Here is a 144,179-nt window from a genome sequence, read left to right as displayed (position 1 = left end):
GCTGGCATGGAGATGGACAGTCACCATGAGAGCACCTGTGAGACCTGCAGTGCCCTAGGAGATCCTAGTGACCCCATGTGGATCCAGCTGCAGCAGCACCGAGCTCCACTGCTGGCTCAAAACTGCCTGGACATCAGTCCCATGATGCATTTGCAGCTTGGCGAATGGAGACAGACACTATGCCCTAGATGAGGACATGGGGAAACAGCCACAGAGGCATCACACAGGCTTCTTGCTGACGCACAGCCAGTGGGGAGGGAAGATCTCTCAGCAGGTCATCTTCCCACTCTCAACCTCTCTAATGAAGCCTGTTCCTGGTGGCCACACAGCCCTTCTGCTTTCAAGTCAACAAATTACCAAAAAAAAAAAAAGTAAAGAGCAAAGAGGAGGAGAAAAAGACAGAATGATATATTTTTGTGCACACTCTCCCTCTCCCTCTTCATTCCTTTGAGCCATTTTTAACCCGAGCTAATTCAGCTGGAAATATTAATAACCCTATAAGGACGCCACCTCCTTGTAATGAAGTGTAAAGGTCACTTCTGCTCAAATCACACAACTCTTTCATTTTGTTCTCTGCGAGGAACAGCTCCTCTCTTTAATTATTCAGTTTGCTTTTATATTGCAGTGGCTGCTCTCTTGTCTCTAATCTCTGACACTTCCCCATTACGCAAGCCCCTGGGAGGCTGGGCGATGCGGCCGGCTGGGTCGCACCGAGGACCGTGGATGCTGTGAGCAGCAGTCAGAACTTGTCTGAAGGAGGAAGGAGAGGCTGGATGTGGAGAAGGAGTGCTGATTCTTGTTTTTCAGAGTTATTTCTTTGATGGTGTGTGCCTGCTAGCGTTTCTTCAGGGTGTGGGCGTTGTAAAATATGTTAATTTTTGGTTGAGTTAAATCCTTAATGAGTGAGGTGCCACTTGATGTGATGGGAAGGAGAGGGGCTGGAAAGGAGTGGGGTCATTCCCGTCCTCTGGGGTCACCTGATGGATGGATGGAGGTGGGAGGCTGTGGGATGGGAAGTGACCTCTGGCTGTTGGCTGCTCACTGGGGAATATAGTTGCTTACAAGGCCCTGAGGTGAAGCAAAACCTCTGTCATCAGTGCAATGTCCTCAGGTGTCTCTTGGCCTGTGATGCCCACAGCCAGGGACAATATGGAGAAATCACAGCAGGGTGCTGCAAACGTGAGCAGTCCCGTGACAGGCCATGGGAGTCACTAGCATAAAAACAGGTGGTGGATTTTGGGGAAAGTCATGATTTGGGAATGAATTTGGGGCTGCATGCAAGTTCTTCTTGGACAGGTGCCCAAGAGAGGGCTGAGGAACAGGGCCAGCTGGACCACGCCATAGCTCCCCGTTTCCCCTAGAGAGGCTTTGGTTTAGCAGCTCCTCAGGGACCTTCTCCACTCCGTGCTGGCACCCAGCGAGTCTTCCCAGGAAAGCCGCAGCATCCAAACCATGTGCTCCCTGCTACTCTCCTTTGAGGGAGCAGCACCCACTGCCCTCCACCCCAGGCCCTTTTTCACATATCTGGAGGGTGGTGGGACCTTGGCTGGGGTGGTCCCTTCTCCCTGCTGGGGCCACCAGCCTTTGCTTTCTGAAGGGTGCAGCAGGGAGTCTAAGACCACAGGCAGGGAGGCCAGAGACTGCATGGGAATCTGTGAGGTCCTGTGAGATCTTCTGGGGCTGCAAGGGGTTATTTTAGTGGCTGAGATGATTATTGCACTAATTATTACTGTAGCATCCTAAATAATTAATAGCCATAATAAATTATATGGGCCCAAGAGAGGCAGAAACAACCTTTGTGGTGGCTGTAACCCCTCCCTCCCCTGAGCACTGCTCCCTCCAGAACTTCTCTGTGGTATTTTATCTCCCTGAATGTTTAAATGGCTTGAGCGATGTGGGGTTTCCTCCATTTCCCCATGGGACTCCTCATTCTCTGCTCTAATTATAACACCACAGAAGCTATTAATGCCCACAAACAAACAGAGGTTCTCGGTAGCCGAGTTCAGGTTTATATAATCATGTGAAGATCTGAGAGCTGAAAAGCCTTTTACTGTGCACTGCGTTAATCATTTAAAAGGAGCCTGACTGATGGTTTTTGCATGTGTGTGTGGTTGTTTTCTTTCTTCCCCACTCCCCATGGAGTCCAGCTGTTTTTGGCTACGCTTGGTATGCTCAGAACCAGCCAAGCCATTGCTAAAGCCAAAATGACTTCTGAAGACTCATGTTCATGTTAATCTGGTGATGTGCTCTTGCAAGTCGTGCACTGTGCTGGTAGCAAAGCAGCATACCAGGCCCTCTGATGGGAACATGCAAAAGTTTTGCTTGTTAATGCTAAGACATATTTCGTGGTATAAGAAGTCTCACACTGAAAGGATAGAACTGGCATGATCATTTCCAAATTATAGCCGGTAGCTGAGACACAGACACATGGGAAGTCTAATGAAGAACATAGCAGTGACCAGCTCTTTGGCTGAGATGGGGATGTCTTCTTCTAAGGTGTGCTAGTGCCAGAGGTTTGCCCTCTCATTGTCCATTTTGGACAAGCTGCAGGAGCAGTAGCACGATGGTTAAGTCAAACTACCAATTTAAACTTTGAATCTATTTTCTATTATGTTGCCTGATCACTGGGCTTCAACAGCAGCCATCCTTGACACCACCAGCTGCAGAAGATAACAGTTGTCCATAGCATAAGTTGTGTACCGGCATCATCCTTCCCTCCCTTCCCTTCTGTGATTGCTCCAGCAGACCATTAGCAGCAGTGCCATATGCAGTAGTGCAGGCCAGATTGGGGCACACTTTGCTCTGTAGCTTGGTTCCAGCTGACAGGCTTATATGACCTCATTTCTATAAAACCTGATCTTAATCATGCACCATTCATTCATTCAGAACCTCTCATGGACATAAAATCCAGAGTTAAAAAGCTGTAACTTTCCAGAGATGGGGAGGGAGATTTGAGGTGAAAATCCAGAAACGTTTGACTGTGGTTTTGCAGATGTGATTTCTGTGCTGCAGAACCTTTGGAGGGTCCAATGTGAGGTTTAGCACCTCTGCTGACACCACCCTCTTTCCAAGCCCCTAAGCACGGCTCACAGTCATGAGATTTAATGATATCAAAAAGTCCTGGAAGAGCTAAGGAAAGATAATCAGGGCTAGTGTGCTGACAGTGGGGGAAGAAGCTGAAAGAACGGGGTAGGGACTGTGGCCAGGGTGGCTTAAATGTCACTTTCCAGAGTCATCATTTAGGCAAATCCAGTCTTCTGGCTGGAGATGTGGACTATTTTACTAATGAAGACATTGGGATTAGAAACAGAAGCTGAGAAAACAAGGGAATTTGCTCAGGCCTATTGGTAGTAATGCTCTGGGTAGTTCAAGTCCTAAATGTGTTTCTTTGACAGCATTTCTGCTGAAATCAGTACGGCAGGTATTCCTGTGGTAACTATACATTACGATGCCTTTTGTCCCACCCAAATGCATTACAATCAAGGAAACAAACATCAGCTTTTCCTCCTGGTCTTGTTTAGTACCCCAGTTGTCTGGTGTGGTACTATCTTGCTCTTCGGTGGGTGGTCGGTGCTGCACAGTGATAGCCCTCACCTGGGCGCAAACGCTGAGCTCTGGCACGCAGGGGCTGGTGTAGCTGTCTGGAACCTGGGGGAACAGATGGCACTGCCTGACAAATGCAGACTGTCCCCCCCTTCCCTGCTCCTTTCTGCTGCAAATTGAGGCCTTAAAAAGGATTGATGGGGCTAACAACAACCTCATCTAGGATGACTCTTCGAGGGATTAATGACTAGTCGCTGGGGAAAGGTTTAATGGTCCAAAGAGATCAGCAGTCTCAAGCCAGTTTATTAATCAGCTGGGGCTAAGACCATTATAGCTTAACAGCTCAGCTTGCATGGGGGTAGAGGAAGGAAGGGGTAGCAGTGATCTGTCTCTGCACAGAAACAAACCAAACAAAACAATGAGATCCCTAGAATCCAGTAAAGAAACTCATTGATAGTCAGGGACTAAGATTTAGCAAGGAAATGCAAAGAGTGATGGGCTTGTTTCATTTATGCCTGATACGCTGCAACCCGCCTCATGTCCTCCCTGCTGCAGTGGCTCCTGAACCAGCCCATGGGCTTCCAGGCGGCTTTGTCACTAGTGATGGCCACTAGACACCACTAAACCCTATGCTGTTGCCTGCATGGTTGCGGACTACTATTGGGAGAGGAAATTTCTTTCTAACACCTTGTTCAGAGATCAGGTTTCTGCCCTGGAGCGTGAAAACTGAAATTCTTATTATTTTTATCGCAGCAAGTCAAAGCGCAGAGGCTATTCTTATTCATATAAATGTCTAATCCTACTCTGATTCCTCCTGAGCTGTTGCATTTGCTTTGATTACTTTTTCCAGTTATAACTAAAATAAATTTTGCAGTATAATGATCTGCCTTTACAATGCAGCAGTCCCTGAGATGAGGAGAGGAGGCATTGAGCAGGTCCCCCCATGGTCTCTGTCCCATCTTGGGGCTCAGGGAAGCCTTGGCTGGAGATGCCATTTGTATGGAGGAGCGGGCTAGAGCTATTCCTGGTCTACCTGATGCAGGGTCTCAATGCCTGAATCTAATTATTTGCTCTTCAGTTTGGTGCCCTTGGGGGGTAATCTGTAGCAGGATGTCTGAATAAAGCACAGGGATAAAGGAATTTCCTCTGGGGCACAGTGTGGGTGAGCAGTAGGATCGCTGGGGAAGGGGATCTGCTCCCAGGTACCAGGGGTCTCTGAAGCAATTTTCAGCTGCCTCCATGCAGTAGGACGGGCCAGGGCCACTGACTTATTCTGGCCAGGCTGGGCTGTGGGAAATATCACAACAAGCTGGAATGGGTGGCTTTTGGGGTCAGTAGGCTCTTTATTTGCTTGAAAGTGAGGTCCCTTGTGATTCATCCTCACTGAGTCTGTTTTAAGCAGCCTACAAAGAGGCTGATCTTCTGACGAGAGCTCTGGCTTTGCTCTAGAATCTGATCACAGTGAGAAATTGTTTTCATTCTGATACATTTTTAGGTGGCCGAAATTTTACATTATTTTTTGATTTTTTTTTTTTTCTTTTTCTTTTTCTGTGCTTGCTCCATCCAAAGTCATGAACTACATGTAAGAGCAGATGCCTTATCTGCATTCATCCACTGTCTTTTTGGGTAAAGCTTCTTCTAAACTTGTATTCTGCTGCTCCACTTTCTTTCCGTAAATGCACGTATCAGCCATATGCGTTTCTGCTCACTTCCTAGAGAGCCTGGACATCTGGCTTCCCTAAGATGGTGAAAACCAACGTGCCCTACATGCTCCAGTGCCCCAGCCTGAACAAACATCATGTACATCACTACCGGCCTCTCCTGACTTGGGGTTTTCAAGAGTCACCAGGACAAATTCTTTCCTTTAAGAGAAACCTGGACTATCAGCAGGTGAAAGATGCTTCTGCAAAAGGTAGTTGGTGGCAAAGAGTGTATTTGTGTGTGTGTGACTTATGGAACAAAGAGAGTGAGCAACCTCCTGTGTCTTTGGATGGTTTCTGCACATCACTTAATATAGATTTCTGGTTTGCAAGGGCAGTAGCCTGAATTTAATGAATCACAGAGCAGAAAGAAGGTGGCAGGCACCAGGGACAAGGTGAATTCATGTAGTTTCCCTTTTGGAGTTCTGTTCTGGGGTCCCATTGCTTTTTAACCATCTTTTCACCAATGGGGCAGTGTATGTGGACTCAGTTTTCTGTATTTTTGGATCCCAAGAGGTCCAAACTAGATGTTTCTATTTCTTTAGCTAACAAAGAGTGGGGATCGATGTGTAAGATGCTGTGAGCTGTGATTGTATAAGATCAATCAAAATGTGGTTGTAAGACTTCATAGCGTGTGGCAGAACTTTATGCCCCTAGTTCAGCTTCAAAGGTGACAGTTCTTGGTGGTCTTGCTTTTTATGACTACAAAGACTCACGCTATTGAGTCTGATAATGATGTTGGCAAGACAACACATGACCTATCATTGAAATTAATCCAGTATAAAATCTGCTGTGTTCTGTTTCTTGAAAAACTCTGGAGAAGCCAACAACTAACTCTTTTGCATAAGCCTGTAGTCTCTGTGCACCAAGTGGAAGAGCAGATCTTCCTCAGATGTGGCACGCTGGCCCTGCTTGGACCTCCCTTTGGACCAAATTCTGAGGTTCAGGAAATGTTAGAAATATGCTGAACTATGTTTCAATCTGCGAAGTTTTTCCCTAATATAAACATATGTACTGGTGCTGAATTTAAATTCAGGTCCTAAACACTGTAGAAATGCTGGCTACCTATAGTCCACATGGAATGGTGACCCTGTGGCCCCTAAACCCAGCAAGATGTATTAATGGCTTATCTGAAGTCTCTGTAGCAAACATTTCAGTCTCTTCAGCCAGAGAGAAGTGGGTTACTTTGTGAATATCAATGCAGATCAAACACAACTTATCTCAAGGACAATGTATTTGTCCTGAAAATTTGGTCAAAGAAATCAGAAATAGTTCTTCAAAATGTATCAGCAAAGAGCAAGTTTTTATCTTCCTTTTTGAGCAGTGAAAATTGGTGATCAAGCCATTATTTGAAGTGTGTGTTAGGAAGCAGCAAAATCAACGCCATTGAAAATGCCTTGTGGTTTGGACATATGGATCTGAAGATTTGGCCAAAACATGTTCTCTGTTCTACAGCCGTTAGGCTGTTTTCCTTTCATTTGACATCATATATATGTAGCCACCCTGGCTTGATTTGCACTGATCACAAGAACTCTTGTGTTCTCTTTGGCTTGGTTTTGAGGGTGTGGGAAGGGGAGGTTGTATTGGGCACAGTGGCAAACGTTTGGGGAAAGGGATAGTTATTTTATGCATTTGGCATAACTGGGTCATCAATCTCAGAAGAGTGTGTACAAAGTGTCTAAGTAGAGAGTTACAAAAATGTGATTGCTGCTTTCTTCTTTTACTTACGTAAAATGGAAGTAAAAGTCTTGCCATGTGTCACCGTTTGTTGTGGCCTTTCAGTACTTAAAGGGGGCTTATAAGAAAGATGGTGACAGACTTTTTAGTAGGGCCTGTAGCAATAGGACAAGGGGTGATGGTTTTAAACTAAAAAAGGGGAGATTCAGACTAGATATAAGGAAGAAATTTTTTACAATGAGGGTGGTGAGAGCCTGGCCCAGGTTGCTCAGAGAGGTGGTGGATGAACCATCCCTGCAGGCATCCCAGGCCAGGCTGGATGGGGCTCTGAGCAACCTGAGCTGGTGAAGATGTCCCTGCTCATGGCAGGGGGGTTGGACTGATGACCTTTAAAGGTCCCTTCCAACCCAACCTGTTCTATGATTCTGTGACTCAACCTGCTTGGCCAAAGCACCAGCATATGGTCATACTCACAGATTTATTCACCTGGCGTTGTACATATTCTTTTGAGATGTGAAAGTTCTAACTTACTAAATTCTTCCTACAGATTTTTCTTCTCACACAGTCTTGACTTTTTTTACCTGAGCTGTTGACCTCTGTTGGACGCTATCAGGGGCTGGCTGAAACTCTGTGATGGAATGGCTGGCTGGTTCATGAAGAACATTTCCTGGACAGGAGCAATAGAAGATTTCCATTATGGCAAGGACCACAGCAGGTACTTACCATTTTCAAGATGCTGACGGTCAACTCTTAGGTAGGGATTTCTGGCTTTCTGGCCTGGTGGGTCTCTCTTGCCATATAAATTCTTTGAGGCTACAGGGAGCTTCTGTGGCTAAAATGGGAGAAGAGTGTAGGCCAGTTCTGCCTTAAAATTGATTTCAGATCTGCCTGCACACTGCCCAGCTGTCAACATAGTAAAAGACTTTTCTCTTTATGATGGACACAGCTGAAAGCGTGGCTGCCAGCAGCCCTGAATTGTGTGATCTTGAAAAACAGACTGCAGTGTGAATACCTGAATTGCTACCATGGGTATTTCTTTGACCAGACCTAATGTACTTCTCCAGAAGAGTGATGTACGCAAGGAAGCTCGTACTCCTGACGGTATCTGAGAAGTGATTGCACAATGCCATCAGACACACAGTGTGAATTTTGGGGTTGTCTTGTGCAGGGACCCTTGTGGGTCCCTCCCAACTCAGGACAGTCTATGATTCTTGTCCACAGTGGCTGCATTCTCTCGGAGCCCTACAGACCAGATGATATGTATCATCCAGAAACCTCACGCAGGGGCACCCACCATATGCTCTGTGGGTTTCACACCACATGCAATTTGTAATGACAAGACAGGTCCATGCCTTCTCCCTTGCTTCTCTACAGCTGGCTGGTGCACCTTGGACCTGCCAACCATTTGAGTCCAGCAAAGGGTGATCTGATTACAGGAGAGGTGCAGCTGGGGTAGGAACCTTCTCTCATAGATGACCGGTTGGCTCTGCTGCATGATTTCAAAGCTGTCTGCCCTGACATGTGGTGTCCTGTGCCTTGGTTCAGAGGGCAGTCAAGAGGCCTGAGTTCTCTCAGATAAATGGCTCAGCTTGGAGCACTGTGCCTTGTTGTTCCTGAAGCTGCTAATCCTAATTAACAGCTTTTCTATGTCCATTTTATACCACTCTAGCAGCCCAAGTGGGCTTTAAAGTGAATGGAAATGACCCCATGGAGAGCTCTCTCTGGAGATGTTGCTATGCCGACCTGCTTACAGCAACTATTAAGGCTTCGGTTGCTCTCTTCCATCCTGCAGTGTTGTTATTGTTACATGGGCTCAGATGGTGCCAGAAGTGTGTCTGGGACGGATGAGGCCTGAACTCTGTTTTTCACTTTTTAGGAAGATATGGGGAGAAGAGGGAAAAACCAAGGAGAGAGGGGTAAGATCCCCAGAGCCCCTGGGTTTCCTCACCCAGTCTGATGGGAACACTGGGAGCCTAGCCCTGTTATACCCAACACTTCACAGCCGGTACCTCCTGCCCCAAATAGGTTGTCAGAAGTTGTGCCGTGCTGTTGGGCAATTGATGCCATTTCTCTAAGACGGGACAACAAATTGGTAGCTCCTGTCCCAACCATGTTGGGGATGTGCAGGCAGAGGTGTTCATGTTTCCACTCTTGCCCTGTGGAGCACATATTAAAGCATTTTTGGCCACGTTCATTCTCCTTAAATTCAACCTTCCCAAAGCCTATAAATCTGAGGCACTAAGAGGAAGAAAAATTATAATGAATGTATTTTAGGAATATAAAAAGTAAGGACTAATATAACTTTATCTTCTCTTCTCCCTCCTCTCCCCACCTTCACCATCTCTTGTTTTTAACATTTTGGGAACTGTCAAAGCTTGAAGGGATGTCATGTGTGCTGCAGAGAGGAGGGATGTTTTCCTTTCTGAGCTGATGTGAATTGTGCCTGCAGGAAGCTCCTCCATGAGACAACAGGCCCTTTGCCCCAGGGCACATGGGCACCCAAATGTGGGGAAAGAAAGAGGAAAAAGCAAACATATTAGAAATACTATTTTAGAGTTCAAGCACCTGCAGCAGCACTGCAGCCTAATGGTTTCCACAGTGATGGGGAGGGAGGGTGCGTTCTGAGCCCTTGTTCATTGGGAAAACCCTGGGTGGCCCCAGACGGGGTGGGTGGCAGGACAAAACCCATGAAATAAACCCCCTAAGAAAGATTAAGAGGAGGAAATGTAAGAGGTGGGAGGTGACATGGGCTGCAGCCTCTTGGAGACAGCTCAGCCCTGCTCCATGTAGTGGGTGCAGTAAGACGGTGGTGGGGACACATCCCCCCACAAGTTCATGGAGCACATATGGGTTGTAGGGGAGAGGTGGAGGGGTCTTCTGGGTGGCAGGCCCCCTGCAATGCTTTGTGTACTAGGACGGTCTTGTGGTGTTTTTAAGGGAGAGGGTTTTTTTCATTAACATCAGTGCTCCCATCTTCCCTTGGTAAATTGCGCATTTAGGGGAGATTTTAGGGGAGCTTCAAGGCTGAAGGAGTGGTGGCAGCATGGTGGGGCTGTGCAGGACATGGTGAGGGACACAGCGCTGAAGGAGACGACAGACAGCGTTTTGGGCGGGGGGATAGCAAGAGGCCAATTAATTTCTCTGTCACATCAGGCATGACTAATGAATGCTTCTCCAAAGGAGCAAAGGGTGAGATTTCCCGTGTGTGGCTGTGTGGGCCCAGAGCTGGATTCAGCACCGCTGCCTTTGCTCCTCCATGCGGCTGCGTGGCTCTTGGGGGAGGCCTTCTTCAGACCTGGGGTGTCCTTTTGATTATGATCACCCCAAAAGTCACCAGCGTTACAATGGGGAGCAGAAAGGCAAAATAAATTCTGCCAAATACTAATGCCAAACCAACCCCAAAAACACTGGGGGAAACAGGGCAACAGACTGAGTGGACCAAGCAAGGGTTTATCTTGCATTAGAAACTATGATTTTAAATGGTAGAGACAGTTTCTGTGCAGTATTGATTTGAAGCAGCTTCTCTCTTTACTAAAAAAACCAAAAAAAGTCAGAAAAATCCCCCACCAACCCCCAAAATATCAGGCCAACATTTTTCCCCACTTTCCAAGCTATATTTTTCTGGGAAAATAAAAATATTAGTCAGCTCCAGTAACCCCATCAGGAGGGGAATGCGGTACAATTGTTAGTCTTCTTACAAGGTGTGGATAGACAGTGGTGCTGAAGATGGGTAGTCCATACTGTTGTTTATTATCTATAATAAGTAGCATCCAGAAATCTCAGTTAAGGATCAAGCTGTAGTGTGCTAGTCCTTGTACAGATGCACAATAAGAGAGTCCCTGCCCTGAAGAGCATACAGTCTAAAAATGGTGCCTTAAATGGCATAATCTGCAAGGGCAAGATTGGAATTGGAGACAGAGAAATGATAAATCAAACTTTTTCCTGAATTCCTTGCATCTTTCAAACAAAAGCCATAAAACATAAGTGCTGAGATATAATAATTTCTGGTCCCCATCATTAGCCAGATCTTAGAACCGTAGAATCATTTAGGTTGGAAAACACCCTCATCAAATCGCACTGTAAACCTAACAGTGCCAAGTCCATCCCTAAACTGTGTCCCAAAGCACCACATGTACACATCTTTTAAACACCTTCAGGGATGGTGACTCAACTACTTCCCTGGGCAGCCTGTTCCACTGCTTCATAACCCTTTCCGTGAAGAATTTTTTCCTAATATCCAATCTGAACCTCTCCTGGTGCAACTTGAGGCTATATCCTCTGATCCTATTGCTTGTTACTTAGGAGACGAGACCAACAGCTTCCATGCTCCAACCCACTTTCAAGCAGTTGTAGACAGTGATAAGGTCTCCCCTCAGTCTCTTTTTCTCAGGGCTAAAGAGCCCCAGTTCTCTCCGCTGCTTCTCATAACACTCGTGCTCCAGGACCCTCAGCAGCTTCGCTGTTCTTCTCTAAACTCTCTCCAGCACATCAATGTCTTTCTTAGTCATGAGGGGCCCAAAGCGGAACGCAGGATTCAAGGTGCAGTGTCACCAGTGCCCAGTACAAGGGGACAATCACTGCTGTGGTCCTGCTGGCCACACTATTGCCACACAAGCCAGGATGACACTGGCCTTTTTGACCACCTGGGCACATGCTGGCTTGTGTTCAGCTGCTGTCAACCAGCACTCTCAGGTCCTTTTCCACCAGGCAGCTTTTCAGCCGTTCTTCCCCGAGCTTGTAGTATTGCTTGGGGTTGGTTGTGGCCCAAGTGCAGGACCCAGTACTTGGCCTTGTTGAACCTCATACAATTGGCCTCAGCCCATCAATCCAACCCGTTTTAGCTTTTTACCCTCCAGCAGATCAACGCTCCCACTCAACTTGGTGTTATCTGCAAACTTACTGAGGGTGCGCTTGATCCCCTTGTCTCTATTACTGATGAAGATATTAAAGAGAACTGGCCTCAGTATTGAGCCCTGGGCGGCGCAGCAAGGAAACAGTTGGCAGTGAGCCACACTGCTGATGTTGACACCATCCACTTAAAGAATATGGTCCCCAGGTGCTATTCATCTGCAGTAATGATGGAATCCTGCAATTCTTCTTGACTGACATTTCCCAGTGGGGTGTCTTTACCCCAGCTGTCCTCATCCTCAGCTCTTCTGCTGTGTCTTCTTGGTGAATTTCAGTTGTCTTCATTTCAGCTGTAACTCTAACTCTCCTAGGAAGGTCTTCTTCAGCCTCCTCAAAAGACGGGTTGACCAGTCCAGCCTCTGCAGTCTCTAGTGATACCACTTCAGCTGCAGAACTTTCTGCCACTTGTGGCACCGCTAGAAAAAGAGTCTTTTCTGATCCACAGGACAGATTTATATTCCTGCATGAAGTTTTCAAGGCATTTGAAACAGTACATATGTCCACAGGTTGGAGCAGAGCCTAAAGACAGATATGGCAGATGAATTCAGCATCGGCTTCAGCCTGGAAGTTATAAAGAAGATTATCCAGAAAGACATGGAACTGACCCTGTTCACAGCAAAGTTCCCTAACTTTGGATGTAAGTTCTGCTACAGGATCAGCCATGATAGTCAGCATCAGACACTCCTCAGCCACTGGTAAGGAAACTTGTAATGCAGTAGTTGTCTGCATGAGGTCCTCTGTAGGTGTTGGGGGTGGGAAGGTGACTCACTTGTCCCCAGGAAGGGCAGGGAGGTGAGGAAAGCCCAGCACCAACTCACCTGTGATGGTGGCAATACATGGCTCCTCCACCGAGTTTCTGTGTGGGGAAGAAAGTTGAAACCTACATAAGACGAGGAGGCGGCGCAGCCACCCGGGTGTCTCCGTCCCTCCTGCCCGGCTCAGCTCGGCTCAGCCTCACGTTCTTGGGCTGTGGTCTATGCTGCTCTAGCAGGGGACCAGTGGGGCTCTGCTCTGGCTGCCTTGCTGAGCAGGGCCACACACAGCTCTGGATGTCTCTGTGCCTTGGATTCCCTGCTCATAGCAGGGAAACTGTTTTTCAGGAAATTGGAGCTTTGCAAAGTAGTTCCAGAAAATGGTGGATTTTTCTTAGCTTCCTTTTTTTTTGAGATACTGTAGAAACTTCAAAACATGACTGAATTTGTGCATGCCTTTATTTATTGAGCTATTTATGATGGGCACAGATTTCCCTAAGCCAAAAAGCCCCCTCCCTCCTCCTTCCCCAGCCTTAGTAATCAGCTTTTTTGTGCTCCAGCCCACACTAGGCTATTTTCCTCTGTTAAATCCTTCATCATTGGTTAAATTACCTAGGTATGTGTTGGCTTTATCTTTTTTTTTTTTTTTTTTTTTTTTTTTTTTGTGAAATCTTATAATCTTGCACATCTACTTTGCCCAAGGCTCTGTCATCCTCTCAGGTCTCTTGTATACTCTGCTTCTCTACTGGCTGATTCTATAAAAGGTCTGTTTCAACAAGCTGCTGCTCTTAGGGCTGATGTCTGTACTCTGGTGCCCGTGACGATCGTCTGTGTCCATCAAGGCTTCTGAGTACTTCAAAGCTGCAGTGAACTGCAGACGTTTGGAGTCCTTTGCACATAGGTGTTACGTTCTCCCTTCTACCATCCCTTTCTCAGATGCTTCCCTTCCACATTTTGCTGCCTGTGTTCATCGCAGCCTATATTGCCTGCACACTTTTTATGCCACTGTACTGCTAATGAGCATGTTTGGCACAAGCCCTGGTTTGCTATTGGGGTTCCCCTTCCCATGCACGTGCCAGCAACTGCCTTCTGATGCGGGAAGACAGGCTTTGCTCAGAGCTTGTCATGTGGGCCAGTATTAATAGAGGATGCTCTTTCCTTTTGGCTCCCCACAGAGATGACAGGACCCTGCTCAGTACAGCTCCCCGTCAGTGTACGGTTGAGTCATAGGAGGTTTTTCTGTTGCTACATCTAATAGCGCTTTGCTATCAGGAGCAGAACATCAACCTGCTTGGCTGGGAGTCGGCAGCTTTCCTTGTCTGGAAGTTGTTTTGATTCTTTTCTTAGACTTCTCCCTCTCTGTGACTTTCTTTCTAAAACATTAATTTCCTCTAATTAGAGCCTCCTTAACAATTCTTTTTTCCCCTCTCCTCAGTTAATTTCCTCTAATTAGAACCTCCTTAATAATTCTTTTGCTAAATCAATTTCCTCAGTTAGAACCACATGCCATAATTTCTTTCCATCCTTTCGAAAGCTGTCGGGGTAGCTAAGCAAATTATGCTTCTGGGTAACCTTTATCTCTTACTTGGTATTTTAAAAGAAGAACTGTAACAGGTTAGACAGGCACAATTTCCCCTTGCAGAGCTATGCTGTTCTGACCCCCATTAGGTTATACTTAGCTGAGTGTTGTACTATTGTATACTTAATTAGGCGGTCTAGCTGCTCCTCTGGAACCAAGGTAAGGATGTATTTATGAATGAATTAAACATGACACTTCATTACTCAGATCAGATTTAACAGTGTCAAAATCCATCTTTAAACCAGATCAAATTGCTCTCTAAGAATATGTAAAACCTCCTGCTCCTGTTAGCTGTGCTGTGAGCCAGCCGTTCCTAACCTTTCCTCTGCAACCCTGCCAGCTTTATTCTCCTGACAAGCTTTTTAAGTGCTAATTGTTTCTAAAACATGCTGCTTTTAAAAATTTCTTTTTTGTTTGTAATTTACGCAGTAAGTAACTATTAACGGCACATTGCTTTTCACCATCATGCTGTGGGCCGCATCAGCAGTTGGTATAAATGGGGATGCAGCTGATTTACACCTTATGGACCCTGAGCCTAAATTTCCTCTTGTACCTCATGTAGTTTCTTCCCAGTTGAGACTGTGTTATGCATTTCTCTAACCCTTTAAGATGGGCCATAAGGAACCATCTTACTATGTCTGGCCTTCCTGAAATATACCAAGGACGACTCACTCCATTTCCTGATTTTCGGGAAGAAAAGGAACAAGTATCATTGGGAACTGGAAAGAGCCATAGTGAAGTCTCAGTGAACTGTCTTGTAGTGAAGTCGGGTTTTTTATGTAATTAAAAATAAAAAGAGAAGCAAGGAAACACATTCAAGCTGCAGGAAGACCCTCTCCCCACTACTGGTGGGTGCAGCACTGGGAGCTGATCCTGTTTTTTCTAGTACCCCTTTCTCAGGTTAGCACCTATGACCAAGCACAGATCTGGTGGTTTCAACAGGTGTTGTTGTGAAGGAGAGCACGGCCCTGCTACAATGCATGGTACAACAGGGCCCAGGGCACAAGAGAAAGGCCAAAGAAAGCCGCCTCACACCTGGCTCATGAGACTTCTGTTTTTTGTAGTGTAAGGACTTTCTCCCTCTTTTGGCTATGCCCAATGTAAGCTCCATAGCCTGCTCAAAGTACTCATCACAAAGCTGAAAGTCACCGTGGGCCCTGAAGTCTGCTCCAGTAAGGTAGATGGGCCCTTTATACTTGTGACGTGCTTTTTACCACCATCTGATGAGAATTAGCGATGCCTCTGTGGGTGGATGCCTTGGGTGCCACTTGGTATAACAAGTGGAGTGATCCATAAGGAATGCTCCCCAGATATCCTACAGGGAGCTGGTGGAGACTTGCAGCTACTCCATCCTTGTCCGTGCCACTGTCAGCTTTCTGGACAGGTTCAAAACATTTTAGCCAAGCCTAGCTACTGTGGGAAAGCTGTCCTGCTGCTCTCTTTCACACTTCTTTCTGTCTGGCTTTACCAAGCCTCTAGCACTCCAAGAAGTCTATTCTGGTTGAATTGGTGCAGAAGTTGTAAGATCTACTTTATTTCTTCCATAGTCTTAAAAACTATGCAGAAAATTCCATTTGCCATCACTTCACGTGGAATTTTGGAGTAAGATTGGGTGGAAAAATGAAATGCATTAAGGTTTTTGTTTTTGACAAAATCCCTAATGTTTGAGATGGGAATAAAATGTTTTTGGGCAATCTTACAAGGAGTAAAATGCTGGTGGTGCTGGAGAGGGAGTTGTTTGGGAAAGGTAGATTCTCTAAAAAGATATGTTAGAAGGCTAAAAAAAAGGTGTCTGGTTCTTCTCAGAAGAGATGAGAGAGCAGAAAGAGGGAATCACCAGATTGGATTGTTCAGACCGACAATCAACTATGATGGAAGAGATGCTGTTCTCTATGTTCCTTGAGAAGCCCATCTTGCTGGTCTCCAGTCCAGTCCAGCTGAGGACAAAGAACAGCTAGAGATAGAGATAAGCAATCCAGTAGACAATGTTGAAGAGCAAGAAGGCAGTGGGGAAGAAGACACGGGAGTAGGAGTCCAGGCGGGAGATGTGAATCCGGACCCTCCCTTCCCGCCACATTCCCGTCTGACAGTCCTCAATGCAGCAGAAGAACCTCTCGCATTCCTTTCCTTCCAGGCATGGGGAGCCAGGATCTTCATCCTCATCCTCCTCTATCTCTGTGGGCCAGTGCATGATGTTGTTGATGTTGATGGTGGTAAAGGACGGCATCACCTGTGCACTGGCAGGTGGCTGTAATGAGGAGGGGTAGGTGGATTAAAGGGAAAGAAAAGGCAAGAAAACGTGTTCTAGACACCAAAACTCATCAAATTGGCAAGAGATCAGTTCATAGCTTAGACATAGTTCAATGCACATGGCTGTAAATCACCACCTTGCCATATTGTGGGGACCTCCCTGAATGACTGTGAGTTTCATCCCTGGCACCCTAGGGCATAGCCTTCATCAGCAAAGATCTAATTGCTCTGATTCCCCACCTTTGCTGCTAATAGTCAGTGCATAAACAGGACCTGTCTGGTTTCAGCTGTGCTAGACTCTTCCCCCATTCCCCCCAGCTCCGCTGTCTCTGAATACACAGCACACAGTCCCCTCTGGTTGCTGTCAGTTGCTGGAGAAAAGCTGGGGAAAGCCTGTGTGTGACTGCCAACCTCTGGGCCCAGAGACATATCAGCCTCATGGAAGAGCTCTCTCCACCCATGCTGGGGAATGAGGCTGGCACAGAAGATATCTGTCTTTTTTGGTTTCAGTTCTGTCCCAATTCAGAGGCCTGTTTCAGCTGACGTGTCTGTCAGCAGTACCTGCCATGAGCTTGGGCATATCTCAAGAGGATGATGACCACTCTGAGTTCACTGTTCCCACACTCATGATGTCCTCTGGTGGAAAGACCACAAAATAAAGTAAGTTTCTGCATCTCTGTGACCTAAGATACCTCTGTAATCCATGAAGAACAAATCAGCAGAGGTGAAGAACCTCGGTGTGGATCACCCTGTCTTAAAGTAGACATTCACATTTGGTCATGTGAGTCATCCTAAACTATACTGATAAGCTCTCCAGCAATTTTGAAGAGATCACAGTGTGCCTGGCACTGGCAGGGACCTCCTTGTTTCAGGGGAGCCTCAGCTGCTTTTCCTGGTGCTGTCTCGCCTTTCAGGTGCTCAGACCTAGCACATACAGTGGTCTGAGGACCTTATGAACATAGTATGGGTCAAGCACTAAACCATGTCAGCAGTTCCCAGTGGAGGCTCAGGAGGGATATTTCTAAATATTTTGAGATTCTAACAGCATCCACCTCAGCTGGCACCTTCAACCTACCAGCCTGGCTTTCCTGTTGTTGTGCTCAAGTGGTTTCTTGTTTCCCACCAGGTAGTTGAGTGTAGCATACTCCATGAGAGCTGCAAAGACGAAGATGAAGCACACAGAGACAAAGAGGTCCATGGCTGTGATATAGGAAACACGGGGAAGGTGCTTGCGGGAGATGGTACTCAGGGTGGTCATTGTTAGCACAGTCGTGATACCTAAGAGAGAAAAGAGCTGGTTTAAGTAATGAAGAGGTGCACTTCTGTCTTCTACATGTATCCAGCCCTCAAAAGATCCCCCTTTTTCCTCTCTCGTGAGAGAGAAATTCCTCTGGTTGCCTGGTCCTATTTTTGCTCTACTTAGCGAGACTCTGGCCTTGAGGTGCCCTCTAACAATGCTCCATGGAAAAAGAGCTGTTCAAAACCCACATGTCACACAGGACATCAATGTGGACTAGTAAAGGAGTGGGGAACTCAAGCTCTGCTTAAGGCTGTGGACAGGAACAATGGCTTGGATGATGGTAGCAGTGTCCAAAGGAAGAACATGCTAAGAGGCAGTAAGACTCGCTGGATGGCCTTGGGCGGGCAATTGGTGAGTTGGGATTCAGTCAGTGATGTTTGGCTGAGTCAACAATAAGCATGGCAATGTCTCAGACGACACAGGACTGCTGTTTTTGTCTGATGTGAACCAGAGCTGGAAAGCAAAAGTCCCTGTTCCCTTTGTCTCTGAGCATTTGCTTCCCAGGATGAATTTAGCCCAATGCAAAGCTCATCCTAGAATAATTTGGGTTGGAAGGGACCTTCAAAGGTCATCTAGTCCAACCTCCCTGCAATAAGCAGGGACACCTTCAACAGGGTCAGGCCAATCAGACTGAATCTACCCTCTTCTAGTTTAAAACCACCACTTGAATGGGGCTTGGAATTGTTTTTGCAGCAGCAGTAATACTCGCAGATCTGTTTCCAGAGATCAGGAGCCAACAAAGGATCAACTGCAAGAGTTGAGGGACTGGACCAGATGACCTTTCGAGGTCCCTTCTAATCCTTATCATTCTGTTATTCTGTATTGTGATCTTATCCACTGTTTTTTAGGTTGTGGAAAAGAAACAGAAACTCCACCTGCTCTTCCTTCTCTAACAGCTATCTAAATCCACCTGCCACCCTTACTTTGGGTCACCCCAATGGCTCTGGATGGGAGCATGGCAAGAGATTTTCATATTTTCCTGCTATATTTGCATTAGCAGTTGTGATGTGACTCTCCATATATTTGAAATGCCAATGGAACCGGTCCCATTTACATCTCCTTAATGTAGGCTGATGGGCTTGAAATGTACCGGGGATCATTTGTATTAAGTGCAACAGGGGCTGTGGAGAGAATACATTATTCTTGATGTGCTGAGGTCCCTTCCCAGAGAGAAGGGCCCCCCTCCTGGGGAAACTTGCCTTTGTTTTTTTTTGAGACAGCCACCATAGTGGCGTCTGCTGTGCAGAACACTTTGCCTCTTGCTGTTCAGAACACTTTGCCTCTTGCTGTTCATTCCTTTCCCGGCCACGGATCATGGCGTAGCCTCACCTCCATTGGAAATGACACCCCATTCCTCCTGCTGCTCTCAAAATAAGCACCGAATAAATTGATTTTGATAGGGAGGTGGGGAGAGATGGTCATAATGGATGGGCTCTGAATAGTCCTGCCTGATGCTGTTGGCCCCTCGCCTCTCCTCTCCCTCCCTGCAGAGGCTGCAGGCAGGGCTGGGAACGCTACCTCCAATTAAAGGGAAAGTCAGTGGGGCTGATGGGAAGGACAGTTCTGGGAAGCAGAGCTTGCTGCAAAATGCAGATACAGCCAAAGAGCATTAAAGATTCATAAAGACCTCTCTAGTGCCTACCAGAGCGGGATTCAATCGACACAAGCTTTTTCCTGCCTCAAAGAGCCACTGCAGGTTGCTGAGAAAATCTAAACAATAGGCAGAGCTATTGCCACGTCCTGTACTCCCAGTGTGGTGTGACTGACAGAGAAAGGCTGGACTTACCAGCATTCCGCATCCTGCCAGAGCTTGGGACTCTGTGGATACAGCTTCACTCATCACCCTACAAGCCTTATGTCACTGGTCCTACACTGAACCCTTGAAAAGTCATGAGGAAGTGCAGATCACGTGCATGTGACAGGAGCCCTTTGGCCAACGCTGCAGTGCCACAGCTCACAGAATCACAGAATCGACTGGGTTGGAAAAGACCTCAGAGATCATTGAGTCCAACCCTTGGTCCAACTCTAGTCTGTTTATTAGATCATGGCACTAAGTGCCATGTCCAATCTCAGTTTAAAAACCTCCAGGGACAACGAGTCCACCACCTCCCTGGGCAGCCATTCCAATGCCTGACCACTCTCTCTGTAAAGAATTTCTTTGTAATATCCAGCCTAAATTTCCCCTGGCAGAGTTTAAGCCCATGGCCCCTTGTCCTATTGCTAACTGCCTGGGAGAAGAGACCAATCCCCACCTGGCTATAACTTCCCTTCCCTCTCCCTGTTGGCACATGAGAATACCACATTGTCAACTTGGAAAAGATTGTGCTCAGGTCTCAGATCAAGATATGAGTGTTGTGCTATCCTGAAATAATCAAGTAGTCCAAGCCAGCACAGCCAGAGATTTGGTTGAGCTTGAGGATGGTGTAACACACAGAAAGATGCCCTATGGACTATCCTCCAGTAAGCTGAATAATGCCAGAAAACAGCAGAGTGCTTTAGGAGATTTTGTACCCCATCAGTGCTAGTCTGCTAGCCTTGCAGAGTTCAACAAGCATCAGGCACGCAACAACCCGTCTCTTACCCAGCGATGTCCTGGCTGGTGTAGAGTCTCTCTTGATCCAGAAGGAAACCCAGGAGAGAACAACTGTCAGGATGCAGGGAATGTAGGTCTGAATGGCAAAATAACCCATACGTCTACTTAGGTCAAAAGAAACTGTCATCACCATGTACTCCCCTAGGAAAAAGCATCAGAGACATTGGAATCATAGCACATAACTTCCTAAAGCAAAAAAATCAGCAGTTGTTCAGAATTTGGAATGTTTCTGATGAAGTTTTCTTGTTTTAAGTGCCCGGCTAGCTGGTTTTGTTTCTGGCTTTGTGGTTGCCCAGGTTGTTGGCTTCACGGACAGACGTGTGGCTGGCTGAGCAGGTTTGGTGACTCGCTGGTATTGTGGCTGTCTTGCTGGTTTTGTGGCTAGTGGACTCTGTGGCTACCTGGCTGGCTCTGTAGTTGTCTGACTTGATGTCTTTGTGATTAATTTAATAGCTGACTTTGTGGTTGCCCAACTGGCTATCTGCCTGTCTGGCTGTATGGTCATGAGGGTGCATTTATACTGGCCTGGCTGTGTGTCCAAGCACACTGAAAAGCACGCTGGAAAAATTTCAGGGAAGAAACTAGAGAGCATTCATCTTCAGCTGATTGCTGCAAGGGTTTCTTTTCTATAGAAGCTATTTAGCTGTAACAGGCTACATGGCCTGGCTTGCCAACTAACTACCTGAGCTGTGACAATGGAAGTGTCCTTCAATCGCTTTCATTGAGACCCTGGTTCTGCCCCTGGAAAAGGCATGTGGTGCTGTACATCCTAATTGCTCATTTAGCAACTTACAGCTGAGGTTCTTCCTCTTTTTCAGAGGCTCCTAGTGAGTATTGGAAGAAAGCCACCTGACAGCTCTAGAGTTAAGATGGAGCTTGCAAGCAATTACCAAAAAAAGAGAATTACAAATGTCAGACAGCCACTGGTGCGTTCAACACACTTTCACTGCACCACTTCTTCTCCCAGTTCGTGCTGCCTTTCTACTCCGGTTAGAGGCTGGTGCCGGTGTCGGCAACAGCAGCTTTCTGCAGAGTGGAAGGAGAACTCCCTGAACTTGCTGCTTCAGAGGGCTTAAAAATATGAGCACACCCTATCTGCAGGAACCCAAAGAGGCATTTCTCAGTTGTCTGTGGGAAGGAAAGGGGATGTGAGCTATTATGAGGAGAAGAAGTTGAAGGGCCTCCATTCCCTGGTTTCTTCACACACTCAGCCTTGTTCCTGTCTCTTGAAGCATAATTCAGGTGTTCACCAGCCCCACATAACTTTACATAAGGGAAGTTCTGATTTCCCCACCCCTGTTCCAGTTATAAGCATCACCCAGGGATCACATAGTACGCACACAGTGCAGCAAAAGGGGATCTGAGCTCCATCTCCTCTCTCTCCTGACCCTTCAATTAGGGATCGCTCCATTCACATCAGCATTGTCACCCCACAGTTCACAGATATGGGTGGTTCTGGCCTACCCCTGCTTCGCCTTCCCCTCACCCCTCATCTCTATCACCTCTGCTCCCTCTAGTCCATCCCTTCATTTTTACATTTCTCTGACTGTGTTGTTTTGATCTCCCTTGCCCACCACTGTGGACCTGCCTGATGACTCCTTTGCCTCCCACGAGGTCTTGAACACGTTTCTGTGGGCTGCCTCCCTTTGCCTCACCTGCCCCGGTCCTGAGAACTTCCGAGGTGTTCCTCAGCCCTGTGAAGTCAAACTGGTAGAGCCTCCAGGTGCGCTGGTCGGAGACCTCAATGGAGTAGCGCCTCCAGCGATAGACAATCTCCTCGCGTGGGTAGCCATCTGCGAAAAGCGGCAGGGACATAAATGAAAGAGTACGTCATGTGCCTCAATGTCATTCACCACCCTGGCTGCAAAAGCACTGGCATCTCACTCTAGCTGTTTTCTAGACACAAAGCTTTCTGGCAAGTGTTTCTGATGCCTTTTGTTTAGATTCCCTTAGGCATCCCTCCATACAGTGGGAGTAGGGACAGCATCTCCCCTTGTGGGCTGCTTCAAATCCCTGGGTTGGGAAAAGCAATGATAGAAATGGAGCCTTTCTAAGGGCTGTACTGGTGGGAAGAAGACTTGAGTTGGTGTAAGAGGACTCACCTGGCCTGGAATCTTTAAGAGTTTTATCTCCTTGGGGCAGCATGGGGCCTTCACCACTCCACATGTCTGCCTTCCCTTCCCAAGCATGAGTACAGCAGGAACACAGAGCTGCCAACACAGGCGGTTACATAGCTGTGGCTGCTCTGACTATCTCTGTACCTCTTGCCCTGGGAGCTGATCTGTGTATGGAAGAGAAGGGGTGCATTCTTCATGGAGAAGGAGACCTGGCTCCTGCAGGCTTGAGCATGGCTTCTTCTGGCTCTGGCTTTCTTGACAAAGAAACAAGCCTACTGTGGAGAAGGGACCTCGACACCTACGAGAGAGTTCCTCAGAGGAGGGAAGGAGCAAGAGCCTGGCAGCTAACTAAAAGCGTGCTTCTAATTATCAAGCGTTTATGGCATGTACTGTTAATTAGCAAAGAATGAGGGATGGTGGGAGATGAGAGGATGGTATCTCCTCAGCATGCTGCCTCCCACTGAAGCACCTCAGAGCCACATGAGCTCCATCTCTTCAGTGGCAGGGGAAGCAAGAGACGTGAACCCGAGCTAAGATGACTAAATCAGATTTCCAGCCAACGCATGAGGAGAAGTCTGTCTTGGTGCAGAAAGGCTCCCTTCAAAATTACCAATGAAGATGTGCCAACATCAGCAGCCCTGTTTGCTGATGACAATGGACAAGTGAAAACTAAGAGGTGAGGTCTTATCACCCCTCTTTTGTGATGGCCTTGGGTGCAGAAAGTTGGCTTGTCTCTGGACTGAGGTCTGGAAAGCCAAACTGTCCCCTGAGAAAGCAGCAGAAGTGGGAAGATGCAACACAGGACGGGTGCCAGCTGAAGGGATACATTCTGTCTAGTAGGTCAGAATGACCAGAAGGTCAGTGAAGTAATCACCTCCAGCCATCCACTCAAATTAAGGTGCTGTGAATTGTCCCTGAAGACCTCTGCTAGGCCAGGGGTAAAAGGATGCTTCAGGGCATAATGGGTAATAGCAAAGGACAAGAGCCATAGAGACTAGGTGAAAAATGTAGCTAAAAGGGAGGATGGTTTTCCAGGGAGAGTTTTATTCACTGAGGTTTCTCTGCCTGCCTTCTAAACCTATTTTAAAAATATGTGTACTCACAACTGGAAAAAACCAAAGGGCAGGAATGAGTGTCCATTGGGAAATTCTGCAGCTGCAGCAGACATTCAGCCTCGATGGTCAGCCTGAGAGAGGAAGAGAGAGGGAGATCAAGATTTTGTGTTGGTGATGGTGGTTTGATTCCAACATCACAGTGTGACATAGGGATGCTCACTTCCTTGAGAGAGAAACAATAATTTCTTGAAAATCAGTCTGTTTGCAGGAACATTTCAAAATAGCAGCCAAACAAAACATAGGTTGGGATATTTTCAAAGTGAGAAAAACGATCTAATTTTCACGTTCAAAAAGCCTTTTTGTTTCATGAGCTTCTCAGATTCATTTATGGGAGTGCGAATTTATGGGAACAAAAGCCAAATGGTTATTATAAGTATCAAATGGCTAGACTGACCAACATAAACTTTGAGAGGATTTTGGTTTAGGAAACCATTTGTAGGTTTGACTTTTTTCTTGGTATGGTACGGAAAACCAGTTTGATTTGTTTGAAGCCTTCATCCGGGGAAGAGGAAGCCCATTCTGTAACTAGTACTGCTTGTGTACTCCCATCAGCACGGGGAGACATCTCCACTATGTCCCAGGGTACCTGGAATCCTCCTCTACTTTGACCAGCTCATTTTTCCCTCACCTCAGCCATCAGCTGCAGTGCCTGCTGGATGTACCTGAGCGTGTAGAGCACTTTTCCATCATTCCAGATGCGGAGGAGCTGATTAGGAGTGGTTATCCAGTGGGAATCAGCCCGCTTGGAGTTCCTAAAAAAGGTATCTGGGATCCAGATGCGGCTCACCATGTTGGTGTTCAGTGTGAGGGCCTTCAAGGTGCTGTTGAAACGAAGACGCCGGTCATACCATGTCTGAGCAAAGAAGATATCAATGGTGTATTCCTGCAAAAGAGAAGGAAGAACATGTCTTTCTGAGAGGGATTCAGGCAAAGCATAGCCCTGGCCTCTGCTCTGCAAGCCACCGTTTTGGAGTCATAGCTGGAACATTTGCATTTTAAGTCTGGAAGCAGGTGCCAGTGACCACTGACAACTTTCCAGACTCATCTTCAGCTCAGGATCAATGTCACACAAGCGGGGCACTACGGTTTTTGGACTAATACCCCTTGCTGAAGATTAGAGAAGGAAGCTGGGGCAGGGCTGCTATGGACCCAGCTCTTGGAGCAACAATTTCAAAAGCTTGAGCCTTTTGCAGACAGAAAATAGAGTTTCCACCATAATGAGAACCTTTAGTTTTGCTGAGAGACAGGGTGTCCTAGCTCGCCTATAAACAGCATTTCTGGGAGGCAGCACCTGTCTGGATCAGGCTGGCAATAGCCCACATCATTAGCCCACCGTTCTGCTGCTTACTGCTGCAAGTCAATTTGCTCCTTATTATTTTCAGCCTGGCTGAGAATGTGTTAATTAGTGCTGTACAGGAGCATGTCTGGCACTCAGTGGCTCTCTGAACAAGCCCCACAAATCCAGTTCCACCAGCCCACACTAAAGGCTGTCACCTGCTCCTGCAGCACCTCTTGGACTTGGAGTTTGCTCCCCTCCATTCCTTTTAAACCCCATGACCGCGGAGGCATCATCTCCCTCTCTCCTGTGGGCAGAGACAATGTCTGACTCCACTCACCTCTCCCTCCCATTCTTCTCCTCCCTCTATTGATCTGTCTTGGTGGAATTTTTACGACTGCAGCACATCCTCCCTCCGTTGCTGGTTCAGAGCTGACTGCCACAGCGTGCTGTTAAAATAGCCACGGCACTCTTAGGGTGCTCCTTTGGACAGCATGTCCTGTCCAGGCAGGCAGAGCAGGGCAGCGCACAACTGCCCGCTTCATTTTCCTTGCCCTTGCTCCACTGTCGGCCAACTGGTGATGAGTGATTTGTACCTAAAATGTCTCGTGCATAGGAATGAGATCAGGAGAACAGAGCATTTGCCATTAGGTCGTCGAGTCACTCTCTGGACTGATCCTTCACCCTGGTTAGACACAGGGATAAGTAAAGGTGACGGGGATGAGGTCCTGACATATGTCTAAATTGGGACAGATGCAGCATGTTCAAAGTGATGGTGTTGCCTCTACAGTTCGCTCAAAACAGACATGAGGAGACACAGAGCTGGGATAGCAGCAGCCCCCAAAGTCAAGAGCACAAGAGTGCCACTGCCTGAAAACAGGAGGTGGGGAGAGCCCATTCCAGTATCTGAATGCTCTGGATTGCACTGGGTAATGCGTGGACATCGGGTATGTGGTGATGAAGGCACGGATCAAGTTGTGAAGCAGTGAAATAGAGCCCACAGTCAGGCAAAGATGGGGTAATAGAAGCCCAAGAAAACTACATATATGGGAAGGGCTGATTTTATTCTGCGTGCGGACGTTTTCTTTTCCTTGCCAGCTGTTGGGGCCAAAATAACACAACACTTAATGTATTCTCCCCCAGCCCTGCAAACCTTGTTTGAGCCAGCCTGAGCTTACATTGCTTCTCAGCAATAATTCCGGTGTAGAAGAAAGCAACCAAAAATGCAATAATAAATCCATGTTATGTGCCACTACTAGTTTCTAACTCCTAACGGGAGGCACTTGTGAGATCTCACTTCTGGGCTGGCTGCTCAGGTCAAATATCCTATTGTAAAATTCAGCATTCAGCTTTGGGATAACCAATGCTAACATTTTGGGAGAGTGGAGGGTCAGCTGTCCTAGGGGTTTAGTATTTGTTGTCAAGCCCAGATTTTCTGAAGGGATCACCATTAAAGATGTCCTCTTCCTGCTATTCATAGCCAGCCTTTACAAAAGGTGTAGTGCACAAGTCATTCAGCTCTTCTGAAAAAAATCTGAGCTGTTATTGTCTCTGTCCTGTAGTTTGATCTAATTTCAGTGGCTATTATAAGCACAGCTGCTCACGAGGATGAACGTACGACCTGAGCTGGCTCCTTTGCCTCTAGGTGGGGAACCCATTGGGAAATATTGGCATTTACAAATGTGTTTTCTTCAGAATTATCTGAGGCGAGATTTATACAAAAATGCTCTGGCCTTTGGAAGCACTTTTATCCTTCCAATTCTCTCCCCCACCTCTCTGGGAGAGAGTGAGCGAGTGGCTGTGTGGTGTTTAGTTGCTGGCTGGGGTTAAACCACAACAGTTCCTGAAGACTTCAGCACCTGTTCCCACCAGATGCGGTTTGCATTGATGCTGAGGGACCTTGCATGAGTGCGGCTCTGCACTGATCAGCTGTGGGACAGTGCTCAGACCTTTCTCTGAGCATTAATCAGATCCCACTCGGCTGCAGGCATCTGACCAAGGTGATTAAAATAGGTGTTTGACCATGGGTTCCCTACAGTCACTGAAGAGGGAGACCCTAATATGAGCCTAGTGCAAATTGTCTTCTGGAAATGTCTCACACTCTTACTGTTCTTAGAAGAGCTAAGACGGATCAAGGCTGAATAGCTGAAGTTTGGCAAGATGAGCTCAGCCCCTGAAACTTATGGCAGTGCTGCTGCTTGAACTCCTGCAGCCCTGTTAGTTTCTCTCTGCCCTTGATTCATTCTCAAGCATCAGAAAGAGACTTCACAATACCTCAAATTCGCCGTGAGGAAAAAGGTTATTGTAAAATACTCCTCCAACATTACTGTACCATCTGGTATGCAGCACATGGAGGTTGTTAACTTCTCTGTAAAAGCACGGGCTTTTTTTGTATTTTCAACAGAAGGAGCTAGTGAAATAAGAGGAATCGCTCTAAGAGTTAGGTCGCACCATTTGGATCACATATGGGGTAGCACACACGTGTTGGCACGCATGCAATTTTACATCAAACTTTAGCCGTAAAATAATAAAGTACCCATAAGACAAACACTGAAAACTATCTGATGCTGAGGAATACCCTGCAGCATTGCTGCTACTTGTGTGGGCTCGTGTCCAACTCAGCCTTTCAGCACATCCCTGCTGGTCACCGTCATTGCCCAGCACATCCCTGCTGGCCCTTGGTCACCATCATTGCCCAGCACACCCCTGCTGGCCCTTGGTCACCGTCATTGCCCAGCACACCCCTGCTGGCCCTTGGTCACCATCATTGCCCAGCACATCCCTGCTGGCCCTTGGTCACCGTCATTGCCCAGCACACCCCTGCTGGCCCTTGGTCACCATCATTGCCCAGCATATCCCTGCTGGCCCTTGGTCACCGTCATTGCCCAGCACACCCCTGCTGGCCCTTGGTCACCGTCATTGCCCAGCACATCGCTGATCAGCCCTTGTTCTCCTCATGTGGGCACCACAGATGCTGGTGGAAACCCAATTCTAGAAAATGGTAAAATCTGAATACATCTAATGGAAAAAAAACCCCAACCCTGTCCTGTAAAAGAGCATTTGTGGGAAATAAGGGAATATGGAGTTGATACGAATATTTCATCTTGGAAGAAAAAAATAAAACACTAACAGAAAAGATTTTACTGCACTCTTAAAACCTTTCATTTTAAAAACATAGTTTAACAGAAAAGCTATGGCATTTCCATGTGAAAAGTCATTTCAAAGAATATCCCAAATTTTTCAGTCTGAAAGAAAATAAAGAGGTTCAGAAATCAGCCTGTCCCCAGCACTAGAGAGTTGGACTCTGGCCACTCTTCTCATTGTGTGCTATCCTGAGCCACATTCCTTGGGTCATCCCAGCCACTCTGCTCAAACCTTTATGGCCCCAGAGAATTATACACCAAATAAACACAGATATGCACTGCCAGAAGATCCTTTTAAAATGGCTCAAAGTAAGCTTGTGTGTGCAGTTCAGCTGCCCCCTGTCAAGGATGTAATTAGGGGGATACAGAGGAGTTGAGACCCCATGGTTCCTCTGTATCCATCTATGAGCTTCTTTCTCTGTGTTCTTTAAGAGCTCAGCTTCCTGACAAATGCCAAAGTGAGAAGCAAAGCCATGGGATGAAGGTGTCTTAGATGTCTTTCTAAATTAGGATTAAATTAAGCATTTAAAGATGCTTTTTGCAACTTCACTTGTATTCAGCAGCAGTGAGAAAACCTCCAAATAGAGGAGACAGAGACCTGGGAACAGGTTCCTCCATTTTTCTCTGCTGGAGAGACAGCTTGGAAAAATCCTGAATGACAGTGAGGCTGAGAAATTCATATCCTAGCCAGTCTCTTTCTAGCTTTTATTGTTCTGATATTTGCCTTTATTCGTAGAGCCCCCTTCTCTCTGAGCCTCCAAGCAAATCCCTCGCTGCAGTACCATAAATCAAGCTGCTCTCCTGGGAAGTATTTTGGCCAGTATTTTGGGTGGGCTGATACGAATTGGATGGGTCTGTGCTGCCAGTCACAGAGCAAAGCAAAGCACGTGTTACAGGCAAACTCTTTGGGGTGCTGCAACTGAGGAAAATCTCAGGAGCTACTGGAGGAGAGCGAGGAATGGGGTGTATTTCTTTCATGGGCTGGTAGGTCACTCTGTGCTTCTCCCTCTCGTGCAAAACAGGGGTCAGCCCAAGCATCCCTCCTTCAGACAGATCTGCGTTCAGCAACTCTACACCCCACAGCCCTACACAGGCAAGCGTTTTACTCTCCACAACATCCCACGCATCCCTCCCAGCCTGCAAACATCTCTGACAAACCCTGGGCTGCTCCCAGCAGCCAGCTCTGCATCCCAGGGAGCACACTCAATAACAGCAAAAACTCTCCACACTCGGGTAACTAAATAAAATAACGTTATTTTAGAATAAACTTCAAATCTGATGCACAACTTCTCGTCCCCACAGCTCGCAGGCAGGAATGTATTTCTAGCACGACATGTGCAGGCACTCTCCCAAGGCAGCAGCAGAGAGGACATGTACTAACAGCACAGGCTACTGCCTGATGCTGACCACTGCAGCGAGCAGTTGGGCAGCATCAGGCTTCTCTCAGTTCTCCTGTTAGTGGTGTGAGACTCCTTGCTGTGTCCCCAACACAAAGAGCAAAAGAATGAGAATTTAAGTATCATTATGCTTCCAAGGTTCTCCTCTCTCCAAATCAGACCCCAGAGAGCTTTCTGAACAGGATGCTGGAGTGACTGGGGGAGTGTGCAAGGACAAAAGGAGCCGAGCTCTGATGTTCAGTGTTTTCAAGGTGACACACTGAACTTCCCATCTGTTTCACTTCTGCAGCAACACTGGCAGCGCTGTCCTTGTCTGAATGTCTTTCACCTCTGCCCAGGGAATTTCAGTTGAGACCGTGTTCTTTTTATAATACAAACTTGCTGTTAAAAACCGTCACCATGTCCTGTGCTTGTGCCAGGAGCCTTCAAACAAGACATGCTGTCCATGCTGCTCTGTTGATTGCAAACTCCTCAATCATGGTTTGCTCACATTTGGAGTTTCTGCAGATGGGAACTGGACAGAGCTTTTGAAACCAAGTGCTGGCTTCTGAGATTTGTCCCTGCCCATTCCCACACACCTCTGCTCATGCCAGTTCCCACGCATGTGCAAGCAGGGACACCTAAATGCAGGCTTCTATACTCATGACAGCCAACCATACCAGACTGGTTCTTCCCTTCTAAACCCTTTCTTCTGAGCTGTTCCCTTGTACCACCACTTGCTGTCCTCCTCACATGCAAACCCAGGATAGCTGCTGATTGCCATGGTGCCTGTTATTCTCTTCATGGGAACATACCCCAGCACACGGAGTCTCCCACTGTGAGCCCCAGGGGCCTGTAACCTAGACATGTGTGTTTTAGCATCTGATTAACAGTCATTACCCAAAGGATCAAGGAAAGTCCTTGAGTCGAGACATGACATCAGCCAGACTCTGGTTTATGGAGGCACAGTCTGTCTGCACTCTCCCTGATGAGGTTATTACTGAAAAGGCAGAGGTACGGACACAGGATGCTACATGCAGATGGAGCAGAATTAATTAAAAGGGAAGATGCTGAACACTTCAATGAAGTTTTATGCAAAGCACCATGGGGAACGAGCCGCCTCTTTTTAGTTTGTTTTTGCACCACTCAGGACAGGACATGGGTGGAAATTGTGTGTAAGCAGTTTCTGATGCAAACAAGGATGCGGTCCAGTTACCGTGATCTCTAAAAAATGCCTGAGCTGCTTGCAGAGCAAAGCCATAGTTTTCCAAAGTCTTCTTTGCATGTCAAACCTTACTGCTAAATGTTTAAATGCTCCCCATAATGTCATGTGCGAAGCAACTTTGTGCGGCAAGAAGAAAGCAGGTGGGGCAAGAGAAGAGGTGAGGACAGAAGCACATGGATAACTGGAAGACAATACTTAGCACTCCAGGCAGGTGCTCTTGTTGATTTGTCCTTTATGCTCATGGGTTGTTTGATGAGACAAAAAAGAAATTTCCTTTGAAAGGGCTAGAAGATAAACCTTCTCACTGAATACAATTAACTCCCCAAGACTGGTCCTTCAGGAGAGCTTGGCAAGATTCAGATAAGAGGCTGGAATTTCTTTAATTGCACTTCCCATTCCCATGCCACCCACAGCAATTAAAATGAAACACTGGGATGGGCAGTCTAATCCTGCCCAGGTCTGGGAAGGCAGCTGCTGCAGCTCCCCTGTACCAGGCAAAGGAAGGTAGGAGATCCCATTAATCCCTCGAGGTGTCCAGTCCTAAACAATCCCGGGGAGGGGTGTCCGGGATGGTCAGTTTGTCCCCATGGAGACAGTCTCCCAACTGGGCCTGTCTCTGTGCCTCCAATCTGGTACCTCATACAAAAGGGACCACCACTGGCTTTGCCAGACCCCAGAACGGCCTGGTGCTCAGGGACTGAACAGCCCACATCCACTGCCCAGTTACCTTTGCTGTTTTTTTCATCTTTCCAGGATTTCTTGGGTTTTCCCTCTTTTCCCTTTACTCTCTGTTCTAGTCTTCTTTCCTACTCCTCCTCTCCATGTTCCTCTCCACATTCTCTTTGGTCTGTTGCTCTCCAATCTTCTCTGCCTCAGAAAGAAGGACATTACCACCCTGCCGGTACCCTTCCTCGGACAGAAACAGCTTCACTTGTCATGTCCCTATTCAAGCATCACATCACTTCCCACCCCCTTCCAACCTTCTCACAGGACTTTGCTTTGTCTAATAAGGCTGTACGCTCTCCAGGGCAGGGATTGCCTTTCTCTGTGGACTGAAAGGTGTCTAGTGATCTCAACTGGATGCTGATTGTCATGCAAAGAGAACAAAGTCTCTCCCACTGCAGTCGTAGTGATGAAGAAACTGCTACAGAAGTTGTGCTTTGAGGTCAAGACAGGAAGGAGAGGGTGGCAGAGAGGGAGCCATAGAAGCTCTGCTTTCTGTGTGGGTCAGAGCCAGGAGCATCCTTCCAGCGCAGGAATTGCATGGCATGGCACAGCAGCGTGCAAAACCAGAGGGGATAAGAAAGGGCTAACAACATCATGCAGTGTTCCTGTGTCCCAACAGCCTTCTACAGTGGCGAGTCACAGGAGCTCAGGAACGGTGTGTAAGTAGCATGAAAATCACTACAACCTTCTCCTAAATCTGGCCTCCTCTGTGAGAACCACTCGCTTCCAACAGGTGCTGAGCTCTGTCAAACCACCTTCATGGGCAGCACGTCGGAGAAGCCAGCAGAGCCCAGAGCTGATGCCGAAGAAGCAATGCTCACCACCAGCCAGGGGAGCTGCCCTGCACCTGGGAGTTGAATCACAAGCTGTGGTGGGTGAATGGGTGCACATGAGGAGTCACAAAGCATCACGAGGACACTGGCCCTGGGTCGGCAGTAAGGTTCAGCTCTTCCAGAACCAGTGATCCATCTGAGAGAGAGGTCCACCGCCCAAACCCTGATGCTACTCTGTCCTCCTCCCACCAAAACTGGTCTGAGAATGCACCCACTTCTGTAGGATGCAATCCATTGTACAGAAATGCCTGTGCTGGTGAGGAGGAAAAACACTGTTTTCCTGTATAAATCCTCTTCTAATCCGCATCCTCAAGGAAAGAAGCACATTCAGAAAATCTAAGAAAGTTTTGCTTTCACAAAAGCAGAGGGTTTTGTGTCCTCTGCAGAAATCCTCACTTCTGACGCTGTTCTCTCCTGGCCCCAGATGAAGGAGGAGGTGGGGACAGTGTACTCTGCTCCACTGACTCTTTCAAGGAAACCTGTTTCATGTTGTCTCTCATGTGCCCTTGCTGTGCTCACCAGCTTTCTCTCCCTGCCCTGCCAGTCCCTTGATTTAGCTCCTCCCTGCTTCTTTTTGTTTTTTCCTTTCGCAGTTCTTCTTTTCAAGCCACCACAAAAATCACAGCCCAGCCCCAACGAGAGTTCAAGGTAGCACCAGGCTGAGAAAAGCAGCTGAGAGAAATGAATCAGGTTACAGAGAAAGTACAGTTTCTTTCTGTCTCCCCAGTTGAGTATTTGAAGGGTAAAGCAAGCAGGACCACAGTTCCGGAAGAGACACCAGGAGAGCTGATTCTCCTTTCCAGACACACATCCACACCTCAGGCCAGCTGTGATGGTCTTTTGGAAGCCAGGACACCAGCCACTGGGCAAGCAGGACCTGCAGAGCTCGCTGCTCTGGGCTGTTCTCTTCCTATGTCACTTGGTGGCTGGAAAAGACTCCCCTCAGCAACTGTAGTTTTTCCCAGTACTTATTTCCAGCTCTGAAATGTCTTGTAGAGACCCAGCCTGATGCAGATGCATCCTTTAAAACTCCACCACTCTACCTTCCTCAGCTCCCCTAGATGGTTTTAGGACAGTGGAGAGTAGTGGAAAATATGGAGGTTCAGGTTTTCTACACAAACGTATAAAGAATATCCCAGAACCATACATACTAAGAAACCAAACAATTTTGGCTCTTGAGCTTAGTTCAAATTCCCAGGAGCTGGACAGCCCATTCTCTGCTGCTCCAAATCCAAGAACTTGGACCTGCCTTTGTTTTTTTGTGACAGCAGCAACACTGAGATATCTCCACCTCCCCTCTTGCTGACCAGTGTCTAAGCAGCCCCTGACCTCTCTGCTGCAAGAAGAGTTTGGCTTCACGTAACGGCTCACTCCTCCCTCGCTGTGCAAACGAGGTGCCCAACATCTCCAATCCTGGCGGTCCTCCCAGCCCCTACCTTCTCTGCAGAGACCTTTCCTCCTCAAGCTTCCTGGTGAAATTTACTCTGCAAATCCCTCCAGCACACTGCTCCAAGCCATGTCACCACTGTTGCTTTTAGTGGCAGAGAGACGCAGAGTCTATCATGCCTTCTCACAAGGTGCAGGTTCATGTGATAAACTAAGGCGCCAAGCTCTGGACAGGTCTGTCACTCCACCACTGCCAGATCACAAAACAAAACAGTTGTCTTGAACATTATGTTTCTTTTTGCCTTCAGATTTTCTTTTCAAGGAGCAATGAAGAGAAGATCAGCAGGTTATCATCTTAACTTCACCCTCCAACTTCCCTGAGGCTGTAGGAACCTGAGTCCCACAAATTTTTCCCAATTCTCTACCCCACTGCTCTGTTTCCTTTCCTTGTCCTCACTACACTACTAAGGTGGTTTTGCGTGTCTGTGGAGGAGAATGACAGACCAAGGGACACGGGTGTGGGAGGTGTAACAGGGAAAGAGAAGCAGATTAGGGGAGAGTATTGGAAACAAGGCTTACAACACTTGCAAAGTGTCTGCTCTGACCTTCCCTGTTCCCCAGCCACATGGACACAAGGTGTTCTCCCACCCACACCTAAGTGTTTTGGTTCACGTATCTCATGTGCACCTGCCTGCAGGTGAGCCATTATCACCACCCGCAATTCTCCTGTCGAGCAAAGCTGATCATATGGTTAGAGCCACTGCCAGCTAACTGCAAGTCAGAGAACAAGCACAGAAATCCTTACAGCAAATCCCTCTGGACACAAAGATGAGCAAGCAAGGCTTATACCAGCTACCATCAGCTCTGTGCTACCAGCACACACCAAGGCCAAGACCCCTGACCAGACTTATTACCCCCCCCACAGTGCCCCATGCAGCCAGTATGATTTCTCTGGGGCTTTGAGGAGCTGTTGCATTGGGAATCAGTGGGGCCAGTCCCAGCAGCACTGGTCTGAAATGGCTGCAGTGTCCCCAAACTTGCAGTGGGAAAGAATGGGCTGGTGCCGACCAGCGTGAGGCATCACGACAGATGATTGTGAAGATCTACCTGCCCACCCACTTGCTGACCCTAACACGTATCTCCTACCAGCATAAAAGACACCAGGTTGAAGACACACAGACATCAAGGAAGTGCCTGGAGGCATCGTGGAGATGAAGGGGTTGCAGGGAGGGGAAGCAAAGCGCTGCTCATCCCAGCCAGCCCTGCTGCCATGGGGAGGCTCTGGCTGGCAGTATCACAGCTCCACTGCTGCTCGTTTGCAATTTGTATCATGGGCAATTAAACCCTTCCTGTGCACGGAAATGGGATGCAATAGTCTGAATATTCAGCCTTTAACATCAGGGCATGGAGAGGTCCTTGAAGCATATTGCCTCTGGTCACCCACAACCACTGAATCCTGAGAAATGGTCTCCATTTCGTAACACATTTACAGCAGGCAGATTCCACATCAGCCTTTTAGGGCAGATGGTAGGACTGCTTCATCTGGCAATGCAGGAAATAAATGGAACCGATTTCTACTGAAAACAAATGAAGCCTTGTTGAAAATAAATTAAAATTGTCAAGATCTAAAATGAATTACCTAGACCTCATCATTTCATTCAGAATTTTTTTCCTTCAGTAAACTAACAAAATATTTTGCCTTACCCATTTCTATTTTATTCACTTTATGTTTATTTTCAAATACTCATTTTCACGCTTTACTTATAGAATCTATCACCATATGAAAAGCCAATCAAATCAATCTGGTGCTACTAAATGTAAATGTTTTGATTGTCCCTAAATCCATTTTCCCTCAGAAATGTTTAAGAATTTCAGCTGTTTGTCCCAAGTGGGAAGGGAGAGCAAGACCCTTTCCCTCTACAATGCTAGACCAGAAAGCCCAGCCTCTGACTTGGCTCTTGCATACCTGAAATACCCAGACCTCTCCCGTGGAGAGATCTAAAGCCTTCAGTTCAAATAAATCAACTCTGCCTTAAAAATAATTCAGCCCATCAAGTGACAACTATTGGTACAGCTCAGAGCCTATATCTTTCAAATTTGACACGATAGTGCTTTCCCTTTGACTTGGAAGAATCAATTTAATGAGGTTCAGAGGACAGATCAGTACCCAAATCAAACACATGCTTCCTGGCCTGTCCACGCGCACATGTCTCCGTATGGAGACGCGGGGCTGTTGGGGAACCGCATCGCAACTGCTTTAGCTGATGGGCTTGTGATGGACGTGGCTGCACCCGCGCTTTTCTTCACAAGATACAGCCGCATGGGGCAGCTCTGAGCCCAAGCCCACATCTCCCAGGCACATCCTCACCAGAGTGTGATGGGCAAGGCTGCATTCCCGCTGCCCAGCGACTACACAGGGCAAAGCTTCTACCAAACTGATCTGGGTTTGGCTGGGAGAGAGTTAACTTTCCCAGGGAGCTGGAAGGGGACACAGCCAGGACAGTTGACCCAAACTAGCCAAAAGAATATTCGATACCATATGGAGTCATGCTCAGTACATACATATATATCAAGGGGAGCTGGCTGGGGGAAGAAATTGCCAGGAGCAGAGCAGGCTGGGCATTGACTTTCTGGGTGGAGGGTCATCACATTGTGTATCCTTTGCTTTGTATCTTATTTTATTGTTATTATTGTTGTTGTTTATCTTTTCCTTCGCTGTTCTGTTTAACTGTTTTACCCCAACCCGCAAGTTTTACCTTTTTTCCCTGATTCTCCTCCCCGTTCCACTGGGGTAGGGAGCAGTGAGCAAGTGGCCATGTGATCCTAGTTGCTGGCTGGGTCTAAACCACGACACAAGCCAAGAGACAGCTGCTAGCTGCCAGGGAAGGGGACATCCCTCCAGCCTGGTCCAGGCCCCACTAAGGAGAGTCTCCCGGTCACTGGAAAATATCATCATGGTCTATTAACAAGCAGAAACCCAGTTGCTGTCAGAGACCTCTGGAGAGGGAGAGCAGGAACAGCTGCTGTGGTCACAAGCTGCGTTAGAAAGATTTTCTGTGAGTAAGAGTGAGGAATTATGAGTTACAATGCTCTCAGGCCGGGCATGGCAAGCACACTGGCTACTTGGAAAGCACCTACACTAAGCGCCCTTCCCGGGCTGCCTGCAAGGGTTCAGTGCAAAAAACCCCTTTGCATTCAGCCTGGATGAAGAAATGTGAATTTTCTGCAAAGGCTGGCACAAGATGAATGCAGGATTGAGCGTTACTGTCAGTAGAAGCCCAGAAATTGAACTAATGTAGAAAAGTACAAAAGCTGCTTACTTAGGTATGAATGGTGATTTACCCCATGTTGCCCCAGGGCCAGAGGCTGCCTGAGCTGTGGGCTGTGTAGAGGCACCTGTGTGCCAGGACTGATGCTGAAGTTTAAGAAACTTGACTGAGTATGGCCACATTCCCCATTGAGTGTCAGACTGGGGAGCACAGATGTTAATTAACTTCAGGGTTTTTCTCTCCAGAAATGCCTCTGAAGAAAAGCACTTTTCCCCCCAGGGGGCAGCTGTCCGTATTTTCATATTTTATTTAGCTCCAAACTTTAGAGGCAACCCCCCTGCTTTTTGTTTGTTTTCCCTGATAACAGGCTGGTTGTGTTTTCTGCACAATAAACAGCCTATAAATAAAATACTGACATGGATGTCACACAGAAATATCTAGAGGGGATTAGTGTATGTTCTGGATAATAAAAGGAGCTGGTTGAATTATTCATAGTGAATAAATCATTCCTTTTCGAGTTTGGGAGCAGACCCTGAAACTTGCAGAAGCTCTTGGGATACCTTCCGGATGGATGTAACTCAATTCTTTCATTAGACCTTCTGTTGCAGTTCGTGATTTGTCCTGGAAGTTGTACGTGACTGGTTCTATTCCTCAGCGGCCTCGTGATTCTTTTTTCTCTTAAGACAATGACAAACGATGGCTACAGGACGGCCGCTGCCCTCCTCTGTGTACCCAACCTCGCCGCACACGAACACAAGCAGCTACGTGAGCAACAGTCACTCTCCTGGCACTTGGGCACACAGGAATGGGCTCAGGTGAGCGTTCCTGAACATTAAGGAATCAAGAGATGCAGGCACTTTCCAAGCAAATGAGTATTTGTGAAGACATTATAAATGCACCACCAGCTCCGGTGGCACAGAGCCATCACTCAGGCATGGAAACTAATGGCCAGAAAAAGCACTAGGGCCCTTAATGAGCAATACCTATTTCCCAACATTTTAAATTTCTACGATATGCTGCTTTATCAGGGACCAAAACCTGGCCTAGCTTATTACAAGAGTGCATGTCTTGTGTGACTTCATTAGATTTATGCTGATGCCCGACTCTTGCTGCACACCAGGAAGGCCAAAAAGAGCATGCGGTCCTTGGCAGAGCACTGTGGCATGCTTCAGGCACTGCAATCCACCCTAGAAGTGGGTGCATCTGGGCTGTTGCCTCCTAGACAGATGATTTGTAAAGCATTTCTAAGTCTCTTCAGTTGAAAAGTGCTGTGCAGCCGCTGGAGTCTATTATTATCAGGGAAGAAGTGGGGGGAGGTAACAAATTTCCTTTACCTATAGGCTTATCTTGTGCTCCAGAGCAACACATTCAAGCATCTTAAAAACTGTGCCATTTTCATTTCATTTCCTTCCTACTTATTCCAAAGCAGCCAAAGCTAAGTATAATGAAGACTTAAGCATTCCTCAGAGCCAGACAATTATTACCGGTCCTGGTTTTCCCATCTATTAAGAAGAAAGGAAGATATTTACCCAAGCCTTACAGCGGGACACCAGGGCTGTAACCCAAAGCTTCCCACGGTGGCTCCCGCACTAACTGCCTTCCAGCCAAGAACACCCACTGATTCTACATGGAGATGCCTCAAAATGCCTAAGGGCTCTCTGCAAGGGTGGCTTAGCCCCGTATGGCTTTTGTAGAGCCTAGCTCCATCCTTGGGGATCTGTGCCCCTGCCATTCACAAGCAGCTGCTGGCTTGCTGCGCACTCTGGTAACGTGGCACCAATGGGCATTTTATTCAAAGAGTCCTGATTCAGCAGCTCGGCCACCCGCAACTCTGAGCGGGCAGGGAGGAATCCTTGGAAGAGGGTGGTGTGTTCAACCACTGTCTCCCTGCCCCGCTGAGCCTTCCCTGCCCTTAGAGCACCCATAAGCAAAGTGCCCCAAGTCCCCAAGCTGGCTTTGTCACAGCAGCCTCTTCCTCACTGCTACTCCTTGTCAGCTTCAACTTTGAAAGCTAAACCTCCCTCCCTGGCTCCTCGGGATTTACATGAAAGCAGTCAGTGGGGAGTTCTCTTCATTCATGCTGGGCTTATACTTCTAAATTATAAAGTGTGTCAAATGAGGATTTAATTTATATTTAACAAGACAACGTTTGTAAATTAATTATTCATCAGCTGATAACGAATAAACATTTTCCCCTTCTCTCCCTCCCCCTTTTTCACAGTGTTTTCACAAATGCACCATACATGCGATCTATTAAATCTTTTCTGCAGTACTCCAGACGTGGGAAAACACATTCCTCATCCTCAATTTCGTTAGTGTTGCATGGTAACTAATGCAGCCGGCACAGTATTATGAATTTAATAACGTGCAGCATCTCCTTCCTAAAGAGGAAAGGGCTGAACATTCAACACGTGTATTTGGACATATCAATCTCTTCAGGCTCCAGTCCCCTGCTCACAGGCAGAGCTAAGAAAATAATTTGCTAAAATAACAGAAGCACAAGCTTAGCCCTGCCTCTGGAAATCACAGGCAATTCAGATGCAGCAGAATCTGGCCCCTGGTGAATGATGGAGGCCAATTTGGCTCTTTCCATCTTACTATCATTAAGTAATGAGATTGAGGTTGTGCACAATCCCAGCAGAAGAGCTGTCATCAAGTTTTGTTACAGAATTTGGCACATAAGGGCATCTCCTTGCACGTATCAAAGAGAAGAGTCTCCAGCACCTAAACTAGCCCTGGCTGCACCACCTCTGATCCCAGACACCCAACACAGGTCACCAAGACAGGTCCCTGGCTGAGGAGCTCTGGGCAGGAGTTGATCCATCTACAAGCTCAGAGCAGAAGCACTTTTTCCACTCCCACACATGCTGGCTCTCGTGGACACTTCACGGACATCCCCAGGACTAAAAGACACTCAGCCCCAATAGTTGGCAACCACTTCTACAGCATCATTTTCTGAGAGTTAAGCATTCCTAAGAGAAGGTGATCCAGAACTCTAGGTGCCCTTGACACCAGTTAAAGCTATAATCTATAGCAATAAAGCCATTACAAAACAAAACCAGGAGCAAATCACTTCAGCAAACAACCAGTCAGCATAAAATTTGAACCCAAGGTCTCCTCCATCGGTCCCCACTGACACAGCCCTCTCTGGCACCTGTTCCCACCAACATGCTGGGGGAACCAAGGTGGGTCTTTGCACAAGGCTCAGCTTTGTGGTAAGCCAATGACACCTACACGCTATCTGTGTTAATGGGAATCTAATTGGGCATCCAGGGCCATAACACAGCTTGGAAAGCTGAGGCACCGTGGGCGATAACTCATTTGGCTTGATGTGCTGCTGGCCGGCACCCAATGGCAGCAGGCAGCTCTGGAAGGGCCGAGCGCATCCTTTCCCTGATGGTATAAATGGAGCTTCTCGCCACCCTGAGAAGTGCCAAGTGCCCCAATCCCACTCAAAGCCAACAGGTTCATGGGGATGGGGAGGGAGCCCCAGGCCATGCAGTGACTGGAACAAACAGCTGCAGGACCTGATGGTTCCACTTTTCCGCACCCTTTTCCCTCTCAGCCTCTCAACCAAGCCTCATCCACTCACTATCATTTAACTGTCTCCTAGCTTTATTTCTGGTCACTGCCACATTTTGGCTGGCAGAATACAGAGGGTCGTTTCCCCAGGGAGTAGAGAATGTAAAATTTGCTCAACTACCCAAATGGGGAACAAGACTAACATTCTGATCTACAAAAGATACCAGGAAATCACTTTACATTTCTTCCCCCTCCAAACCTGCCTGCCTTCTGCTGACTTCTGAATGTTAATGTTATTTATGACAAGTGATTGATGAGGGAGATGCAAAATTTACACCCAGCACAGGGCATTTTCAAATCACCTATTCATTTTTAAGGGCCGGAATCAGTTTTGTATCCTGACGTGATTTATCATTTGGAGGGTGAACAGCAGCTACGTGCGGCCAGCTTCCCAAGCCCTGACAGAGCATCATGAGGCTGAAGGTAGCAGTGAATTGTTAACCCTTTGAGGGGTGAGCAAAAGATCACAGGACACCAGTATTCAGACTACATTGCTTAATTGGAGCCTTCTATTCCACCTGCATGTCAGTCCATCCTGTAGCCTTCAGATGCACAGACCATGTTAGTCCAAGCTAATAGCCGCAGTAATGCTGATGTATTTCTTAAAAGCAGAACAAGGTTTTTATTTTCTGCATAGCCCGGGTATGCGAAAGAGAAATATTTATGTAAGACCCTGTCATTGTAATGCACCTAAAAGAGATCAATGGGACATTTCCCCTCCAGTGGACCTTCCAGCCTACATGAGCCTCTGTATCTGCAGCACAGAGAAATCTCACCATGGGCTCAGGAGAGATCTAGCCCCCAGCCACATTCTGGCTCCCTTCCCTCAGAAATGTACATTTCGGCAGGTTGCGTATGGGAAAAGGGAAAAATTAGGCATGCAGGATGGGTCTGACAGCTGGGAGAAGGCAAAGCTTCTCAGGTTGGGAGAAGCTATATAAAAAGGGACAAAGTGGGAATGACATATCCCCAGCAAAGACAATCTGTATCATACGTTTGATGCCAGCCTGCCAGTGTCTGGCACGACCTGCAGAATGACTTAATTCATTGCATCATCATGGAAAAGCAAACAAACACAAAACAAGTCAGTGAAGTAGCCAAGTCCAGAGGTGACACTGTGGCAGCTTTCTCACCACCCTTTTCTCTTGCTTCAGAAGACACTATAGCAGGATGCAGCCTCTCACATGAGCAGGGGGAGGCATTTGGAGTACAGATAGCAGAAAGCTACCACCCAAGGCTGTAAGACCTGGGTCTAGCTGTCCTCAGTACTTTTAATATCAGCCCAGCATCTCAGGGAGAAAGGGTCTGCAGCTCATGGGCATCACACATTCAAGCTTAGGAATCACAGAATCATCAAATAGTTTGGGCTGGAAGGGACTTTCAAAGCTCACCTAGTCCAACTCCCCTGCCATATGCAGGACCAACTTCACCCAGCTCAGGTTGTTCAGAGCCCCATTCAGCCTGGCCTTGGATGTCTCCAGGGATGGGGCATCCAACAGCACTCTGGGCAACCTGTTCCAGTATTTTACTACCCTCATTGTAAAAAGTTTCTTCCTCATGTTTAGCCTGAATCTTCTCTCCTTTAGTTTAAAGCCATTACCCCTTGTCCTCTCACAACAGGCCCTGCAGGAAGGAGAGAGGTCCATAGAGACCCTACTTGCGGGGTCACATGGAGGTGTCTTCAGATCACTGGTGACTGTTGGGACCCAGCAGGGACACCTAGACTTGCAGCATCTGGGCACTTTGGAGAGACAGCGCAGCCAGTTGTAATTGATGCCACAAAATCCCTCAACTGTCTCTATGCTGAGTGGTTTCCTCCCCTGCCCAAGCAGCTCCTCACCATGCCATTCCCACAAACAGCACTACCTTTCTCAGGTAGGAAGGCTGCAGAAGGGTAGATTAGGCCCATGGCAGCAGCTTCCCCAGCAGAACCCTGCAGATGTAGGTAATTTCAAGTCTTGCCTTCACACCCCTGGCGTGCTCTAAGTGTGCTGGGACCCCCTGGGATCCTGTGCAGCCATGGAACCCCACTTCATGAAGCATAAAATCTTCTGCTGACTCTTAGAAAGAGCTAAACACATGAGATGAGCTGCTCTAGGATTGGTCAAGGCTGTCTTCAGCAACACCCTCCCATATGATTCTCTGGTGTCTAATATGGGTTGAGTTCACACATCCTCAGTGGGGTTGGTTGTTGTCACTGCCTTGCATCTTGTTTTCACAAAAATACCACAGGTGCCGAGTACTCCTGAAGCTCCTATAGTTGCAGCTATATATGGTTGGTATTAGCCCAGTGGATCTAAAATACTGAAAGAATGGGATGGACGTACGCATGTTCTCACACACCCATCACCATGGCATAATCTGTGTTTCTTAGGAAACCAGACTAACAGCAGTGCCTGGTATCTCTGTTTAGGAGAAGAGATGAACGCTGGATGCAAGACCGGATTTTATAAGCCACTCTCTACTGCTACCATCCGCATGGCTACGCGGTGCTCCTGCGATAGAGAGCAGAGCTTCCTATAGGGGTGAAAAGGGGTAAAGTAAATGGATGAGAAGGAAAGAGGAGGAATGAGAACACGCACTGTGGTTTTGCACAGTTTTCTTGGCATATCCTTGGGCAGTGCAAAGCAGATGGGACAGCTACCTATAACATGACCCTTGTGCTCTACCTCCAGGCACAGCAGTGGCTGGAGAGCTGAGTACTCCCAGTCCCTGCGCTGCTGCTCCTACATCACTGTGGCTTCATGTCCCACATGGGATGGAGGAGCTTGTAATATCTGGCCCAGACAGGGATGACCTCTGCCTAGCTTGGGCTGTGGTTCTCCTCCCAGAAACCATGTCCATATAAACAATGAAAGGATTTTTTTTGCCTTGAGGGCATCCCCGCTGGGCCTCCTGATGGTGCCCTCACCATGCGAGTGAGTGCCCAGCCAGGTGCCAATCTGGTGGCTCACAAGCAGATGCTGCACATGCTTGATGGTGGCCAGCCAAAAGGGCTGCTTCAAAACACTGTTTGGAGTGAAAGTGCTACTATGATTACAATGCCATTTCTCCATCCTCAGAGGGGTTTGTTCAGTGGAAATTTTCTACCCGGGAAACTAAAAATAACATGCCCATCCTGAGATGGTTTAAGGGGGCTGGTTTTATTTGTGCTGCGTTTTGCATTGAGAAATACAAGAAAAGTCAAATTGTCCCAGCTGTACCTCTCCTTTGTACTCTTCACCCCACTGCCTAGTGGACCAAATAAGTCTTTTGAAACCTGACAGCAGTCAGGTCTCATTCTCACTAGAAAGAGGAAAAAATGACTTTACAAGGAAAATAATAATGGAAGTTACCCGAGAAATATAAATAATCAACAGTTTCTCTCCAGTGCATGGCCTGAAGACTCTTCAGACAAAAGATCATCTCTGAGTGTTTCCACAGCTCCCAGTACAACAGGGTCCTGAGCCATGAGCAGAAACCATCACAGTTGTGGTGGCACCAATCTAAGGTGCTACATACTGAAGAAGAGCTGTTGGACCTGAGGCACCTGCTTGTCCCTCCCTGGCATCGCAGGCCAGGCCTGGGCACCCCAGTCTCACACCATCAGACCATTGCCATGGAAACCACCTGCAGGTACCTATTTTAGTCCTCCTAGGACACGCACTGCTCCCTGTTCCAGCCACCATCGCACTGTTTCAAGAAGGGTGGTGAAACTTGCCCTGAGCATCCTGGTGTCAAAGCAAGAGTGTCTGTCCACACATTGCCAATGAAGATCAAAGAGCATCATCATCTTTCTCCCTGAACTTGTGAGCATGGTAGAGTCGGCTGACCAAGGACCGAGCACTTGAATATCTTGCTCCTAACCATGGATGGCTATCAAGACTTCCTAACTCCAGCTATCAGCAGGTGAGAGCACCTCTTCCCAAGGAAAGGTAAACAAATACACCTCTTCTCATGAGAACATCACCTTCACGCCATGTCTAGCCAGCACAGCACAATCTGCCAGCAGCGCTGGGCCAGCCACCTCCCACGCTCTCAGTTTTGGTGTTACCGTGACACTGCAGCAATGACACCACTCACCATCTGGATGACAGACACTGGCCCGATGCTGTTCACATAGATATCCACATCGATAAACGTGGGCTTGACTGTAAAGAAAATAAAAAAGGTACTGATGAGCTGGGACTAGGATCATTTGTGAAGGGCTGAGGAACAAGGGAGCATCTGGGATCAGCACAGCTCTGACTCACCAACTATCCCAACTACAACAGCCATGAAAGCAGGGAAAACATGAGACACAGCAGGGCCAGGTCAATACCCATGACAGGGAGCTTCAGGGGACACTTACTGCCAATGTCAGGCCTCAGCTTGTTGTCATAGTTCTTCAGTAGTGAGTTGAGGATCTGTGTGGCATCAGTCTCCTGTGCCTTGGGAGTGAGGACCCAGGTTTTATTGATGCTGAGGTAATCGTAATCGTATTCCTCTGTGCTCTCGCACCTGGAGTGGAGTCAAAAGGAGAAAGGCATCACTGTGGCATCTCTCTGGCACTCTGTGGGTGTCGACGCACAGCTGGGTTTCAGAGATACTAAAGGAGGAGCATGCAGTGCTGCTGAAGAGCAGAACATAAGGAGCTCAGGGATCTCCTCTCAGCTACGCTGCTGAGAAGACACAATTCACCTGGTGCCTTTGCTCACTTCAGGGTCCCTAGAGATGCAGGGACCTTCCTGCCAGCAGACAGGACTAGCGGCCATGGGGTGCTCCACATCCTTCCCAGCTCCCTTGGGAGGCACGCTGCTCATCCCCAAAACACAGAGCCCTCCCCTGTGCTCCTGCCCCTCCTCTGCTGCCATCAGCTCCTGCAGCTGCTTGTTAACCCCAAATACCTCAGCTGCTCTGCCTGTCACCTACACCTGACGTGGGCTTCCTCTGACAAAGAAGTCAGAGAACAAACAGCATTTTTAGGGAGCAAGGCATTTATAACAAACGCATTTTAGAGAAAAGAGGTCCTAAAAACTCCCAAGCAGGCAGCATGCATGTCTGTCTTGCCAGGAACACAACCATCTGCCCTGCACAGAGCCTGGGAAATTAGAGCCTTATGCAAACTCCTCTGCCCTCAGGCCAAGACCTGCCACAACCCATTCCCTGTACTCACCAACCCTTCCTCCCCTGCCTTTGGCGTGAGTTTCCACTTAAAGATGCTCCATCTTCCTGATCTTCCAGTTCCAAGCCATGCAAGGAAAGCCTGCATCCTCTTCTGGACATGATCCACCAAGCAACAGCTTCTCCCACTGCTTTGCAAATCTGCCCTTTCTAAACCTTTCACACCCCCTCCCTTTTCCTGAAGGAGTTTTCCTAAACCTTCTAATTAAATTAGGTCCACATGGTCACCCAGGAAATTCAAACCACCTGCCGCTGTTCTGGGCAGCTCATTCACAAGATTGTCCCTGGAACGACACAGCCATATGTGGGAGAGGATGCCGAGCAATTTCGCACCCGGCACACCCCCCTCGACGTCTGTCATGTCAGCGTGTCACCTGCTCCAGCGCCAGAAAGGGTCTCACAGCGGGAGCTGCCACCGTGCTGACACTTCCCATCTGGAGCCTCGCATCTCCGAGGTGCAATCAGGCAGCACCGACACACATCTCCCTTCGGCGCCTGGGGAGGCAGAGCCTGGCAAAGGTACTCCAAGGGGGAAAAAAGGCATTAAATTGACATGTTGCAGTCAATTTATCAGATGCTTCTCTTTTAAAACCCCAGATAAAACTTGATTTCACAGTCGCTTTAAAAGTCTGGAGCTCCCCAGCTTTCAGGCACTGGGATGGGTCCCCCAACAAGGGTTGGGCTGCAAGCAGCTGGAGTCCTGCTGCCAGAGCTTAGATATTGGCACATCAGCTTGTTGTTTCCTCTCTGATTGTGCTGCACTTTCTAAGGATGCTTAAGGAGCCTTCAGTGATGCTGTCAGGATGCACTTCTCTATCTGAGCAGCAGCAGCGCGGGCTCGTCTGGCTGGCGTGCCTTCAAAATGCAGCCGAGCAGGCAGCTCCACAGCACCCAGCAGCTGCAGGGGACACGGGGGACCACTGCTGTGCCCACTCAAAAGCTGGCCAGAGCCAAAATCTGGGCATGGCCCTGCTCCTACAGGGCACAAAGGGAGACACATGTCTCTGCCCACAGTCCAGCTCGGGGCAGGGAAAAGCAATCCTAACTGCCTCCCTTGCTGTCAGTGTTTTGGGTACTGCAGGCTACGGAGTGGGAACAGCTACACCAAAACCTTGTCTCAGTGTTCCCTTGACTCTACTTGAAACCAGCCCAAGACAAGTCACCTGCCAGCACTGAACTCTGCGTGTCTCACTGCCCTGCCAAAATCCACTTCCTACAAAGCGTAAGGCCACAGTAGAGTCCAAAACATCCTTCCGGGGCTGAACAGAACCAGGCTGGTTAGTCTGACCTCAGCCTTCTGGCTTGGCCCCACTTAGGGCTGCTGATCAACACCCTAAGGCTTGGGGTAGCATTTCCAGGGAGTCACATCCCTATTACAGATGCAGTGATGCTACCAAAAATATGCTTTTTGCTAATACAGCTAATCCTGGACTACTAAACCATACTAAGCCATCTTAGCATAAGCAAGCCAGCTTTTGCTGGAGAAAATATGCTTTTGCTGGATGTCTGTGCATATACAGACACACACCGGCTCTTGCTGGTCAGGAGTGTGACTCTCATGCTGCCCTATGCAAGCCCCTGCCTCCTCCCCTGTCTCTTTTCCCAGTGGCTCCATTTCAAATCAAGAGGGGAAGAGTCCAAGAGCTATTGCAGAGGAGAGGAATTAAGGTGACATGCGCATGTCCCCCCACAGCTGCTAATGGAAATGTCACACTGCAGACCTGCAGCGATCCCCAACGTGCTGTGAACACTTGCTGGCCCAGCGGCTCCATCTCCTCGTGCAAAGCGACTGGCTCAGTGACAGGGGACAGCCAGTTCTCATATGTCTCCGTGCAGCCAGGAGGAAAGGCAGAGCCGTGTTTCCTCACCTCCGTTTGTCAAACTGTCAACATACCCGCCTCATGGAGCTCCTGCACTCAGCCACGGGGCAGCTGCGACTGTTGGCAGGGGGTGGACAGAGGGATGACGGCAGGACAGAGCTGAGGAGGTGGCAAGGAAACCCCTGGTCTGACAGAGGCGGTTGGGGATGTGGCAGGTCCTGCTGGTGTCCAGAGCAGGAGGTCTGCGCAGCAGGGAGGTGTCTTTTTGGATGCACTCAGGAATATGGATGGGGCTGGACAACCCTCCTGGGGCAACCCATGGCATTACAGCAGGACAGAGCTCTGACTTGCCTCCCTCATTCTATTTTACTCAAACAGACACTTGTTTTGCTGAGGTTTCCAAGAACACTGATGGTCAAAATACACCTGAAGAGCTGGTGACTGGCTCCCTCCCTGACTGCCTAAGCTGTCTGACAAGGTTTCCCTTGGCAGGAGGAGGGGAAGAGCAACATGTGCTACAAGCCCTTGAAGACACTTCTGCTCCTTGCCTGGTCGGACAACTGGTGGTGCTTGACCAGGATGCATACACACTACTACTTGCAACCTGGTGTGTTAACAAAGTCTGAGACCAGTCAAATTTTGTACTGAGACCTGCACCCCCTGGGGAGGTGACACAGCTACTGCTGAGGCAGGAATGTCCCAGAGCAGATGCAGATACCTGGGCTGTGATTGTCCAGCCCCTCTGCAAAAGCAGCTCAAAGCCTCCCCCGCTCCCAAGGAACAGACAGCAATGAAATGCAAGAACAACATTTCCTTTGGTTGAAAAGCACTGTAGTCAATCCTAATCACCACATGCTAATGTGTCCTCCTAGCCACCCATCCCAATGCCTCCAAGGGTTGCAGGCACAGGAAAATTACCCTAAATTAGAAGCAGGCAGAGGATTTAAAGATAGGGTGATCGCTAAACTGCACCCTACCTATTTCACATGTTTTTGCACCTCTCCTTTCACAGCACACTCCATGAAGCCCCAATGGTCAAGTCTGCACACTTTCAAGCATCTGCCAAGCCCAGCTTTCTGGTGGTGCGATGCTGTGCAGGGATCCTGCCTTCAGAACTCAGACTTGGGTGCCTTGGTCCCAGCTGAGGCTGTGCCCTGGGAAATGCTTCTGAATTAGAGTCTGTGGTGGGCAGATCATCTGGGGAGTGCTGAGTCACCTGCCACAAAGCATCCAGCCCACTCCAGCACCAGGGGACAGGTCTTGCAGCTTGTGCTGGGAGAAGAGCTCTCACACACACAGCACCTGAACCGGGCTCCTCACCCCAGCACCCACCGACAAGTGCAGGGCAGGTGACATTCACCCTGTGCAAGCTGAAGCCAGCAAAAACGCAGTGAACACAGAGTAAGACCCTGATATAAGTTTCTCCTTCTCTCCTTCTTCTTCCACAGGCTTCCTCCCCTGCTCCATCACCCCTCCAACATGCACAGACACTGCTCCTGGCAAAACAGGGCTCAGGGAAGGGGTAGACATGGGGAACTGGGCAGAAGGGAAGCTGGGCCAGCTACAGGGTAAACCTTCCTGCTCAAGGGCACATGCATACATGACTTAACTGCTCCTCCATGTGATCTTGCGGACTCTCACCCTCTCAAAATGCAGTGCGCTGCAGGGACGGTAGGGCAGAAGAACCAGGACCACCACGGATCCCCCTCTTGGCTCTGAAATGCCAGCACACTGACGAGAGGCTGGGTGTCATGGCACAAGCCGTGGGACAGCTCTCGCTGTCTTGACCCCAGGAAGGCCAAGCCCTGAAGGACAGTGGCAGGGATGGACTTTCTGCCCACATCCGAGGTCGGTAAGCCTTGGCAGAGCAGACCATTAGTAGCAGGATTCATGCTCTCTGTCCCTGACTGCATTTGTAATGGGATTTGATCGGCTTTAAGGCGGCTTATTCTGCCAATTAGCTTCAGCCAGTAAAATCCCTCTTCCCTTTAGCCCCGGGGGCAACAATCTGCTGACAACATGTTCTTTCTCCGAACTAGCCATTAAACTCACCAGCAAGGTAAGGAATTGTAAAAGAAAAAAAAGGGAAAAAGAAACTTGAAAACCCCTTGTGTGTGGGGCCTTTCGTCGCTGTTTACAGAAAAGCGCTACAAACCGCTGGCCCTGGGAGAGAACCGTAATCTGCCAGCCCCACGCTCCGCTCGCCTCCTCACCCAGCTCAGCAGTGGCTTCGGGCTGGCATTGGGCTCCCAGCGGCACTCAGAGCTGAGACCCGGGGCCAACCTGTAGAGCAAAGGCAGGAGCCCACGCTGCTCTTCTCCTGCCAGGCTGCAAGCCCTGCAGGGGCTTTCGAGGTGCCAGGGGATGGAGTGTAGGGAAAAGGATACAAGCTCCTTCCCACCAAGCCCAACTCCGCATGGAAATTCCCCGGTGATGCATGGAGCCTCCGGGAAGTGCTGAGCTCCCTCTGGTCCTGCCCTGGGCACCCCCAGAAGGGGCTCGGGCCCCGGCAGCATCCAGCCAGTGAGATGATGGTGGGGTGGAAAATGGGTGTCTTCTGGATTCCCAGCATAAGAAGGGGGGCCCTGGGGTGCACAGGACATGCAGGCACTAGGTGCTGCCGCGACCAGACCTGATCCCGCCTCGGAGCCGGCTGGAAGGAGCCGCTGGGGGCACAGAGGTGTCCAAATGCCCGCTGAAGCCGGGGTGGGGAGAGATTCTGCGACTCCAGCCCCCTCCCGTCCCATTGCCCCGACGGGTAAACTGAGGCGGGGATGGGGCGTCCCGGTCGGCGCGGGGGGAGCTCACCTGGCGCGCAGGACCGGCCCGAGGGCCAGGCAGAGCAGCAGCACCGTCCCGGGCATCTCGGCGAGGAGCGGAGTGGCCCCGGGGGCGCGGCGGCGGCGGCGCGCCCGCCCCGGAGAGGCTCAGCGCGGGGCCGGGGCGGGGGCGGCGGCGGGGCCCCCCGGCTGCCCGCTGCGCTGCGCTCCAGCCCCGCCACCGCCCGCCCGGCTCCGCGCTCCGCGCACCGCTCCGCGCCGCCGGGGAGGAAGGGGAAAGTTGGGCATCTCTTCTCCGACTCCGCGGCGGGGAGGGGCTCAGCGCAGAGTCCTTCCTACCTCCCCGCACAGGGGCTGGCTCCCCCCGCGCCCCCCCGAGGGCTGAGCGCCAGCGGGGGGGGACGCACGGCGGAGTCAAACCAGCGTTTCTGGCTGCTGCCGGGGAGCGAGCACCGTCAGCTGGTGTAAGGATCTCTCACTCCCTCTTTGCGTAACGAGGCGCTTCATTTCTCTTAATAATAGCTGTTATTTTTTTTTTTTTAAATGCACAACAGATCAGTTTGTTGTTTGTTTCGTTTTGGTTCTTTTTTCCCAAAATAAAGAGTGGGTAATTATTGTTAAAATATACGAGGCGTCAGTCCCCGTTGGGCTGAGATGCAAGGGAGATGCAGCCGGGAGAGGGTCCTTTCCCACTTGTTGGGGCTGCTGGCCCACAAAAAAGCCAGGAGGCTGCGTGGGAGGGCAGGGGTCAGCCAGGGGTTGCGGGTGGGTTGTGGGTTTTCAGCCTGTCACTCTCCACTCTCACGGTTTACCAAGCTGTACTTGGGCATTTCTTTTCACTGCTGACATCTGACTTGTAAACAGGAATAACAGATTCCTTCTTGGTGAGTTTTGCTCAGAACCAACTTTGTTACAGCTACATGAGGCATCAATAATTGTCCTTCACCATCTGGTGACAGCCACGAATTGCAGGAACCTGTCCCTAGCGGGGCCTGGTCCCACATCTCCCATAGGGTCTGGTAACACTGACAACAAACAGAGATTTGGTGCCACTTCTCCGGACTGGAGCTGGCCCACAGACAACTGACTGTCACTCCTGGCCCTGTCACAGCCTTTCCTACAGGAGCATGGACAAATCACTTCTCTGCTCTCCACCTGCAGCGTCCTCGTAACCACTGACTCATTTGCTCAACTCGGCTGGATAAGGAGATACCTGTTCCCTAAGCACGTTCAGTGGCTAATAGCCAGGACCAGTCTCGGTGGGGACTAGGAGTGCTACAGGAGTACAAGCAGTAAATAGCAGCAGCGCACCTGGGGGATTTTTCAAGGCTCTTCCTACACAGGCTCTCCCTTGTTGATTGTTTCAATAATCACCTTAAACCCTCAAGCATGAGATCTGAGCAGCCTCACAGCCACAGGAGCCAGCTGCAGGCATCTCAGCTCCGAGATGGCATTTCCCTGTAATAAAGCAGCTGCAGATTATGTTTCCTTTACAACATGCAAAGCCACCAGCTCTGGGACAGCAGAGTTTACAGGAAGCACATGTCAAGAGAGTAAATAATGAACATCAAAGCAGCAGTGAAAGTGAAAAGAGCCCCTTAAACTTCAAAGCAAGCCAACGCATTGCCCCAGAAGTTCTTCAGGGATCCAGATGAAGCCGAAGTTGAAAAAGGTGCAAGAACAGCTGCTGGGAGGATGTGGCTGTTGAGGAATTCTGGTCATTAATAGATCACAGAAAATCCAGGGGTTCATATATGTGCTCTCAGCTCCCCCTCAAGACGCAGGATGTGAAATGGTGTGTGGGGAAATTCATAGGACTGATTTATTTTGACCACCCCTTTCTGCTACCTGAGAAGTGAGAGAGGGGGGAGGACCGGTGCTTGGAGAGCTGGAGATGGTCTGAGCAGTGTTAAGGAAGCACAACATCCATTTATGATGCTGTTTGGGGACACCTTCCAGGCAGTTGTATGCACCGGGAGCATACAAGCAGCTGTCCACCCTGGTCTTCCCCTTATCTACAGTTGTTTCTTCTTGTAACTGGCACTGAGTCTTTTACTTGGACCAAGCATAGGAAAGAGGCAGGTTGATGGTGTAGCAGAGCAATAGGAGAGCGCTGCTTTTCAATAAAATACCTTATTTACCAGCAGCACAGGCTCTGCCTGGAAGAAATCCATTTCAAATTCATGGTGAATGATTTTGACCAGGAAAAACCACGCTCAGTCCAAACGCTGAGAAGGACAAAATGTCCTGAACTAGTGGTTTGGGAAGACACAGCCCCTATTTTCCACTTTGAAGAGACATTTGTTTTGAGGTCTAAAGTCATGGCATTCTCCAAACATAAACAGGAGATGAAATGTTTTATTCAAGATGCTTTTTGTCCCTTCTGATATTTCAGTTCAACTGGCAAACTAATAAAACCTAGTATTTACAGAGTCTTCACGAGCACAAAGCACGGTGGGCCATGCTGCCCCAGTGTCTGAGGATTCCATCATGCAGTTCTCACTGCAGGATTTAGACCTGTGCGACAAGGAGATGCTTTGAGCCCTGGCCCAGGATCTCACACCTTGCAAGGGGTGCAGTGCTTTCAGAGGGAGCCACCCTGCAGCCAGAGTCCCGTACCAGTCTGAGCACACCTGCAACCCTTTCTGAATCCCGCTGCGCTCTCTCAAAAGCTCCTTTGCAGTGTCAGTCATGAAATCTGTGCTGCCTGCTCTCGTGTGGGTGCATGGTCTTGCTGACTGCAGGATGAAGCAGCAGGTGAAGGCAGAAGCGATGCTCTGCCCTCTTCTTTCGTACTCGAGGGGCTGGTCAGTCCTTGCCTCAGGCAATGCCAGAGACAAAAAGTGTCTCTCTCCAAGGAGACTGCTCTTCTTCTGGGACTTATCAGGAGTGCTGTACTGCGGGAAAATAGATACAAGTGGAGAAAAGTATTAACCCAAGGTGTTTAGGAGCTTGTTTCTGAGAACACTCAGGATCTTGGCATTTGCAAAGTCCTCCTCAGGCAGGTGGGGGAGCAAGGGGACCCACAGTGAGGCTGAAGGACCCTGGGCAGAGACAGATCCCACAGGGCTCTGCAGGGACAGGTCAGACTTGAGAGAGCTGCTGGTAGAGCTGGGGACACCAGGACAAGGAACTGCCAGGGTGTTTGCAGGCAGGCACTGCCAGGGCTATGCAGCAGACAGCTCTGAAGTGCTGCACGGAGGTGAATTTGCCTTCCCCTCCTCCCGTCACTGCTCCACGTCATCTGTCTGAGGACAGAGCACAGTTAGAGTTGTTGTCCTTGATGCTCACTCTCCTGGTAATGAACCGAGGCTTGTGCTGTAACCCAGCCAGTGCATCCTCCGGGAGCAAGGCAGGTTCCCACGGATCACCTCCCCATGCCCAGACCTGTGGGCTCGGGCAGCAGGCGGAGGTTGGTCAGGCTGCGAGTGTCCTACGGCAGCACCTGTGAGGCTGAGTGTGCTGACACGCCTGGGATGAGGGCGATGAAGGACATCTGAGGAGAAGCTGCTTACAGGATCCCTTTGGAAAACCTAGAGGATGAAAAGCTCTGTATAACCCTCGACCCTTTTCTCCGAGTTGGGGCACGTCCTGCACGATAGAAACATTTGTTTACTCCACCAGGGCATTTGTTCAACATAGCCAAGGTTTTGTCTTGTTCAGGCTCACCAGGCAGACCAGGCACAGCAGCAGATGCTGCATCTGGGCTCACACGACATCAATAACCCTCCAGCTGGGCTCTGGCTTCCTACCGTTATGGACAGCAATGATATATGAAGCAGACAGGACACGGTTTGGTTTTTAGGTGCTGGATTGAACTTGCAGTGCTGACAGATTAAAAAAATGTGTTTGGAGCCTGAACAAATGTGACGTGAACACTTTCCAAGGAGAATGAAGGTGTGGGAGGACAGCCCAGGCCGTAGCAAGAGCTGGTGCAAGCTGTCCCAGAGGGTGACAAGAGCGTTGGCAGGAATGAGAACTTTACTTTCATCCTCTGCTGCTACATCAGGCCAGGCCTGAAGGAGTCTCCACATCCCTTCCACTGTGGACAGTCCCTCTTCAAAGTTAGTTGCTTAGTGGGAAGAGATCTCCAGACTGATGGGTGATCTGATCCTGGGTGTCAGAGCGGTTCTCGCTGTCATCTTGGGGATGGGAAAGATGCCATTTCCTGCGCTTGTATGATTCTGCCCTTTCTGGTGCTCTCCACAGCTCAGGGCTTAACATGTTACATTCCTCCTAGGGATTAATACGTGAAAAGAGAAAATGTACATGGGAAAGGGTGGGGAGGGGAAGAGAACTGGCAACAATCAACAAAAAAAAGGAAAAAAATTCAGCAAATTGCGTACCAGGTGTTTCAATACCTTTTCAAATGGAATTCACAGCTGTGCGATCTGTACATCTGATGTTGTATGCCCAGTACAGGAGCATGAGCTGGTAGTTTGACATCTTGCCCCCAGAATAACTCCCAGGCAGTACATCTATATTTTAAATACTGTGCAACTGCTGACACAAACTTCAGGGACATGCAGCTGCTTCTCTTCACTGTAAAAATGTGGCTGCCTCTGTATGGAAACACACTAGTTCCTTGTAAAACCGTGCCACAACAGTTCAGGGTAGGGAAAAAGGAGCCAGGAAGGTCATGGAGGCAACAAAAACTGTCACAGGGGTGCAAACTGTATTTCATAAAGAGGTTCCTTCCAGGATTGCTCAATAGCTGGGAAAAACCTGGGTTTGGGGCTCTGCAAAGGGCACGCTGAGATTGGGAGCAGAGCCCACACGTGCAGAATATGGTGCTCATGACTACAAGCCTGCGATGGACCTCGCCAGCAGTAGCCCTGCCTGACCCTCTCCTTCCTGCAGCTCCCAAGGCACAGCTGTGGGCTCATCATCACCCTGGCAGCATTTAGAGACAGAGAGAGGGAGGCACAGTTGCCTTTTATTGTTAATACCCTTGGGCATTTCTGTCCAGAGATGCAGGGATTTCAATGACTTCCCTCTACAATGGCTGGGGAATGTTTTTACACCAGTAAATAATGTTAACTGCTCATCTGTGGCAGAGTTTAGCTGTTGCAATTACAACCGTTTCCAGCAGCTGGTGTGGGTCCTGCACTCTGCTTTGCCTCTTGCCCTGGCTCTACGGTTTGCCTGGCAGTTTGACATTTTGACAGACTGAGCATAATGCAGGGTGGTTGGCGGGTGGAGAAACCAGTGAAAGCAGCTTTTCTCCCAGAGCTGAGGCAGAACACAGTCCCTCCTGCGGCAGGTATTGGGTGATCTGACTCAAAAGCCCCGGCACAGATGCCTCTCTGTTTTTCAACCCTGCAAACCTCCAGTGTCTCCTTCAGCAAGAGGGAAATGCCCTTCTTGCTCAAGTGCCTGAACTCAAGGGACACATTTTGGAGGGGCTGTTTTTTGTTGCATTGGCAGTGGGGACTGGATTAGCAAGAGCTCACCAGGGAAGTGGCCAGCTGGGAACAGGCTTGGCACACCTCGATCCACTTCACCCATCCAGCACGTGGGCTTCCCAGCACACACGTACTCCGGGCAAGGGCAGCACCCACTCCTCGCCTAGAGCAGCTCAGCAGCCCCTTGTCCACCCCTTGCCCAACACATCATTCATTCATGGGGAAAGAGAGCATCCTCTGTGCTGCCACCACCCAATCCCAGATGGGAGAAAGCAACAGGACCATCTCTTCTTCCATCTCTTAGCCCAGGTGGGACAGAGCAGGACAGTTGCCCCCCATGGCATCCCTGAGAGCCCCCCATGGTCACGTCACTAGGGTTCCCCACAAGGCCACGGCAGAGCAGGGCTCCTAATCCAGACCCCATCCAGCGGCCCGCTGCCCTTCGCTGTTGGCACTGCCATTTGTGCCCTTTCCACCTCCACACCTTTGTGAGCATCCATGGTGCTCCTCAGCCCATGCCCACAATAGTATGTGGAGGAATGCCAGCACCACTCTCTTCCTCAGCTCCAGGATCTCCTGTGAAACACTGACCTAGATCAACCCTGTGCCGCACACGAGTACGGGCTGTGCTGCTGTGGCTGCCGGGCATAGCGAGTCCCACTCAGGTACCCTCCTTTTTTGAGATTTTACTTTCCAACTGAATAGTCTTCACACCTCATTGGATGGAAATCCAGACCCCATCCAGCCAATGCAGTTGGTGCCAGAGTGCCCAGCATCCACCATCTCCATCACCCTCAGTTTCTCCCTCTCCGTCCCAGCCCCTCTGGGTGTCGAAAGCAATTAGTGACAGCTGAAGTGCAAAGAAGCCGACACTGCGAGCCGTGGCTTTTGTGCTCGGTGCCCTCCAGCTCCTGCACTCCTGAAGTCATCGGAGCAGAAATGCCTGCACACACAGCACCTCTCCAAAAGAGGATCTGGTAATTGCCAACACGTCAGGAATGAGAGATCTCCTAATATTCACTAAGCTCCAATCTTAATCTTGTTCATCGCTGTTAAGTCTCAGAGAAATCGGGCCAATGTGTTGAAAGAAGGTAAAATAAAAAGATGCAAGAGGAGGCTGAAGTCTCTTCAAAAACCGAAGAGAAATAATCTTCAAAGGTTCCCATGAGCCTGCAAGTCCCAGCCTGGAAAAGCAGAGCAGATAAACACTGAGAACGGCAGCGGGAGCCTTGCTGGAGCTGTTTTCAGTCTGGTATTTTATGGGAGGAGACAGAAGAGTGAAAGCTGAAATATCAGAAAGCAGTTATGGGACCTCAGCACCCAGAGCTTGACCCCTTCCCCTGGGACCACAGCTGCCTGACAGGCTCACAGGTACTTTTAGCCTCCCTGACAGTCCAGAGCAACATGTGTTGCCATTAAATAAGGTTCTGCTATGAAAGGTGCTGCACTTTCAGCTTGCAAGGTGCATGCCAGAGACCAGGCATCACCCCTACATAATCCAAATGCACCCCAGCGCAGTGCGCCAAGCACACACACCTTTGTCTTATGCTCTGCAAAGGGATGTGCCCAGCCGTGGGGTGTTCGCAGAGGGGTCACAGTGCAGAGACATAGATAAGCTGAAGCAGATCACGTCTGTGCAAGCAGGGTGGCATCTAACGGGGGTCCTGCAAAGTGGGGAAAGCCTCTCTGCAGGCTCTTGGCTAGAGACTGCAATGGGGAGGCAAAGCATCGACTCCCCAGGCTGCTCTGTCGACTTCAGGCTTTGCAGCAAATTTTGCCTTTGTCATTGCCCATGTGTTTGGTGGACAGGGGACTCCTGTCTTCTGTAAGGCTGTCAGAAAATGCCTTTCAATAGCAGTCAAACTTATCCAAAAGAAAAAAAAAAAAAGAGCAAGCCATAATTACACCCACACAGCTCTCCACACTGCGCCAAGCTTCACCCCCTGTCAGAAATGCACCCGCACCGATAGAGTGGATATGTTGATTATAAGTCCCCCAAAATGAATAGATCAAGAGAAATCTGCCATACCCCTGCAGCAAGGGTGAAGTGCTTTTTAATTAAGGACAAAGAGATGCAAATGTCCTGAATCATCGCAAGCAAACAGCAAAATAGCACCTGTCAGAATATTAAAAAACGAGCACTCAGCGTTCCCTTGTGATCAGCTTGAAGGAGGCCTGTGTTAAAAAAAAAAAAAAAACAACACAAAAAAACCACCACAACTCCACTGAGAGTTGAAAAATTTAATAGGCTGAAAGCGAGCGAAGAAAACGGCTCGATAAAAACAAGTGGGTATTGCTTGCTGGTGATTTTGGCGCAGGAATGTGCCAGCACGGCTGACAAAGGGTCTGGATCATCCCTGTCCCCAGAGCAGCCCGTGCTGTGCCCGCTGGGGACCAGCACCGACCCCTGCCCGCGGGGGTGGCGGGAGGCAGCGCGGACTGCCCAGCCCGCGGCTCCTTCCCATCAGCAGCAAAGCCCCGCTCCTCCCAGGTGCCGGATCCCTGCTGCCACCCTACAAAGCCCGTAATCACGAGCACTCAAATAACCCCAGTCAGCTGGGAAAAGAAATGACTTAATGCACACTGAAGTGCTTTGCTGGAGGATCAGCCTCAGGGCTGCTCCACGCCGATCTCCTCGCCTGTGTCAGACCTGCCCGTGCAGAAGGAGAAGGGATTTAAGTCTTTCTGGGTAATGAAGGCAACAGGGTTGAATTTCAGAGCCATGCAACAAGACCCCCATAAGCCATTCTCCTCCTCACTGTGAGTTTGTTTGTAAGGCAGCCTGGGAACACACAGGAAGGGTCCTGTATGTGTCCAGAGCCTTTATTATTGTGATTGATTACAGGGAAAACTGGTCTGAAAGGATTTCTGAACACTGATTCTGCTGGGGAGAGTGGACAGGCGGTCTAAGGCTGATCAGGGCAGACAATTATTTTCCAAGAATGAAAGGGTTCAACGGGGAGATTTGGGGAATTCTTTTGCATTTTGGATGTTTTCTTTGCTATTGCTTTTTTCTTTCACCTAAAATCATTTGCGTTCAGGTTAAAACCCCAGACACGGGGGGACACATTACTGTGAGGAGCACCCCATGCAAGCAACCTCGCCTCTGGCTGCACCCAAAAATGGTGGCCTTGAGCACCCCACAGCTTAACATCATGGCTGAGGCCACTGCTGTCCCCACTGCTGTACCAGAGCCATGGGGGGACAAGGGTTGGGAAAGGCAATGAAAGGAGCAAGTGTTGGGAAGCACGGCGAGAGCCAGCACAGCCCAGAAGCAGCGACAAAGGGCCAGGGCTATGAAAGGAAGTCAGAGCAAGAGGGAAATGCCTGGAATAATAAGTGACGGACGGATGCCTTTGAAGGGGACTCTGATATCTCGGGTCTCCCGCCTGACCTACTTAAAACTGGTGTAATCTGATGAAGGAGCATCCTCCGGCTCTAAATATAAACTTCACTCCTCTTTATTTAAATTCCTTCCCTCTGCCACCCAGGGGTAGGACTGTGGTCCACAGCTGGGCGCAAGGCAAGGTATATATTCCATAAGTCCCAGAGTCCTGCAGAAGGGACCCCCCCACCATCCTGGGGAGGGCTGCTGGGGACCCCAGGGAGGCTGCTGGGCTCTTCTGTGGGAACAGAGCGGCACTAGCACAGAGCCCAGGGGGATAGCGTTGGCATCGCACGGTTTTCTAGCAGCCTATTTATGAACAGAAGCAAAACCGCACTCCACAGGGCATTGCCTATGAGGGAATTACGGGATGCACAGCTGTCAGGTAGCCAGTCCCAATGCAAGCTGCAGAAAACTGCACATCAGGACCTCAAGGTCAGGAGTCTCCCATTAGCTCCTTGTATACGCATGATTTGCAGTCAAAGATTTTTTCATTTTAAACGAACTGCTAATCTAGTGCACAGAGTCCTGAAGCAGCTAAACAGCTGGTAAATTTGGGCAGAATTTGGAAATAAGCTTATGTGAGAAGAAAAACAAACAAAACCACAATCTAAGAAAAAACAGCTGCAATCAAAGCATTTTTTCCAACCTGTTTTGAAAGAAAATGTTTTCCTTAAGAATGCCAAAATGTTTCATCGATCTATTTTCTAAATTAAATGCTTCAAGTTTTTCCACTTCAGCACACCATTGTTCATTTAAAACTCCACTTTCTTTAAATAAAAAAAAAGGTAGAAAAAGAACCACTGTTTTGGTTTGAACAACATATTGAGATGACAAGATGAATTTTTTTCATTTTTCTGTTTCACTGGAAAGCCGTATTAAAAAAAAAAAAATGTTTTGATTCAATGTGAACAGAATTTAATCCATTCCTCATTCTGCTCCGGAGCAATTTCCATATTAGCAATGAGTATTCCCTGGGGATCCACTCTCGACGCAGCCCCAGCCCCATGCACTATCATTGTGCATGGCCAGGATGTTCAAGCAACTCTACAGGGGTGACAATAAAACCCTGGCAGATGCATTGGTAACCTCCTCTCCCCGCTACCCACTCAGGACAGGCCATCGGGAGGGAAAGAAGGACCGAGAGAAGAGAGTTGGAATAATTAGAAATGTTTTACTAATGCTGCTAATAAGAATAGAGAAAATAATACAAAATATACAAAACCAATCCTGAAAGTCCCAGCAACTGCAGAGCTGGCACCCGAAGTCCTGGACTGGACTCTGCAGCCAACCGGAGCTGGATTCAGTCTGCCACTAGGCCTCAGTTGGCATGGACGACTAGCAAGGTCCTCTCCTAATGTCGGCCATAGGGAAAAGGGACAAGATCCTTGTGATCTTCCACTTTTATATGAGGTATTCAAATTAATGGGATGTTATACACAGCTGGTCAGTTTCTTGGTCACCAGTTTCTCGTTGCCCTTCTCACGGGATGTTCATCCATGCTTATCAATAAGTTTGCATTCCATTGCTGTGTTCACCAAAACATATATCTGGTTCTCCAGAAAAATGCAGCTAATATGAAGGCTTTAGCTGACAGGCAAATTCACTAAAAGAGAAACTTGTTTTTTAACAAAACCAGGACAGTGAGGAATAGTCAGTAAAGACCCATAGTATTGTTTTACCAAGGGCTTTCGCCAAGCCCTTACAGCTCCCAGCTCCTTAAGCAAATAAAATTTCCAGCTCATAGACTCCTGAGCTATTCAGAAACCTTTATATGCTTTATTCAACTTCCTTGCTTTGGTGGCAAAAATGTTTGTGGGATTAGAAAGGAAAAACAATTAAATTAAAAACCAAGTCATTACATAAAGCTAGCAAGCTGCACATCTCAGTACCACCATCAGAATTAGATGAGTTTGTTCGCTTTGTGGAGACAGGCCCTGTTAATTTTCTTGGCAGGATCTCCCATGTTAAAGCAACAAGGCAAACATTTGCTTTGACTTTTTGACAGTATTTGTGAACCCTGGGAAGCTTGGGGGGAAAAAAAAGAAGATAAATTCTCTTAATCTGTAATGTTAATTTTTGCAAAGCTGAAGTTTAGGGTCAAATTTGAACTGACAGTCTCCTTGAAAGAGGAGGATGGGCAGAAGGTAATATTTGGTAAAGAGAAGGATGAGACAGGCAAAGTGGATTTTTTTTAAGCTTGCAGGGAGATACTAAGCTCAATAATCAGACAATAAAGGCAACAAGCAGCTATCAAAGCAGCAGCCGTTTTAAGAGCCGTACTCATCTGAAAGCAACTTCTAGCTCTTGTGAAAACTGCCGCCTTAACAGCTGTCCCAATTAGAGCCAGCCGGAAATTTCCCAATAAACCAACATTTTTGTCAGAAAATAATTTGCTGAGTCTGAAACGCTCCAAGTTGGCTGAACTTTTGTTGAATTGCAAAGCAAGGCTCCAACTGGGTCCAGCGCTCAGCTGCCAGGTTTGCGCTACAAGCGGCAGCACTGACGGAAAAGTCAATTTTGCTGAGCAGCTGCAGGCGCCAGGAAGCGCCTGGTTCCCATAATTTATGTTTGGGATTTGGTCTGAATTGGGAAAAAAAAAAAAAAAAGAAGATAAAAAGGCAACTGAATTTCTTATAAACCTGAACTTGAGCCAGCCGGATTTGCTCATGCCATGATCCCATATGCCTGACCTGTTTTAGGATCTGGCAGCTGGATCTCTAGGGAAAAAGGTAAAAAATAGGTGGAGTGGAGAGGCCAATGCTGTAAGTGGCTCCTGCCAGGAGAGGCAGCGCATGGCCATGCCCATGCTTGCAGGACCCTGAGGCCAAAAGATCTCCTGGGGTCTCTCCTTCCCTGGGGTGGCCCTACCAGAAACATCCTGAAGACACCTTCCTTCTCTTTTTAAGTATAGCAAAAGCAATGACTGCAGTTATTCGGGTTGTTTTTTTTCAGCTATATCTTTGAAAACTGATGTGTTACCGCTGGACACATCACTGGATTTGTTCCAGCTGCCTCACTGCATCAGAAACTTATTAAAAGATGGGAGAAGTCAAAAAGACTTAGTTGAGGAGACCCTGTGCAAAGTTTTGCATGAGCATGGAGAGATTTTAGCTAGCTGTATTTAAATTATGTTACAAAAAGTCACAAATCAGGACAACCCAGACTCTGACCAACCAGCCCACGAGGGTCTGCCAGGCTCCAAGGCAGCTACCAAGGCCAGGGGAGCCCCTGGGCCAAACTGGAGTGTGTTTGTAGGGGAAAAAAAGCTGTTAATATTCTGTGTGACTCCTGATGAGCACAGAGGACCCTTTTTGTGAGTGGTGGTGATTAATTACTAAGGATAATTAACCTAAAACAACAGTGTCATTCAGAAACTAGAGCAGAAGCACACACCCCACCGCGTGCGGCTCTGAACAGAAACAGAGCCCCTGCCCCAAAGGGATTTCTTCTCAGAAGTGCCTAGAACTGATGACTGACACAACTGGAGCTTTTCTCCACACAAGGGCTCCCCAAGGGTGTTTCACGGGGTACAGAGCCTGGTTGTAGCAGCAGTGTCCCTTCCCATGCTGTGACTGTGGCTCGTGGAAGGTGTCTGCTGCTTCACCGGGTGGCTCTGAGGACATCCCTGAAGGTCTCTGGTGCACCAGGCATCCCTGTGCCCCAGGAACGGCTGCTTCAAGCACAGCATCACCAGCCTGGCAGGGAGGTGATTGCCCCACTTTACTCTGCTCTGGTGCAGCCTCACCTGGAGCACTGTGTGCAGTTCTGTGCGCCACAGGATAAAAACAACATTAAGCTGCTAGAGTGTTCAGAAGAGGCTATGAAGTTGGTGAAGAGTTTGGAGAGGAAGCTGTATGAGGAGCGGTTTGTTCAGCCTGGAGAAGAGGAGACTGAGAGGAGACCTCATGGCAGCTGCAGCTACACAAGGGGAACAGGAGGGGCAGGAGCTGAACTCTTCTCTTTAGTGACCAATGACAGAACCAGAAGGAATGGCAGAAGATGTGCCAGGGGAGGTTTAGATTGGACATTAGGAAAAGGTTCTTCACCCAGAGGGTGCTGGACGCTGGAACAGGCTCCCCAGGGAGGTGTCGCAGCCGCAAGCCTGAGAATGTTCAAGAAGAGACTGGACAATGTCCTTAGAGATGTGGTGTGAACTGTGGGATTGTCATATGCAGGGACAGGACTTGGACTCTGATCCTTGCGAGTCCCTTTCAGCTCAGGACACTATGATTCATCGGGGCACCGTGGCCACCCTATCACCACTCCCATCTGGTGTCCATCACTCACTGGCCCCACCACCATGCAGGTGCAGTGCCAACAACACCCATCATGCTGCCACTTAGACCAAAAGAAACAAAGGAGCATGGGGCTGGAGCTTGGAATCATCCCCCTTTGGCCCATTAAAGTGATGCTAAGGGCCCTCTCTGATGCTAGGGGGAAAAAAGCATCTGCCACATTCTCCATTTCATCTTGCAAGTTGTGAGATCCCACCGCTCTCACTGCCTATCCCCGCTGACAGACGTGCTTCCTACAGAGCAAATGGGTTTGAAACTCCACAATCAAAGTCATTTGCATTGATTTCCATGGCCTGGTTTCTCTGCCTGGATTCTCCCCATCCCTGTAGCTGCCCTGCCCCAGAGTGAGAGCACCAGTGTCTTGCCTGCTTAGGGGTTTTCTGTATCCCTGTTTCCTTCTCAGAGGAAGAAAACAAAATACTGGCGCTGCACACCAGCTTTTACCCGCAAATTTAGCAGCACATATACTGAGCTGCTTTTGCTTGACCCAGTCTCGAGGCAGATGTTTCTCAACCAGCTTCCCCATCTCTGCTCCCTCACAGGTCTTGTCAGCAGCTCATCTGTCCCTGGGATCTCTGTTTCCTACCAGACTGGCCCCAGTTTGTGCCCCCTCGAAACCCACTGGGCTTTGCTGTAAGGGCAGTTGCCCCAGTGGGTGGCAGGTGGTGTCCCAAGACCAGGCAGTCCTGAAAGAGCTGCTTCTGCTTTCTGTCCTGCTCTGAAAAGGATCATAAGAGCGTCTCTCACTCTGGGAGAAAAGAGGGTCTCCATGGCAGCTGGTAGCAGCACTAGCATGACAGTAAGACTGTACAAGAAACTTGATATTTTTTTCTTAGAGAAAACACTTCTATTTTTGACAAAAGGCCTTTTTGAGGCATGAAACCTCTTATGAAACTTCTTTCACATCAGTGCTTTGCATAAACTATTTTGCTGTAGTTGTGTTATTCATTACACACATCTTACACCAGCCTGAACTAGTTTATCTCCAGAGAATGGAAACCAGAGCCTGGCTGTGGGGCAGAGTATCTCATTTAAAACATGCCTACCACAAACAACACTTCAGCCTGATGCAACTCCTCCAAACACGGCAGAGCTGTACTACAGAGTGATAAAGGGGTCCCACCAGCGTGAATATCACCTTTAGTTGTGCAGGAGGAGAGTGTAAATGGGCTGGGAAACATCACACAGGTGCACCCCGAGTCACAGCCTCCGCTGGTGGGAGCTGTGAAGGTGAATGTTGTTACCCTGACGTGCTCCTGCAGAGCCTGTGGCCCTAGAGTATGTGGGGAAGACGGCCAGCTTCATCCTCCTAAGGATTAACAGGGTGAAGAGTCCATTCATTGCATTAGTATCACAGCCTTATTTTTTTCCTCTGACTCTGAGATGCCAGGGCTGATAGCAGATAGTTTGTTTCATGGCGAATGTACAGCGATAGGTCAGGGGAACAAGTGAAAATGCCACCTTCGAGGGGAATTAGATCATTAAAATGTCACAGTAGTACCTTGGGAAGCCAACCGGAGATTCCAGCTGCAGCTTCTTGCTCCCTCTGCTAGGAAAAATAAATAACACCTGCCAAGTGAGACCAGGCCTTTCTTTTCTAAAGAGATTACTACTTTTTTATGTCACCATTGTTTCACACCACTCTACCAGCAAGAGAGAGTCATGATCTCATTTTCCCTTACCACAAAGTCTGATTTTGGGAGAGTAACAGCTTTCCTCCAAGCCTGGACTAAAGGGTAAAGTGAAAGCACAAAAGGGAAACCCCTACACCATCCCACCTCCCTTTACATCTGATGGACATTAAATTAGTGGCAGTGCTATGCTATGGTTATTCCTTTTTCTAGCCTTTCACCTTCAGTGCATTTTTTTCCAGCAGTGATTTGACTCTGTGGCTCTTTGTTTCTGCTCCCCCACCCACATTACTACTGCTCACCATCCAAATGCCCTAGAGATTGCCAGACCCTCCTCCCCTCATATGAAGAAGTATCATCCATGGTCTAAGCCTGTTTTAATCTCTGAAGCTGTCTTGGTTGGAGCCTGCAGGGGATTTCTCAGTGCTCAGCTCCCCAGCTGTGTAATGGAAGAAATAATCCTTATCTTTAGCCTGTGCCCTCAGCACTGATAGCAGTGTAGTGTTCCCCATCGACTACTGTCCTTGTTAGCAATTTTCTTTCAAAGTACATCTGGAAAGAGATCTTCACAATAATAGCACATTTTAGAAGAGGCCACAGTGAGTAAAGCCAAGTCCTTACTGTGCCTCTTGCCCCACCTCCCAGTGGCTGCCCAGAGGAGATGCTAAGGACAGGGGTCGGTACACCAATGGTTCCTCACTTTCCAGGAGGACCCTCCACACTTCAGTGAGTCATCTCCCGGGATTTGCCATTGTTCTGTTGCCTCTTTGCTTTGCCAGGCTCACACTCCCCTCTTTCCCTTGGCAGGGCTGGGAATTGCTTCCCATACCAGCTCAGGATGGAGAAACAGACAAAATTACTTTGACTGCCCTCAGGCTACCTTCGGTAACCAGTCATGGGACAGCTAATGGCAGCAGATGCCACCACTCCTGGCTTTTGTCTGCATTTCTGTCCTTCTGCTCCCCATGCAGAGGACCAGCTCCACAGCCAGCCCAAACCTCCCTGAAACTCAGAGCACTCCAGGCCTCAAAGTGGTGACCCCTTTGCTGTCCCCCTGCACCGTACCTCAGTGCCTAATTGTTCTAATAGTTTTTCAAATACTTCATTCATCTTTCGCCACAATTCAAGTCTTTGTTCTGCGCAGAGGAAATAAAGCAGATTGAGGACAATGAAAAGAATTAAAAGAAAAAAAAATCAGACACTGAGGGGTAGATGACTCCTTCCCTTTGACCATGCACACAACAAAAATCAAAGCTACCTGTGGCTTTATTTGTCAACACCAATCTGGTCCAGGCAAGATAATAACCACAAATGCACAGGGCTCTGGTACAAAGAGTAGGAAGGGAGCACACTATTGTGGCTGGCTGAATGGTTCAACTGCTGGCAAAGCAAAGCCTATTGTCCGCTAATTTTTTTCCTAGCAGATTAGTTCATTGGTTATCTTTGTGTTTCTCTTCTCTCTTCCCATGTATATTCCATCTGGAGGATATTTCCAGAAGTTCAGGGGTGGCCAGAAAAGTGTAATTCAAAGCAAGGGCTGAACCCCACCTTCTAAAGGCAACATTAACTCTGCACTGGAGTCCGACTGCACCAGTTGGGTTCATCCTGGCAAACTTTTAACTTGTTGCTCAGCACTTCTGATAAGCCAATTTCAGCCCGTCAGGCACAGATGAACCATTGGGTTCATGTTGGCAAGGTGTTCTCCATGCCGCAGGGTCAGCCGGTGAAGCACCAGCTAGTCCTTTCCTGTCTAGTAATGATGGGATGATTATTTTTATTTTTTAAATCAGAAGAATCACAGATGGCAAATAAAAGTTTTAAAAAAAGAAATTAATATTTATTTATGCTGAAATTCACTGCCTTTTTTTTTTTTAAAGATATTTGTTCATCAGGTGGATTGTGATTGTTTTGAACTTCTCTGACCAGCTCCAGCCTGAGCACAAGAAACAAGCTCAGAACATTTGGAGTCATGCCACACAAGCAGGTTCAAGGCAGGGAAACACCTAAGAGCCAGAACACATTCACAACTGAGGCTTTGATTCTCAAATCCTGCTGGTGTTTACAAGGAGGGGGAGACTGCTTGCTTAACTTTGAAACTCCAAAACGGCCTTGGTGTCCACAAAGGTTTTAGACAGTGCTTGCAACACAGCAGGAGCCAGGGATTAAGCTCTAAATCCATGTTGTGTCCCTGAAAAGCTGTCCTGATCACCAATAAAGTGAACTCTGTGCCCTGAAGAAATATTTATCTACATCATTAAAACTCCCTGCTGTTGTTGGGCATGACTGGCAGCCAGCAGCCAGGAGCAAAACCATAGAAGCCCTTTAGCCTGAGCTTGAAGCGTTCCTGCTGAGCAGATCAAGGGCAAAGAGAGGGTCGGAATAGCTAGGGGGTGATGATGGGGACAGAGATGCCTCGTCAGAACTGTGACAGCATCATCAGCAGGCTGAGCCAGAACAGTGGGGAAGCTGAGGTCAGGGCAGAGGGAGGCTCAGAGGCAGCATCTCCATGCTCGGCCACTGCCCTCACGTAGCTCTCATCTGTCCCCCATTTATGTAAGCCTCATTCACCTCAAATGCTGCAAACAGGAAAGAGCTGCAACATGACAATATTCATTCGGTTGGCTCCTGCAAAATAGAATACCCTGCAAAACAGACTCTGCTCCTCTGTAGCTCTTTACAGGAGGTGGGAAGCCCTCAGGTGCAACAGGTTGTGGCTCTGCAGCCTGTAAGACCAAGGGGAAAGGTGACCATTCCCCAGAGGGCAGAGCTACAGTCAATGCCTGCTACTGAAATTTTGGCTGGGAAGTCACTTTGCACAAGTAGTGTGAAAAGCACAACCTGGGTAAGGTTATCAGAGAGCTGCAGCCCTTTCAGGCAGTGGGAAAACAACGGAGCAGGGGGACCAAGCCTACATGGCACATGGGAAGTCCTAGCACATTCTGGGATTTCCCAGGCTGATGTGAAGCCATATTTTGAAACGCTGTCCTAGAAACCAACCTCTGGTGTGCTGCTGCAGGAGACAGTTGACAGGAGTTCAAGGAACAGTTGGATCAACTCACAGGACAACAACAATCCAGAGTTATTAGAACTGAATATTTTCAGTTGGAAAGGACCTAAAATGATCATCTAGTCCAACTGCCTGACCACTTCAGGGCTGACCAAAACTTAAAGCAAATTATTAAGGGCATTGTCCAAATGCCTCTTAAACACTGAAAGGCTTGGGGTATCAACCACCTCTCTAGGAAGACTGTTGCGGTGTTTGACCACCCTCTCTGTAAATAAATGCTTCCTAATTCCATGTCTGAACCTTCCCTGGTACAGCTTTGAACCATTCCCACATGTCCTACCACTGGATACAAGGGAGAATAGATCAGCACCTCCTCCTCCACTTTGTCTCCTCGGGAAGTTGTAGTGAGCAAAGAGGTCACCCCTCAGCCTCTTTAACATAAGGACAGCATAATTAATCATAAGTATGTGGCTTTTACAGGCAGGTCCCTGAGCCACAGATTGCCAGAGGCTGGGAGAGTACCCTGGTGAAGCTCTGCAAGATGCAGGAGAGGGAAAGAGAGCCTAAGATTATAGGAAGCATCTGCTGTTTGACTGCTATCAGAAATCACATACTGTTTAGACAAGGTTTGGGCTCTCCCAATACAGCGGCTCTCCTGTACTTGCAGATTGTGAGCCCAGTAAACACTTGCACTAATGTTGAGTTAATTTTCAGAATACCTGCCTTTTCTCCTGCACATATCTGGGCAATATTTTTTCAGTAAATGACTTGTTTGCTTTAAATAAATGCAATTTCTAGGCATCCACAGCGATTCAAAAATTCAGGTCAAGTTCTCTGAATAGCTTCAGCCACCAAAAAAAGCAACAAACGCTCTGAAGGGTTGAGCAAATCACATGGAGAAGGGTTGGAGTCCTTCGGAAGCACTCCTTTTTCACTATTTCCAAAACGCTTCTATTTCAGGCTCTTCCCATACACACCAGGGACAGGCTTCCTGCGAGCCCAAGCAGCACAGATCCAATTTGCTGCTCTACCCTGGGGTTACACCCCCACAGAGATTCCTCTTCGCCACCAAGCTCCATCCTGCCGCAGAAACCTGCTCTCACCCTGCCGGGGATGGTGCAATTCACAGGAGCTGCTTTGAGCATCCATCATGCTGGAGCAGTGCCCTGAACAGAAACAAGACTGTTCCAGCTCCACCACAATCCCCGCATGGGCTGCAGTCTTCTCCAGCCTGTGCTCCAGGCCCCAGAGAACCCTTTGCTTGAAAAGGTGTCCTGAAGAGTCTGCACATGGTGCCTCTGCTTCCTGCAGCAGCCGGGAGGCTCAACAGGCTGGCACCAGGGCACTTCATTTCTACAGGTCCACCTGGGTTTCACCTCATTATCCCCCTCCTTCCCCAAACCACCAGTTGCAGCTGAGCTGGAGCACCTTCATTTCCCACCTGCCTTGAAGAAAATGACATTTTCTATGCAAGAATTAAAGTACCAATGGATTCTTTTAGCTTTGGAGGAAAGTTCCCCTAAACAGCCACCCTATTCCAGGCAAAGGAAGAGACACAGCATTTCAGGGGGGTATAATTTATGCCGAAGAGGGTTTAGATAAATACTGCAGCCTAGATCCTGGTAACAGCAATGCACCCGGTTCTCCTTTCACACTACAGTCTGTACAAACACCTTCGCTTGCAGATCCATGCATGTCCCATTAGAGAATATTCGGGGGCTACAGAATCAAAGACCCCTGACCAAAGTGTTGGCTGGATCCAGATGCCAAATTGAGAGTCCTCCTCAGAAGCCCAGGGCTTTCCAGTTGGAAATGTCTCCCTAGAACCCCAGTTCAAACTAACTCATATCCAGAGGGGCTAACAATCAGTTTGATTTTCAGAGAAGCCACAAGCATTTATGATCAGATCTCCAAATAAGCATGTAGATATCTAGCTCTGAGTGAATATCTTGGCTTCCAGAGTATTTTGACTAATGTAGCACATATTGACCCAAATTTTAGGAACAGAGAGACTAATTGATTTAGACTGGGTAAAACACAGCATAATTGTGGGGGATGTATTTGAAACAAATCAAAGACTGTTCCCATCAGACTTCTTTCTGTCCCTCTTCATAGCCTCTCAGCACATAGGTCACCTTACTGGCCCAGCCCTGAGGGCCACTGAACTATATCTCCTCACAGGGAAAGGTTCTTTTCTCTTCAGTCCTGAGTTTTGGGGAACAAACCAGCATTAGCATATGCTGATTGTGTTTAACTCCTGTTATTTTGGAGAGTGCTTCACAAAACCTTAGTTTGCCTAAAAGGTATTTTCTTCAACTAAATTCCACTCCGTTTTCCTCAGGCAATAAATTAACTTTGTTTACAGAGTACTTCAACAAGACTTGAGATTTCATTTATGGAAAATGGGCCTCAGACTTCTGAGGCATTTGAAACCACGGTGAAATATGGCAATTTCAAGCACTTACCTGACTCCTTCCCACAAGTCTCTGAATCAAAGGTTACCATGACAACAAAGCCCACTCTCGGTCCAGCAGAATGAATTGTTTTTACGTGACGTCATTATTAGCCAGGACCCAACAAAATTACCCAAATGAGTTCCCCAGACAGCAGGACTGAAAAAAGACCAAACAAGCAGCCTAACAATCACACTCTAAACTTAGCAAAGGAAGGAAAATGTCACCCATCTTCCCAATAATCATTCCCTAAGAAACACAGCAAAAAGGCTGACCTCCTCTCAGTACCGCTGCAGGGCTACAGAAGAAGAGCAGCTCTGCCCTGTTACAAGTCAGACTTGATTTCCACCCTGGGAGGTGACACAGCTGGCTGCAAATCCCAGCAGACAGGCACTAGTGTCCCCAGTGGGGACGCTGACTCCCAGCATGCTTCCAGGAAGCTGGTTTACATTATGCTGTCTGCATGGAAACCCAAAGAGGGAAGGGAGTTGCTGCTTTGAGCAAGATGCAGCTTCTCGCCACCTTGAGCTCCCCATGGCCATCACATCATGAACCCAGGGCTCCTTCGCTCTGGCATCTAGAACATCCTTACCCCAAGGTAAGGGCCTCTACACACCTCTGCTCCTTAACCAGCACATCACACTGCCACCCACCATGTGATGACAGACCCCTACCTCAAGGCTTCCTCTGTCCAGGGCCACCACAGATCAACCTCCACTTCTCCTCAGAGCCAGGACCCTCACAAACCAGCTGCTCAGAGATGCTTCCCTTTATAATAATGCTCAGGTGAACCCAATCCTCCTCTCCCAATGGGGATGTCAGTGAGGTCCTCTGATCCCAGTCGATTGAGGGTTCACACTTGAAAATGAGTGTATTCTGGAAGCAGCTGATCTTCAGAGGAAGGAGAGGGAGTCACTCAGCAACGACTTGCTATAGATGGTCATTCAAGCGTAATAAATCCTCCTTATCAACCCTGTCTTGCTACCCCTCCTAAGTTAAGCTGGATGTAATAAGGCAGTATGAAGGCAAAGGCTAGCTTTACAGTCAAACTGGGGATTACAGTCTGGCACAGATATTTAAAGATTCACAATAGCAAAGAGAAATTGTAAGAGGAGCCTAAACAGCTTCCCTTGACTGCTGGGAGATGGGCAGATGAGTTATGATCATTTCCAGCATGGGTCTGAGCTGATGTATAGCTGAGCTGGGGTCGGACCAGAGACTTACTGCTCCCGGGCTTCTTGAGCAAGTGTAAAGCCTGAATGTGCTGAAAAAAATGTGCATTGATTTTAGAGAAGCTGTCTGCCTGTATTATATACATTTTTATATATTTTTTCTTTTTCTATTTATTTTTTTAATTCAGATTACTGTGTGCTTTTCTTTCTTCCTCTGAATAAACTCAGCCATATTACAGGGTGTTTAGAAAAGCTGGACCCGATTTCAAAGCAGTATATTTCATGATGGCAGCATGTTACAATTACACAGTCATATGAAACATTGCAAGTTCTCAGCTGGCAAGTGGTGATCAGTTGAAACTCTATGCCCTGCCCTTTCAAGTGGTAAGAGTCTCATTCATGGGTGGTTCATGGTTGCAGAGATATAGTGATCTCAAATTGGGTCCATCTCTTTGAAACACCCTGTATTTTGTTTCCTGTTCTCCTGTTCTCCCTCATTCTTCACAAAAGCCCAAGAAGTACCTTTCCCCTTATAAGCAACTTGCCACTGTGCACAGGGGCTAAAAGCTTTTGCTGTCTGATTGCCTCGCTAAGGAAGCTACCCCCAGGACTACACCTGAACTTTACGGCACCATAACTGAAGGAGAGTTTGTAGGCCTGAAAGCTTGGTTTCTTTTCCCCAGCTGTACTATCTATATCATAAAAAAATATTGCTTTTTCCAACCAGCCTTGCCTCACTTATGTCCTTAGACTATCACAGCCGCAATACCACCTCTGCTGAAACCACCGCTGTCAATTCATAGATTGCTATTTTTCAGGGATCACAAAGTGCTTTTATAAAATGCCTAATGCCCAGCTATCTCCTACATGTCTCCTCTTCAGGAAGAAAATCACCTGGTGCTGTTTTTCAGAGACATTTTCTCTCCGATAGCCAAAAGGGCAGCTGTGGGGATGGGGGTGGCACAGCCCAGGGTCCCTGCCACCCCCGGGCTGCCTGACTCCCCTGTTAACACATCACCTGTCCACCGAGCGTGAAAAGGGAAGGTTGTGGCAGCAGTGGAAAGTCACAGCCACTTTTTTCCCCACCTCTGATCGCAGCGTGAGTGTGCGCTTGTGGCGGCGAAGCCTGGTTTCCCCGCGAGCCCCCGCAGCCTGCCAACGCGTGAAAGTGTAAGGGAGAATGAATCCCAGCAAGCCACAGATCTGCCAAGCGAGGGTGTTCTCTGTGGAGTGGGGAGACCGCAACGTCTCAAACCATGTTCCTGCTGACAAGCTGCTGATGGATGAGTTCGGTCAGGAGAAATCGCGCTTTGCAAAAGCAAGCACTGTTTGCTTACAAGAGAGCCAGTGTGGTGATGGTCCTGGGAAGAGCCCTGTGAACGGGAGTCATGCAGCTTTGGACCTACTCATCTTACAGGGTAAAGGAACTAGAAAAGGAAGTTCCTTCTGCAGAGGGAACTCTGCCTTGATGCTGGGTTTTCTGATCATATCACCCAAATGCATGAAGGGCTCATTTTGGGGCACCCACCCCCGCAACATGTGGAAGTGGTTTGCAGAAAAGGTTTCTTGAACAGCCACTCTTTGAAGGCAAAAGATGACCACTTGTGTCCCAGGGAACCCGTTCCTTCATGGGGCTGTGGGGCTGACCCGTCCACGCTGGCCACAATACAGCTTGACATAGGGGACAAATTTATTTGCTACCTGACATCTGGCACCTCAGTAGCCGCACATCAGCGTTCCCCCCCGCACCGAGCACTGCTGTAGTATCAGCACCTAATAATAAAATCTGGCTATTGCATTCCTAAGACACCTGTCAGCCTGAGCACTAAGTGCTGGGGTAATAAATACTTGCTCAGCTATGCTTCTGCCAATTCTCCTGGCTCTGCCTGTTTTCATTAGAATTTCTTTTCTGTGGACACTGCAATTACACTCTGTTCCTCTTCAGGGCCCCTGTTCCAGGTTCAAATAGAGAAGTGATAATGCAGGGAAGCTTTTCACATCGCTGTTTATTTTTGTCTTCTGAGTCAGGAAGATCTTTTCAGGCTGGGACCAACCCTCTGTGGTTTTGACTGAGGAAGGAGTTGGGTGGGGAGGTGGCAGGGAAAGGGGTAAAAACTTCAGGTTCCAGCTTTTATGGTTTAAACCAGCGGTGGGCTCCTTCCTTGCCTGCTCTTGCCGAGGTCACAAGTGATGCTCCTTCCTCAAGAAGACATAAGTATGCAGCCTGTACCACTAAGACCCGTGGTAACCATCCATCTGCCACAGCAGCTGTGAGCTCCGGTGCTCCCAAGCCTCTTCTGTCATCTGAATCTCTGAGCAAGGAAGAGGATTCAGCTGAATGCAGCAAATTAAAATGCGTAGCTTTTCTGTTCAAGGTTGCAATATGTTTGGAGATATTGTCCCGCCAGCAAGTCCCTGGTGCGGCATCCAGATGGTGCTCAGGGAATCCGGGCAAGGGGGAGGGCATTTCGCTCCTTCTTCAGGCATGGAAAACAAGTGATGATGCACTGGAGTTTTTGCTGCTTCTGCTGTTTCCCAGTGGTAATTGAGGGGGAAAAAGCCCTCATTGAATAAGTGCGATTTGGGTAAATCATCGATATTTTAAACTAAAAAGTAGGCAAAAATGCAGAAAAAAAATCACAGGGCAACATGTTTCAAATTTAGTGCAACAGGAAGAACTTCAGCGTTTCTTGCAGATGATTTTTTCTTCTGCTTTTGCATTTGGAGAGATTTACTTAATTTCAGATCTTCCTACCCAGTGAGAAAAATCCTTCTTTGAATTAGTTGCTAATTATAACTTCTCATGCATCCAAGAACATGCAATGAAGTGTCCAAATGAAGCCCCTACACCTTGAACTTCCTTGACAGGAGACCACAGCATCACCTGAACGTATGTCATGCTGACTGAGTGATGTGACATGGCCAGCTTACGTGCTGTTAAATGTCCCAAACCAGGGTAACCACAATCAGAACTCCCTGCAGCAAAGGTCCCTGGACCGTGGTAAATCATGCCTGGAAGCTGTTTCACAGAATTACAGAATATTAGGGATTGGAAGGGACCTGGAAAGCTCATCCAGTGCAATCCCCCCATGGAGCAGGAACACCCAGATGAGGTTACACAGGAAGGTGTCCAGGCGGGTTGGAATGTCTGCACAGGAGGAGACTCCACAACCTCCCTGGGCAGCCTCTTCCAGGGCTCTGACACCCTCAAAGTAAAGATGTTTCTCCTCATATTTAGATGGAACCTCTTGTGTTTCAGCCTGTGAGAAGATCCCTACTCACCGAGCATGCATGGAAGATTTTATGTGTACTGCACCTTTTAAATCAATGCAAGAAAACTTTAGCCCAATAAGCTTTGAGTAGGCACAAATAAGTATCAGACGTTAGGAGTAATTACAAGTTGAAATGTATAAATATGTAACTGAGACTGCCTCTGGTGTGCTATCTTCGCAAAAAAAATCACCCAGCACCCTTTTCTGCACGGAACTGCAAAGAAATCAAATACCTTGACTTTATGTGAATTAGTGTCTGCACGCCGGGTAATGATCCCACCTTTTGGGACATTTTCTGGCACCCCAGATGGGACAATCGCAGTGGCCCTGCCCCATTCGCCCCATTCATCTTGCTGCTTCTGACGGGAGGAGACAAGGATCGAGTGGGACTCCAGTGCGCACTGACCTATTGATGGGGGACTCCGCTGGCTCCTCTCCCTCTGTCAGACAGCAAGTGACAGAACGACGCAACATGCTCTAGAAGTATTTGGAAAGAGGTAAGAGAAGGGGAGGGCAAGGTCCCTTGGGAAGCAGATGGTATTTGGGCTCTGCATAAACGCATCAAGACGATGCACAGCAGTACCGTATATTTGTTTCTATGTGTAGACGCGTGTCAAAGGGAGGGGCCCTTTGCTGGTGAAGAATCAGAGCTGAGTATATGAAACACTGGATTAAGATGTCAACAGCATTTGGCTTTGAGAAACAGACCACGGAAAAAAACAACGACACTTTCTTTTTTTTAAAATATGAATTTTTATTTGTTTTGATCGGAGTTCAAGAGAGTGGGGAGAGTGGAAAAGCAGAGTGATTTAATTCAGTGAAGAGGTCTAGTCCTGCCTTGTGTGTTGTATCAGGAGGTTATTATGTGGCCAGAAGAGTCCTCCACTCAACTTTCTGATCTTATTCGTGTAGCTCCTGTTTCGGATGTTTCCTAATCTCTCTTCAGAACTTCACTGTAATTTTTTGAGACATATTTCTGTTGCTTTAACTTATTGAAAAAAAAGCTAAAAGCTGAAAAAAAATGCAGGACTCAAAATCCTGCCAATTAGAATGGGCAATTGTTTTTTTTTTTTTTTTCCAGCAAGGTTGAAAAATACGATTCAAAAATACAAACAGGCATTGAACATTCCACCAAAAAACATTTGAAACACAGATCTCAGGAAGAGAGAGAGAGAAATAGAAGAAAGGTCACAGTTTCCATGAGAAATCCCTTAAGAAAGTGGCTACCAGCTAGTCAATAGAGAAAATAAAGTCAACAAAAAATTTAAAAAATGCCTTTTTTTTTTTTTTTCCAGTTGTTAATTATTTACAGCTGTAATAACAGGATTGTCATGCATTAGACTGCTGCCGGCTAGATTCTTTCTCATAATGGAGTAAAGAGAGTCTCACAAGATGGAAAACAAAGCAGAAAACATACTGGGGCACAGATTGAACCTGAGGCAGTGAAAATGAGCATATTCGCTGGCCATTTGTTGCGGTGTGTTCCCATGATGGGCTGTCCTAGTGTGATGCTAATGCAACATTCCTACACTGGGCACAAGGGCTGCAGCTAAAGAAGCAGCAGGAGCCCTCACCTTCAGATAGGACGTTTGCCTGTGGCTATCCCCAAGTCAGTTAACAGTGAAAATCTAGCAGATGAAGCCACGCTTTGTGAGCACCTGACTAGACTTGGTGGGCTCAGAAACTCCCTCGTGACAATGGAGAGAAGCCCTTCAATTCTAAATACAAGCTGGCAAAGGCAATGTGACGATGACTTGGGTTTCCCAACTCTGCCCCTACTTTTGTGTGGTTGAAAAGATCGAATAATTCAATATATGATTGCCGTTATGTTTGCTGGGTGCCCTGCAAAAAGACAGGAGGAATTAATGGGCTTTACAGGGGAAATGGAGTGCATAACATGAGCCAATGGACTTATCAAGTTGACAGGACCTTCAAGAAGCAGTGAAGGGAAGAATCAAAAGACTTTGAAGACTGTCAGAGCATCCCGATTCATGTAACAAATCAGGGACCAGGCTTCCCTCTCTAGGCAGATGGCATCATTAAAGCTGTGCGCAGAAGAAATCTGCACTGGCAAAGACCAAAACAATTGGGAAGAGGGAAGAGTAGCTAGAACGTCATATTCTGTCCTAGAACTTCATGAGCAAAAACCAGCATAACCCCACTTTTGGTGAAGGATGACAGGTCAAACATTAGGACTAATCCAAGCCTAACGCTCTGTGCTGCTTATAGCAGCATGGATTCCCATGGTTCAAGGCTACCACGGACCTAGAAAGAAAACCAGCTTTCTTTGCTTATGTTCATTGTTATGGCTGGGAAACCACAAGGCACAGGCAGAGATTGCTGCTAGACTGCAAGAGCCTTTATCCAGCAGCAGAAGAGGGAATATAGGAGCTACAAGTGCAGTTTCAGGCTTGCTACCTAAATGTTTCTCCTAAGATGGAAGAGACAAAGGTGCAATGAGGGAGCTCATGCTGGGTACCATTGCTAAAGGTTGCACACCACTCATTTACCATGGCCCCAACGCTCATGGGCTGCCCAGCATCTGTCTCTGGTCCTGTGCTGAGGGGAGATCAGGTGTGGGTCCAGAACACAGCGGCAGCAAAGGCCTGTGCTTCTGCTGAGCCCTCCCACAACTAGCACATAGTCATGTACCAGCATATCACACCTGGATGAGCAGCAAGCAGTGGCCAAGTGCCAGCACGTCTCTTCTCTTTGCAGAAGAGTCCAAGCTGAAGTGTGGCCCCTACCTGCCGTGTTCCTTCAGCCAGGAACAGCTGGAATGGATCTCACTAGGTTTTGTGCTCCCTTAGCAGGCTCAGGGTAGAGACCTCACACCCCTTTGCAATGCTCAGCTACACATTCCCTGGTTGTGCTATAGGGTAATGACTAACTGCTTATGGCATTCAGCTGTTGAGAAGCCATGCTGCCTTCCTGGGAACATCCTAGAGTGTGGGGCAGGACAGGGGCTGTGTGGGAGAAGTTGTGGCATCTGGGACTAAGTTTTCCTGAAATGTACCGGGCAGCACTGCCAGCAGTGACCTTGGTCCATGCAGCAAGCCTGCACTGAGACCCCAGTGTGAAGAGAGACTCTTCTCCTCGCTCCCTTTGTTCCTACTTCCAAAGCCACCTGAGGACCATCGAGGGGGATGCACCTCCTTCCAGAACATTTAGCAAAGAGAATGAGAAGGAGGTAAAATAATTGAAGGTGCCATCTGCTCTTTCAAAGACAAAGAGGTTTGACTTTTAGGTATAAAGCGTTTGTGAGAATAAATATACACATGCATGTATATATATATATATGTAAAAACATTTGGCTGACTGAACAAGGTCAAGCTGTAAATATTTATACCTAGAAGCCATCAATCTCATCTGTGCTGTGGCTTCTTGCCAAAAATGCCTTCAGGAGTAGTTTAGCTTGATACAAAAAGATGATTGGTGAACTGTTTGGGTTTTTTTCTCCCTACTTTGACATTAATAGATGTTTTCATGAATGTGACCCTCACCCTAGCTGAGCCCTCCCCATCCCCAACAGCCATCAAGGAGTCAGGGAAATATTGTTGTCTCTTCATTCTGCAAAATACACACAGGTGTTTGAGTGGGTGGGTTAAAGTGTGGGCCTAGAGAGGCACACAATTTGGGGAAGAGGGCCTCTCCACCAGTCCCAGGACCAAGCACGTGGAGGGTGGGGCACTAGAATGTCCCTCCAAGACTGTTCCCCAAGCAGGTCCTTCAAGAACTGCCCAGTCCTCTCCTGCTCATGGATGCCCTGGCAAGCTGGGAGAGTGCAGTACCTGTCCTCAATAGCCATTTTGACCATGATCCATCCGTTAACAGCAACGTGTGTTTAACTGCTCTGATCCTCCAGCAGCTGCAAAGGGGCCATTTCTACAGCACCCCCCAGGAAAGGTAACAGCTCCATGTTTCTGAAGGTCCCAGTGAGGTTCTTAGCAGAACAGAGGGTCTTCCCACATGAGGTGATGTGGAGCAAGAGAAACCTCTTCCTGGTATGTGTTACAGCCCTATGATCATCCCCCAGGGATGGCTGAAAAGAATCCAAGATATGGGCACAAGAAACAAAGGCAGCAGATGAGAAATGAATGCACTTTGTAGAATAGGCTTAAGGAAACAGGCCAGTCCTGACCTTGTTTGCATCAATGGCTTGTGTCTGGGAACAGCAGCCGTGGGGTCTGCTTACACAGGGCCTGTCCTACAGCAAACAAACTGGGACCCCGCCAGTGCCACCAAGCTGGCAGGGATTGGTACAGGAGTGGCAAAACCAGCTTTGCTTATGTTGAACTCGATGCATGGAAAAGAACTGGGCAGCTCTGTCTCATGTGTCACAGTCCTGCTCGGTTCAAGAAGCTTTCAAGATGTTGTATGGGGGTAACTACATCAGCCCTTTAGAATAATGAGTGGCACTGATAGACCACTCTTCCCCATCCTTCTCATGTCACCCCACAGAAATGTCACAGCAGCCACCACACGCTGCCTCCCCTGCTTGGAGGATCTCAGCTGAACCACACTGTTCTTGCCCATATGCAGTTTCAGAGGAGGGAAGAAGCAAACTACCAGTGCCAAGATGTCCCTCTGACATTTTCAGAAAAATTCCAGCTGCAGGCTTGGAATACACTATGTGCATCCAGGTGGTGCAAGCTACAGAACAGGAGCCCAGACTGAACAGATAATTTTTATCACCCTCAAAGACTCCTAATTCTTGCTTGGGAGACTCTCATCAAGTCAAGGAGGCTTTGGGCCTTGCCAGAAGAAAAGAAATATTGAGGTTCACAGTGAAATGAAGGGCACACTCTGCGTATAACTGTGATTAAACTATCAATGGCATGTACAGATCTGTTCCTATACAGGACAAATTATAAAAATAGAGCCCTTAGATACCATCACAGCACACAGTAAACCCCAGCAACTGATGCTAGGTTAGCTCTGGCCCAGCATGCCTGTAGAAGAAGCCCCCATCATCAGCCTCATGTCAGCTGGGAAGGAAACATCCCAATTTGAGCCACTGACAGATTTTTAAAAAAAGAACATTATCTTCTCTGTGATGTCTGCTGGCAGGAGATGTTAAACCACTTATTTATAACTATCTATCTTCCCAAAATGCTTCCCTGCTTGGAAGCAAAACTACAAATCCTGTTTGGTTTGTTGTCTTTAAGCAAAGGATGCCGGTATTTCTGCTTCCAGCTGGCAGAAGGACTTGGAGCCAGTGCCAGGCTTTGGTGGGAACAGACTTGGCTTTCAAGGCGTGCTAACACAGATCCAGCAAGGCAGCCTTTTATCAGGCAAAGTTTTTGGAGTCAGGAAGAGCAAAGATGAGCCAGCAAACAGGTGTCACCGGCAAGCCAGATCAGTGGAATGCATCCTGGACAAGAGTCTCAGTGTCTCAGGGAGGGAAGGACTGGAGGAAGAGACAGGCAGGAGGTTCACCCCAACAGTTTGGCGAGACAGATCGGCTCACCCGCAGGAAGGGAGGAGGCTCGGGCGCTGCCCTGATGCTGTGCCCGGCACCTGGAGCATCACCCTGCGGCACTGAGCCTGCGCGGCCCCGGGTGGGCAGCAAAGGCAGCAACCACAGGTGCTCAGGCTGCTGAGAAGCTCATGATAAGACCTGAAAATTTATGGAGAGTTCTGCAAAGCAGACACCACCAGACACGGGAACATGTAGCAAGGCGATGCATGGTAGGACGTGGCTCTTGGAGTAGAAGGGATTTTAAGGAATGCCCAGGCTAGCACAGGAGATCACCTCTGTGCTGGGGCCAGCTCAAGTCAGCTAAGTCACTAGATCCCATATTTAAACTTGCCTTTGATGTAATTCTGTTAGTAAACACAATATATTCTTTGTTACCACTTTATTATATTTGTTTTGCTTTTTTTAGGGTTTCTATTCCATTCACTTAGGCCTGAGTATTATAGTGACATGAATGTTTTATGAGATACACTTCATCTAGCTTATTTAAAAAAAAATGACATCCAAGTTGTTTCCAAAACAAACAGCCTCATGGCCAGTTAGCACAGCACTTCCCGCTGGAAAACCCAGGGAGCAGAAGGGTGGTAACAACGGCACTCGCTGCTGGAGGGGATGGTGCTGGCATGGAGGGAGTAGAGGGGCCTCGGTGGTGAGGGGTACGAGGCTGCAGTGGGGCCAGTGCCAGGAGGAACCAGGCACCCCAGGTGCAAAAGCAGCTGGGACGTCCCCCCTGTCCAGCAGAAGGGCTGGGGAGGGTGCACCTTCCCTCTCTCCCTCTGCTCCTCAACCCAAAACTGGGTACAAAGCAGGAAAGCTCCCAGGCTTTCCTCTCCTCACCCCGCAGTGGGGAGCCCTCAGGGGTGAAAGGCACTGTAGAAATGTCATGGGTGGTTTGGGGTGCAGATGCTGTGGGGGAGGATGGGGAGAGATGGTTTTCTTAGCATTGGCTTGCGGGGGGGTTTGCCACCTCTTGCCCAATGCTGCCTGCTGGTGTGGATGTGCTCATGGACTGGACGCACTGGGGGCTGAGCTAAATGTCTCCAAGCTCCTCTCCTCACCGCAGGAGTTGAGCTGTTGAGCCAGCAAGATTGATTGGGAAGGGATGGGCAGGACACACACCAATGGTGCCCATGCTACAGGACAAAGCGCCCTGGCTTTCCCCGCTCCGTCCTGCCATCCCCATGGATATTCCAGGTGGGGAAAATCCTGTGCCTTTACTCAGCCTCACTCCTGCATGGGCAGGGGGAAACTGAGCTCAGCACAGTGGCTCAAAGCAATGCTGAAGACATCATCTTGGGGGTGCTGGAGCCTCAGCCTGGCTGTATGCACCTGAAATGTGCTGGGGACAGCTCAGGGGGGAGCCCGAGGGTCAGAGGGAGGCCCAGAAAAGAGGGGCTGCATCCCACACTGGGAGCAGGGCTGCTGGCAGGATCAGTGCTGCCCATGGGTGGGGGATGAGAACTCACCAGGCACAGGATGTCCCTCCTTGTAGCAGGATGGTGTATCCACGTATCTGGACACCAAGGAGGGGGGACAGATGGCTTGGATGCCACCATCTTGTGCTGCTGCTGGGAAGGAGACAACAACTGTTTTGGGTCCTTAACTGTGGTGGCTGAGAAGGGAGAAAAAGCCTCTCTCCAAGGCACTGGAAGGCTTTCCTTAAAGAGAGTGCAGGTGTTAGAGTTGGGTCTTACCTCAATGGCTTTGTGAGATGCCACCTGGCTCACATGGTTCTCTGGGACAGCAGTATCACCCTGCTGTTTCAAAGACCCCCTTTGCTGCTCTCCCATGGCGCTGAGGATGCTCAGCATTACCTGTTCACCGGGGACAGGGAGGTATTTGTGGACCAACTGTCCCATTACCCACCCTCACAGGTGGCACAGTGGTCCCTGGTGTGTGCCACAGGAAGCACCTTGCACCTGGGCTGGCCTGAACCAGCGTTGCTGCTGCTCTGGTGCACTGCAGCAGGGATGCGCCATGAGCTGGTCTTCCCTGGGCTGTGCTCCTCCTCATCAGCGTGGCTTACCTGAGAGGTAGGGGCTTCTCTGCCTCAATCCACTGGCAAGCAGGGAGATACTACTGAAGGCTGCTGAGTAGCCAAAGGAAGATGAATGAGGAGCTGGAAGAAGGGGCTGGGACAGAGAGGAGATGCCAAGAAGGCTAAGTGGTTGGGGCCAAGAGAAAAAGATGAACCACTCATCTGAACATGAACTCCGTGACTTCCAGTCCTGATGCTAAATGCGGCCTCACAGCTACTGTCTCCTCCAAGGCGTTATAAAGCTCCTGCCTTGACTTCCTGACTGACCCAGGGAAAAATTATTTCTCTGGTAAAAACCACTCCACCCTCTAATATGAATTGCTCCAAGAGTTCAGGGTGGCAGACAAGACCTTTCTCACCTGTTCCTGTCTAGGGAGAGACATGGAGAAAACCAGCAGCTGGGTTTGGTGAAGACAGAGCAAGAAGCCCTGTAGATACCTACAAAATGCTGCCGTCCTGTTCCACCTTTGTAATGGCTCCACTAACCGCAGCAGTGGGGGGTTCGCCCCCAGCATGTGTTGGGCTAGAAGCCAGCCCATGCTGCAGTGCTGCCTCAACATACCCTCCCACCTGCATCCGCAGCCAAGGCAGGACCTACCACCTCACACAGAGTGCCAGGCACTGAGGAGCAGCCTGGCTGGCTGACTGAGTCTGGAGGCCTCCACGTCCTTGAGCCCAGGCCACCAGGAGCATCCACCATGCTAGGGCAGTCCACTGCAGAAGAGGAGAAGTGGGGTGGACCGCAGCAGCCCCCAGTAGAGCAGAGCATGGAATGGCAGTGGCAGGCAGACCATGGGAATGGCAGGAGGTGGAAGAGGAGAGACAGAAGCACGAGGTGACTTCGACGAATGGGGGACAACAGACTCACAATGTTAGAGGCACAACTTGTTCTGATCTTTTTTTTTTCCTTTCGTCATCAGAGACAAAGTAAAATAAAACCAAAGCATATGGGATTAAATTAAAATCACAGTTTTGTTTACATTATAAAAAAACGATTGAAGAGTAATAATAATATCAAATGAACAATAATAATTTAACAAAACAGGAAATAAGAAAGCCCTGGAGAATTCCTGCCTGGATGGTGCTCACTGATGGAAGGTTTGTGTGACCGGTTTTATTGTTTGGGGATCATTCCCTTGATAGCTGACTCCCGGTTTACATATGTGGCCCAGTAGACTAAGTTGAAAATGGCAAAGAGGACTGGAAAGACGATGCGGGACATCTTGTCTACCTTGCTGACGCTGTTGTATGTCTTCTTACTCTCCGGCAGCTTCTCCTCTCTGCGGGGCATCTTGGGGGGTACGTTGGTGGCAGTAGCAGCGGCAGCAGCGCTCTTGGAGATGGTGGGCAGGCCAGGGTCCTTGGCAATGTTGAGGGCATATGTGGTGCCAACAATGTTGTAGGTGTTGTTGGTTTTCTTCGCTAGTGCCACTGGCTCTTTTTTCTAGGGAAGGTGGAAGAAAAAAACATAATAGAGGTGAAGTGACTGTAGAATTGCATTAAAAACGTTTTGTCCTCTGAATTTACCTGCTTGCCCATATGAGAAGATGGAAAAGGACGTGAGGAGCAAGAGACCAAGACGTCGGCATTGTGGAAGAGAAAGAAAACGTGGTGAGAAAGTGGCCAGAACCCATGACATTTGCCACTTGCAGGCTGCTGGAGTGTAAGGGCATTCTGGACTAGGGTGGATCAGCTACTTCGTGTAAGCCTGGCACGCAGCACAAAGAGGTCCTGCTGCACATCAAATAACTGAAGCCACAGGTTTGTAGCCTCTTTGCAGCCCCTTACGTTGGAGTAGTGGTATAAAAAGTTGTGTGCAGCTACACTCGAGCAGTAGCTGCACCAGACGTGTGAGTCCTTGATTGTCCAAGTGCTGCCAGGTCAGTATGAATGAACGCAGGCTCAAACTATTATCTCGCTCAACTGGACGGTGTTACCTGTTGCATGTAAGGTTCAGCCATGGAGACATGATGCAGGAATGGAGCCTTTAGAAAAGAATGACACCCCCTGTGGCCATCTTGGGGGAAGAATTTGATTTTCTGCTTTGCTGGCTGCTTCCTGGGTAAGATGAGAGGAGGAGACATCACAGAGGGTTATACTTTTGTGTTGTTTTCTGTTTGTTTCTTTGTTTGTTTTTTAGCAGAAAGCCAATGGCTTTAAGAATGTGGGTGACAGCATAGCAATAATTTTGCCCCATATTACACGGCCATATCATACAGTGCCTCAGTGCCCTGAATACCTCACAGGAATACCTCACAATTTAACATCATGATGTCCAAAATGCCTCTGGGACCCTTTAGAGCACCTCATGACCTATGCAAGTAAGATAATGGAAGATGGAAGGCGTTTATGCTAGCCCTGGATTTCGGGATTGCTCAATGCAGCACTATAGGGCAGATGGAAGCCTTTCATCTTGTGCTCACGTACTCTAGATGCAGTGTCCGTTGTAATTACACCAAGAGCCAACATTAGACACAGCAGTGACTCATGGTGGGAATCTAATATCTAAACTCAGAACAAGGTGTGACTTTGGATCCTATTTTCTATTTAAAAGCTACAGAAGCACAAGTTGAGGCTCATCCGGGCATTTCCCAGGGGTGCATGGCATGGTCTTGCGTGTACGTGAGAGGGAGCCACGTACAAAGTGACCATCAGGAGAAGGGGAGAACGTGCAGCCAGCGGGACCTGTTCATCTCTACAGCCCAGCCTGGAAACTAGTAGCAGGCAGCATCGCTGGGTAGCACTGGGAGCTGGAAAGGCCGCATTCACCCAGTCTGCTCTGCAGAGATGCTCCATGAGCTTTAGCTTTCATGCTGTACTTCCATTCTAAATGTGTCCACAATCACCATGGATATTTCTGTTCATCTGAATGGATACTCAGATGGATATTTCTGGTTACCTTAGGAAATGAATTTTCCACAGTGATTTTCAGAGGGACACTAGAAGCAGACTTCTGTGCAATCTTTAAACCCCTCTCCAATAACACCATAGCCAGGCCCGCGGCCTCATAATCATGCCAGCAATTACAGAAATTAACTTGCTGCTATAGAAGGAGGTCTAAATGTCTTCAGAGTCCAGATCAGACTAAATCACTGATCAGATCATATTCAGAATTTTATGGGAGAGGCTGTTATGATCTTTAACGATTAACTTGGCGACTGATTTCTGCAACCATAAAGTCATGTTAACGTGTACCCCCTGCACAGGAGGTGAACTTTTCCCGCTAAGGAGTTGACGAGAAGCAAATAAAGGACTAAAGATGTTTCACCTTATAAAACATTTAAATATGCTTATGTATGATTCCTCATTAACACAGCTACTGGAGGTAATAAAATCAATTAATAATCAGGAATGAAAAAATGATTGTTGTTCACAAAATGCAATTTGAAGTGCACTGTGACTATTCTAGTATTAATCAGCCACATTATTTGTTACAGGAGTAAGATAACTACAAGTGTCATGACACTTTCAACCTGGCTAGCTTTTCTGTCCCAAAGCTTGGAAAGTGGATGTGTCTCACCTGGCCAAAGGCATTTGGAAGCAGCAGGCTGAAACAGAGGGAAATCAGGCAAATACAAATCCTGTGGGTGGTGATAGCAAGCTCCTGCTCTTATTACTGCAATCCAGAGCCCCCAGGCATCAACTTGGGATTCTCTAGACCTCAGATCAGGCTATTGAGACAGTGCAGAGGCTTGGGAGCCCAGGGCCTGGGCATTTTTCCTGCTGCCTATCCTTTCCTCCTGCCTGTGGTTCAGCCTGAAGTTTACCAGGTTGTGCTTTATAAATAAGTGTTTTGGGCAAGATTTTGACAACAAAACAAAGCAAAATGTGCTTATTGCTGTCAGCTGCACAGTACCCCCCCCAGCACCTTTATCTGTGAGGAGTTCCACATCCTACTGAAACAGAAGGGAAGAAAAACAGAAGGAAACCCCACATTTCCTCAGAAAACTTGTCCTATTTAACACATCTATGTTGCACAGCAATTCCTACATTTATGGCCCAGTTTGGGCACAGGGAGATTGAATCACAGCACTCGGATGTCCTTGCGCTGCTTTCCTGAGGGGAAAGCTGTGAAGGCTGGTATAGTGATAAATATGTTCCCTGGATATTGCAGTCTGACAAGTTCTTCCACAGCACACATGCTAAGAAATAATAGCATTTTTTGTTAAATATTCTTGTCTTCAGGCCTCTGTTGAGGAGCTAATTGCTGAACCTCTAAATTATGGGAACTACTGGTTTCGCCTATGATCTGCTATAGATGTAGTTCTCTGCACCTGCTCCTTGGCTAGAAACTTGGGTTGGAAGCACTATCCTTCTGACAGGCCACTCTGAAGGTCACCATCACTAACACCTGCAGTACTTAAGAAATGCAAGGTGTCTGTCACTTGCTGTTATAGAGGAAAGTCACTTTAATGACCTCCAAGCATCTCTAGTCTCTGACATACTTGTATCCTATAATTCAAAGGCCAACTATTCTATGATTTGGCATCACTCATCCCTCCCATCTCTTCCTTCACGTTATGTGGGCCTGAGCCCAATAATCTTACACTCCCTGGATCACCAGACAAAGACTCAGAATTTGGATGGAGTCAACAATCAGCCCAACATTCCACACAGGTAGTGTTGAGAGAAAAAGGGTGAAGTGTTGTTGAAGAATGATACATGGACTGGTGAAGATGCTGAGAACATAAATCACTTGCAGTGCTATGGAGAGCTACAGGTGATTGCAAGTGAGGTAAGACAAAGGACTCATGGGCTGCAGAACACGGTCAGCAAGGGAAAGTCCCAGCATAAACACATTTACCATAGTGAGGCAGAAAAAAAAAAGAGAGGTGGGTCTGAACCACCCTGTGAGCCTGTTAGACTTCAAAGTGGTTGAAAATGGTGGCCTGTCAAGGTTGGTTCTCATTCCTCTCTGTTGACAAGGAGGGGACTGAAACAAAGATGTCACAAATGGAAAGAAACAAAGGAGAAAACAGAATGATTCCCAAGTGACCTGCTTTATGGGGCAAACTTCAGAATTGTTGAAGCAGGCTGGACAAAAAGCTAGGCTTTACTTAGATGGTGGAAAGGGCACCTAGTGCAAATGGTGAGCATGACTGTCACTTCCAAAATACAAGAAAGAAAACCATGATGACCATATCAACAGAGAGGTTTGGAGGATGCTTTTTGGTGACTTTTTCTTATTGAAAAAACATGTGAAAAGTATATAAAAAGCCTAGACCTAACCTTGCCACCACACACTACAGGATTGTCTTAAGAATGAGAAGGATAAAGATCCAGGGCTATTCCTCCATCCAAAGTGTGTTCTCCCTTGTTGTCATGTGTCTGACTGCAACTACTTGTATTGTTTTTGTTGCTTCTTGCCACCCAGGATTTCAAGGCAATGTTATACAAGCACAGACAGAGAGCTAAATCAGATCTTACAGACAGTTATTGTGTTGCAGGCAGAAGTGGGTTTAAGTAAGCAGCTCCCAAAGATCCAAGGCATCTTCCATCCTGAGGAATAAACAACAATTTTTGCAGAGAACTTCCTGGTAAATGTCATCCTTGTAGACTTTATGAGCTTCCCAGCTGTGAAGTCACTGTTAATGGTTGTCTCTCCAGATCCTCACTTAACAGCTGCTCAGGAAGTGACCTTGTTGGCTCCAGAGATGGGCATTCCTATGGCTGGGATGGATGGGATGCAATGGATCTCACTCTGTTCAGATATAGTGTCCTGAAGTGGATTCTTTTCATGAGATGTTTTGAGGATGCTGGAGATAGGGAGCTCTGCTGGTTACTGAGATCACTCATCTTACAATCTCTTTGGCCTCTCAGTCCTCAACTACTGCCATCTCCCACCTTTCTCCTCATGATGTTTTCTTTAAAACCATCTTTACTAACAAGTTTTCCACATTGAATCCAGCTGCCTCTCTCCAACTCAATCTGCACATCTAGGTTGGTTGCAGCCACCCTGCCATACAAAAAGAGAAGAAATCCTTCATCCCCAATTAGCAATTACTGGTGGCGGGCGGGAAAGCCTTGCAAAGACTTTGGGTCCTGGAAACGTTAGTCAAAACTTATCAGCATGTGCACTACAGGGAGTTCTTGGTGACATCTATGGTGATATCTGCCTGCCTTTCATTACAGGAGACCTACAGAGTATGTGCAGAGTAGCTCCCAGCTAGAACCAGAAACCAACTGTGGCTACAGCCAGAGCATCGCCATAGTCATTTATCAGAGATCAGCAGTTCACCAAGATCAGCCCATTATGTTAGATTCTACCTGAAAAAAATGCTCTAAACTGATGGGCTGGCTGAAGGAGAGAAAGAAAGAAAGAATGGAACCAGCCCTGAGGGTGAACACCTTGGGAGTGCATGTCAGCAATCAGCAGCTTTTGCAAGGTAGTGATTTCTTTCAAATGGGGTGGGAAGCATTGCTGCCGCCTACATTTAAGGTGAGAAAAGGGTTGATGCTTATTGATTTTTTTTTTCATGTTCATGCAAGAAAACAATCAAACCTAGAGTGAGGATACTTGCCATTATATCAATAAAGAGCATTCTTTTTGGCTTTGGGGAAGGCTCTCTGGAGACCAGGGCTCAGCCTGGGCTTGTCACTGGTAGTTTTATTCCTGGTACAAACATTTTGAAATGCCAATAGTTGTTCTTCTGCATCCTCTTTCTTTCGTGGTTTCAACCACCTGGCTTGTCAATTGTTTCAAGAAGAGCTAATTAAAGGCTGAAACTGAGCCAAGGAGGCATCTTCATTGCATGGCAAATTCACTACTTGGAAATATTCAACAGAATAAAGATGAAAAGCAAATATGGTGACACCTTGTATTCCCAAGCTCCCTGAAAGCCCACCACTCTTCAGGGAATGTTCTGAGCTGCAGAGGATGGGAGTGGATTAGCCTTCTAACATAAAGATCGAGGTGGGCTTAAGATCAGGGTTGGTTTGAAAAAGCATCCACAAATTTGGCGTCCTTCCTGATTCCCCAATCTCATACCAATTGCAGCAAACTCACAAAGAGCACTCCCCCTGAAACATTCCTGGTCCTGCTTAGTTTTCTTGTTTGATTACCACATGCTCAAGCATTCTGCATGCTCTTACCCTATTGTTTCAGCACTGTTAGTCTTGCAGTCCTGGGTCAATGAATAAATTAAGGAGCATGCTGCTTCTATGACAGACTGAGCCTTTACTGCTTTTTCGCTGTGCCCAGTTCACATAATTGTTCGAGACTCTGTGAATCCTATATTTGTGCTCATCTGCCCATCCCTGAAAGGGACGTGGTTGTTTTGAGGACCTGTTCTGATCCTTCACTCATGCCAATGACCCGGGAAAGGTGTCTCTCATCTCTAGAGACCAGATTAGTGTTATTGTTCACGATGGAAGTAGAAAACCATCAAGCAGCCTCCGCTGGAGCCTTTCTGCCATGAGTCTGTTGCTCAGACCACAGCTGCAAAAGCAAACAGATAGAGTCCAAGAAACACAAGAGAGAGACGTTCAACACTCAGTGATGGCCGTGGTTCTCCATAAGGCCTCCATTCTCCTGCGCTGACCTCCATCCCAGAGAGATGGCTTGTTATTCTCTTCCTAAAAGTTAACTGCAATTCTGCCAGGTATTTGCATACAACCCCACAACAATTTTAAACAACACATTAAAATGCAAAGGAGTAAAATATAAAGGCTCCAGAACGAAGAACAAGGACAAAGCTGATTTTCAAATTGATTCAATAAATATAAACAAGGAGCAGCATGCTACAATGAGTGATTTCTCTATGCAGCCAAGAATCAGTCAGTGAGGAGGGAGCACGAGCAGAGGCAGCGGCGGCTGTCAGGAAGGAAGCTGCTAGAGAGGCTGATCCCTAGCAAGAAGGGAAAACGTGGGTAACACCAGGCACTAATTTACTGCCAGTTGCCGTTTCTGATTGCTTGCTTCCCACCCACCCTCTTGGCCTGAGCTTACAAAGCAGCAGCTGCCGGCAGCTGTGGGCAACAGCGTGAGCGTTAGAGCTCCCCATTGCTGCACCAAGCTGGCCTGTGCCAGGGGAGACCTGCAGTCGGAGACACAAGCTGCAGGGGACACAGCAGAATGGGACCATCTCCATTGATAAGGCTGGCATCCCGTGACATATTTGGGTTTTTGTGGCATGCTAGCAACATGGAGTGGGGTATTTATGGGTTAAAGGGAAAAGAAAGGAGAGAGGAAACCACTGGTGGGGCACAGCCAAAACATGCATGCATTCACATTTCCACTGGCAAACGGTCATGCAGAAGGACAGAGGGAAAAGTAAGCAGTTACACCTGGGTTTTTTTCCTCCAGCTAAGCACAGTGACCAGCTCTCCAAGCCCTTCCTCCTCCCTTGACCCTCAAGAACCGCTCCAGTTAAGAGCTGAGCTGGGGACCCCAGTAAGTAGCATCCAGCCTCCCGGAGTGCTGTGGGGCTGCATGTTACCCACTCCTGGCCCCAGCGCAGCTCTCTCGTGCAGCGTTTCTTCACCGCCCCCTCCTCCCTGGCCTTGGCCACAGGGCTGACCTTCATCTCTTGAGCCTCCAGCACCTTCTTGCCATCCCAAGCCCAGCTGCGCTTGGTGAAGTAGTTGACGGTGGCAAATTCGATCAGCGCAGAAAACACAAAGGCGTAACAGACGGCTATGAACCAGTCCATGGCCGTCGCGTACGCCACTTTAGGTAAGGAGTTTCTTGCGCTGATGCTTAGTGTGGTCATGGTAAGGACGGTGGTGACACCTGCGGAAAAGCAGGAGACAAGGATGGTGTGAGACCACACGCTCGTACTCACCCAGTTTCTCCTCAAACCACACAGTTGTTATTTCCATTATCTAAGCCATCTTCTAAGTCATGCGGCCCACATTCTCACTATAATTAAGAGAGTCTTACCCAGCACAAGTCTGTGGTGCATTTCATAGAATAATAAAACAGTCCAGGTTGGGAGTCTGCTCATCCAGCCCCTCATCAAATCAGAGCCAACTCTGGGTTATTCAGGGCTTTCTCTGGTTCACCTTTGAATATCTTCAATTCATATGATCAATGCCAAACATCTGCATTAGGATGAGATTAATCCTTCCCAAGCTCCATCAGCTAGATCTCTACTCACTGTAAAAGAGTCCTAGCTCTTAGGTAGACACCTGCATTCAATTCATCATCTGCTAATATGGTAAATTGTGTGATGTTAGACCCAGCTCCCTCATGTAGAATATCCCACGGAGAAGCCTCTGGTTACTTTTGAAACAAAATAAAAATAAGAAAATAACAGTAAAAATGACAGCTAGATGGTTGAGAACTTCATGGGGGACCAGAAACTGGCCACTCATCCAATGTGATTCTCTCAACATTTTGGAAATAGTGTCTCATGACTTCCATGGACAGACATCTGGGATCCTGGGTCCTGCTGTCACAGCCAGGCAGCCATCAGTGGCCCAGGCTGCCAGAATGAGTGTCACTACGATTTATCTTAAAAAAATGATCTGTTGCAAAAAGCCTTTTAAAGCTTTGGTTTTTTTTCATTAAAGCAAGCAACCATTGCTATCCATTTTCCACAATAATGTGCTTTTCAATTAAAAATGCATTAAAAACATTATAAAAATATTGACTAATTTTCACTTCCCTTAAGCCATACTCCTGGTAATTGAAGAGTTTTGATAATATTGTCGGCAATACTTTCTGAGGGGCAGCAAAAAGGAATAAACAATTGGAGTTCTCATTATTTTCTTAATAGGAAAGCAAGGCAATTTGGGAGCAAAGGCATTTTTCACAAAGATAGGGTTTAATTTTTCAGTCAGCTCTTTCCTGCTCAATCTGAGCTGCTGCTTGAGGAAACCTAACTGTAAATCTCAGGATAACATAGGAGGGAATCAAATATCCTCAGAGAAGGGTTCAACCTTGGTGTTGGGAGTGCAGAGACACTCCAGAACTGATGTAAATAGAAGAGTTGACCTGGGGCACAGACATGGGGTCCGAGTGTCCACTTTGTGGGGTTTAATTGCAAATGATTCACAGATAAGCAAGGAAAGTTCATTGATGACTCTCTGTATGCCTGAGCTGGTCCTATTTTCCATGTGGTTTCTGTCTGAGTCCTCCCTTTTCCGTTCTGCTGGATGAAAACTCTAAAAAGTGGGTGCTGAGGGGCCATGTCGCCTCTTCTTCACTGTTATCACTGTTGAATGCAGCTCTTGCTGTCTGGATTGTGCAAACCGGTTTGGCCATACTGACCACCCAGCTCCCCACAGCTGCACTCAGTGCTGGGGATGGTCGTAGGATTTGTGTCACCAGAGAAGGGAAAGCAACCTGGTGCTAACGAAGAGAAGCTGGGGTCAACTGTGACTTTTAGAACTTGTTCATGACCTACATTTCACGAGCCCCAGTGAACACAAAACCATAATGATTCCTTTCTAGTCCACCTAGGGGGGTACAGAACCACCCGTGACCCTCCCTGTGTCCCGTTCCAGTCCACAGCACAGGAATGAGGTCTAAGCCTGTGGAAAGGGTCCGGAAAGGAGGACATCAGCCTTGTTGGGTTTGGGGAAGTATTTCTATCATGACTCTTTTGCAATAGAGAAAATGCTTCATGATATTTGAAACCACACCACTTTCTGTCTTATTCAAAAATGTGAGCAGGTGGTACACTATATCCCTTCTCTGCTTGGTGACTTTTGTCCAATATACTCTCTGTTAAGTGGTGTGTGCTGGGCACTGTTATTCCCAGGAAATAGAGTCCTGCAGCATCCAGCACACCTGGTCCGTGAGTGTGTGTAGGTCTTGGCAGGAAAGCACAAACCAATTCTGTTATTAAATGTTTGCAAAATCGATTCATATATGTGCACTGACACTTTGCCTCGCAGAGATGATCTGAAACCATAGAAGAAAATAATCACAATATACTATTTACCATGCAGTTATACTGCCTCAGCCCAGAAACTTGTTATGTGGAGCTCTGACCAGGGTCACATTAGCAGTTTTAAAGGCAGAGCTTTAAATGTCTCCCCATGTACCTATCCTCTCCTCAACTCAAAAGCCAATATAGATAAGCAGACACAGCCAAATGCATATAATTAGATGATCGATGCCTTGATTACTGTTAATATTTATGACTTGGCTTGTAACAGAAACACAGGAGTACTTTTGCAGTGAGTCAGTGCACTGGAAAGACGCTCAGAGCTATTCTGGGAAATGGCCAGCAGCTTCAGTGATGCTGGTCAAGTCCTGGAGAAGACCAGTTCTGATGATAAGTCAGTTTGTGGTGCCTTTCTCCCCCAACCTGAGAAGATGCCCATGTTCTCCCAGACTCACCAAAAACAGTTCGGGCAGGGACGGACTCCCTGTTAAGCCAGAAGGAGACCTGGGACAGGATGACCGTCATAATACAAGGTAGGTAGGTCTGGATCACGAAGTACCCGATCTTCCTCTTGAGATGGAAGTGTGTGGTCATGACGACATACTCCCCTGCAGAGACAGGCGGTTAGAGATGCTGAGCCACCAGTGCTTTCCAGGATGGGGCCAGCTGACCACCAACCCATCTCTGAACCACTAAAGACCTGTCCTGAACAAACTACTCAATAAACAAACAGGCTTTCCCTGTTTCGCCCCAGACACAAGATGCCTCTGGGAATCTCCTGGCCCAGCTCCTGTCTTTTTTCTGCTCCAGTCTGGGGAGCCACGTTGTGGCTAAGATACCTCAAGCCCAAAGAGACCCTAACAGTGCTTCAGGACAAAGGATTTTATTTTCTCTGTCGATCCTGAAAATATTCTGCCTTTCCTCACTGTAACTATCTCAAAAATCAGGGCAAGTTCTGCCATTAAAGGTCTGGGCTGTAAACCAAAGAAGCAGCTGTCCCTGTTTTCCCACAATGCCCTATTACTCCACCCAAAGCTTTGGATACTTTATTGGATTATTGCGTCTTTTTGTTGTGAGTGTGGCTTTGCTAAACCATTACACATAGAAGCCTTTAGCAGCTTTCTTGCCACTTCAGGTTATTCATCTGTACATTTTACTACAACTTAAATAGAGCGATGGGCCAGATATTATGATGTTTAGTTCCCTGGACTCTCCACATTTCCCCAAGGGAGGTGATGTGAGTTGTTACAGACAGACACTATTAAAATCAAGTGCACCAGAGAGGAAATATCCTTAAATGAGAGAACTACTGGTGCATACAGAAGAAGAAAAAAAAAAAGAGAAAGAAAAATGAAAGATGAGAGACACACATAACAGAAGCTTTCAGTACCTGGATTCAGAGGGGAAGGGAGGAGCAGCAGATGGGAGAGAAAGATGATTAATATTGGTCATTAATCAGGGGAAACATTTGTTTGGGATAATCTTCTATTAGCTATGATAATATTTGTGTAAGCAGATGCAGTAAAAATCACACTGAACATTATGTTGCTCTCATCTCCCCTGCCCGCAATGCTCTCCTAAGGGACTGGAAAGAGATCCAAGACTAATGAACCCACAATACCAAGAACCAGCTGGGCAAGGTGGGGCAAGTTTTCTGCACAGCGGATCATTCTTTGATGCCTGAAATCAGTTTTCTAGAGAATATGTGTGATAAGGTTCTTTCAGTGGAAACCACTGAAAGCTAAACCCTTCGCTGCCTCTTGATGAAGGTTCCACATGTTCCCAGCCATATTCTCCAGCAGCACATGGCTTGGGAAGTTCTGTGGTGCTCACTGCCCACAGGTACTGTCTTTATAGTTATGCCAAATCGTGGCATTCAAAGCCCATGGGTCCATCTTGTCTGGCAGTGTGCTCAGCCCATGCATTGCTTTGTGGTCCCATAAGTACCTGTGCTGGATCGAACCATCTCTGTCCCAACAACATGGCCCAGCAGGTCGTACTGGTTCAGGCGAGATCCACCCTTTGCTACTTCCACCGATTTATCCTTCCCCAGTGTCCAGGTGTAGATCACCTCTGTCTTTGTGTAGGCATCTGTGGAAGAGAAAGAAGAATGAGGTCTGTGTTTCGGCCTGACCTAAAATATATCAAAATTAGCTTGCAGCCAAATTAATCCCTGCTATGCATTCCTCAGAGCCACATGGCTGAGCACAGCCAAGCGTGGCCAGAGACCAAGGCAGTTCAGCAACTGTTAAATCAAATGAGCAAAAAGGAGCTGGGGTTTTTGGAAGGGAGCTGGAAAAAGAGGCAGAGCACTGTCATTGAGAGACACGCTGTCCCCTTGACGTGCTGACTCCGCGAGGGCTGGCTCCAAGCAGAGACAAGATAGGAAGGCGTCCAGACCAGCAGGCTGCTGGGGCAGCAGGACAACCACAGCCCTGCCATGCCAGGGACCAGGAGAGTTGTGCTGGCAACAGCTGGCGAAAAAGGCTAAACGCAAATTGGGCTGAAATTTAGGTTAAGAAGAAAAAAGTCTTTACCCTCACTCAGAAGCAACCCTCTCCAAGCCTCCCAGCTTTGGAGGTGGTGTGCCCTCCCACCAAGATGCCCCTTTTCCCCTGCGTGACCCTGTGTTTGCCAGCCTCCAGGCCAATCTGCCGGGCAGCGAGGGTGGGCAGTGCTGAGAAAAGCCTGCCCGAACATTGCAAGAGAAACAGCAGGCAAGTTCTGCTGGACTGCTGCCTGGGGTAAGGCTGGGCTCAGGGTCAGGGCATCCTTCCAGGGGCTTGGCAAGTTCCCCTCTCCATTGCACCTGCCCAGCTCCCCATATGCGAACACCTCTAGCACACAGAGTCACCATCACCTTCACAAGCCTTTGTGACCAAATCCCTGCTTGTCCCCACAGCCTCTCTCTTTCCCGCTGGCGTCTGCATGTTCTTGGTTTTGCCAGTCCTATGGTTTCCAGAAACTGAGTCTCTCCAGAATCTACTAGGAACTACTTCTCCCCTTAATGCCCAAGCTTCCTGTCCATACCCACTCTGTGCCAGTTTTTTAGGCAAGAATAAAGTTCACTAAAACAAGTTTTTAACTTATTTTTACTACCAGGTTTTCCTTTTAAGACATTATGGAATTCTTTGGCTGGGGTGAGGTCGAGCGATGGGTTAGGTCTGCTACAGAAATGTCTCAGCTCCTGCTGAGACGATCCTGTCCTGAGACAACCAGATTTCTCTGATCTTCTTTAAACAACCACTATTACCCCTGCACTGTAGATTTTGGCAAGCCTGTTAAATACTAAGCAGATGCTGTGAAAAGCAGGAGGAGTGGTTTTGATGATCAGCCAATGCTTCTCAGCAGGCCAGTGTGCTGCCTAAGCACTTCTGATGCAGGCTGGCATCTCTCATCCAACATGCAACACGCTGCTTTTCCCTTCCTTCCAGGTCTCAACATGCTTCTGGAGACTTCCACCTTCCTTCAGGCCCAGCTTTGTACAGCTCTGCTGATGCTCTTCCACCTTGGTGGGCAGCACCTTCTGCTCTACCAGTCCCAGTTCACCCACCATCTTTCTCAGTCTGCAAAGGAAACTTGCCCACAGTTTCATTGCCATCATATGTCATTGCCTGGAACAGAAGAGTATCTGGTGTCACACAGGCATGGCATGGATACTTGGAACATATTTAATGCCATGAAGCTGTTTTGGTTCTGCACAATGCCTTGCTTGCAATGCAGTCTTGTCCAATCCAAACAAGGACAGCTCTTTGACATTTAGTGGAACTGGTAACTTCAGCAACATCTTCTGCTAGCCCAGTCTCAGCTCCTGTACAAATGTCCTATGACTGGCTTAGAAACAGTTGTTTTCTGCTGCATACATCCATCTTCCAGGGAGCATGGTGATAGGTAAAGCCATCACCTTCACTGCACTTGTCCAAGGAACGATGCAGATGGGCAGCTGAAGCTATCTGAAATGCCTGATGCCCTTAATTCTCCTGCAAGCTCTCTGCGCCTTTGGGTGGTTGCCACGGTGGCACAGGGACAGGAAACCACTGATGAACCTCTCAGATTGTGGGGATCACTGGAAGGTGGTCACTGAAGAAAATTCAACTATCCTTTGAACAGCACATCTGGCCTTGGCATTGTCTTTCTACTTACAAATCTGACACACTCTAAGCTTCTTGCAAACAAGCAGCTTCCAGCCGTTGACAGCTTTTTGGGGCAAACACTAGTTTAATCCTACTCCAACACAGGAGAGGTGAGCTCACATGCTATGTGGATGGCTGCTTTAGAAAGAGCCATACTATGTTAATCAGGGGCATCTCTCTGAGCTGCTTGTGTCAAAACTCTCATCGTTCAGAGGCCAAATCAGTAAAAATACCCAAGAAGAACCCCAAAGGGTGTTCCAGCAGAAATATGCACATTAATCTCTTTTTCCTCACCAAGAAACATTATAAGCAATTAAATGTGGAGTAATCTGCCTTCCTGCAAGTCTTGTAATAATCCCAGAGTTTAGGCCTGAGGTATGAGATTTTATATCCCTCCTCACAAGGTCAATTAACATTAATAATTCATCCTTCTCTAAGGCTTGCTATTTTACTTACTGGCTTTAGTGATGTCTTGTGGCAATGAGTTCTACATTTAATTAGGTGCTGCCTAAGAAATAACTTTATTTTAGTATTTTTGAATAATCCACTTTCACGGATGCATTTTGTCATGAGGCAGGGCAGCAGATGCACATGATAAATATGATTTCTTCTGGTATCAATCAAACTTTTCAACTTTCTTTTTAGTTAACTCTCAAATGGTTACAGCAAGGAAGTACCAGTTTAGAAAGATTGTGATTCTCTGTTTTCTTAAGAGTCTAAAAGGGATATTACTGGTGGGGGCTCATTCGTTAGCTGGAGGTGGGTAACTCTTTCCATCTAATGCAAACATAGACTGAGAGTGGTGCTCAGTTTGTTGGACCTGGAAGAGGGTTCAGGCAAAGTGGGACTAGGAGATCTGTTTCCACATTATGTTGATCCAGTGACTTGGAATTAGGTTCCCACTCACTTCAGGAACAGAAACAAAAGAAATTTAACTGGCATATGGGAGAGAAGAGGGAACTTGTTCCTAGGAAGGATGGGAAGCCCAGGCAGATAAATGGCTGCAAGCCCGGGAGGCTGGGAGTAGCTTCCAGCTCACCAGCAGCCTGCAAATCTTCCTTAAACCAAGACCCTTGGGTACTGAGACAGAGATTCCCAGGGTTTTCAAGCCTTTTACTTGAGAGCAGATTGCCTGACAGACTGAAGAGGAACAAGGGGTTTGTAAGCTCCATTGGAGAATGGACGCAGAGGAACCAGAGGTTTCAAGCTCTCCCCACATTGGCAGGAGTGATGTAGGGAAGCTGGACAGGACACCTAGCAGCAGACAGCACTGCTGTCTTCCCGTATCTGTCCCCCCAGGATCACCTTGTGGTGAAGGAAAAGCAGCTCTGAGTTTTCCACGGACGCCGGTCCTGCTGAGGTAGCACTGAAGAGGCAGCACTGCTCACCAAGGGCAGAGAGAGCAACGGGGAGCTGCTCTTCCCCCATCCCTAATAAACTTACAGTAAAGCTGTAGGTGTCTAACCCATTCTGTGAGCCTGAATTGACCACAGATTTCCATGTTGCCCATTTCTGACAATAGTAGGAGTTGCATGTATAACATACTAGAAACAAATCTTTGGTCATATTATCATTAGCAACAATTAATAACACTATCACTACAATACTGGAACATAGTAGACACACAAAGGACTGCTGTTTAGCTCTGCACCCACCTCCTTGCAGAGGCTGATCAGAGTACTTACAGCTCCCAAATTTGAGCGGGCAAGCATGCACATCCATTGGGAAGTCCTCCAGGTGCATGGGGCACTCTGCATGAATCGTTAGCCTACAAGATAAAACACAGGCATGATCAGAAACACGCGGCTGTGGCGGCTCCCAGCTGGCCCTTCTGCCACAGCATCTTTGCCCTGCATCCATCAAAGGCGACAAAGGCCACAATGTGGCCACTAACCTCTGGGTCTCCAGGCAGAAGGCCATCACCTGTGGAGAGAACAGCAAGCACATAGATCTTGCCACCTTTCTCATTGTATAAACTCAGCTCTATGGAGTTCATCTTTATCCATGCAGTGCAATCAGAATCTGCCAAAGCCCAGGACTCCTGTTTGCTTATGCACTGTGCACAAAGAGCTCATTAATACCTGGGGTCAGGGGACATCTCTTGGACCATGTTGGAAAGCAGAGGGAAGGGGCTTCCAGGGAAGAAGTGTACCCTGGCAGCCAAGAGGGCCAACCGTGTCCTGGGGTGCATCAAGCACAGCATCACCAGCCACTCAAAGTCCTGCTCTGCTCTGGTGCAGCCTCACCTGGAGCACTGTGTGCAGTTCTGGGCGCCACAGGATAAAAAAGATATTAAGCTGCTAGAGAGTGCCCAGAAGAGGCTACAAAGTTGGTGAAGGGTTTGGAGAGGAAGCCATATGAGGAGGGGCTAAAGTCACTTGGTTTGTTCAGCCTGGAGGAGACTGAGAGGAGACCTCATTGTGGTTACAGCTTCCTCACAAGGGCAGGAGGAGGAGCAGGCACCAAACTCTTCTCTTTAGTGACCAATGACAGAACCCAAGGGAATGGCAGGAAGATGTGCCAGGGGAGGTTTAGGTTGCACATTAGGAAAAGGTTTTTCACCCAGAGGGTGGTGGACACTGGAACAGGCTCCCCAGGGAGGTGTCACAGCCCCAAGCCTGACAGTGTTCAAGAAGAGACTGGAGAATGTTCTCAGACACATGGTGTGAACTGTGGGGTTGTCCTGTGCAGGAACAGGACTTGGACTTGATGATGCTTGTGGGTCCTTCCAACTCAGGACATTCTCTGATTCTATGACAGCCTGCTCTCCTTGGTTGTCTGGAAGGAGCTGAGGTCTGGCAGATTATTCAGTCAGGGAGCCACAGCACTACTGGGCTTGCTGAAAAAAACTCACAGACATGAAGTGGCAGGTGTGGCACAAGGGTACAACACAGCCCCGTGCATGTGGGACACCGCGTTCGCTGCTGACACTGCAGAGGATGCTGCGGGCAGCCAGAGAACTGTGTGTCCTGAGGCCATTCGTGGAGCTGCAGGACAACTTATGTGCTTTATGCATCCACTAAATCCCAGTAGGACACCTTGTCAGGAAGCGGTTTTGTGAGGGAGGCACAACCATAAAAGCAGTGTGCTGCAGAACACAGCACCAGGTACTAAAAAATCCATTATAAAAGGCTCTGAAAAAGGTAGGTCTAAGCTCTTGTTCCTTCCACAAGTACTGCAAAGCCTGCAGCCTAGGAGGTGGAGCCAGGACAGACAGCTTTCCAGGAGATGTCTAATATAATATTCTCTGAAGGAACCACTTGTAGGAAAAAGGACCCACTTCTGATGGCCCAGGAAAATGACAAATAAACCATGACAGGAGAAACAGGTGGATGCAAAGGGCAAGTGCACAGACCTAAGGCTGAAGGTGGCTTGTAGAAAACTCAGCTAAAGCAGCACAGTGGAAAGCTTCTGTTGAGGTATTTTCCTTCAGCTGGAAAAACATTCAGGTAAGTTACTCTTCAGAGAAAATAACCGAGGCTTGGTCAAATGCAAAATGAACACTGAAAAAAAATACAGGGTTCAGATTTTGTTTGCTAAAAGCAAAAAAGAAAATAAGAAGGGAAGAAAATAAAAATAAAGGTTATTTCTTTCAGGTGGACAAACCTGAAATGATTAAAAAAAAGAAAGAATGTTTTTTTAAAAAAATTGGTGGACAAAGCCAAGCACTTCACAAATCGCTCTTAAAACTCCTGTGGAAACAAAGCAGAAACACAGTGGTGGCTTGGAGGTGGCAGGGGATCTCCGAGGCTGCGGCGACGGTGGCTGCTGGCGGCAGATGGTGCTGTGACAGGCGGGCACCGGTGCGAGCGAGGGACACAGCAGCAGCAAAGCCCGGGCTGCACTGGAAACTCTCAGCTGGCCTTGAATTTCGCTCTGCCAGGTGAGGAAATGAACCTTGTGATTTCAGACCCACAGTCAGCCCCATCTGCTTCTTTCAGAGGCTCTAGGAATGCCCATGAGAGACAGGCAGAGGCATTAAATCAAGAAGCAGAGGAGCAGAGCTGGAAGCTGCCACAACTTCAATGGGGCAGGGCTCAGTGGCCAAAAATCTTCCTGTGTGACCTGGAGCCCCAGCAGCAACCACCATAGAGGTTTAAAGCCCAGTTAACCCAGCCTGTGGGAATGGGAGGTAAGGCAGGTGACCCCTTTGCAGCGCTCACTGGGGTCACAGCGCTGCAGAGCAGATGGCACCACGGGGAAGTCTACGCCTTATTTTCATATGAACTAGCAAAGGAAAGTGGTGAGGCTCCTGCAGACCTTCTGAACCCAGCCCCACAGTGTTTCAGTGATACCTTTCTCCTCCTTAATGCAGCAGCAGTACGTACTAATTTCTGCTGTTTTCAGTGCCAGGCACCACTGTCCTGTCTCCGCTGGGCACATTGGCCCCACTGTGTCATAGAGGGGGGGAAAACCCTATAAAAGCAACTCCCACAATGAGGGCAGGTTTGGTCCTGATAAACAGCTTTTAGCTATTCAACATGAGCAGGACACGGTCCCCGCACACCCATGGGGACTCCTTGTACCAAAGCCCCAAGGGGCTGGCTGTTGAGTCACCATTCAGTGTTGGGTCCCCAGAGCTCACAGCCCAACCATGGCTGATGGAATGCTCCATGCTCTGGACAGGTTTATCACAGCGGGTTTATTTGGCCTATACAGGCTGACTCCATCTCCGGTAGAGGAGCCCAGTGATACTTATGGAGAAGTACAAAACCTGGGTGAATTCAGAGCAAACCACACCTGCTGTCCTCTCCCAGCAGCCAGTGGCTTACAGCTTCCATGATTCAGTGGCTGTATCTAGGCAACTGGGTGCACCAGAGACCAAGGACCTTTTCTACTCTGTCAATCCTTTGTGAATCCTTGTACATGGATAGTGACCACTGTGTCCTGTAATAATCATCATTCTACCGACAAAGAGGTGAAGATGACTGTCCTGCTTGCATTATGTTGGGCAGCTTGGCTTCCTCAGCCAATCCAAGAATGACTGTGTGGCCAACATAACTTCCTTGGAAACAAATCACTCTTTCCAATTTGCTGCTCTCTTCTTCACCTCTAGACTGAATGTACCTGTTTTACATGAGAGAGAAGATGACCTGATCTTTAGGACCCCAGTCAAGACTCATTGAAGTCAATGGAAAGACTGACTGATTTTGACAAGCCTACAAGCACATAGTTGGAATTACTTTCTTCTGAACGCTCAAAGGCCACTACGAACAAATTGCTGATTTGATCTGATGCCTCTCTTTCTTAATGTGGATGAAGATTAGGACTTCAAGACACAGGTATGAAAACCTGGCAGCAAGGTGTGGACTTAACAGCATTGGCACCTCCTGTTCCATTTCTTTTGTGATGCTTTCTTCTGTCAGCTCAACATTCACTTGGGAAGCTTCCTGGTTGGCAAGTTTGTCAAGCATGTCCGCATGTCCAAACAATTATTTTTGTGTCCTTTCCAACTGCAATGGGGTTTTTGCTTCTAATATTTGTCACCGTCACCTGTGTAAAGGAAATGTTGATGCATTTCCCATCTCCCTCTGCAGGCCACACAAGACTTTTCTGGTTTACCTTCTTATTCCTTTTTCGACTTCACTAATTACTTCATTAGTTCAAAAAGCTCTTAAATGGGTGTTCCCAAAGTCAGCTTTTCCAAAGGACCGCTCCTCTGATCAGCGCTTTCCTTCTAATATACCCTGAACTGCCCTAAAAAAAGCAGAAAGGCCATTTTCATCCATTGTACTCTTTGCAAGTCTTGTTTGTGATTAACAGCCATTTTGAATAAGGCTGAGCGACTCAAAGGACTCCAGATGGTGGATCTGGTGTCATTTAGAGAAGCCAAAGAGAGTCTCAGAAGGAGCCAGGATGGCAAGACACAGCTGGGCACAAGCTGGCCTTGGTCATACCCTCCTGCTCTCTCCGGGCTATAGGAAATATTGACTGTCTTAGCCTATGTCCGTGCCTCAGTTTATTGAACTACTGTGCTTGTACAATCAGGAACTTGCATAAGCACGATAGGGCAAGACTATTGAGCAAGGTGGTACTCTGCTTCTTGTAGAACTTGCTTACCATAAAATCAGCTTCTGGGGACACGTGGATTATTGGCATGTTTGGGATGATTTGGTGTAGGAAAGAAAGCACCGGAATTGGGGAACTGTGGCAAAAGGGGCCACGTCAAACACAGCACTTGCCACAGCTGAAGCTGTGCCCTGAATGACAGAGTTTAGACTTTGTCTGCCTCACCTTACACTTCTTCTCTGTCTGGTACTACTCTGCTGGCTGCCAGACTCTATCTTGTGACCTCTATGTGCTGCCTAATCCTGCTGCTATGCAACCGAGGGGAGAGGGGTGGCTCTGATGGTGTTGCACGTATTTACTAATCAACCTTGGAACCCAGCTATGGGGAAGCATGGGGAAGGCTTGTATTAGTGGAAGACTCCCCAGCGTGTTTATTAGGAAGAGATCTTTTACAGGCTCTAGACATGGAAATACATTTATCGCCTGAGGGGGTGGATCTAATAATCATGGGGATGAATGTAATTACCGAGAGTACTAACAAAGAGACTTACAAAGAGTTCAAAATACCAGAGAGATTAAAATCAGGGGCTGCAAAATCGTTAAGTAAAACCAGCATAGATGTAGGACCATTAATCTCAGCTCAGCCTGTGATCATAAAACCAAAGTGGGGAGCTCCCCCAGCTGTGAAACAGTATCCTATTCCCCAAGAAGCAGAAAAAAGTATCCAAAAGCAGATAGGCTGGTATCTAGCTCAAGGAATTTTAAAAGTATGTGAGTCACCCTACAATACTCCTATGTTCCCGGTAAAGAAAAATAGATTACATGAAGATGGAGATCCAGAGCATCTATTTATACAAGACTTATGGGCAATTAATCAGCACATAGTAGTCCCCACACCTAGCCCCCTCTACCATACTCCTACAAATACCACACTGGGCAAAATGTTTTACTGTAATTGTTCTAACCATCCCCTTTTCAGTGTCCTGCTAGACGAGGACAGCCAACTTGGGTTTACCTTCACGTGGAAAGAACAGCAGCTGACCTGGATATGTATCCCACAAGGGTTTGCAGGGTCTCCTACAACTTTTTTGTGAACGCTGAGAAAAGGTTTAAGAGATATAAAACCACTGTGTGAATCAGTTCTTGTGCAATACGTAGATTATTTACTAGTAGTGAGTAAAGGTGAAAGCACCTGTACAATAGACACTGTCCATCTATGTACTGCCTTAGCAGAGAAAGGACACTATACATGTCTGTCCAGACTTGAGCTCTGTCAGAAAGAAGTGCAATTCTTAGGTTTTATTTTAAAGGGATGGCGGTGAGAAATATTTTAAGGGAAAGGCAGTGAGAAAGTGAGAAATTTGAAGATGCCCCTGCTCATTGCAGGGGGGTTGGACTAAATGACCTTTGAAGGCCCCTTGCAATCCAAACTATTCTATGGTTTTATAAATAGACTCAGAAAGGGTAGACGCTATAGTAAAACTTCCAGTCGCAAAGAGACAGGCATGGGGATTCATTGGAGCAGTAGGATTCTGCCAGCTGTGGATCCCTGGGTTAGGAGAACTAGCAAAACCCCTAACAGAAGGAACAAGAGGAGGGGAAGTAGAACCTATTATGTGGGGCCCAGAAAGGGAGTGAGCCCTTAAAGCAATAAAAGGAGTCTTAGCCTCAGCCCCTGCCCTAGCACTCCCAGATTATGCAAAGCCCTTCAATTTGTACGTACATGAACAAAAGGGAATAGCCAGATGAACGTAAATACAGAAATTAGGATCCCAACAAAGACTGGCTGCATACTACCACATTCTAGACCTGGTTGTGGCAGGAGTACCAGCCTGCATTAGATCAGTGGCAGCAGCAATGATACTAGAAAAAAGCCATCCGCTTATTCTGGGACACCCTGTGACAGTTTGTGCCTCACACGAAGTAAAGATGCTGCTAAAATAATATGCAACTCAAGCGCTGTCTCCTCAACAAGCACACAGATATTAATTGATCCTCTTAATGGCAGACAACATAACCTTAAAAGGGTGCAGTCCTCTGAATCTAGCTATTCTAATACCTTTGCCTGATGATGAAGAAGAACATCACTAGTGGGATCAGGTAATGTGTGCTTCCAGCAAACAGCAAACTGATTTAACTGACATTGCCTTGCAGAACCTGGATTTAGCTCTTTTCATAGATGGCTTGTGCTACACAGGCAATGCTGGACCGGGTACACTGTGGTCAGCCAGGGACAAGAGATCAAAGCCGAACCACTCCTGATGCGACTGAACACACAAGAGGCAGAGCTGGTAGCCTTACCGTGTGAAGCACATCTGGGAAAAGGAAAACAAATCAACATCTGGATAGACTCGCTGTATATCTTCAGGGTGTGGCATGCAACAAGTATGTTATGGAAAGAGTGGGGGACTTTCACATCATCAGGGAAAAGGGTGGCAAATGGGGAAGAAGCTGAGCCATGAAACAACACTGCAGTGAATCCATCAACAAACCACTGAAGAAGCAACCTAATCTGCCACTTCTCCACCTACAAGCCAAGGAGCTTTTAAGTCTCCTGAAATTAAGTGAGAAAATGCCTTATCATTCCAGTGAGATGAGTCTGGTTTCAGCAACTTCATTCAGCCAGAAGCCAGCATGTTCACAGGTGACACACAAAGGGCGAGACACACTCCTGCAGCCTCCTTTGTACACATCTTTCAGAGTGCTAATTAGCAGAAGTATTTAAGTGAGCTGTGGAATCAATCACTGCTCAGGAGAGTGCCCACATTCCCCTTCCGCTCCCTCCTGCACTGGCCTTCCCCGCCACCTCCTGTTGCTGGCTAAGGACTCCTCGGCGCCATATGCTTTGCCTAATTAAACGTCAAAATGTCAAACCAAGAGGAATGTATCTCACTTCCCAGACAATTATCACTGCCTCTGCAGCATTTGGGTAGAAGAGCCTGTTGCAGAAATTCTCATCTTTGCCCCTTACCCTGTGCAAGGGAGCTTACGGCCAGCTAACCACAGAGGTTTATTCATTGCTCTGATGCCCTGTTCAGGTCCAGACATCTGAGCCCTGAAATGTCATTATAAAGCCTAAACAGCATGTGAAAAATAATCAAGCTGCCAGCAATCTCATAATCCAGCTGTTGCATCCTTTGGCTCATCTGTCCCAGGCACTAGCAATAACTTCTGTAGAACTGTCTTGAAACCAAACCCCGAACTCCTCATGTTTTCTCTTCACTTTGCTGCTGCAAAGGCACCAAAAATGGAACATCCAGGAGAGAAACCATGTTTATCCCTTTAAAGTCATGGGAAGTCCTTTGAACTGCTCAATACAATGGCAAGAAGCATGAATCAGGCTAAACATACCTCTCCCAGCCTGATGGTACAACAAACCACTTCAGCTTCGTTCTCATGGTTACCGGGAGCTTAGCGAAGCCTTTGATGTGTCATTAGAGCCCCTGTTGTTACCTGCATCGTGCTGCAGGATGAGCGAGACTCTCGGTCCAATTTCTGGGACGCAAATGTAATAATCCCTTGGTGTATGTGTGGTACAAAAACATGACAGCACCCTGCACAGCAGAACAGACTTTGTTTATGCCACGGATATTGCTTGAGTTTTGTCCTGATTTCTCCTCTAGAAGATTCATTAATAACCACAGTCAGGCCAAATAGTGTTTACGGTTTAGGCTTTGTGAAAATCTAGGTTAGGTTTAATTGCTTCTAGGATCCTTGTGCGGGATCTGAAAGTACTGAATTCACTTTGCATCCTCCCCCAGCCCCTGGAGATTTCAGCCCATGATGGCAGAAATGCAGCAAGATAAGGTGATCTCTGAGGATTTCTCCCTCCCAGGACAACTTCCCTATAAAAGTCTGCTTGCACAAAGCCAAGCCTGCAAAACAGATCATTTCTGCCTTTAGATCCACTCTGGAATTCATAAAGCAGGAAAAAGCAACCTGTGCAAATCTCGTCTATTTATATGCTCCTGTTTAGTACCCTAGCTTTAGTCTGCTTGGATCTGTCCATGCTGTTGTCTGGGATCAGCCCTGATGTGGGATGCAGTCATGGAGCTGCCAGTCTCTACTACCCAGAGGAGCTGGTGCCACCATGTCCCAACTGCTGCTCTTGCAGAAAGGAGACAATCCATCGCCTGGGGTAATTCTGCAGGCTCTAGCCTACAGCTCTCACGAGTTGCCTGGGGCTTAAAGAAAGAACAGGCAGTAAAAACAACCCAAAACCTTTGCTGGGAGAGACATTGTGAAGCTCTGAGATTTCAAAAGTGGGCTGGGAAGCTCAAATCCCTGGGCATGCAATGGTAGGTACAGGAGGTGTTATCTAGCGTTCAACAGCCCCAGTAGGACTGCAGGTGTCCTGGGTGCCTTTGTACTCAGCTGTCCCTCCTGTTTTACCTCTGCCTCACGCAGGGGTTCGCTGACCATCCTTTTCAAGTGCTCATGCCCTGCAAAGTCTTGAGGCAAAGTCTTTGGGCATGCAGCTGAATGCGTCAGCATCGCAGTTAAAGAAAATATCCTTTAAGTGCATAACTTGAGCACATATTGTCTGGGAACCACTCTGACAATAACCACAAAGCCTCAACATGCCACTCTGACAGTCCCTGTGAAGAGCAGGAGAGCTTTTTAAAGCCTGGATTCACAAAGATGAATCCCATCGAAACAGCATTAAGCTTTCACTATTATCATATGCTTTAGGGCCTGGAAGAACCAAAACATTATCTATGTGCCCCACGCAGTTTGAGCCAGGGAGTACATCCAGAGATTGTTGCAGCAGCTGAGTTTTTGTCTGTACCTTATGTAAATCCACACACAATTCCCACTTTGTTGTACTTAGGTCTGACACCAGAGCCTTTGAAGCCCTAGCTGGGCTTTTGGGAACTACTTGGATCTTGTAGGAGCTCCAAAAACAAGACTGCAGAGGCAGGGCTACATAATAAAACTGCATTCACCATGCCCTCTAAGGCAGCTGACGAAGCAGGGAAGGGGCAGAGGGATCAGTAATCCTGTCCCTTGCACAGCAGCCAGAAGGGGAATAGAGAAATGCAATTTGTGCTGCAGTCGCAAAGGCCATCTTGTCACCCAGGTGCCAAGGCCTGACGTGGATGTTTGCAATGTGACATTGCATCCATCCTTGAAGAGGCTATGCCATGACTACATGAAATCTCTGGATGCTCAGCTACAGCTGGTGTGCAACTTGTTGAAGCTCAGGTCAGTGATGAAGAGGCTCTTCTCCGGGAGCTATAAATATTGTCACACAGGTGTAATTTTGCTGGATGCATGTGTCAGAGTTGCTGTTCCACCAGAGCAACTTCATCTATAAATGTAAGCCTTGACTAAGATAAGTTGGTTTTCACAGCAGGATAAATAGCAAGAGACATGCCTCTAATTGCACATCAGCAGAAATGATCCCTCAAGGATGCTGGCTGTTACAAGGTAAAGGAGTAGGATATGTCACAGGAGTCAAACTGCATGACACTGTACCGGTCTAGGGTTTCCAGATGGTGATCTGGCCAGCTCTAACCACAGCTCCAGCATCGCGCTGGTCCAATACTGCCCTAGTCCCACCAGGATAGCTCCACACACATCTGCACAGCATCAGTCTGTGCTGGATAAGGAAAAGATCTCCATGCACTACAGCTCCTGGTACTGTGCAATACAGCACGTGACAAAAAGGCTCAGATCCAACCACTAACCTTTGGGTGTCTCTGAGTGGGCTCTCCACCTCTTATAAAGCCTTTGAGGTACATTTAAGGGGGGCAGAGGCACACACAAAGGGAGGTCCAGACTCCCCTTCATTCCCTGCTTCTTTGGGAGACAGCTAAACTGAAGGATACATTGTATTTATTTAAATTGTCCCATGACTCCATTTTCTTCAACAAGCTCATTCCCAAGAGCCTCATGATGCTGCCATCCTGGCACCTGCCCAGCCACAAATGGAAAAGTAAATCCAATACTTTCTCAGTCACACAAAACTTGCTGAAGCTAATGGCTGTTTGCTGAATAAAGAAGTAGTGAAATGATATAAAAGCCTTGAAATTTAGTTTTTTTTTTTTCTCTGTCTTATGCCAGTAGCTCCTGTGATACTTCACAGTCAGACAGTGATACAAACGAGGGGAGTGTTAGTCATCCACATGCAGGTCAGAGAGCTGGGAGCAGAACCAGCCCCTTAAGTCAAGTTGGGCTTCTCCCTTCATTTACCCCATCTGCCTCAGTAACGTGAGGTCACTGATGTGTGCAGACCTAAAGCCCTGGGGCCCTGGCAGGATTAGCTCATATTTGAGAACCGCTGCACAAAAGCAGAACATTGTTTATCAATGTAGGCTGTAAAAATTGCTGATAGTATGTAGATTCACGGCCAGTTTAACTATGAAGAGATGAAATTCTGTCTGGTCCTCAAAAACCAGAGGCAAGTGCAGCATCTCAGCACACAGAATCCACAGTGAAGATTGTTTTTAGTCAGGATCAGCTTGAACATGGAGGCAGTGAAAATAATTTTTGAAAACAAAGATTCACACCTTTCCAAAACCATCTCAGTACCTTTCTTGTGCATTTATGAGCAGCTTGTTGTTTCATTTATAAGCCCATTTACCTCAGAAAGCAAATTAGTACATCAGCCCCAGGTGGCAAACATTATTTACGTGGGTGAATAGCTTACAATCATACAGAAACATCTGAATAGTTCCAGAGTGAATGTACAATTAACCCAAAGGCATTTCTCTTCATGCTCTCCACCTGTTGCAGCTTAGTGATAAATGCATGTACCATGAGAAACCCAGAGAAACATGGTTCCCCGACAGCACCTTGTGTTCTAGAAGGAAGGTCCCAGTTGCTGGAGCTCGCAGTGGGATCACACAGGCTGGATCACTGCAGGGCTACCTCATGTTTGGGGCTCCCACTGAGGCTCATCTGGGGACAACATGGGCTGGGTTAAACTAGCGACTTCCAATGGCCTCTCTAAACCTGGAACGTCCAAACTACACTTTTTAATAAGCTCATGATTTTTTTTTTTTTCCTAATGATTCGCATTGATTACACAGATTCGGATTTTTGGTTCCACGAAGTAGGAAAAAAAGCCCCATTGTTCTCACAAGAAAGCTTGGGCTCATTAGATGTTTCAAACAGTTCCAGTGTAACATGCTGAATAAATTTGGATCTGTTCTCAAGCTGCTGGAAAATAATGAATTCTTCCATCCTAATGTTCCCTTACCAACACTAGAAACCTGAATTAATATTCCACCAGAAGTCAGGAATAAAAATAAGTCAGGTGGCGCACCAATTTCACAACCTATAGATCTCAGCACTTCTACCTTACCACATAAAAGAAAAATATCAACATGAATGACGAGAAAAAAGCTACCTGTAAAAACATGCTTGAGTATCAGTGATGTTACATAGGTAGGAAACAAGGATGGCAGAGAAAGGAACAGGGTAAGACTCAGGTGTGCTGACAGAGTCAGCGGAAGTCTGCACAAATCCTGCTGTAGTGCACCCTGAGGTCACATCCTTGCTTTGATGTGTATAAAGACCTGGAAGAGCCAGACCCAGCAGACACAAACTTACCTCATGGTGTACAGGAGGGTGCCATTGTCCACCAGACGCAGCAGCTTGTTGGGTGTTGTCATGTTATGGGCGACAGATTTCTTCCCGTTGTGGAAGAAGGTATCAGGAGTCCAGATCTTACTGGCCAGCAGGTTGTTGAGGGGAAGTATTTTCATGGGACCATCAAACTTCAGCCTTTCGTCTCTCCAGGATTGCCGGAAAAAGACATCAATAGTGTATTCCTTTGTGGAGAAAGGAGAGAAAAATAAGTCTTGTTGGACTCAGCTTTTTATTGCAAAAAAGAGATCATATATTTAGTCATTGAGTATACCGTGTTATGGTACACCTTGGTTGACATGAAGTATGGTGCACAAAGAAGTAGGGATTAATGGCAGTGGAGAAATCTGTGGAGGATAGAGGGCACTTACCACATTTTGTGTAATGACTCATATGTGACACCAAACCTTGTGTTTCAGTGTTTCTGACCACTGCGGACAAGCTGCAATGCAGCCTCCAGCAGCCAGTCCTGGGGTAGCCCTGCTGCACCAGCACCTTTATCCAGATGTTTCAGGAGAGGGCATCATTGTGTGCAGCTACACAGGAATTTTAAAAGGCCAAACTAAAGTTCCAGGAGAGGGAATTTAGCCAGGGTGCTGGTAATTATAGCTCTGCTCATAAAAAATACAAAGAAATAAAGTTTCACGACATTGTCTTAATGCTATTTTCTTCCCCAGGCCACCTCTAGAAAAGCTTTGAATCAAGGACCTCACAAACTTGCATTACGAGATCCTGCTGTGACTTTCTTTTCTTTTTCATCTTTTTCCTTCTTTTTTTGCCATGTCTTTGGTGGGTTTTTTTGTTTGCTTGTTGGTTTTGTTTTTTCTTTTTCTTCCAGCTAGTGTAGAAAGCCATTTGCTAAGCCAAATTCTAGCTGGGGGGGATATCAGAAGTCATCTACAAGTCATCTCTTTGAAACCCTGTAGCCAAGGTGAGCTCCTCTCTTGGTGTGTGCAGCCTCAGAAACCACTTGACCACGCAGCAAAGGCACTATGGCTTCACACCCACCCCAAAGCAAAACTAAATCCATCTGCCCAGTGCCTGGCATAAGGAACTGCTCTTTCCCATGACCTGAGATACCCCATTGTCCTCTGAGGGTCCATGTCACTTGAGGGAAAGTCTTCAGCCCATCAGCATGAGTTGCACCGCTGTTCACCTCTACAACATGCACCTCCTCTTGCTCATGAAGGATCTCATTAGCTCACAAGGCTTTCAGAGAGAGATGAGGGCTTCGGAAAATCTGTCTGTGCCAGCTGTTCTTCCCCCGCCACTGCAGATTCATAGTCTTTACTTATGGGTTCCTGGAGGCTGCAGGACCAACTAAACTTATCATTGTGAGTGATTTCTTTCCTGCAGCTCTTCTAAGCAGCGTTTAAAAGCTGCTGCACATCAGTTTCCTACAGGTCACAGAAATTCCTACAGGTTTTGCAGCAGATGGCAACTGAATGAAAGCATCTTGGTGAAGAAATTATTCGCTGCTCCCTGGCCACAGAGTCACTCATGCTCACAAATTAAGTTTCTGGAGCTTGGCTAAGGGAAGGAAAGAGAAGATCCTACATTCCCACAGGTTCTGCCCTGTACAAGGTATTCTGCCCCTTCATGGAGTTGATCTTCACTTTGTGGTTTTAAGCTCAGTAAAGAAAGAAAACCAAAGGAATGAGCCTGTGTGCAGTCCCAGGAAGTAGGTTTGGGAAAAGTCCTTATCAGAAGAAGAGCTGTTTTATTCAGACTCCCTGTTCATATTAAAAATAAAAAAACAAAAACAACAGCAACGACAACATCAAACTAAGAAAAAGCAACCCCCTGAAAAACAGAACAAAAAAAAACAACAAAGAAAGAAGGAAAACTTCTCTAACAACTTCCCAGGCCCTGTTTTCCTTCTTTTATGCCAAGGAATCGTTCCCAAAGAGAAATCATGTTTAGATTCTTCCCCTGTTTTCTGTATTTCTTTCCATGAAAGCATCATTCCCAAGTCACCCCTTCTGAGGACCACGCTTAGTTCTACATTACGCTCTTCTCCGCCTTACAGAAGTGTCTGAAAAGATCAAGACTGAGTCTGTTTCCAGAGTTCATCCACCAAAGCAGTTTGTTGTTTTTTTCAGTTTCCTGGGGACTGAGGCAAAGCTGCAAGAGCTCACAACCAAAGACTCAGGCATATGTCAGGTCCTATCAGGCTCTACTTTCCAAGCCAAACTGAAAGACAGATCAGAAGTCCCTTGGAGCATCTCAAGGAAGAGGTTTACACATCCTCCTCCACGCTTCGTAACCAGCTGCTCTTTTCCGCTGTCCACAGCAGCTTTACCTGCTTCTCCTTCATCACCATAATTACAGTCTCTGTCTGCATCAAGATGCGCAGGAGCATCTTTCCATCATGATGAGTAATGGCTGTGGGAGGGATGGGAGCGAGATCACCAGGCAGATGTGAGCAGGGAAGGAGGGACTTCCCCACTCCTGAGATGAAAGGAACCCCCGCAGAAGACCAGGCTCTCCCCACGCTTCCTGGGGAGATGAGGTTTCTCTCTCTCACGTTTCTGAGTGCATTTAGCACCAGAACAGCATACTAAAACACATTCGCTATGCATTTGTAAAATACATGGAACTAAAGAATGTGAAGGGGAAATAATTTATTATTCCTTAACTGTGTCCCTAATTCTAAATTCATTTTGTCAAATCACATTGCAGAGAATACCTTCCTCTTTTCAATACCTCATATTTCTTCTTCACAGTTCATTATACACACTCCTTTAATCAAATATGCTCCACCTTGGAAGTAATTATCAGATACTCCCCAAGGGCTAAGATTGCTGAATATATTATGGGTCTCTACTGTGGTACGAAAGAAAGCGAGACAGAAAGAGAACTCAGACGAGATTAATGCTCCTGGCTATGCAGACATCAAGTTAACTGCTAGCCCTGGAGGGAGTGATCTTCCCAAAACAACATGGGGTTGCTTGACAGGGTTAGCACCTCAAGGAAAAACTGAGATTTTATTCTCCCTCATCTCCTCCACTTGTTGGCACAGGACTGCTGGTGGGGCAGATGAAGAGATGTTCGTGGCCACATGAGCACAGAAAATTAAACCTTCCAAGCTCTGGAGGGGCTGTGAGAGTTGTGGGACACTGCTCCTGCCTGAGCCGGCTGGTGAGAGCAAGGCCTGCTCCCTCTCCCAAAGCGGGCTCCCTCTCCCAAAGCGGGCTCCCTCAAAGGCCAGGACTCCCCGCCGTTGTCCTGGGCTATGCCAGCACCAGGTCACCTCTGGGACTGGGTGCACAGAAGGGCCTCAGTCCTGAATATGCAACTGTCCTCATGTGGCACCATCGAAACATTAAGCAACTGTCAACGGCCAACTCTTCTCTGGGCGCATGTGGAACATGAGCTGCAAGAAACGCTGTTGAGAAAGCTCACTATTAATTATGCTCCACAGTCCTTTTTTAATTAGAAGACAAACTGTTGTGGGAATACAAGCCTAAATTCAGACCTCAGGCCTTTTCATTAATAATTTTCCCTGAACATGTCAAAATGCTGTAATCAGTTCACTCTTCTTCTTTTTTCTCTTTTGCCTCCCTTCTAGTTCAAGCCACAAGGACAGTTTGATGGTGAACTGTTCTCTTCTGGTGCTGCTACCAAAACAGGCCAGATCCTGGCATCCTCCCCTCTTCCCAGGGAGTACCCTCCTTCTTTAACACAGTCAGGTCAAGGGAAGTTGGCTACAGTGAAGGCGTTTGTCAAGGCATGTAATGGGTGGAGGATGCTACGTACAGGTCTTGGTCCCATGGGCAGACCTCCGCGTTTCATTAGGTTGCACTGCAGGAACAAAAAAGACCCTAAAGCCTGCAGCATGCTTGAGCAGTGCAAAGGCATTGACCCTCCCAGGCTGCATTAGCAATTGGTTTCCAAAAGCCCAAGCACACCTGAGAAATAATCCCTGTATACCACCCTCACTGAGCTCCCCTTGGCCTGTGAGATGATGATGATGAGGCAGTCATGGACAGGCAGCTGGGATCCTTGCTCATGTTCTTGTCATTTAGGAAAATCCCATTTTTGCCCAAATTGTCCGTGGATGAGGGTAGGACACATCCACTGTGCCTGCAGGAGAATTCGCCCTCCCAGTGAGGCAACCAGCCAGTAGCACCTACCATATCTGTGTCCGAGACAGGGCCGAAACTGGTCACGTAAATGTCTGTCTTGACTTCAGTTACGCTGTCTGGGACAACAACGAAAAAAAAAGAGAAGGAAAAAAGCAATTAGAGAAGTGAATTTGCATGTACAGGGAAGGGTTTGGGTTTTGTTACATGGTGGTTGTTCCTGCCAGGCGCCTCCCTGGTGAGCCCTCAGCAAGCCAGCATCATGCTCTCTGCTGTGCCCTGAACAATGGCTGATTTTATCACTTGTAATTGGGCAAATTAATCTCCGATGTAGCTCTGCTGCTTTCCACACTTACACTGAGGATGAATATGTCCCGCACAGCCAGACAATGCGTATTTACAAAATGCATGCAGCTACACGATACATAACGTGGTACAGAGCCACATTTTCAATACAGAGGTAAGCCCTGATGCTTTGAAACTCGTTTTAATCTGAAATCCCTTTGTGTCTCCCAGCCTGATAAACAGCCTAGCAATGTTCCACCAGTTTTAGGAAACCCTGGGTTTGTTACAGCTTCAGGCTTATCTGTACATAAAAAGAATCAATATTCTGGTGGCCTTTTACTGCAGCCACGTTTGCTTTCCTCAGTGCTTCGCTCCTGATGAGCTGCTGCTCTTGCAAAGCTGCTCCTCACCTGCAGCCCACACTTCCCTGCATCCCAAGCTGTGCCACCCTCGTGGATGCTGAACAGCATCCTCACTGCCCCAGCAAAACCAAAGAGCCCCAATTTCTGCCCCAAGTGCTAAAGTCCAGGGGCAATCTTAATCACATGCCTTCAGGTGAAGATAAACTGAAGTACTTTGCAGAACACACGCCCCAGCAGATATTATCCATGCCAAACAGCACATGCAGCTCTCATTCTTGACTACATCACTATTTCAGCGTGTTTCCTAATTGAAATCTCTGCTGCTGTCCCATTTTGCAGGGAAATCAAGGCACAGTGATTTGCCAGTTTCACGATCCAGTGCTCTGTCCAAAGTGTTGTGCTGAAAAAAGTGATGGATGAGGTGCCTTGAGTTGAGCTTTATGTTGCCATAAATCCTCACCTCTTCAGGGATAGATCATGCCGTTGTGCTCCTTTCGTGCAGCATTAGCTGTCTCAGAGCTGCTTTCTCAATGAAAGAACCACTTTAGAGACCCAAAGAAGAGTCCACGTTTTATGCGCATAACCCCATTGTGGCAACCGCAGCAGCTTTGCAAGTAGCCTGGTCAACCCATTGCCCTGTTCACTTAAGGAAATCCTTCTGTCCCCTGACAGTTATTTTACAGTACCATGAAGCTCAGTTTTGCATCAAAGTTTTGTATCCAAAAATAAGATAATCCATTCTGTCATAGTTTTGTCCTTAATGGCTAAAATATACATATACATGTCTTTAGTTATTATGGCTGGAAAGCTTCTGATGCAGCCTGTGGCTGATATTATTGTGCTATATAAGTGACCCTTGGTCTTGTCCTGATGTGATAAAAAGAAGGTTAAAGAGAAATATGTATGCAGTACACTTTCTGAAACACCCAAAATCCAACAAGCTGAACAAAATGAGTTACTTCTGTAAGACTTGGAGTATTCTGTCTCGCTTCAAACAAGTCCCCAGGTGAGATACACAGCAGAGAAGAACATTTAGTGAAGCGAGGCTCTTCCTGCTAACACATGCAGAGAGAGAAAGCTAATCATGTCTTAGAGAAAACACAAACTCTCCCTCTCCTCCCATATCCTTCCTTCTTTGTGTTCAGTTTGCCCAAGATAGTAACTTACAGCCAGGTTTGTCAGATCAGCATCCGTGGCTGCCCATGGCCAGTGAAGCCAAGTTCCTTGTGAGGTGCAGGATGAATTGTCCCCTCACCCAAAGGGGGCAGAGGGGCAGGAGTCCATGAAAGGACCCACGCTTTACAACGTGATCCTCAGCATCCCAGCACAAGGAAAGGGATTAAGGAAGTGATGAGGAGATAAAAAGGCAGAACTGGTTTTGGACACCTTTTGATATGATCCTGCTATGTTTACATGTTTATTCTTATTGTGCTCTAACCTGGATATCACAGAACTTTTTCACCCCTTCAAATCTACTGGCAAATCCAATCAAATATTTGATTTAATAAATGCCATTAATGTATTAATAATTCATTAATATTAATAATTACAGCATGTGTCTGAAGAGGATCCCCCATTTCCAGACTACAGACATACCCTGCCCCAGCCAGGCCATGTGGACTCACCAAATCTGGTGCAAGGCAGTGCCCAGTGCAGGGATGAGCTGGGGGGCGGGGGGGGGTAGGCTCCATCACTGGCTTATTGATGTCCCCCAGCACTTAGAAAAATGGGCATCCTGCATCTCTCATGGCAAAAGCCAGACTTCACTTTCCCTGTTAATATGTGCTCCTAAGGGCAGGATTTGGCTGGGATCCGGAGGGATTTCTGAAATTAAATCATTGCTACGCAAGCAAGGATTTCAGCAGAGCTGGGAAGTCCAGAGATAAGAAGAACACCAGCAGAACAGAGTGAGCTCCATCCTCAGAGATTTGTTTCCTTCATGGTCTCACAACCCAAGAGCATCTGCACTGCTTGAAGCCCTGCCCCAGCTCGTGGTGAGATGATGAGGTCTTCTCCTCCAGAGAAATCAGGAATTACTCAGCCAGCCTCCTCCCTCCTTGCCCTCACACTTGCCCACCCTGAGCCTGAACAAGAAGAAACTGCATCTATTTTGCATGCAAAAGCAAGCTGAGAGAGGAACATCTCCTGCCTCTGCTCAGAGACACGGCAGGGAAATCCTTATCTCCTTCTCAGTCTGCAGACACGCTCACACTGAAGCTTGGCTGCCTTGTCCAGTTCTCAACAGATTTAATAACTGGGGACTGTACTGTAGGGCGTTAGGCACTTTTCCTACACCTGTTGCAGAACATTAAACAGCATTTTTCCTTTCCTAGCATCATCCTTCCCTGTGACTCAAGGGTTCTTTTACATGCACGAATTGAGCCTTCAAGCCTGCTCAGGTGGCAGGTGGGTGCTGCCAGTCCTGTTTTATAGTTGGGAAAACAAAAAAGGACAGACTTGGTTCAGGTAGGAAGCTGGAGCGGAGCAAGGACCAGAGCCCAGCCCCAGTGCCCTGAGGGCGCCCCGCTGCCCAGGAGGGCTCGGGCTGGCTCTTGGCATCTTGACCCTCTGGCCACGTTGCTGAGCCTCACTGTGCCCCAAGCTGCTGCCACCAGCACACTGGGCAAACCAAAGACGACCCCAAAACAGTCATGAAACTAGAAGAGTAAGAGATTTCAGGTTCAATGTTTGAACATGGGCAGAATTTAGACACCTGAGTGACACATGATGTTCCCAAGCCATTTGTTTAAGGCTAATTCCCTTGTCTGGGGGGTTTTCCCATTTATAGGCTCAGCTTATTTCCAAGTTGTGTCTGTAGAAACATCTGGAGCAGCTGTGTGAGCAGGAACAAGGTGCCACAGATTAATCAGAGCTGCCCCTTTTTCCCTGCAGTACAAACCCTGTCCCTGCCTGCCAGGCAATGCTGTCTTGCTCCTGCCTGCAGAAATGCCCCACAGCTGGGCAGATCTGCAATACAAACATAAACCAAAAGCTGTAACATCCCTTCCCACAGCGTTACCATGGCGCTCCCTACACCTACCTGCTCTTTAAAAGCTACCCTTCTCCAAGAATCCGCTATGCCAGCTCTAGCTGCCTGTGCAGGCAATAAACATCCCTATTAGCTCTGTACAGAGGGCCGGATCCTGCTGCCCTGAGCCCCACACCAGCAGGGCCGATTACTTCCCTTGTGCATGCAGAAGGTGTAAAGAGGCAGTGGCTGCCACTGAGATGCTTCAGGGTTTCCATTTCACCCACCCTCCCCTGTCCCCCCTCTTCAAGTCCCTATAGCCCATGTTCCTGGCCCTGGCTCAAGGCAGATGTCCCCCCCATCCCCTTCTCTCTTTTAAGCGCTCGTGACTCCCTGAGCCTGTGAGGAGATAGCTATTATTTACAAAATGACAGCAGGCTATTTTTACTCGGTTCTTGGAAGTGCTAGGAGCAGCAGCAGCAGAGCTGGAATACAAATTACACTGCCTCGCTGCCTCTCCCCTTGCCGGCTGTAGATTGTAGGGCTGCTTCTACATGTGATTACAGGAGGCGGGGGGCACGGGGGGCTGAGGGGGCTCTTATTAAACATCCCGCTGCACTCATCAAGTGCTGTTTATTTAAGAATCTCAGTCATAATATAATTGATTCAGCCAGTTGTGTTACAGCTCTTGAGGTTTGCGGATGTGCTGAACACAGTCACACGTTTCCCAGGCGGGGGTTCCCAGAGGCTATGCCGCAAGCTAGCAAAAAACCATGTGCCTGCATCCAAGAGCTGGAGGCTCCCAAACAATACGCACTATTAAAACAGCAAAGCCACTGCAGCTTTGTGCTGGGGATTCCTGGCTGCTGCGCTGACGTCAAGGAGGCTGCACAGCCTTATCTTGGAGATAAGCTGGATGAGGAGGAGATGGGGATCTCCTTGAAGCTGTGCTCTGTGTGGCATCGCTCCAGCTCTGTCCCAGGGCTGTGCTGAGACCTAAGGGACCTCAGAGGTGAAAAGCCTGTCTGTACTGGTGTTTCTGTGCACGATGGCACGGTTGAGTCTAGAAAGGAGAACAGTGCTGTTCAGGTTCTTCTGCATCCAGGGGTACAAACCATCAGTCTGCTCCAGGTCACCTTCTGGAGGTAGATGTTTCTGCACTGGGCTCCCTATGAACTGCTCTGGACTCCAGCCACCCAGTATCTCATCTCCAAACAGGGTTGCAGACTAAAAAGTGCAGTAACAAGCTGATAAAGCCCTTTAACAGCCTCCTAGACTGCAATTGCATTTAGCCTTAGCTCGAGAATTTCTCAGCTTCGTGAGGTTCCCTTAGTCAGTGATCCTCTTCCAAGGACCTCAAATAGACAAAATCTTTTGGGAAGGACTCCCACCAGCCTGCATCGAGGGTAGTGTCACCATGCAGAGAGAGCAGATGCCATGTAGCTCTTTCCCATGTCACACAACCCAAATGAGCACACTGGACGGGACGGTGATTTACAGTTAATGCAGTGTTCCTGGGAAGGGAAACACAAGAAGTTGGTCTATACTACCAACTTCTACCTCATGCCTTAAATGTTCATGCCAACAAATAAGCAGCAGGAGTAATTTTGGCAGCTGCACATGGGAGCTTTTTGGGTGTTTTGTTCTTCATTTTCTCAGCTTCTCACTGGGGGATTTAATCTTTCTTCCAATTTTAGCCTCCTCTCAGTAAGAAAAGAGGTGCTGAAGAAGGAAGGGCACATCTCTGAATGGCACGGGGTACCATCTCTGTGACATTGCCCTTGGTCCTGCCATGGCAGTAGTGGCAGAGGACAGGGAGGCACAAGCAGAGGGGCAGGTGCCCGATGGGAGCTGGTAACCTCGCCTCTCCCCACAACCTCCCTTGCAAGAGCTGCAGAAATCGAGACATGACATCTTCTTCATGACCAACCACACACAAGAAAGCCCTGATGTAGCCCTCGCTGCTGCAGGGCCAGCAAGACTCTACCACATAGATCAGAGATGCTTTTCTGGCTTTTTTTTTGCTAGTGAGATCAGGAATAGCTACACAGAAGGAAACATTTCAGTGATTATCACTGCAGTGCTGTTAATGCCTCCTAGGCTTGTCCGGCCCTGCCAGGGGATAAAGCTGACTCCAAGGACACAGACTGATGGAGCTCCTGCCACACAAAGGCAACAAAGCAGCAGGAGCCATTGCTAATGTCAGGACCACAAACGTCCCTACTGCACCTGGGATGTATCCTGGGAGCAGAAGCTGTGCATGGGTCAGGGTGGGACGGCTGGAGAATAGAGACAATAAAAAAGAGCACCACACAAGAAGGTTCTGGCATTTCCTCCAGCATGTGTGAAAGGAAGAGAAGAGCTAGAGCACAGAGAGACCTAGGCAGCTGGTTTTGACTTAAGGATCTTAGACAACACATAGAGAGGTCACAGTCAGCTTCTTCAAACACCCAGTCGCAAAGTCAAAACACGTATGTGCAGATGTTGCTTGGCTGCTTTAGTGCCTCAGCATCTTTGAATATGAAACTACTTGTTCAAAAGCAAAACTCAAGGCTCATATCACAGACATTCACTCAGGTTTGTCAAATTCAGCCTGGGCATCTTTCCCCAAAGTGGACGACATCAGGGACATATGCTTCATAAAAGAATAACCCAGAACATACATAGAGTGTCTTGGTCCTGTCAGCAGCCTTCCTTACATAGGAATAAATTGTAACTACCTCCATACATAGAATTATACAGAACTGAAACAATTCAAATCAGTAAGAAGCAAAGATTTTGGTGGCATAATACATGGCCTACAGAAGTCAATGCCGAACAGCAGCGATCATGGCCAAGAGTGTCACCAGGAGGGCTGGCAGCTGGCCCAATCATTTGCAGGCCAGATAGAGCAAACAGTGGCGTTAGGTTTAATTCCCCGAACTACCTAAAATACAAACATGTCTCCAGGAAAACTCAGTTAGGCAGAAGAATCAAGACACAAGAGAGACCCCGTTGGCCCCATTTTGTCTATGGGGTCATGATAATCCCAGAGGTAGGTCAGCCCACCCAGACCTGACAACCTCTGATTGCATCTGCCTCTTTCTAGTGAACGTAGAGGTGAGGATGACCAGGGTCCTATGGATGAAGGCTGACCTTAGCCTTGTGCTTCCACCTGAGACGATGTGGTTCAAGATGATGGGACACTCATCTGCTGCGAAGTGGAGCAGGTCAGCCAAGGACTGAGCACTGGGAAATTTGTATTCGGCAGAACAAACTACACAGCTAGGAAAGAAACAATATAAATGTCTGAAACAAATGTCTTATCTCAGCAAAAGCAGGGGTGAGTAAAAGCCTGCAGGGGATTGCCAACGAGACCTTTAGATCAGATCTGTATCTAGCTCTATGTGTCACGAACTATTTGTCTAATGCAGTTTGGCTTGGCTATTTGCTTGCTTACAGAAGTGGTTGCCCTGTCTCACTCGTACAGCTGGAATAACTCTGTGTAACAGATCCAACCCCTCAGTTACACTCCCAGTGACTTCTGCAGAGTTATGGTCAAAAAGGCATCACATTTACACAGGAAACAAAGCTACCCACTGCTCTCCGGGAAAACATCAAGCCTGTCCTTCCCACCCTGGGGTGCCGGGGCATCTTTTCACAGGGGTTGGCTTATCACCCACCGCTGCTGCTTGAGTCCCCTGGGACTGCCAGCGTTTACTGTACAGCCTGTTCCCGAGAAGCAGCTCCGTGAGCTGCAGTGATTAATCACTACCCTCTCCCTGGTGTCATGGCACACCACTGACTACAACTGCATGTCCTCCAGCCAGACTAGAGAGAAGTCATCAAATCTGTAAACACAGAGACGCATGTGATATCCCTTCCAGTTGTGCTCTCTGTCCTTTCTCCCCACAATGTGGATAATTCAGTACAGGGGGAGCAAGAAATTCAAAAGAATTTCAGGGGCTCTCTCAAGAGGCAGCCAACAACAAAACCACTCATGCATGATGAGAGAGATCGGCATGGTCTACTATTACATGTGCTTAATTTTCAGTCCAGAAGAAGTGAGATGATGCCTGTCAAATCCATCAGAGACAGCCTGCTGCCCTGTCTCTCTTTTTTCGCAGAGCCAGGGGGGAGCTGACGCAATGAAGAGATTTATTCCCTGTCTCACACAGCATGCTGCATACACAGATTTCTAACACGGCTGCATCCAGTGTCCTCTGCAGGAACAAGATGCGGGACCATGAAGTGATCCAGTTACCACTCGAGCATGGCTTGTCTAGGATTTATGGCACATTGTAATGCCTGGATGGATGTCTAATTCCCAAGTGATCACTGGGGCACAAGCCACCCAGGGCACAAACTCCTTGGGTTACGTAGGGAAGATCAGCTCAGTTCTTGGAAGAGAAATCCCTAAGTAGTCTACAAATGTATGGGCTTGTGGCTCTGACCCAGGTCAGAACCTGCATAACACATTGGCTACAGAGTCTGGATCAAGGCATAACTACTACTGAAAGCAGAGGAGTAAGGTGCACCTTGCTCCTCCCTGCTTCCAAACAAGAAGCGAGCCAGTGTTCCAGCACAGTGCTGAGAGGGCATCTGCTTGTCCCTTTTCGGGGAGAAATTGCACTCCCTCCCTAGCACTTCCATGTGAATAACAACACGGTGTAGCCCAGTTTTCTGGTCTGAACTCCCTGCACAGTCCATGCTACGCTGCCCCTTTGCCTCAACACGCAAAGGATAAGGGACTCCAGGCATAACTGATGTGGTGGGTAAGTCCATGTGTTGCTGTAGAAGGTGCTACATGGATTTCACACCCTCCCATGCTGGATAAAGGTGTTTTCTCACATTTACCAAGAGCGGGGGATGCAGGTTAGAGCTTTATCCAGCAGAATAGCCTAGGAGAGATATTGCCCTACAAACAGCAGAGCCAAAACCCCTGCTTTCCCACAGATCAGCTGTTCTTGCCTGTTTTTCTGATGCCTAACACCAGTTGATCCTATCCAGTAACTCTCTGTTTTGGGTATTTTCTCCTCAGCTTCAAAATGCCACAAATTTTGCAGAGACTTAAAATCTCCAGGATATCTACCTTTCTGTCAGGATTTGTTCAAATCAGCCAACAGGCTCAAAAGCTTTTAGAAGACAAAAGGCAGAACAAAAGATATGATAAGCCTTGCTCCATTAGGAACCCAGGAAAAAAAATACCACAAGACACAAAAGAGCTATGGATTTGGTTCGTGTTTTTTACTTGAGCTTTCCCTCATTGCCCTGTGAAGGCATGCACATACATGTATTCTTATTATTTCATTAAGTGACATAAAATACACATCCAGAGTTTGGAAAAATGACCTAGGACAAGTTATTGATAAACATCAAGTCCAGACAGAATAGGAATGAGAGTCAGATAGGAGAGAGAGTCAGAAGCAGCAAGAGGATGTGCAGTCATGGAGGCTTTACACACACACCTCATTCTCACACATACAGACTATAAACAGAGACTACAAATTAGTTGAGCTATTTTTGCTACAGACAGAAAAGACGGGATGAACAAAGCGACTGTAGTTACTATTTTAAGGACTCAGGACACCCTCAGATGCTATGAAGACAGAGGAGGAATATGCATGTATGAGCCTGCTTTTAGAGGTTCTGTAGTGCTTTGAGACCCTGTGGTAATGGAAGAGAGATGCTACATAAACATGTTTGTTATATTTTATAAACACAATGAGAAAATGTGTGAATGTAAATCAGCATGCATAATTTAACATATTCGGTATTAAAGTCTGTCCTTGATGTCTAAGCCAGAGGCGCTTGGGGAAGGGAATCCCTGCCGGTCCCAGCGGACAGGGAAAGAGAACTCAGACAACACCGTGTTGCTGGCTGGTACATGCTTTGGCCCTATAAAGCCAGGAGAGTTTTGGTGAGCACAGTCCCGCAGTGTGCCTGCATGGCTCTGTGCACTGGAGAGAGCGATGAGCTGAGGGCAAGAATGCCAGACTACTAGTTTGCATTGGGCAAACCTCCCTGTGTTACCTACAAAACACCCGTGTTTCATTTTGGTCCTGCCTTCCTGACCTCATCTTCAGTCAGTTTCCTCTTTAGGGTTCAATGACAATGTTCTTGTTGACCACACCAAGGGATCTTGGAGAACAGCACCCGCAGGTCCTGTGCCCCAGTGCTTTGGCCGAAGTTGCACATACACAGAAGAGATGAGGCACCAGAACCCTTTGGCGGATCCCTTCACAGTGTGTAACTCAGCTGGGAGAGTCCATTAGACCAGGCTTATCCAGAACCTGTGTGGACATGGTGCACCTCTGAAGCTTTTCCTTCAGGGAGTTTGCAGACTGGCCCTGGCAGGTTATCACTTACTCCCTTTCCTAAAAAACACTGAACCTTTTGTTAACTCATTCTCAGCAAGTCTTTCTTTAACAGAAATCATCACCTCCCAACAGGCCACTCACATGCTTGAAGAGGACCTGAAAAAAACCCTTCAGATCAGTGCCAGTAAAATCCTTAGAATTTGTAAAGCAATTACTGAGCTCTTTAATTCCTCAGAGCTCAAGGCAGATCCCCAGGAAAAAGATAAGCACAAGGGTGCAATACAAAACTGCAGTTGCTAACCTGATAATCATTGATACACAGAAAACAACTGGCAAGATTGGAAAGCCAAAGAGCAAGCAGGGAAAGGCACGAAAAATCAAATGAGCGACACTGCATTATTTTTGTAATTGCAGAGGGAGAAAGAACAAGACGTCTCAGTCAAGTGCGCGGGGTTTGCAGGCAGAGCTCTGAGCTCCAGTCCCGCCACTGGTGCCAATCTGCACTATGGCACTAAGCATGCAATGTCGCTCTGCTGTGCCTCAGTGTCCCCATGTGCCCGTGAGCCTCAGCCCTGCCTTCCCACGCCTTTACCATTTCTTGTTCCAGGTTGCTCTGCAGGCTGAGTGTTGCCAGACCACATGGTGGACTGTAGTGTGCAAAAAAAACAAGTGGCTCCTGGGGCTTGCTGTATAGCTAAGAGGAAGAGTGCATCTAATTCTCAAGCCTGTCTCCTGAAGGCAATGCCAGTTATTGAGACAAAGATATGAGAAAACCATAGCAGGGAGCAACATGGTAATTTGCACTCTGGTTTTCTTATCCTCTAGCTCCTGGTTGGCATTTCCTTCAGTGGGAGAACTCAATCAGCTCCTGCATGGTGTGCCTCTGGTGATGCTCCTGGCATCCTCCACCACCACCTCAGGGGAGCACAGATAAATGCTTTCCCTTCCCTACGCATCCCAATATGGTCTTCGCCTGCATGATCCCCGAACTGTGCACAGAGCCAAGGTCTCCCCAAGCCGTCTCTCCCCCAACACGTACGAGTCACTGGGCTGCACAGCTTCCGCTCATTCAGTTTGCAGCAGTGCCAATACTTGGTACAAATAAACTTATTTAATTCACGTTGCCTTGCAGTGGTCAATTTAACATTTCCTCTAATTCCAGAGTCCTGTTGTACAGCACCTTGAGCTCTCCTCACCGCCTGGGCTCCCCCAGCTCCCTGTGGTACCTCTGCGCACCAAGAAATGCGTTGGGCAGCACGGACAGGGAGTCCACCTCTGTCACATGAAAATAGCTCCTCCTGTTTGCTGCCCCAGACTTGCAAGGTTAAACAGAGAGTTGTTTCCAAAATTTCCAAAATTTCCATTTCTGCCCACTACATAAACTATGATACGCTGCATAATACTCCAATACTTCCATCAGAGACAAGCAGAGGGCAGATACCTCCAGATGTAATTTTTAATTTCCTTTGCTGGGGCGAATGTCTTCTTGTTTCAGCAAAGTGCGTTCAAAGCGTTCCAGTTCCCATGGCAACTCCCTGCTTCCACTGGAGGTGCCATTTTTCATGCCATCCCTTCAGAATTAGACATCTCCTAGCAGAAGTTTTGAAGAAATGTCTCTCTTAAATATACATTTATTAGAGACAGTGCCTGCAAGTGTGCTTTATTGACACGTTTCTTAGGCGACTCATAGCCTACAGAGGAGAAAGCTGTCTCCAGAAATATGCTGGCTGCCAATCTGCCTTTTCTCAGCTTCTGTTTTCAACGAGAACTCTCTTCTCTTTTCCTGCCACATACATATTAGCCAACACCTGCTCCCTTTTTATTTTATTTTAACTTTATTTTATTCCTTTGTGTTCCCATCACTCTCCCCCATGCCCAGTCTTACTCAGCCCAGCTCCCCAGTAATGGAAGTGCAGCAGGGGAGTGCCCAGCCAGTTCAGCACATGCTGAGAATATCTGCACCCATTCACTGCCTGCTGGCACGGGTACTGCCTGGGGACCCCCTCTTCTCATGCAGGCAGAGAGCCACCATGGGCCTTGTTATGCATTTGCAAGCAGACACAAACCCAAAGTTCTGCAAGACAGAGACCATTACAAGAGCTTCTCAGCCTTGGAGGGCAGCATCAGGAGCATGTCCACCATCTCTGCTCCTGGCTGCTCTCCCTGTGCCATCCGGCCAAACCTGCTGGACACCATACGCCCTCTGGGAAAGGGTGAACACATCAGGAGCCTGTGTGTGGGGCTCCCACACTGGATGGGGGAAGAATTCATGAGCCAGGTTTCGGTTATCTGGTGCCACTCAGGCACTCCCATTGCAGCCGTTCACAACCTCGTGGTACCCTCTGTGGAGAAAGTGAGATGCAACATCCCACCCACAGCAGCTTCCAAAGAAACAAGAACCCCAGGGAGAGTTTCTATTTCAGGCTGCACAGGCAGCTCCCAGCCCCACTGCCCTCCAGGGATCTCCAGGCTCCCCAGCTTAGCAGGACCCCCGGCACCACAGCGTCCGTGACCCCAACCTGCACCACACTCAGGATCTCCCACCCAAGCTCCCGACAGCTCATCGGAAAGAGGCAGCACCAGCCCTAGTGGGGGTCCCTGCGGGAAACCGCGCTACAGCTCTCTAATAGAGCTGTAACATTACAGCTTCAAATTGCCTTCCTTCAGGAGACAAATCCAAGCAGGTAAATTGGCAGGAGCTAAACGGATCCGGAGGCTGATGTTGCTAATCGCAGGCATGTTTAAATGCAAAGGCCCAGGGAACCTCACTCAAACCCGACACGACCACTGATGCTGGCTGCTGGGCTTAATCCTCAGGTGCAGCCTGCTCGTAGAGGTGTGAAAAGCAGAGGAAAAGGCAAAGCACTGGGAGCAAAAGCCACACACCAGCTTCAAGGTCGGGACAGCGATCCTCAGCAAAACCAAGCACCAGCCAAACAGCAGCTCCTGTTCACCCCGTTGTGGAAATGACATGGATAAACATCGTTTTCCCCTGGAGAAGTTTAGAAACATTTTCTTAGCCCAGCCACCAGCAGGGACGCACAGGCTCAGGGGACACTTCTTGCTGACTCCAGACTTCGCATTAATTGTACCATCCCACCAGCCATTAATCAAACGTCTTCCACTGGCATTTTTATTGAAAATCAATTTAATAAAGTAGGTGGGAGTCCACATGCTTCCATAACATCAGATAAATATTCATGGGGGCTTGTGCTGCTTTAGCTAAATGAGTTTTTTAAATTTAACTGGTGAAATTTCCTTGTTCCTTAATATACAGCTTGACTTGCCCTTGTTTGGGAATAGAAACAAGGTGGGACTCAGCCCTGCGCTGGCTTGCTCTCAGACACGCCAAGGAACAATCCTTTGCTATTAAGCCAACACCTTTTGGCAAGGATATTGTCCTCCATAATGGGAAATACTGGTCTGCTGGGGTCAGCGTCACCTGATGTGAATCCCCAAAGCCAAGGCTGAATTGATGAGGGCCATTTGGAGTTGAAAACTCATTTCCAAACACGAGGAGCGTGGACACCAGTTCTACCTCTGCGGGTGTGCCATTTGATTCCTGCTTTCCCCTCCCTGTTTAAGCAGCTATTGTGCTCCAACAGCAAAAGCTAATGAAAGCCATCGGAAAACACATTCCCCTGATGCTTAGTGAAGGGGGTTAAAAGGCTTCCAGCTACCAAAATACACAATGCGCCAGTGAAAGAACTGAAACACACCCACACAACGCTTCAAATTTATGGGGTGCGTGAGAAAAAGGGATGAGGACCAAGCTGGAACAACCTCTGCAGCCCTTGCTGGGAGTATCTGCCCTAGAGAGGGCAGGTTAACCCCTCGCTCCCCGAGCAGGCTGCAGAGCAGCTGTGACCGAGGCTCCTTACTGCAGCCCTCCTTCTTAAAGGCAGTTATTAGAGTCCAGGGGGAAGAAAGGGAAAAATCTGACGCGTTGATCAAATTTAGTTGAAAGGCAGGATTTCAGACAGTCCTTATCAGTGAGATATTTTTACAGCGTCTAACAGCTTCTTTGTTAACTGGAGCAGCGAGGAACTGCAGCTTCCAAAAAGCAGCAATGCAGGGCAATTCAACCACTGCCAGGGCTCTTGTCATGTTATCCTAGTGATACCCTTCTCTTGAAAGGCAGTGCTTCAGAAATCAAGCGCATTATCATTTTGCCTTTGTTATTAACGCAAACTGACTTGTTTTCATCATTACAGCCTCGACCTAATTCCCTGCGCACATGCTCCCTACAGCAGCTCAGATCTCTGAACAGGATTTGCTTTCCCCGTGCTTTAATGACATGAAGGCTGTGACGAGTCCCACAGACACACACAGACAGCCCAGGAATAGGATTCAAACAGCCCTCCCTGCCCCTGCACCTCCGTGCATGGGCTACCAACAGTTGCATTTCCCATGTCCCTGCTCATGGGTGGAGGTGGCATGAAGACGAATGGATTCCATGAAGTGCCACCATAATCACTTCCACCCCATCCCCCAGCAGCTCCTGACACGGCAGAGGTGGGCAATGCCCACTTTATGATGCTATGAGATAGTCTAGTTCCTCCCAAAACTTCACATTGGCTGTGGGGACAGTTCTGCAAGCTTCTGAGCCTATTGGTTTGTCCAATTTCTCCCCTATTAAGACAGCAATCCTGCTTCTGAGAGATCACCCTTCCTGGAGACAAACTGCCTGTCAGCAAACAATATTAAATCCAGGGTATCATATTTGACAGATGATGGCATGCTTTTAGTTTCTTCTCTCTTGGATGCGGGTCACACAACTAATGTAATCTCCAAATGCTGAAATCCTAGATGTGAAAAGGTAAAGCTTAATTGCCTTGAACAGCAACTCTTGTATTGACTCGAACATAAGGCCCATAAATATTAATATAGCTATATTTAGCCCCTTTCAATTATACATACAAAATTAAACATCTTTCTGGGAACAAATCAGTCCGGATAGGGTTTGAGGTTTTTTTTCCTTTTTCCTTTTTAATGCCTTCTGCATCAAAATAATAATAATTCTAATAAAGCCAAGGCTTTAAAAAAAAAGGGAAAAAAGAACAGTGGAAGGAGACAGAGGTTCAAAGATACTTTCACCTGGCTCAACCAACTTGCTCCACAGGTATTCAGAAGCACTTGTGTCCTCCTAACCTTACCCCTGCCCCACCTGGTTCCACCCTTATTTGTTAGATTCGGTTCTTTTTCTGGCTGGCAGAAAAATGGGACCCATTGAAGAAGTGAGCACAGAGGGGGACACATGAGGACACCAGCCCAGCCTGGGACCTCAGGGTCCCAACACAATGGCTGGGAGGGGGATGCAGGTCAAGGGACTCCTGCCCAGCCAGAGAAGAAAAGTCCCATCTGCAGCACGGCCATGCCCAGGCGATGTCTTCTGCAGTTTAAGACCTTCTCTTTTGTATAACAATCACATCCACTTTCCTCATTTGCAAATTAATTATACATCACTTTCCTTGCCAAAGTGGACTTAATGGTATTAACGTTACATGAAAAAAGGAGAAGCTATCAGAAAGCTTCTCTCATAGTGGTGGCTAGATTGATCAGGAAAGAAGAAAGGAGGTTTCATGCTTTTGTTCTTTAACCCTTCCTCACACGAGCAGACAGGGCCCTTTTCTAGGAAAAGCCTTTTCCAAGTTCTCAGGCGAGACCAAGTACATCTCTCCATAGGGAAGAGCTCTAATCTTACAAGCACAAAACCCTGTAATTCAATTCCCACATGTGCGCAGACCCTTTACAGAAAACACGACTTGTGGAAAGAAGAGTTTGCACCCTCATTTTTGGCAGGACAGTGACCTTAACTGGCTAAAGTGACACTGACAGCTCTCCAGGAGACATGTCTTCAAGGAAGTAAGTAGGAATGCAGGACTGCAAAAATCTGATCTGGCCTGTACGAGTACAAACAAGTTCCTCAGTAAGAATTCAAGTGGGTGCAGTAAGCCAAATTGCTGGGTTTTGGGTTGTTTTTTGTTTTGTTTTGTTTTTTAATGCTCATCAGATCCTTTCCTTGCCAAAGTTTCTTGTATCAAAACTGATCCTTCCAAAAAAAGAGGCACGTGAAATAGCTGAAATGACTTTTGCAAGGTTGAAATAGTGTCTTGAATTTTCAGACACAATTTATTTCGCTCCAGTCATGAATCATTCCATTCACTAATTCAGGCTGAACTTTGCCATCAATAGGATTTTCCATCAGGTTTGGGTTGGGAGGGGGGGAGGAAATAAATCATATGCTTTTTTCATGCCTGTTGTTCTCAGCACTTTGGTTTGAATTATGTTGTTCCAGAAGGTAAAGTGAACAGGCTGTCCTTTTCTCACAATGTAAATTGCAGATTAAAACCTCTCTCTAGGCTATACTGTGTGCTTACAATTGCCAGTACTCCATCAAGACTTTTTTTTTAATAAACATGAGCTGTATGTCCTTCAGAGGCAGATTTTTAAAGCAAGCTACAGGTTGGTACACATAGACAAAGAAATAATTACACAAAACTCCTGCCTGACCAGACTCAGTGAGAGTTTTGCCACTTTCTGCGCCAGCATGAGAATTTCCCTCAGACTTTTGACAGTACTTGGTTAAGGGACCCTGCCTGGTTTAGCATTATCATCTTGCAGCAACTCACTCTGCAAAGCCCCATGCATCTTACAGAGCCTCATGAACGCTCTGATATTTTTATTTAATCAAACAATAACCTTTAAATAAATGAAAGAACATTAACAAGCTAACAGGTCTGAATCAGCTGCATTAATCCCCCCACCACGGGGGCCCAGGTAGATGTGATTTGATTGCTTCTTCCAGATGGAACCAGGCTGAGAGTCACCACCAACATGATCAATGACTTTGGCTCATCAGACACAATCAGTGCCTCTGTATAGGTACACAAACTGCTGCAAACATTTTATCCTCCAGCTCAACGAATAAAATGACTGCTGTTTCTGCGATATTTGACCAGTTGGTTTTACCAACAGCTTCCCAGAACAAACCGATTAAAGTTGTTTTTAAACGCTATAATACCCAATAGAAAAAAACAAAAAATCCCTTATTTCACAATCCATATCAAAGACACATCATAAATCATTTACGTGGGACTAAACGAATAGAAATTCTAATAAATTAGTAGCTACTACAGTCCAACAGATCAATAAAGATATCCTTGCAAGCAGTTTATAGCCATCTATAACATCATCTACTAATGTTCTTAAAACCATCTAACACATGTTCAACACACTTAAACATCAGCTCCCCTCTTCCAAAGTCATTATAAACAAATAGCATCATCCTGTCTCCAACATGCACCCAGCAGCTTCCCCTCGGGCATGGCCCAATGTTCGCACCCCTTCACCGCAGGTGTTTGATCCAGCACCAAAGCTTTGAGATGTTATTCCAATACAACTTCCTAGGGTAAAAATTCCCCCAAATAGATTCACTTCCCTAGAAAAATTTCACACCATTTGGGAAAAATCTTACTTCTTGCCTACACATGTGGATGCATGAAGGGGTTAGCAGCTTGGGGCAGGCTCCTTATTGGAACTGTAGATAGCAAATGAAGGTACCATCTAAATAAAGGCATCCAAAGCAGCATGAGAAACACCTTCCCCTCCACAACCCTGGCAGCGTGGGGGTGGGTTACAGCCTCTCTGGAGAGCCCAGGAGCGCACAGCTCAGGGACAGCCTCGTCACTGGTGACCGGCTTTGGCCGCGCTGCCCCATGGAGAGGGTGGCTGGGCAGGGACCTGTCATGGTGGCCCACTCCCTCCCATGGCACAGGCAGCTGCGAGATGACCCAGTGAGCAGTGTAGGGGAAAGGGACATGGGGATCCTGGTGGACAGCAGGATGACCATGAGCCAGCACTGTGCCCTTGTGGCCAAGAAGGCCAATGGCATCCTGGGGTGTATTACAAGGGGGGTGGTCAGTAGATCAGAGAGGTTCTCCTCCCTCTCTACTCTGACCTGGTGAGACAACACCTGGAATATTGTGTCCAGCTGTGGCCCCTCGGTTCCAGAAGGACAGGGAACTGCTGGAGAGAGTCCAGCGCAGCCACGAAGATGCTGAAGGGAGTGGAGCATCTCCCGTGTGAGGAAAGGCTGAGGGAGCTGGGGTTCTGGAGCTGGAGAAGAGGAGACTGAGGGGTGACCTTATTAATGTTTACAAATATATAAAGGGGGAGTGTCAGGAGGACGGAGCCAGGCTCTTCTCAATGACAACCAATGATAGAACAAGGGGTAATGGGTTCAAACTGGAACACAAGAGGTTCCACTTAAATTTGAGAAGAAACTTCTTCTCAGTGAGGGTATCAGAACACTGGACAAGCCTGCCCAGGGAGGTTGTGGAGTCTCCTACTCCAGAGACATTCAAACCCGCCTGAACACCTTCCTGTGTAACCTCATCTCCGTGTTCCTGCTCCATGGGGGATTGCACTGGATGAGGTTTTGAGGTCCCTTCTAATCCCTAACATTCTGTGATTCTTGTGTGACCCCAAAAGACCTCAGGATGACCTGAAGATCAGATGCCATTTCACACCAAAAGATATGAATCTCATTTCACCATGGGTTTTTAACCCCTCCGGAGTGTTTGTGATATCCCCAAAGCTTTGATACAGGCTTGTTGCCCTAAGCAAATTCATAACTTATTTAAGAGAAGACTTTCACCCTTAGGCATAGCTGTCAAGCCCGTATTCCTCACTTGCCTTCTGATGTGTGCATCATTTTCACACAGAGCTCCATTTCCCTGTACACCGTGGGTTTAAACAGCAGCACAACTGGGATTTCTGCATGAGAGAGGAGAGCATCGGGGCTGTGCAAATCCACAGCAAAGCTGCCTTTGGAGAGCTGCACACAAGGGGAAGACAACCTTTTTTAAATTTGTTCATAGATCTTCACTTCAGAAGTTTGACAAGAGAGAGCAGGGTCCCCGTTGCCCAGAAAGGTAAATATTATAGAAGAAAATGCTGTTCGGGCAATACCTCAGCTTCAAATTAAAACTCATCAAGAAATCTCAGACAAAGACAAAAATCTGAGATCAAACATGGATTTTTTTCTAAGAAAGGATCAAATTCCTCCCTGGAGTAATCAATACAGGGCATGATGTCAGATCAGAGAGAAGAGATGAGAAGTTGGGAGAGGTGGAACATTAAGATAGAAAAACAGAATGAACAGAGTCTTGAAACCCTAGAAATTATAACAAGCCACAAAAGACTACTAGATTTGTCACCTAATGTTTCTCTTGCACAAACAGTAGATCTAGATGAAGTTTATGACAAACTGTAGGCAACTTAATCATGCACAGGTGAAAAAAACTGCAGAAGAGCTCAAGGCCAGATCAAACCATCCTCCCTGGACACCTGGGGACCAGGTCTGCTGCAACGGGACATGGGATGCACCACGGCAGGACTCCGCCACCGCTGCTCAGGTGTCCCCACAGCGATGGGCAGCGCCTGATGCTTCTGCCAAAGGATGAAGAGCAGTCCTCCCTCTACCCCTCTGCCCAGCATTTTCAACATTTCATCCAGATTTTAGGAAGTAAAAGTTCTCTAAACTTAAATCTGGACAATTTATCAGTGTCCACCAGTAGAACAATTTCTACTAGGTGACTCTCACTGCAAACAGACTTTTTTCTTGGATCTTGCCAGCCAAATAAGAGCTCATTGTTACAGTTTGAAGAACACTACTTTTGAAAGAAGGCAGTTCTAGAATTTAATTATTCTATTTCAGCCCCTCTGCCTAATGCTTACATAATAACATACAAGCCCTTACCTGCAGGAGGTCAGGACAAAATGACAGATGCGCTGAGGCACAACATACCAAGCATCTCACAGGAATGTCTCAACCTAAAAGGAGCTGCTCTGAACCTAAGTCCAAAACCTCTTGGCCATCAGCACTTCAATCAGTGAAATACAGGTGGCAAGACAGGGATACAGATGTTTCTTACTTGCTCAGAAGCCATCCTGTCAAAATACACCATCATTAAAAAAAGCAGAAAGAAACACTGCACCGCAGAAAGAAGAGGCAAAGAAAATCTTCAACTGAGGTGCGCTTCACTTATAAAAGAATAAAGGGAATGCATCAGCAGGATAAATATTAACAGGTGGCTACAGATCAAAACCATTAGCAGGGCAGAGCTGACATAGTAAGGCCAGATAAAAGGCACCGCAGGCCCATGTTGGGCATCCCTGATTTGATCGTACTGTGAGAAGAAAAGCCTGACTGTACCAAAACCTGCTCAAGCCCAAGGAGATCTGCACTGAGCCCAGCGTGGCCAGGGAGATGCTGACACCACACAATAAAGAGCAACCCAAAGGAGATGAGGAAGAAGAGGCAGCCACAAGCCTGGGTTGCTTTCACTCTCCAGATATACTAGGTTGTGGTTGTACAAACTGGGGCTTCCCTGCTGCCTGGATGGGACCCACTCGCTGCCAATCCTGAGGACAAGGAATGGCCTGTCCCCATGGGAGATGAAAACAAAGGGGCCAAGTGCCTTGCTCTGCCTAGGGAATAGCATTGCTTTAATCCAGTTGCTTGTGTTTGCTGGTCCCAGTAAACCCCATGCTCACATCACACAGACACAGACCAGCAGCATCAGCCACCGCTTCCTCAGTGGGGCCGAGTCAGCTGTTTAGGGACTTCAGAGACACGCGGTAGAAACTTTGAGGAAATACTGTGAGTTACCTTGTAAATGATGCTGCACCCAGGAGGGATAACACCGATCGATCCTAGCCCAGCTGCTTAACAGGGTACAAATTACTTTTTAATTGCAATTGAAGAAACTGGCTTATCTAGAAAGTTTACAGCCCATCTTTTAGAAAATTGAACAGCTTACTCTCTCCTTCTCTTCCTTGGGGAAAAATCTTTTCCTCCTTGATATCCCTGGAAAAGGCCAACAATTTTCTGGACACAGGCTTTCCCTGATCACCTGATACAGAGACATTATCCATCACTGCTCCAGATGCCCTCTGGATTCCAAATCCTTACACCAAATAGCAACTGAGACACAGCCCAGCCCCCGTGAAGCAGGCAGTCTCTGCTGAGCTGGAAAAAATCCCTACCCTGTTTTGCAAACAGCTACGGAAAGGCCCCACATGCCTCCTCCCAGGGCAGTAAGGTCCTCCCCAATAGCTTTGTATTGCCAAAATCTGTTAAAAGGATTCTCAAGGCTGTAAGGAAGGAAAAGGCTGAGACGCATCTGGAAACCTTCCCTCCTAACCCTCTCCAGGTATTCACACAAGACGGTTGTGTTTTGGTTGCAGCACAATGGACCCAGACTTCATCAGTTAGGAAATAAGGCTGCAGGAGGTACAGCTGCCCAGAGACCATCACTGAACCTCAGACAACCCAACCACCGCATCCCCTTTCATGGCAACCATGCTGGGCATCACACTGGCCATGTAAGGGCTGCAAAACTTCAATCACTCTTCACAATAAGCAGCACAAGGATATACAACGTATGATTTTGCATCAGTCATTCTTGAAGGAGCACTCATGGGCCTTATCACTCACATCCCACTCTTCAATCATTTCTTCTTTTTAGGTATATGATGTCTCTCCCTTTGTCAGCCAGTTATACCACTTCCTTCTGGCCACATCTCCTCTCTGATTCTTGCAGCCAAGGCAAGCTCCAGGTTTTAAACTGGAGCCAGCTCTGCGGGGAACCCCAGCAAAGACAATTTCAGAGCTATAAATGGATGTCCCTCGCTGCAGCCCCTGTGGGGCTGGGCAGAAGATCTGCATGACTGCACAGCTGCAGACTGGGAGTGGAGGCCAGTGCTGTCCATAGAAACTCTCTCAGTGGGAGATTTTCTTATCCTGCAAGACTGGCCATGACAACAGATGTCTCCATCCCCTTGGGGTCCATTTCTGTTCCTCTTCTGACTTAATAACCAATCTGCCCTATGTTTTCCCAGGGGAAACGCAGGTTGTCTGTTGACAGTTCCTTTTTCTTCTCCATCACTCTGATTCCTATAACATAATCTATTTATGCAGCTACTCCTTCTCCAAGCCCAGACTGTATTTCAGTAGTCGCGGGGCAAAACAGAAGACTCGGCTCTGTCCCCAAGAGCAAGCCAGCCCCAACCCACCTGGCAGAGACAGAGAGAAACCTCCTACCAGCCACAAAGACTTCCCTGCGACACTGACGGTCACGTCCCCAGTGCTATGGGCTGTTCCTGCAGAAAAAGGGGTCTGACAGCTACTTTTCCCCCACTTTACCTCTTCCAAGCTAGCCTGGAGCACACTCACAAACCTCTAAGTGCCATGAAGACTGCAAAGACTCCTTGCTGTCCTGAGCCACCTCCTGGGGACAGGAGCAGCAGCAAGGCACAGGACGGGGCACAGGGCCACCCTCACCTGGATACCAGCTCTGCAGCACCAGGCACTCCCGAGCAGCCTCAACGCTGGTTTACTTCAGTTTGTGTCTGTAGCATCCTGGTAGGAAGAGGAGCTCTGGCATGGGAGCTATTAGAGTGGGTGGCAGCAGATGGTGAAAACAGAGGGGATAGGAAAATAAATACAAAGAGGCTATCTTAAGGGGAGAAGTCGCCACATCAACACTCTGTTGCTTACACAGTCTCTTTTCCCATAGCTTAAACAAACATTGCTCAGTTCCCGGCGCAGAAGGAGACAGCTCTACTGAACACAAGGGACAGGGAACACAGCACTGAGCAACCCCAGAGGTTTTGCAGCCCTGAACCCTGCTCAGCCCTTTCTATTCCTGCTCATGGTTTTCAAGGGGATCTGTCTCATACAGAGCAGGGAAACCAAGGCCAAGAAGGGAGCCAGCATGTCCTGCTTCACAGTTATCCACAATTTAGGCCAGTCCATCTTTCTATTGACATATGTGTGGGCAAAATATGATGATGTCTGACCTTTCCATGGACACCAAACTAGGACTGCATGGTGCTAATGGATGCTCTTGCCTGACATCTCTAGAAAAGCAAGTGGAAGATATTCCTGAGGGAAATGGGGAGAGACAGTGCTGGGTCTACAGAGACTACCCAATGCTGTCTCACAGGAAAAGCGATGCACCTTGTAAGTCACTGAGTCACCCAGCCCCACAGCTCCTAATTTGAAGCAAAGTAATCCCTTCCACAGATCTCACATAACCTTGGACAGGAGGAGCCCATCTCTTGCTGAGTGCCATCCCAGACTATTTGATTAACCCCTAAGTCTGGGTTCTGCAGCAGGATCATTTCTGCTTCTCTGGCCACCAGCTGGAAAGGTCTTTCTGATGGGAGTCCTGACAGACCTCCAAGGAATAAAAGCCCAGACCAGGGGAAAACAGGTCCAGCTAAAAGTGGGGAGAGTCTAGCTCACCAGGCTGCCCCATACTCACTGACAGCCAAGAGCCCCCAAAACCTGTAGCCTTTGTCAGAACCTCCCGTCTGGGTCCACAAGAGGACCCATAAGTGGAAATCAGAGGTGAAAGCAGTCTTTAAAAATGCAATGTCTGGTTCAGGCAAACGCAATTTATTATGTTAAGCACGTTATTAAAGGATCTAAAGCAACAGAGCAGAGATGTTCCAAGAAAGGTTTTAACTTCCCCAGCAAGGGACTCCTGGGAGTCCTCTTGTTAATACTTTGCATGGGGTTGTCTGCAACGGAGCCTACGGTGAACATAAATGCCCTCTTAGTTCCCTTTCAGAACTCGTTTCAGTTAAATCAATACAGCCATAGGGGAGACTTCAGGAAGCAAAGCTATTAGTGGGAACACAGTTAATTCTGGGGGAAAGAAACAAGTAACAAAAGCAATAAAACTGATGGATGGCTTATGTAGACACAGTAACCCTTTCCTGCCTGGGTCCTGCAGCATGGCAGCCCATCAGAAGGGAGGATGCTCACTGGAGAAATCCTTCTTCCCCAGATTTTGCATGGTCTCTGCTTGGTGTCAAAGTACTCCTGGACAGGTTCAAGGCAGAGGGCCACGGCACAGAGGTGGACATGAGGCTGGCAAGAAACAATGAGGCTGCTCTGAGGGGCAGAGGGTGCAATTCTAGGCTAGCACCTGAGCCCCCAACAACATGCAGGAGCTGAGGAAAGCTCATTCCCAGCCTCCCTTGGCAGCAGGACCTCCAGGGAATGGGGGAGCACACAGTGACTCCAGCTTTGGGTGGAAATTGCGGTCGAGCAGCATGTTTGCAGCCAAGCAGGAGAGCTCAGAGCTAAGCAGGTATATCACCTCAATGGCCCCTTGGACATGAGAGAGGTCATCATCTCTCCCACCGCAATGCCTGTTGGTAACAGAGCACCAAGAAGACACACAGGCCTATGTCTCGCTCATCTGATCGAGAAAGCTCATGTCTGCCTTCTCCACAAAGCCCACTGACCAAAAAGCAACACCAGCATGAGCTGAAGGTCCTGCAAACTGGTAGTACCATCATTTCTGAAAGAGTAATGCCTCAAAAAGTAGCAGAAATAAGTTTAATCATATTTGCTCCATCTACAGGCCTATCAATGTAATGTCACAGAAGAGCACAACAGTCAGAGGCTTGCGCCGCTTCTCACAAAATGTCAAACAAGAAGGTAGTACAGACTCAAAATGGGGAAACCAGTGACAGACTGATGCCGGCACTGAACCAGCCCCCACTCCTTACTGCATCAGACTCATTAAAAAGTCATTTGTGCATCCTCTCATTTCTAAAGCTACAACTGCTATAGCAAACGTCTCTCCACACAACTGACCTCCAAGTCCGGGTCTCAGGCGGTTGTCATACCCATCCAACAGCCTGTCCAGGATGCGGGTGAAAATGGTGATGTTATCTTTGCTGTCATCGACGACATCCGAAACATGCTTCTGAGAAAGCCTGGCACACGGGGGAAAGAAAAGAGGAAAAAAATCAGAGAAGGAAACTGCTCTGAACAGTTACTGGAAATGAAGGGAGGTTGGTTTATGCTCCAGCCTGCGCTGCAGTGGACCCTGAACTGCAGGATGGGACATGCTTATTGATAAGATTATGTGCTTGCAGGACTCCCCACTGGACATCAACCTCCCTCTGGCTTCCGCCACTGCAGCTTTTACCATGGAAGCTGAGACGTCATCTCCCCACTGCCCCCTCCCCACCTTTCCATCCTCAGGGCCAGCAGCACCATGGGTAGGAGCCCTGTTTTTTCAGGGACCCTTCCCCTGCCCTGGCATCCCTCACTTGCCCTAAGAAGGGTCATTTTATGAACAGGGGCTGTGGGAACCTCAGTTACTCAAGTGTCAGTATGTCCTTACAGGCAGCATGAAAGAAGTGGTACCAGTTATTTACCATATCAAGCCATTTCTTCTTTGCTCCCGGGAAGAGAGGCAGGAAAGTAGGAATTCAGTAAAGCAGGCTTGAAGCCGGAGTCCATCATTAAAACTCCTTGTGAACCATTTCTGTGGTTTGTTGAACTTTCCATGTTTATAAAACCAAATGAGTTTTCACGTTCCTATCTATGCTTAATGCAAGAAGCCTGGAAGCCCCCAAATAAGATGATTTCCTGAGGGCATTTTCTGCCCCAGGTGGAATAAAATAAGCAGTAAATTTCTCAAAGCTTCTCTCACCAAACAAAATCTTCAATGCAGTTTTGCAAGCCCAAGGGGTTCAAATAATACATTTGCATGTTGTGTCTCCCTTTCAATCAACAGAAAAGAAGCTTGCAAATCCTTCTGAAACTGCCTGTCTCTAAAAGAGATTTCAGACGACACAGAGTACCAGTGCTGTGGCTCCAAGCACAGCTTTCCCCACCAGAAAGAGCTGTTAGGACCAAAACAAACGGAAAGGCAGAAGATTAAGTGACAGAAAAGCTGAAGAAAAATCTATAGAGATGCAGAGATTGCAAGGAAGATGGAAGAGGAAATAAAAGAGACACCAATGAGGCAAAAAAACCCCAAAAGATTAAGAGGCACAGACAGGCAGCGGGATGGCTGAGGAAGCCCAGGCAGGGGCAGAAGAGGCTGCTGGAGCAGAGGGATCCTCAGTAGCAACATGGGAGAGATCGGTGACTGGGAAGCACTACCCAGATGAGGACCATGAATGCAGCAAACCAGAGAGGCACTGGCAGGGCAAGACCTGGGTGCAATTTCCAGGGAGGGCACTTATGACCCTCTGAAGCAGGGTCCCACTCTAGAGAAACCCCTAAAGTGCTGCTTTCTAACACTTCTGCCCCTTTCCTTCTCCTCCCCAGCCTCATTTTCTCTTGCTCCAGTCAATGTGTGCAGACACTGGTTTAAGCACACATCAGTAATTGGAGAAACGAAAAAAAAAAAAAAAAAAAGAGGATTATTATTTAAGGAGTTCAAAGCTCAATCCTGCTGCATCCCAGCTGGTTAGACTAGTTACCCAGACAATGCTGGTCCATTTGTAAATACTCTGTGAAAGGTGACTAGGGTGACAAGTAGCAGAGCTGCCTTGGAGTTTTCTATCAAAATGTGCACCCAACAGAAAACCCTATTTCTGTAAGACAAAAGAGCAAAATGTATTTTCTAGCAAAAGAGGAAAAATTCAGAACAGGGTATGGGTATTTTTAGTGTCAGGCTGAATCAATACTATTCAGTATGCTGCAGCTAATTGAAATATTCCATTTTGGGCAATTTTGACATTAGTCTGCGTCGGCATCAATGGCCAAACACTCCAGGAAATTGCATTTCAAGTGTTTGAGGTTATCTTCTCCAGGGATCAGATCCCATTTCTCACAAGGCTGTTTGACCTCTGGTTTTTAGCAAACCAACACCAGCTATCATGGGAGAAGTGGTCAAGCCAGGAAGCTCAGCCATCCACGAGCCCAATGAGGGTAATAAAGGGCTTAAACTGCACTTGCCATAATGTATGTGGGGTGAGGAATGGTCAGGAAAACACCTGTCCCAGCCCTAATGCAACCTGTCAGATCCAAAACATCAAAACACCACTGATGTTACAAACTGCATCACAGCCTTCAAGACTTGCCATTCAAATCAAAACGCTGGTTTGGGCTCTTCATCTGGACGTGAAATATTTGAAATAGCTGAACTCCCTGCAGTAACTGGAATTTTGAGGAATTTAACAAATGCCTACTGTAATTAGCAAGGTTTCAATTGTACTAGCTTTCAATGGATGTCATGTTAAAAGCAATCTGTACCAGTGTCTGCTGATGGGTATATAACCATCTATAACTTATGAATAGCTAGCACGCTCATGAAAGCTCATTCATTAATGTTTTATAAGCTATCTTTAAAAATTACCCATAACATAAAGAGCAAGAGGACAGATTTTTGTGAAGGAACTCCTGGCGGAGGCTCAGCAGTGATGGGAAAAATGAGTTTACAAATTTCAAAGCCGTTTTACTTAGTCTGACATTTGAGGGTTTGACTTCAATGTGAGCAGCGTGGGATTCGCTCAGGAGGCACTGGAGAAAGAACGATGCATACAGCGGGGAGATGGCAGCACCTCTGTCTGGCACCTGATTTGGGCTAATTCTCCAGTCCAGCCGAGGTCTGGGCTGGCTCAGCTACCCTTAACATAAAGGTAAAGCTGCTCTTTAGCAAGGTATAAACCCAGGTCTCATTTATCTCTCTCAAAGCCCCAGTGAAGAACTCTAAGGAACGGCAAAGAGGTATTGGGATCATGGTTTTAAAATAATTAAAAGCCTTTAGGCAGGCAAGGCAGAGGCTTAGAGCAAATTTAATTAGGATAGGCTTGAGGAAAAGTCATTACCTCACCACCCATCCCTGCGCACAAGCTCTCTGAAGAGCTGGCTGCCACATCGCCACACTAACCTCCCAACGAGGCTCCCCTTGTACGCAATTTAGGAAACAAACCCTCCTGCGGACCAGAGCGATACCCGCACGGCAGGCGGCGAGGGAGCAATGGCATCAGTGAGGACATGATGGGAAGCACAAGGGCAAGGGTGGGGCAGGCAGGGGCAGGGCTGCGGGCACAGGGGGCCAAACACCCCCCCTGCAGATGGCACGAGGATGGGGACAGAGGAGGGGCCAGTGCCCGGGGCTGCCTGTGCCTATGCAGGCAGGGACAGCAGCCAGTTACATCGATATAAGGGTCAGCATCTACATGTCAAGACATTCCAGGGATGCATTTGCTTATGCAAAATTAGATCCAAGCAGACAAAGCAGTGTGGGCAGGACAGGGTAGGAGTGTGGGCGAACAGCTGCGTGCAGAGGGGTGTGTGAGGGAAGCAGGGGGAGCTGTGCTGGCAGCTTTTCATGCATGAAAATCCTTGATCGCTACTGGACTTGTAACTCACTAGACAGCATTTCGGTGTCCGTACCTGGCACTCTAACGGCTTTTCTAAATTTTTCATGATGTCATGTATTATTTGCATTTCTCTCCCTCTGCGCAGAACTCCTCCCTCTCCAGGGCTGGCAGGCTGTGCTGGGGGTTCCTCTGCCTCCCGTCCTCAAAGGGCTCTCTGAGCTCACCAAACCTCAGCAGAGGCTCTGGTGGGATGCACAGGAGGGCTGCACAGCCTGGCACAGACTAACAGGCTTTTGTCTTTTTCCCAACAGCTCCCAGAGGCTGGGATGGTGAGACTGGTGGCAGTGCTGTCTGTGCCGGGGCAGCCAGAGCCTGCGCACCCAGGGACGCTGACCCAGGTGGAGGGTGAGCAGCTGCCCAGAGCCCCCACCAGGCTACAGCAGATCAGGTGTGCTACTTGTGGGCCATTATACTATAAACAGCCAGAGAGCAGAAGTAGTTTCATTTTATTTTCTTTAAAAGAGTATTAAAAAATTTAGGGCGTGGGGGAATCTCTCTTCCAGGTTAAAATTCATCCAAGCCAGAGTGAATTGTGCAGAGGCCAAATCCGAAAATTGGTTTTGTTGCAAAAAATGCTGACAACTGTCCTTGGTGAGAGCACCTCAAATAACGCTAATGTAATCAGTCAGCTCAGCCATGAGGGACTGAATAGTCCCTGGGTGAAAGTGATGGGGACAGGGGGAGGGTCAAACACAGCAGAGACACTTTTTAGTGCTTTGCCCTGGACTACTTCACACAGGTACTGGACCCGGGATATTTAAGCACAGCAAGAGGACTGCAGCCTTGGGCAAGAGCCTCAGCACTCACCACCTTACCCAGCATCAGCAGGGAGAGCCAAAACCAGGACTAGGATCCCAAGGCTAACAAGAGAGGGCGACCCCGTTCCCAGGAGCCTCAGTGCCATGGCCTCAGCACGCAGCGACCAGCAAGCGAGCCTCCGAAACCTGCCAGGGTGGGCACAGGGGGGAAGAAGAGAAAAGAGATTTTATTTACTAGGAGGAAAGCAATCCGCTTAGTTCAGTTTTTCCCAGCAGTTCATCCATGTTAGCCAGCAGTGGGTATTTCTGGGGTTCTGCATTTGAAGTCCCAGAGACCCCTCGAGGGACCAAAAGCAGCAGCATCCCCTGCAGCACTGCTGGCGCTGGGGAAGCCGCAGCATGGGCTC

At 47.8% G+C, this 144,179-nt stretch overlaps 2 protein-coding genes across 2 annotated transcripts; both read right to left on the bottom strand.

The window, feature by feature from the left end:
• Positions 1–16,113: 16,113 nt before the first annotated feature.
• LOC309444373 (gamma-aminobutyric acid receptor subunit gamma-4) lies at positions 16,114–50,176 on the bottom strand (the record flags this gene model as incomplete). Its single annotated transcript, XM_082062128.1, has 9 exons — positions 16,114–16,407; positions 17,485–17,687; positions 20,291–20,443; positions 21,958–22,095; positions 23,523–23,605; positions 24,197–24,417; positions 44,413–44,480; positions 44,681–44,829; positions 50,121–50,176. The coding sequence occupies 9 exons, from the start codon at positions 50,174–50,176 to the stop codon at positions 16,114–16,116; spliced, it is 1,365 nt and encodes a 454-aa protein (XP_081918254.1).
• Positions 50,177–83,346: 33,170 nt separating this feature from the next.
• Positions 83,347–143,933, bottom strand: GABRA3 (gamma-aminobutyric acid type A receptor subunit alpha3; the record flags this gene model as incomplete). The annotated part of the gene is made up of 9 exons (XM_082061740.1): positions 143,830–143,933; positions 139,482–139,603; positions 114,939–115,006; positions 110,767–110,987; positions 98,886–98,968; positions 95,015–95,158; positions 93,523–93,675; positions 90,752–90,963; positions 83,347–83,676 (listed from the first exon to the last, which is right to left on the bottom strand). The coding sequence occupies exons 1-9, from the start codon at positions 143,916–143,918 to the stop codon at positions 83,347–83,349; spliced, it is 1,422 nt and encodes a 473-aa protein (XP_081917866.1). The 5' UTR covers positions 143,919–143,933.
• Between the last annotated feature and the right edge of the window lie 246 nt (positions 143,934–144,179).

The sequence above is a fragment of the Streptopelia decaocto genome, assembly GCF_964273445.1.
Source record: "Streptopelia decaocto genome assembly, chromosome: 10".
Classification (NCBI taxonomy): Eukaryota; Metazoa; Chordata; class Aves; order Columbiformes; family Columbidae; genus Streptopelia; species Streptopelia decaocto.
This window is presented reverse-complemented; position numbering and strand designations above follow the sequence as displayed.